This window comes from Xyrauchen texanus, chromosome 9 (assembly GCF_025860055.1).
Source record: "Xyrauchen texanus isolate HMW12.3.18 chromosome 9, RBS_HiC_50CHRs, whole genome shotgun sequence".
NCBI classification, from domain to species: domain Eukaryota; kingdom Metazoa; phylum Chordata; class Actinopteri; order Cypriniformes; family Catostomidae; genus Xyrauchen; species Xyrauchen texanus.
The window spans coordinates 15,297,195-15,419,437 of record NC_068284.1 but is presented as its reverse complement, the minus strand read 5'-3'; the positions used below and the strand labels follow the sequence as shown (position 1 = coordinate 15,419,437).

The 122,243-nt window shown below is 39.7% G+C and overlaps 1 protein-coding gene across 2 annotated transcripts; it reads left to right on the top strand.

Annotated features, from left to right (window-relative positions):
- Positions 1–7,234: 7,234 nt before the first annotated feature.
- LOC127649481 (pinopsin-like) lies at positions 7,235–73,443 on the top strand. 2 transcript variants are annotated; one of them, XM_052134587.1, is made up of 4 exons: positions 7,235–7,708; positions 21,736–22,064; positions 58,276–58,509; positions 73,074–73,443. In XM_052134587.1, exons 1-4 carry the CDS (start codon positions 7,336–7,338, stop codon positions 73,320–73,322), a joined length of 1,185 nt encoding a protein of 394 aa, XP_051990547.1. In that variant the 5' UTR covers positions 7,235–7,335; the 3' UTR covers positions 73,323–73,443. The 2 variants fall into 2 exon arrangements, with proteins under 2 accessions (XP_051990547.1, XP_051990548.1); XM_052134588.1 differs by lacking the exon at positions 58,276–58,509.
- Positions 73,444–122,243: the final 48,800 nt, after the last annotated feature.

Genomic DNA, 122,243 nt, shown 5'->3' with positions numbered 1-122,243 from the left:
TTGCCATACACTATATGCCTTTCATTTCAGTCTATTTATTTTACAAAGAGGACCGTATGCCTTCAGAATATTTGGAATTTAATGCACAAGTCGCATGGACCCACTTTTAGGACACATTCGGGTGCTTTTTTTAAACATTCATATTGACATAATCATGCAGATTAATCACTAGGTTTATTTATTTCCATTAACTGCTACCCACACCATTATGGGTTCCTCACCAGGTTTACAAGTGAGCCACACATATCTTATTTTTCTGGAATTCAGTGGACTTCTCTAAAAGTGAATTCTCCCTTATTTGGCAGAAAGGGTGGAATATTACTCAACATGCCATATTTTTAATAATACCCATGGGTCCAGTTTGTGTGCTCCTTATACCAAGCCTTTGTGAGCATTTTTGTGTGATTGCCTTGGATACGAGCAGTTTCTGAATGTCAGTCCTGCTGTAAATTCCAGGATTGTAAACCCCACAAAGCACATTTTTTTGTTGAGGCAAAGTCACAGAGGTGCTGATTAAGTTCCATGGTAAATTCTGTATACTTTTTAGACATTTTCCAATGATTATCTGAAGTCTATCAACCCACTTTGCTGAACAACATCTTTGTCAGTCTGTGTTCTTCATGTCTGTATTACAGTAGTTGTCATTGTTTAAATATTTTTAGGACTTTTCATGACTAGTATCCATGCAGTTCTGGTACTGAATACATAACCTCTATGGAACTGTTAGTTGCCTCAAATTGTTTTATTATGTTGACACATGCTGTTACTTAAATTATAGCTCAAGTTATAGTCCTATTTAAACATCTAAAATTAAACCAGTTTTTAACCTTAATTCGATGAGACATGCAATAAAATTTAAAGCATTATCAAAGTTACACTGATCCTCCAGGAATATTATATGGCTACTTTTCCTCATCCACAAATAACCACTTGTCCAATGCTCAATGTATAGTTATGTTCAGTGTAATAGATGTGATCCTGGCTGATTTTCCATTTACAGGGACATGAGTAAGGAAGATTTATGTCTAACTGATTTATATTGGTGTGGCTATCCTTATGAGGACTCTCCATAGACGTAATAATTGTTATACTTTACGAACTATAGATTCTATCCCCTACCCTAAACCTCACAAAAAACTTTCTGCATTTTTACACTAAGTGATTTGAATGGTTGGGATGCTAGAAATGCCCTCATAAACCACATTTATAGAATAATACCCTTGTAATTACCCCCCCATTATGCATTCTAAGCACAGCTACTGAAGATGCAATTGGTGCTGGCTGCCATTTATTTGTGTTTGTCAAGCAATAAAATCTGTCTTTAATGTCTGCAAGAGGGTTCTAGGCATAAAGTGCAGTTGAAAATGGTTTTAATGAGTCATATAGCAAGGGCACTTACTGCAGAATTGGCATGACTACAGTTCACCTGTCAACTTTTGTTGCCTGGCTTACGCAAGTCATTATTAATTGCCATCAATTGTGTGCGTGATACTTTTTCCTTGTTGTGTGTCACACACTACTTTTAAATGCAAACATCAGCATAATTGATTACTTTTGCATTCTGCCCGGCATTCATGTTTTCAAAATGAGACTGTGGCCCCTTAGGTTGGCTCAATACTACTGTGTATTAACATGCCATTTACGTTTTCTGCTTAGATTTGACAGGCTTTGACAAGCAACAACTATGGTTATCAAGGCCTCAATGATGAATTGTCTGTTACCTTGACTGCAACTCTCTTGATGGTAAGTACTGACAAGGGTACAGCAAGTGTTTTGATTGTATTTATACAGAGCAGATTCTCAGCTTTTGTGAATTTGGTGAAGCCAAAATGGACACCAATTATTGTAGTATTATAAAAAATGACTATTTACTGTGCACTTCTCCTAGTGTTTCAAAAGGCTATTTTTGAATTTCTACTATTGCTGAATAATATGCATTGGAAAAAGGCCAGTTGATATCTTTGAACTGTGGAATTTCATTGTCATGTGTGACAACAAAGAAAATATCTGACACATCTGGGTAACCTTTAATGTACCTAGTTGCCAGCCCAATGGTATAGAAATGAGAAATACAGTATACTGTATGTGTTTTGTGGAGTTGTGCGGTTGACTAGTAGCATATTCAATTCAGCCACCAGGGTGGGAAATTCAAGGTCATTGCCAGAAGTAAAGGATATTTTGGCTCCCTGTGGGGAGGGAGGTGAGATAGTTGGTGAAGCAAAGCATGAGAGTGTTAATGTTGTGTGCACAAGTACACTGCCAGTTTTGCCTTGACACAGTGCACAACCCCCTATCCTGTGCTATGACAGCATGCAAGTCCAGGATCAGATCCCATTAGCCACCTGCAATGACCAATAAGCCATTAATAAAACTGTAAGTCAAAGTCTGAAATCAGTGTTTTGATTTTGACATTTTGTCCAGTGTTCACTAAAGCTCCATATTAATGATGCAGTACTCTTACAGGCTTGCAAAACCTTCCATTTTCTGGATCACTTCTTTTTAGTACTGCAATCTTTATTTTAGTAGCCCAGATCCTTTATCCTCAACCACCCTTTTAACTTTGAACACATACTTATGCAACATTTATGGAAAACCATTTCAGTTTAATGGTGATGGTCCACAAGCACTATCAACTGACTTAATGGTCTGTGACACAAGTACAGTAGTACAGTCCAATGATGTTAAGAGAATTAAGACGACACGCCAGTTCCACGACTGTCAGCAAATTCGACACACCCAGACAAAAACAATAGAATAGTACCTTGCAGAATAACATTATTTTCTCTTTGTGAGTGTATTTCAGTTTCAACTCTGTTAGGTAACTAGGCTGTAAATCCACTCTGACTGTCATGATGCGCAAGTAAGTACTGAGTAATATTGATTAACAACATGTACTTACTATAGGTTTATGGTTAGGTTTAGGGTTAGTTGTTTGCAATTATGAATAATTTACTCTTATTACTATAATAAATACATGTAATATGTATAACAAGGACACTGTAAAATAAAGTGTTACCCATAACAGTAATGTGATTCTCTGATTTCCCATCCAATTGTGCTATAAGGAGATCGCAGTATAAAGGCTTTAATAGGTTTTTCCAGCTACTCAGTAGCAGTTCTAGCTTGTTTGGTGCCCTGGGCAAAACCCATTTCAACACGCCCCCAAAGTTGTTGACCGCTGTATAGCCCCCAAGATGCCACCCTGAGCGACCGCCCATGTCAAGCATGCTTAAATCCGCCACTGCAGCAACTATGCAGAGTGTTGTGTGAACACATTCAAGGCCAAAAAAATATTTCATTGCCCTATACGTCACTTTCAATAGCCCTGTGTATTGGATTGAAACCTCTTTAACTAGCAACAATTTATTTCATGAGGTATGAAGAGACATTATTATCCTCTATGGGACCAAAACAACTATTATTGGTGGTTTGCTCTTTGCCTTAAGCAATCGAAGAACTGGCAGATAATGAATTTGATATCACACAAAACACTCAGGACAATGCACTTGCTGCCCTTGTTAAGGTCTGATTTATGCAATGTTTTGTATGATTTCCAGTAGAAACCTGTTAACATTTAATAACCTAATCTTGATCCCAACAATTTAGTGAATTGTAGACCAATTTCAAATCTGCGTTTTATCTCTAAAATATTGGAGAAAGTGTTTTTTAAAACAATTGTATTTGAGCACTAATTCCATCCACAACATTTTCCAGTCTGGTTTCAAAACGCTCCACTGTACGGAATCTGCTTTACTAAGATTCACAAATGGTGTTGCTTTGGTTCTTTTGGATCTCAGTTCAGCATTTGATATGGTCAATAATACTACTCTTATTTTTCACCTGGAGCAGTGTGTAGGTATTTAGGGAACAGTTCTAAATCAGTTTAGTTCCTACCTAACCAATCAAATGTTTCTATCTGTCTGGATAAACATACTTCATCTACTGCTCTTCTCTCCTATGGTGTAATGCAAGACTTGATCTTGGCTCCCAATCTTCTCTCATATATATGCTACCAATGGGTATCAACAAATACAGTGTTTCTTTTCACTGTTATGCAGACGACACCCAAATCTGTTTACCTCTGAAGCGCATTGACAAACATATCACTATTAGCCTGTCTAAAGGAACTGAATGCATGGCTGTCTCAAAAACAGAAGTTATTTTGTTCGGGTTCTAATGACAGTAATCACAATGACCTCGAGTTAGGTACTCTTGAGCCTTTTACTACATCATGTTCTTGGAAATTCTTGGGCTTCTTATTTGACAACAACCTTAAATTTGATAAATGAATGCTGTGGTAAGGTTTCTTTCATTTACGATTATTAGCCAGATTCAAAACGGTTCTCTCCATGAGAAACCTGGGAAAAGTAATTAATGCGTTCATCTCGTCTCATTTAGACTACCTGGATTCCCTTTATATTGAAATTAATCAATCTGCCCTCAATCATCTACAATCGGTCCAAAATGCTGCAGCTCAGATTCCTAAAGAGCAGAAGCAGTTATGAGCACATCACCCCAGTTTTAATCTCACATCATTGGCTACCAGTCAGATACAGCATTTATTTAAAAAAAAATATTCCTTAACAAATCAATATACAACCAAGTGCCTCCATATCTTTCAAATTTGCTGGGTCCCCACATGCCTACTTGCTCCCTAAGATCTGATGACCGTGGATTACTCCACGTTCCCAGATCTGGATTAAAGCAGGGGATCGCGCCTTTACCATTGCTGGCCCAAAGCTCTGGACAATCCGCTGACTCATATCAGAACTGCTCCCATTCGGACTGTTTTTAAGTCTACCTCTTTTCATTGGTGTTTAACTTGCCTTTATGCCTTGTTTCTCTACCTTTTTTATCTTGTCCTTTGTTGTTTGGTTTTATTGCTCTGTATGTCATACTGTAGAGCACTTTGGTCAACTTCGGTTGTTTTTAAATGTGCTCAACATATAACAAATAACTTTGACTTGACTTGATTGTGTTTGACAAAAAAACTTTAGCTAGCCCAATGAGTGTTGTCCTGTATAGCTACGTAAAGGAGCTGGTTAATTGAATAATAGACAAACACAACACACCCCATGCTCTTACTCAATAAATAGTTATTTTACCTTTTTAAATGTGATATTTAACTAACCAGAGTAATAACAAGCTACACTTTAAATTTACAGTTTCAAAGTTACACATATTTATAATCAATTACAATAACAATGTTTTTACAAACTATTCCACAAAAGAAGATCATTGGAATGGAAATTATATGATAGACTTTCCATTGTGAAACACTAACATTGGGAACATTGAAAATTAGAGATGACAGTGTTCTCGAGTTTCTACAGGTTTGCGTTTCCTTTTACAGAAGCTCTCTGAAAACAAACAAAACCGTCAGCAGTACCTACTAAAGGATCTATTTGAACTGGGTCTTTTCTTCCAAGATCAATATTTAGGGTCGGTTGTGTTTTCTTTCTATTTTTTGTCTTACATGTCAAAGTGTTGTGCACTCACATCTTTTTAATTGGCTCTATTTGAGGTGGATTTACTGCCATTCATAAATTTCTCTAAGATCCAGAGTGAGGAACACAGAAAATAAAAATCAACCCAGCAAATCACGGGGCTGTAAAAAGTGATGAAAAAGAACAAGAGGGGTTTAGGTGGGCATTTTGCTTTTGCTTAATATCTGAAAAGCATATTAAACTCCAAGAAGCTATTTTCATGACCTGTTTGACCAGATACACCATTTGAAAGGTTTCGGCTTCTTTTTCAAAATGGTTTATACACAAGAAACCTGCTATGATTTTCAGTTCAGTATACCAAAGATAAAATTGTCTGTTAAAAGTGGTAACCTGCAATTGTTACCTTAAGGAGCCATTTCTAATGGATCTAGCCCATAAAGGAATATTCCGGGTTTAATAAAATGGAGTGGTGGTGGCGTAGTGGGCTAAAGCACATAACTGGTAATCAGAAGGTTGCTGGTTCGATCCCCACAGTCACCACCATTGTGTCCTTGAGCAAGGCACTTAACTCCAGATTGCTCCGGGGGAATTGTCCCTGTAATAAGGGCTCTGTAAGTCGCTTTGGATACAAGCGTCTGCCAAATGCATAAATGTAAATGTAAATAAAACATTTAGGTCAATCAAAAGCATGTGTGACATAATGTTGATTACAACAAAAATGACTTTAGACTCATCCTTTTTCTGTACATCTATGAATTCGATTTTTACTTATAAACACTTCACTTACATTTGGCCCCTTTCCCATATTCTCTCACACACTTTTTCTGTCTCTCGCTGGGACTGCACACACACATACAGTCACACACAGACACATGCGTATTCCGTATAGAAAATTGTCCATCTGATGCTGAACCAGCTTGTTTTCAATTTCACAGAAATGTTGATAAAAAAGATTTCTTCACATGTATCAAACTGGTTTTGCTGTAGTTCATTTATATTTTGAAATGTCAAAGATTTCTACATTTTATCATTTAAAAAAAGGCAAATTAATTAGTCATTTGATATTTGTCAGAAATGCCAATGATATCAATCTTTTCACATTTCTGAACAGTTAAGCACCTATTAATGACTTACAATATGGTTTTAGATGAAAACCGTCGGGTTATGAATGATTTATAATCTTGAATTCCAGTGGGACAGAATTGACCAGCGAACGCAATTGGAGGGTTAAATCATATTTTTGACTTGAATAAAACCATTTAATTAAGATGTTACCACACGTAGAATATTTGAGGTTATTAGTTTTCTGTTTTTAGTGTATAATGATCGTTCAGCACCATGGACAGCGCTTTACGCCCGCACAAACGTGTTTTGAAGAATTTATTTGTGGATTTTAAACCTCCCCCCAGTCTTACACTGAGCTTTTCCCTAGACACAAAGGTTTTGTAAACCGTTTAAAGGGGAAATGTTGTGTGAGAACGCAAATAGATCTCCAACAGGTCACAAATCAGCTGGGCTGCAGAGGTTTGTCCTCGTAACCTGCATTTGGCGTCCCGTAAGCCTCAGTAGAGCAGACAGGCTCAGACATCAGCTGAAAAGGAGGTGCACTAACAAAAACACAGCACAGTTCCACTGCACATGATGACTGTAATCACCACACGGTGGAGCAAAGGGACGCCAAAGTCTATTCCCACTTCTGAACCAATGAACCGGGCAACAAAGTTCAGCAGTTGCATATAAAAAGAATGGAAGAGCTTAACTATTCTGCAAATAACAATTTTCTGGATTGTAATCAATTGCCAGAACGCCACCGCAAATGAAATGCTTCGCTTTCCCCCAGAAAACAATTCCATAACTCGTGTTCGATGTGCACCCGGAACGGATTACGATGATTGTGTCCAACCTGAGTGTGATCGGTTGCAGGAGGACGAATAGCGCGCTGTGCCTCAGTGCCGTTGAGAGACATTTGGAGGCGTCTTCCTCTTATCGCACCCTGAGCCCCACCGGGCACCTGCTCGTGGCGGTGTGCTTGGGCTTCATCGGCACTTTCGGATTCGTCAACAACCTCCTGGTTCTTGTGCTCTTCTGCCGCTACAAGGTGCTGCGGTCCCCCATCAACTTTTTGCTGGTGAACATTTCCTTCAGCGATCTGCTGGTGTGCGTGTTGGGGACGCCGTTCAGCTTCGCGGCGAGCACGCAAGGGCGATGGCTCATCGGCGACAGTGGATGTGTGTGGTATGGCTTTGCCAACTCTTTATTTGGTGAGTGTGCTTTTGAAAACGCATGTTGTCTTGTGGAGTTTCTGCCTATACACGTGCGTTATTCAGTTGGCCAATTCTCTTTTGGCTGTAGCCTGCTGTTAAGATGATCATAAGTCGTTTCTCCGGATAAGATCTAAAAAAAAAATTTTTTTTACGGCAATGATTGATCAAAACATGAAAATAATAGAATATTCATTTTTTGTCGTTGTGTGCTTTTTACGCATTTGTAGCAATAACACGTTTGTTGTCCGGTGTCGTGCGTTAATTCACTTATTTCAAAATAGCGACAGAAGTCTTAAAGTTGCAGAAGCATCTCGTTTATTTCTTGTGGCAGAATGAGCTGAGCGCCTCCGTGCTCCGATACAAATACATCTGACTGGTGTGATTCTCTGTCAGTGGATCGGTGATCGAATCTGTTAAACAAACAAAACGCGCGATTCTGATCGAGAATGCGGGATTTTAAATGACTGATTCAAAACGTTTTACACTCATTACCTCTTCCTTAATCATATATCAAATAAAAGTCTATGAGACAAGTCTATGGTACCTTTCGTAATTCTAAGATTGCACATAATGACTTTGACCTTGTTTGATCGTTTTCGTTTCACAAAGGGCCGTTCAGACCGAGCACGTTCTTGCGCTTGACGCAGCGCAACGGATAGAGCAGAACGCAGGTGTCTCGATTTAAAAAGTTAATTGAACCTGACACGTGTCTAAAATACGTGGCGTTCATTCGCAAGAGAGAACTGTGAGACGCGGCGCAACGGTCAAACGCCTGTCTTAGTACATGTTTACAGTACAGGAAAACAATTGAAAAACAACGTGGACTGAGGAAACATATAGTTCAGTGTGAACGCCTCCCACTGTGTTACTATATTTTGTCGTTTAAACAATACAGTCAAATCAGTTACACGAACAATAGCCTAAATTGTCAAAAAATAACACCTCATGTATTGCACTCAAAGACATAAATCTGAAGTAAAAATAATGAAAGGACACATTTAAAAAAAATAATATTTTATGTTTTGACGTGAGGACATATAGCATTTAAAACATGTTTCCTCTTGTGTTAAGTACAGAAATGCAGTTCTTTGGAGGCTTAAAAATTTTATTCACTAAAAAACACTGTTTTTAGCCACGCAGGGTCACTGCAATTAAAGCCTACTTTAAGCACAATTTTTTCATTCATTACATGAGATTGACAGATGACAAAGAAGATACCAGTTTTGAAGATGTTCCACTTTCAAGAAGGCATGGCTATTGAACTCAGTCTTACTACAGTGCTCCCATGTCAATAGGCCTTAATGTTGGAGGAGTCCAAGTATGAATTAATACTTGGACTCCTCCAACATTAAGTAAGTTAAGTTACTTTTATAGCACAATTTCCCACATTATTATAACAAAACCCGATATGAATCTGATTTGAATGCACCAGAGTCCAATTCGTTAGAGATCGCTATTATTTGGGAAGCATTCATTATACAATATTTTTTTTGTATGTGCATCTGTTGGGTTTTCATTTTTGGCACAACATACAGTACAAACTTATGTTATTTATAAATAGGTATTTTAATTCCACTGTCTTTAATGTTTTGCACTGTGCAATGCAGAAGACATATGAAGTGCAATGAAGCGACTCTGATGCAACAGCAAACAGGAACAGATGTAAAGTAACAGGTATGAAGAGCAGCTAGCGTTATACAAGGCCACACTGCACCTGCAATGAGAAAAGCTCTTATACACAAATCTCATTACATCAGTGCACTTTGACCTAATAATATATTCAGATAAATATTGGTACTGTTGGGCGCAAGAATAAAAAGCAAATATGCAACTAACCAAGAGGGAGAGAACACCACTAAGGAGTTGATCCTGCTGCTTCTCTTGCAAATTAAATGCAAGAGAAGCACTAAAAAGTTTACAGGGAATATGACAAACACTACATCCTCTTTATGAACAGCATTTATGAATCAAATACTTAATGCATGGCACACCAATCATAAGGGAGAGGCACATCTCACAAATGAGAATTGAGCTCAATAATTTCAGCAAAAAAAGAAATGTTCTCTCACTTTCACCTGCTTTTAGTTTCAGCAAACTTACAGCAAACATGTGTAAATATTAGTATGAACATAAAAAGATTCAACAACTAAGACATGAACTGAACAAGTTTCACAGACATGTGACTAAGAGAAATGGAATAATGTGTCCCTGAACAGGGGGGGTAACAGTCAGTATCTGGTGTGGCCACCAGCTGCATTAAGTACTGCAGTGCATCTCCTCCTCATGGACTGCACCAGATTTGCCAGTTCTTGCTGTGAGATGTTACCCCACTCTGCCACCAAGGCACTTGCAAGTTCCCGGAAATTTCTGGGGGTAATGGCCCTAGCCCTCATCCTCTGATTCAACAGTTTCCAGATGTGCTCAATGGCTCTTTGCTGGCCATGGCAGAACACTGACATTCCAGTCATGCAGGAAATCACACAGCAGTATGGCTGGTAGCATTGTCATACTGGAGGGTCATAGCCTGCAGGAAGGGTACCACATGAATGAGGAGGATGTCTTCCCTGTAACGCACAGTGTTGAGATTGTCTGCAATGACAACAAGCTCAGTCCGATGATGATGTGACACACCGGCCCAGACCATGATGGACTCCCCACCTCCAAATCGATCCCGCTCCAGAGTACAGGCCTCGGTGTAACGCTCATTCCTTCCATGATAAACTCAAGTCTGACCATCACCCCTGGTGAGACAAAACTGCAAATCAGCGAAGAGCACTTTTTGCCAGTCCTGTCTGGTCAAACGAAGGTGGGTTTGTGCCCATAGGCTACATTGTTGCCGATGATGTCTGGTAAAGGACCTGCCTTACAACAGGCATACAAGCCCTCAGTCCAGCCTCTCTCAGACTATTGCGGACAGTCTGAGCACTGATGGAGGGAATCTGCAGTCCTGGTGTAACATGTACCTGTCCCAAAGATGTGATAGTCTAATGTACCAATCCTGTGCAGGTGTGGTCACATGTGGTCTGCCACTGTGAGGACATTCAGCTGTCCTTCCTGTCTCCCTGTATCACTTTCTTAGGTGTCTCACAGTACAGACATTGCAATTTATTGCCCTGGCCACATCTGCAGTCCTCATGCCTCCATGCAGCATGCCTAAGGCATGTTCACACAGATGAGCAGGGACCCTGGGTATCTTTCTTTTGGTGTTTTTCAAAGTCAGTAGTAAGGTCTGTTTAGTGTCCTAAGTTCTTATATCTGTGTCCTTAATTGCCTACCGTCTGTTTGTGTCTAAACGACCATTCCACAGGTGCATTTTCATTAACTGTTTATGGTTCATTGAACAAGCAAGGAAAACATTGTTTAAATCCTTTAAAATAAAGATCTGTAAAGTTATTTGGATTTTTACAAAATTATCTTTAAAATACAGTGTCCTGAAAAAGGCATGTTTCTTTTTTTGCTGATTTTATGAGCAACCGCATTCTCTTATAAGAGGCACACAAGCACGCTCAGTGCGGAATGTGCATAGACACTGACAGACATAATAATTATTAAAAATGGTACACTGAACCATTTAAAATTTACTAGTGAAGTAAAAAATTTGCTTAAAATAATTTACATCATTTACAAGATCTGTACGTGCTGATCATAGCCTAGTGTTTAAATTCTAAACTAAAACATTTAATTTTATCTCAAATTTGGTGAATCTTTGGTTGTATTGAAAAAATTGCTTGTCCGCAAATATTAAAACAGCAAATTATGTTTTATATGTGTACAGGGGGCATTTAAGGTATAATACAGTTGCCCCCCTACAAGCACACCCAGCCCCACTCTGGAACCCCTAGCCAAAATATTCTAGAACTGTCCTTGGCAACAAGCACCGCGTCTGAAACAGTGTGGAATGAAGTGACCCTGCCAAGAGATCACTGCTCAAGCCTGAAAAATAGACATGCTCTTTCTTGACAAAAACAATGTACAGTACATGACTACTGTACATATTTATTGTTTTGTATGCTCGTTTTCTACATAGCCTATGTTTGCTGTGTGGCATGTTGGTTGAGGTTTGTTATACGACACACAATTTAATCTGATTGCACTTTATTTTTTCAGTTTAATTTTCATTTAGTTAAAATAAATAACAAATAAAATGAAAAGTTTTAATACAAGCAGCATTATATTATTGTGTAGGCCATTGAGGAACAAAAATTACACCATAGCACCATAGACACATAGAGTGTCCAACTAATGGTATTATCGATATAGCCGGTTTTGGACACGGATACACACTGGTATGAAAATTATGGCATTGTGGAACGTCTTGTCTGTTGTCATATAGTCACTACCAAAATGGTCTGTGTTCATGGATTTTGAGTTTCTTTGTTTTCTGTTGAGATATATAGGGCTTATAAATGACCATTCCAGGTTCAGTACAAGTTAAATCCTTTAAGCTCTAAAAGCATTTTAAAGATTTCCTGTTTCAGTGGCATACGCTAAATTAAAGGCTTATAGCTAGACAAAAACACAAAACATGGAGTGTCAAGTGTTTGCTATTATTGTAAAGAAAATCAATTATTTTAATGATATAGATTGAGACTGCTGAAAAATCATAAAAAAGTACTTGTTCCCCTTATTTTTCTTATGTGATCATTATACTGTGTATCTCTGAGTGTTGGTGGCTCCAAAAAACTGCTTTTGTTTTGTTCTCAGTTATGTCACTTGTAACTGAGTAACATTTTTTGTTGATACAACAAAGCAATCAAACGTTATAGCTTTAAGTTAAGTAATATATCCCAGTATCCAAAAATGTCTCTCTGAGTCCAAAAGCCTCTCCAAACAAATTAAATATATTAATTGTAGAACTAATTACACATGCAAACACATAAATTACTAAAGGTATGCATTGCACAGAAACATGATTTTAGTAATGCGATTTCACAGAATGAGTGCCATTTGACTCGATGGGTCTGCATCATTGAGTTTGTGTTATTTACTTGCCATCATCTCCTGTTGGTCAAATGTAATGTTGTGCTTCGTGTATTATCTAATAATCTATGTATCTGATTAGCTTGTGTGCGGGCTCGTTTGAAAGATAATAACCTCTAAGTAATGGTATGTAAATACAGCAATATAATTGTCAAAGACATCTACTTCGCTATTTCTTGCTATATTTTTGACTTTGAGTAAAACAAAATGCTCTTTGAGAGCTTCCAGCACATATGACATATGACACATGGCTGTTGGATCAGTTTGATGTTTTTACTCTTTGCAATAATATGTACAGTGCAATTTTGTTTTTTAAAATAAATTATCAAAACGGAACACATCTGATTTGTTTGCAAATGTCAAAGCATGTTTTCAGTTGTGGTCATAAAGCCTGCATGCATTGTAAAGTAAAGCTTCTAAGCTTTCAAACAATACCTATTTTCTGTTGGTCAAGACTGTAGTTATTAATATTTTGATGATAATTTCTTTTTTCTTGTGGGCCCCATCCAAGCATAAAGGGTTAAGCTCAACCAACAGCATATGTACCATAATGTTGATTATCACAAAAATAATTTTGACTCGACCCTCCTTTTCAAAAATCGAGGTTACAGTGAGGCACTTACAATAGAAGTGAATGGGGCCAATGTTTGGAAGGTTTAAAGACAGAAATGTGAAGTTTCAAATTGTATAAATCTACATAAATTCTTCGATTAAAAGTTATCTGAGCTGTAAAGCTGTTTAAGTCATAATCTTTTTACGGTTGCTGTAGGGTTTTAGGGTTTATAACCTTACGTTGTCATGGCAACAAAGTTGTAAAATTGGATATAACTTTAGACAGAAAAGGTAAGAAACTTTACCACACTAAAATCATGTTTTCATACATATTATACATTCAAATTATTGTTGAGCAAACCTAAAAAATCAAGGCAACATGATGCAGTTCGATTTGAGTTCTCTCATCAACAGTCTTAATATTTGTTCTCAGTAACATTGCTTTGTTTTGCAAAAATTCTTGTTGAGAGAACAAATTATTTCTTGTTCAACCATCTATCAATTTGCAATACAATAAATTTCATTTTGTCACCATTTCAATTCTTTTTACATTAAGTTGACTGTAAACTTTTCCTCTGAAGAGAGGTATGTCTTGCAAGGCAAGACAGTACATACAATTGTCTGATATTGACACACTTTAGACCTCAACCCTTAACACAAAAACATCAATAACGGTGATAATCAACAACCCTCATTAAGTTAAAAGATTAGTTCCAAACCTTACCACATGACAAATGACTAACAGTGCAACAATAAACAACAGTAACAGTATAATTAAAGCCAATAAACAATACAAAATAAGCATATAACACTAACCGCATAATTTATTCCTGTTGAAATGCATGTTGGGGAACTCGCAAATCAGCAAAATTGTTTAACATGAAATTATTTTCTCAGAAAACTCTGTTTGGCTAGTTGGGACAACTTTTGGGGGAATAGTGTTGGTCTAACATGTGTTATTATGTAGATGAAAGCAATTCACATTTCCTAGTATCTGTGACTCAAATTCCACTATAATCTGTATTTTTTACAGTGTATTGTGATCTTGAGGTTATACTTTTGAAACCGTGTGTATTTTAATGTTTACAGATTGGCCCCATTCACTTCCATTGTAAGTGCCTCACTATAAGCAAAATAATTGCTAATTTTAAAGAAAAGGTGGGAAAGGTCGAAATAATTTTCTGTGCTAATCAACATTATGCCACAATTGCTGTCGATTGAGCTTAACTTGTATTGAACCTGGAATATTTCTTTAAGAGGATGCCATGGCTCTCTGTAATTTTGTTTCCCAAGTCATACATTGCTTGATCCTTTTGCCATAAAAGAAAAGTATTGAGGGGACAGAAAATATTGGGGAGAAGACAATCGAGAAAGGATGCAGACTGGATTCGAACAATTTTTGCACATTAGTACCAGGGTCAATGCACTGGAACAAGAATGCTAATCAGTAGGCACAGCTACTACTCTAAACGAAATGTACTAAATCATAGAATGTGAAAATTACATTAAGTTTAAATTTGTCTTCATATAGATTTAAAATTTGATCAGATAGGGTTGAATAGCCTATATTTGCTAGAACTTCCCATATTCCATTTATACCAAGGACATAACCACATATTCAGGATTGGAGGACAAATATAATACTTAAACTTTGGTGCATTTTTTGGGCTGCTGCCAGCAATTTTTCTCACTCAAATTTAAAATCTCATCATTCACACATAGTGTGGACTAACTGCAAAATATTGGTCTAATTTTTCAGAGAACTGCCCAAAGAATAAAAAAGAATCAAATTATTCATGATAATATTGTATGCATTTATAATCTTATGATTTTGAAAATATGTTATTCTGGTTCTGTTCACTCTGCCTCACTTTGAAAAGTCTACTAGGGGGCATTGTTTTGAGGCCTTATTTTGTTATTTTATGTAACAGAAATGCATAAATGATTGTGATCACTTAAAATGTAAAGTTCTAAGCCTTCAAATGATGCCTCACATGCCTGACTTATGTATGCGGAGACTTTAACGTTGTTAGCTTAAAATGTTTTTCCCCGATATAGCCTCCCCTTTGGAGTTTTGGAACTTTAAGTATCATGACCACTGATCTGAATATTAGGGGGGACACATTCTCCTCAATGTCTATGCTGCTTACAGCCCTGCTTTATACCCATCTCACTGTTACCCTGTTCCCCCAATATCTTATCCAAGTTATATTCTCCAATAAGTCCCATTTGAGCAGAGCAGTGAATGTTTTTGGCATCAGAAGGCTGCCAATGTATCCAACAGAGCAAGACTAATCATATTTGATTTAATTGTTTTTGTGAAAATCACATTTTGGCAGCTTAACAAGTGCCAGTTCTAGCCATTAGGCCCTAGGCAATATGTATGTTGGATTATGTGATGTTTGCATGCATTCAGCAAAACAAAGGATATTGTGGTAGACTTCAAGAAGAATCACATATATCACTCCCTCTGACCATCAATGGCTCTGTCATAGAGAGCTCTACATTTCTGGGAGTGCATATCTCGGAGGTTCTCACCTGGACTACCAAAGACACGTCACTAACCAAGAGGGCTCAGCCATGTTTATACTTCTTGCACTGGCTGAAAAGGGCAAACATCTCTCCATCTAACCTCATCACGTTCAAAAGGGGCACCATCCAGAGCGTGCTGGCCAGCTTCATCACGGTCTGATATTGAAATTGCAGCACTGCTGACTGTAAGAAACTCCAAAGGATAGTAAACACAGCTAGTAAGATCATTGGTGTTCCCCACCCCTATATCTCGGACATTTATTTCACACAGCTCCAGAAAATCCTCCAGAATCGTGAAGGACCCCAATCAGCCATCTCAGTCTTTTTCATCTCCTGCCATCATGCCGATGCATTAGGAGCATTCGTTCTAGTTCTACCAGACTAATGAACAGTTTTTTCCCCCAGGCAGTGAGGTTCCTCTATAACCACTGACCATTCTCACTCTCCTGAGGAGCATAACCCCTACTCTCCCTCCCCCTCCACATCATTTTAGTTGTTTGGACTAATGTATTTCTTTAAGCAGGCCCAGTCACTTAAATTATGTTGCTGTTTACTCAGGTTCACCTTGTATTATGTTTACAATATGTGAGTTCCTACAGTGCTCATATATGTAATGTTCATGATCCATTGCTTTTTATAATGTTCTGCAATTTTTCACATGTTTTCTCTTCACTATGTGAATTCCAAGTTGCAATCTAAGTCTTGTCTACCTCGTCCTTTAGCACATAACACTATGGTCCTGTGAGACACAAAATGTAATTCTCTTTTATATCACCATACTTTTCAAATGACAATAAAACAACTACTACTCCTACTACTATTATTAAACATTCTTGCTTGGATGGGGCGGACTTGCTCATCATATCATATCTTTTTATACTCTGAGGGTGGGACCCACTTTGAATCAGTGATATTGATTTGTTTTAATAAAAGAAAACTAATATATCCAATGAAATAAGCTGAAATGTTGAGCTGTGGCTGGGGAAGGATTGCTTCATTCATATTAATGTAGAATGCGCTACTGTCATGCAGGTCTATTGTTTTATTTTGTGACGAAGTTGAAGATATTGAAAATATTCCCTGTCATAGAATGTGTTTTTCGTATAGCCTATATAAGGATTGCTAAAGAACATTTATTAGATTATTAAATGTTATATAAAATCTACAAAGATTATTTTAAAAACAATTTACGTAATAAATGCACTTACTTAATTTGACATTAAAACATTCCTGATATGATTTCAAGAAAGGGACTAGATGGATTATAACTGTTTTCTTTGTGAAAAATAAATGTAGTGATTGTAGTTATTTTTAATCAAGTGAAGTAAAAGTGTTATAATTTATTTATGCTCAAAAAAAATATAAAAATGTTAAACATTTACTCAAGTACTGTAATGAGAGTAGTTGTAATTTGTTACTTTCCACCTCTGCTAAATACCAAGATGCCTTCACCTGGTTTCACAGGGGCTATAAAACCCCTTCTTCATAATAACACATGTTACACCAACAATATTCCCCCAAAAGCTGTCCCAACTACAGGTTCTCTGAGCTATTTGATATCTATGGCATTGTCCAAAATATTTTATGGTGAAATATTTAATATAGGTAATATTTTTGCAGTTGTTGTTTTTTATTTGAAGATATGGATGGGCTATTGTTACCAATGCTCCTCTTTTCATGAGTGACAAATGCATCCATGTTGTAGATGGACAGACTGCTATTGCTGAAGTCTGTGGATAGCTGCTGCTCGACATTAAATAGCCAGATGTAACAGTCCCCACACTGACTGAATCCATGGCAACAAAACAAAAAAATAATATATTTTTCAAATTGCAGCAATCAGGGACATCTGCATCCTGATAATAATTTTGTAAATATGAATCAATGATTCCAAAACTAATTTACCAAGTATTTATGGTAATGAATTTTTTTTTTTTTAAATATATAAATTATTATAAATTTTATATATGGCCTGCTCCCTCATTTTGAGTCGCACTAACCCCGGATCACATTTTGTGTATTATGCTCTATAAAGTAAAAAAGAAGGTCTCAACTTTCTAATGATATAATGTTTGTATGCTTTTATCCCTAACAAGCAATCAGCAATTGGAGCAGTAGAGGGATTCGATTTTGGATAGGATCAAATGTGACCATGCCCTTTAACTGGGCGCTTAACTCTTTTTTAAGAGTTTAAGTGTGTCTGTACACCTTAATTGTCACACTATTACACAGTTAGCTGAACTTGAAATCCACCGATGCTCTTATAGTCCTCCCCAACATTCACTTGAGGGTTTCATCAAGGACATAATAAACTTGATACTGAAAAATAATGGACAAGGTTTTGATATTTGTGTTGCATTAAAAACATCAAAGAATCATGAGTCTGCATTGATAGACACAGAAATCAATGTGTTCCACTCCAACAGAGTGTGTGCTTGGGTATTTACAAGGCTTTTTTCATTAACTGAAGCGGACTCGGATGAGCTAGTCTCAACTAGAACACCTCATTAGTGCATTTTGCTTTTAAGTGAAAATTAAGACTTGATACACTTCTGTGGTAAATAATTTCCATCTTACAAAGTCTGCAATACTTGATTTTTGCAAGGCCCATCTGTGTTTGTTTGTAAGAGGTCCTTTATTCATCACTTGATCATTGACACAGAATCACTGTTGTGTGTTTCTGGTTCACATCAGAACCAGACATTGAACACTGAATCATTGTTTCAGAATATTGACAATAAATTTCACTTAAAAATTTTACATTCTCTCCATTTATATGATGCCATGAAATTGTATATATAATGATATGAGTTGTCAATGTTTGAAATTTCATGTCAACTACATACTTTTATTTTAAGTTTGGGACCAAAAAATTAAAATGGAATTCCACATCTAACATTTAAGTGATATATGTTAAAATGACTATGTATAAAATATAATAATACAAAAATAAATATAAAACATTGTTTCTAGGGTAGGGCTTTGCACTTGTTTCACCAAACCCCTGCATAAATCCTACAAGCCTATTCTGTAAATTCTTTAATATTTACAGTGTTCATAATTTATGACTTTCTCTTTAAATATTTATATATTTACACATTTATTGCACAATTTGTTGTGCACTTACTTAAAAGTCACAACAAAGAAGGAGAATGAATAAAGAATGAAAGCCTGACTTATCATGCAAATGATTCAACTCAGTTTTACCAAAATACTTTTTATGTGCCTCAAAGCTGCTGTTCCACTTCTGTCACTCACTCGACGTTGTGTCGATAAAGTGACACTAGGGGTCGCTCTTGGGAGCGCCATTCATCACTGATCTTTTGAGAAAAGGCCAATGAAAATTGGGGAGAGGAATTTGCATGCCACTCCTCCAGACATACGGGTATAAAAGGAGGGAAAATGCAGCCACTCATTCAGATTTCTTCTTCAAAGCCGAGCGGTTGTATTTCACTGAGCTGAAACTACCCCTGGGCCCTTTAACAGTAAAATAGCTGATTTTCCTGTTTATTTTCCTAAAAAGAGAATATTTCCATACTAAAAGAGTGGCACTCACGAAAGTGTCTTTTTCAAGATTCCTTTTCGTTTGTGTGTTATTCCTAGTTGCGGTTGTTACTCTCAAGTATCTGGGTGCTTCCCATGCAGAGACTGCATTCGTGGATGGTTCATGTCCTCATTGTGAGAATATGACCATGGCTATGTTGCGGTCATGGCTTTCCTTCATAAGAGGGAATGCCATCCCAGTGGCTCCCCAGCTCGGTCCTTCTACCTACGGGTATGAGGAGGTTAGCACTGGGGACTTCAAAGGGAGCTTCTCCATCGGGAAACCCCCCCACGGACCTCCCATTCCCCAGTACACTCCTATGCCCTGCACAATTTCTGGGATGAAACTGCGGGCTCGTCTCACGGCGGGTTCACGGTTCCATTCGGAGCTCGCAAAGAGGATGAGCTATCGATTGCTGCATCAGAAGGCGGGCTCATCATATTTGACACGGAGGACTCGTTTGGACTCCCACCCTCGGGTGCGGTAGCCCAATTACAGGTTGACGTGGAGCTGGTGGCCATGCTTGCCTGGGCAGCTGCGAGCGTCAGGCTGGAGTTTCAGTAAATTTTTGTGACGTGTTTCAGATATATGCTCGCAAACACAGAGACTGCTGAAAGCTCACCTTTTTATTTTCTTTATTTTACAGAAGCACAAGGTTTTGTTGTTATTGTGAGGGTACACAAATGAATGTATACTTTATAACTTTATAGTCTCTAATGATGTCTTACACTTATCTGTATAAGTGTATTTTATGTTGTTTCCGCTGTAATGACGATCCATCGCGCCCATCGACCCCAGAGGGTTAACCCCCCCCAGGCTGCGCCTCGTTCACTTGTGGGACCTCACCGTGGTCTTTTGGGGGCTATGGGGAGCTCCATTTGAGCATCTAGAGTCAGCTGAGTTTAAGGCATTCTCTTTGAAGAGTGCCTTCTTGACGGCACTCACCTCCATGAAGAGGGTAGGGGACCTGCAGGCATTCTCTGTCAGCGAATCGTGCCTGCAGTTTGGTCCGGATAACTCTCAAGTTGTCTTGAGACCCCAACCGAGCTATGTGCCCAAGGTTCCTATGACTCTGTTCAGGGATCAGGTGGTGAACCTGCAAGTGCTGCCCCAGGAGGAGGCAGACCCAGCCTCAGCGTTGCTGTGTCCGGTGTCTATCTGGATCGCACGCAGAGTTTTAGAAGCTCCGAGCAGCTGCTTTGGTGGACAGCGGAAGGGAAGCTCTGTCTCCAAATAGAGGATCACTCACTGGGTCTTTGATGCCATCGCTATGGCATATCACGGCCAGCATGTGCCGCCCCCTGCTGGGCTGCGTGTCCATTCTACCATTGGCGTAGTGGCCTCTTGGGCTTTGACCAACGATGCCTCTTTAGCAGACATATGTAGAGCAGCGGGCACAAACAACTTTGTGAGGTTTTACAACCTCATGGTTGAGGAAGATTCATCCCGTGTGTTATCAGGTGACACAAACAGGTAAGTTCGGGACAGCTGGCCGGGAGTCTTCGGTGAAGCTCACCGCCAGCCCAGTAAGTGCATCAACTAGGCCCTGTACTGAGGTAGGTGCTCCACATGTGCTGGTTATTCCTTTGATAACTGTGTGATGTATTTTCCACAAAAGTTTTCCCTGTTGGCTCCTCTGCCTCTGGTCATCGTGTCTTGTAGTAACTCCTCCCCCCTTGAGTAGGATCTTTGAGCAGTTCAACTTGTCCCCGAGGTGCAGGGGACCGGTTAGAGGCCTACCAGTGCATTGGGGGTAGTTACGTTACGGCCTGGTGCTCGGGCAACGAGGCACACAGAACTCTGAATCTCGCACCGCCATTCCACGTAACACAGTTAGTAGTTGTGGTGTTTCCATATGGACCTCTAGTGTCACTTCATCAACACAATGTTGAGTTAGTGACAGAAGGGGAACATCTCAGTTACTAACGTAACCTCTCTTCCCTGATGGAGGGAACGAGACATTTTGTCCCTCCTGCCACTACTCTGAGCTACCCGCTGAAATGGCCGGGACCTTGTCTCGGCTCCTCAGTGCTATACCTGAATGAGTGGCTGTATTTTCCCTCGTTGTATAGCCGTATGTCCGGGGGAGTGGCATGCAAATTCCACTTGCCAATTTTCATTGGCCTTTTCTCAAAAGATCAGAGATTAATGCCGCTCCCAAGAGTGACCCCTAGTGTCACTTCATCGACACAATGTCTCGTTCCATCAGGGAACGGAGATTACGCAAGTAACCAAGACATTTTTCAGTCAGTTTTGAATTAGCAACAAGACATGAATTCTGCCTTTTCTATGGCTGATGAAAAAGTACCCTTGGTTGAACTCCTTGTGAGTACCGGTAGACTTGTCATATCTGGACTATTTAAACCTAAATTATATTATAACATTATTGAAATATGTATGCTTTTATTTTCTGCAGGCATCGTGTCCCTCATTTCCCTGGCTGTGCTATCGTATGAACGCTACTGCACAATGATGGGCCCCACAGAGGCTGATGCCACCAACTACAGGAAGGTGGCTGGAGGGGTAGTGATGTCCTGGGTCTACTCTTTATTTTGGACTCTGCCGCCTCTCTTTGGCTGGAGCCGTTATGGTCCAGAAGGGCCTGGGACCACCTGCTCCGTAGACTGGACAACCAAGACAGCCAATAACATCTCTTACATCATTTGCCTCTTTATTTTCTGCCTCATTGTCCCCTTTCTAGTCATTATCTTCTGCTATGGTAAACTGCTGCATGCAATTAAACAGGTGAGTAAAACTTTGATTAAAATCATTTTTCTTTCCTCTGAAATTCTGCATTCATCCTTTGTAGTTCAGTAGATTTTGAAGGTTAAGAGATTATATATATATATATATATATATATATATATATATATATATATATATATATATATATATATATAAATTTGCAGCTGTTTATAGTAATTTAGCTGCAGGAAACATCCTGAGGTTATGGTCGCAACAGAAAAGTGCTGTCAGACAGAAGTAGAAATATACAAACATTAACAAATTAAGGAAAATGTGGGGTTAAGCTTCAGAAGCAGACCAGGCTAAAATAATAAGCAAAAATCCAAGTTCCCCTTCTTCTTGCTAACCTGATCAAACAATAAGTAAAAGACAATTAAACTACCCTAACTTCTGAACCAAATAAACACAGGCAAAATATATGCAATAAACTAAAAATGGCATCAGACACCCTACTTCCCACTTCGAAAATTAAGTTTAATTTACAAGCATAACCACAAATGTTTAGTCCAAGTTAGTATCCAAAAAAATTATAAAATAAATCACAACTAGTATGGGCAAAAGGTCAAACACAGAGTTGTCTGATCAAGAAGGCAAACACTGGTGATGGTGCCAGCAAAAACACTTTTAAAGACTAAAAGACCCAGCTGGACCAGTCATCAATTTTGGTGTAGGAGCCAATCAGGAAGCGGCACACCTAGACTCAAACACAGACAAAAAACTCCAAAACATTACACATACAAAATACCACAAGATCATATCAGTTCCTTATGCAAATGCAGAGTGCTTGTAGGGAATTTCTTCCCCTCAGTTCTGGTTGCATGCCAAGACCCTTAACCACTAAGCTACCACTATTCTGTGAGGTCACCAAGTGTATTAAAAGTTTTTTGTAAGCACTGTCTTACTCCTAAAGAGGTAAATTGTACTATTGAGATCCCAGTTATATGTTATAAATGTTATACAGTTAGTAGCCTTATAGAAGCTAAATTATTTTACATGGAGCTGGGTTACCTCATTGGAGTTGCCATGTTGAGATTACATGATTTAATGAAATACAAAGTTGATCTCATTACCCCCATTATCAGCCTCTTTTTCACAAGGAATAAATGGTTGATTGTGAATTGTGAACGTCTGCAATACACTGGTAACTTTAAACCGAAGTCCCTTTTTAAGGCAAGTCAGCCCACTTGAGGGCCACATTGGGAACTCTCCCAGGAAGCTATTTTCTATGGATACAATCATACCAGTTTCTATGAATACAACCATACAAGGACAGCTCCTATTTACTTGAATAAGGAAAGACTGAAATCCCTAAAATGGCTGGTCGAGATTATGATCAATTTACATATTTCAAATCTGGAAAAAAATCTGACAACAAATAAATTGTGCTTTTTTTTTTTTTTTTTTAGCTTAGAACAAAAAGGGGGGACTTCCTTTTCTATACTTGCCATATTTAGTATTACAATTTGTTCCTATTAATTGTTTTTATAGGAAAGTGGTCCATCTCAGCTAAACTGTCTCTCCTGTAAACTACCTCTTTTTGAATAATCTAGCATTCACATCTCTAGTTGTCAGTATAGGTCCAAGATAACAGCCATATCGGCAAGTGCAACACAAACAAAAAATTACTTTGTGCACCTTTAAAGTTGCATCTGAGACAAGTCTGACAAAGCTGGTAAGCTGACAAAAACTTCTAAATCAAAGTTTGTCTTTCTCTTCCAATGGCTCCTTTTTGTCCCTCAATAGATGTCACTTTATACTCAGCTTAGTAAAATCTCAACACTGTAATTCAGCCATTAGCATGCATTTTACCCTCAATGTCTTAAAGGGGTCATGTCATTAGGAACAACATTTTCCTTGATATTTTTACATTTAAGGGATCATTATAAACATTATAAAAACATACTGTAAGTTTCAGATCTCAAAACTTCCTCTCAAGTCAAAAAAGAGCTTTTATTGTTTCTACTATGTAAAAAAAGTGTTTTGAAATTGGCTACATTGTGTAGTCAGAGTGCAGTGTCTTTTGAAAAATACATAATCGTCGCTGTGAACAGATAGAGCAGCTGAGGTACTTCAACTCGGAAGGTGGGACTATTGTTTGCACTTCAAAGATGTAAGCCAATTACAACACAGTGGGCGTTAATACAGAAGTCTTAGAGGAGACAGCACAGAAACAGAGTGTTTCAGACAGATGGCAGAGACAGTGGGAAAAGGTAATTTAACACTATATTATGTGAAAAAATTAGAAGTGAATCTCAAAGAAAATAATAGAGTAAAAAAATTAAAAATAAAGCATAACATGAGCTCATTAATCACTGGTGTCTTTCTATCACCAATGATAAGTCTAGCTGCATAAACACAAGCATGAATAACAACTGAAGTTCCCCGTCTGTCGCTCACTCGACGTTGTGTGAAATGAAGCGACACTAGGGGTCTTTCTTGAAGGCCTCGGTTACCTCTGAACTTGAGAAAAGACAAATGAGAAATTGGCAGATGTATGTCCCTCCCTCGACATAGGGGTATAAATGGAGGGAATCGTGAGTCTTTTCTCACGGACCTTTTCTCAAGTTCAGAGGTAACTGAGGCCTTCAAGAAAGACCCCTAGTGTAGCTTCATTTGACACAACGTCTCGTTCCCTCGATCGACCTTAATTTTTTTATGTCTGGACTCTGGTGACAAATTTAGCAGACTCCTTCCTCGCTGCAGAGAATGCACTAAAAAAGCAGACTAGCTGATGGTGTTGAATTCCCAATTTAATAAAACGATCGTCCTTCGACAGTACGATGCAGTGAGGGCAAAATAAATGAATCTGCTTTAAATAAGAGACCTAAAACTTTCTTTGGGTTTATCACAGATGAATCAATTATGGAGGATGTCAGAGGAGGAAGACGTCTAGACTGAAATGAGTTATGAGCTCAAGACTATTGCTCCTCCCTTGGGTCTATGGTTCTGCTTGAAGTCAAATCTTAATGGTTGAAATTTCATAAACGTTGCCTTTGGGAACTAGATGCTTAGAAGTTAATTTTATATTGTTGCAAAATGACACTATTTGCTAGACTCTGGGTAAATCTGTTCATTAAGAAGTTTCTTGGAGAAGTTTGTATGTTACTTGTTTTGCTCATATGTGTATTGGGCTCTCACATGTGCCAATGGTATGTGAAAATGCATTGCATTCTTTAATAGTGAGGTCAGTTGGCTGCTGTTATGTGTGTGCTCAAAAAGCAAAGTAGACAAACATTGTGTGAGTTCTCTCTCTTTATTTCTTCCTCCACCTTTTCTTAAAAGGTATAAGTGAGTTCTTGTAAGCTTTATACATCTTATTGATTTTTACATCTTAGCTGATGTGTTGTGCAGATGGAAGGACTCTCAGCAATGGATTGTTTCCTATACAAATAATTGAAATACAAGCCCTAAGACAATGATAAAACAAGCCCTACTACCTGCCCCTTTTCTTTACTAAATTAAATGTGAAGTCTGGGAAAGTAATTCAAGAACATACATAGCACTAGCATTTTTGAGGCCATTTATAAGTAGTTTACATGAAAAACGTTTGGAAAGTTGACAAGTCACGCAGTAAGGCATGCTAGACTTCATCTAAACTATTTTAAACTGCAATTAGTATGCAGCTAACAGATCAATATTTAAGTCCGGGTTTGCAATAAATTCTCACCGCTTCCCAGTAGGTGGCGATATGCACGAACAATGTGAATCTTCAAAAACAAAAGAAGAAAAATTGAAAAGTGAAAGTGGAGACTGATAGTAAAACAAGGACTTAAAAATGTATCTGTTTTTCACCCACACTTATATTGCTTCTGAAGATATAGATTTAACCACTGGAGTCTATTATTAAGTTTCTTAGAGAACATGGATGACCAATGTAAGTTTGCATGGTTATTATTTGACATCATCTAAGTCCTTGTATTCATCAATATTTTACACCGATCTCAACCAAAGATCGCTCTGATAGCGGTTTAGACTTGCTTTCTATACCATGAACTTAGCATTTAAAACAGCTTTTCAAATCATCTCGAATGTTGTATGGTTGTTTAGGTACTAGAAGTTTCATAATGTTCTGATTAATTTTGTATATGCCAATTCAACAAACCTGGCAATTGCTGGTTGTTCTTTGTTCTTGTTGATTCTCACAGTTGTCAATTCATGTCATTGTTTGAACCACAATACCCACATAAACTTGTTGTAGAGTCCACATAAAACAAGGCCATGTTGAGAATACGGCTGAATGATTGCCACAGATGCACAATGCTGCTCACCATAACGTGCCAATATAATGCACATTGTTCATTCTCACAGACCACCCGTTCATTTTGACTAAACTGCTACCAATATAACTACCTCAAATCACATCTTCTACAATACACAACCCTATCAGGCATGCTGTGCCACAACAGCTTTGTTACCTGCCTGAAGGCATGTATCAGAACTGGGGGTCTGGAGACATGTGTTTATCTGAAGAAGCCGGGGACATTTAGATATAATTTCTAATTGTGGAACGGCTGTGTTGGTGCATGGTTCTTCACCAGTCTGGGGATTGTAGCCACCTGGACCTGAATTGGTGTGAATCAGCAGTGTTTTGAGACAGTGTTGTGTAGGATATGACAGAACTCAGAATTTGGCCTCAGGCACTGGATGTGTTTGCGGTTATTTTGAGATGGTGGATGGGCCGGTCTGGACATTATCAGCCCTGCTGCAGCTGTGTGGATGTTACAGTCTGGGCAGCTGAATGCCTCAGGCACAGGCTTCTCACAAACAGATACAAATCCACACATACTTTTACAACCTGAGGACTGACACTACAACCTACAGGGGGAAAAGCTTTGTGCTGAGAGAGAGAATGAGAGTGAAAAGGTAAGGGGTGTTCCAGCTGGTAATTCTCAACTGAAAAACAGGGCTGTACATTGGTGTCTATGATGCGATTTTGTTTGGATTCATTAGATTTAAAGGAGTAGTTCCTCTAAAAATGCATATTCCATAATTTTTTATACTCACACTTATGTCATTCCAAATCCATATCTTTTTCTGTGGAACACGACAGGAGAAATTGTAAGCTCGTCTTTTTCATTCAAGCTCTAAAAAGGACAAAAAAAAAAAGCACTAATAAAGACGTCCATATGGATCAAAGTCTTCGGAAGACATATGATAGCTTTGTGAGGAACAGACAAAAATTGAAGTTATTTGCTGATAATTTTGGTCTCTATTCAAATCACTCGAAATGGATCACTAAATCAGTGAGTTGAAATAAAGAAACAGATCAGTCCATGTGGCATGGGGGGCGTAGTCTCTCCCACTCTGACGCTCTGGTGTACCTTTTCAGGTCTCACTCCACCATCACTATAAATAGAGACAGGTGTTAGAGTACTCACAACCCAGGTGATGAGCCTTACCACCTCCCTCTCCTACAGACTGACATATGACCACACCCCCCATGCCGCACATTTTTCTGTTGAGTCATTTCTTTTCAAGTGGTTGATCTGGCTCACTAATCGAACTGATCTGTTTCTTGAGTTCAACTCACTGATTTAATGATCCAGTTGAGGATGAGATGATTTTCCATGAATAATGACTTACATTCTGGTATGTTCCTCGAGTCATGTAGAATACTTTTATGATGTTTTATGAGTTTTTGTTTTTAAAGCGTCAAGCTTCAAGTCAAAGACATGGTCACAATGAACACTTATTATATGGATAAGAGCTGTGTGAAGATTCTTAAAGAACTTATCAAGCACTGTAGCCAACAAATACAAAATCATTAAGCAAAAATATAGACAGGACGTCTGAACGGAGCATTTGTTAAGTAAACTTAACTCATCTGTGATTAAAGTATCATTGTTTTTATTTATATTGAGTTATAGCACGTCTTACACATTATAAGGGAAATTATGACATGAATCTCGGATCGCCATAAGGGATATTGGACATCTGGTGAACTAAAATGAAGATTTTTAGAAGCATTTCTCAGCACTTTAGGTCCATACAATGCAAGTGAATGGGTGGCAACATTTTAAAGCTAAACAAACAACAAACATAAATCAGCATAAAGTAATCCATAAGACTCCAGTTGTTAAATCAACATCTTCAGAAGCAATGTGAGAGGTGTGGATTAGAAACAGAGAAACGAAAAATCTGAATTTGTGTTCTGCAGAAGAAAGGAAGTCATACACATCTCAGAAATTTTTTTTATATATATATATATATATATATATATATATATATATATATATATATATATATATATATATATATAGATATAGATATAGATATAGATTTTCAATGATATTCAGGTCTGGGGAATGGGATGGCCATTCCAGAACATTGTACTTGTTCCTCTGCATAAATGCCAGAGTAGATTTTGTCAACAACTTTGTCTTGTTGAAATATCCAGCCCCGGTGTAACTTCAACTTTGTGACTGATTCCTCTACATTATTCTCAAGTATCTGCTGATATTGAGTGGAATCCATGTGACCCTCAACTTTAACAAGATTCCCAGTACCGGCACTGGCCACACAGCATGATGGAACCTCCACCAAATTTTACTGTGTGTAGCAAGTGTTTGTCTTGGAACACTGTGTTCTTTTGCCGCCATGCATAATGCCCCTTGTTATGACCAAATAACTCCATCTTTGTTTCATCAGTCCACTGCACCTTCTCCCAAAATGAAGCTGGCTTGTCCAAATGTGCATTTGCATACATCAAGGGACTCTGTTTGTGGTGTGTGTGCAGAAAAGGCTTCTTCCGCATCACTCTCCCGTACAGCTTATCCTTGTGCAAAGTGCTCTGAATTGTTGAACGATGCACAGTGACACCATATGCAGCAAGATGATGTTGTAGGTCTTTGGAGGTGGTCTGTGGGCTGTTTTTGACCGTTCTCACCATCCTTCACCTTTGCCTCTCCGATATTTTACTTGGCCTGCCACTTCTGGCCTTAACAAGAACTGTGCCTGTGGCCTTCCATTTCCTCACTATGTTCCTCACAGTGGACACTGACAGATTAAATCTCTGCGATAGCTTTTTGTAGCCTTCCCCTAAACCATAATGTTGAACAATCATTGTTTTCAGGTCATTTGAGAGTTGTTTTGAGGCCCCCATGTTGCCACTCTTCAAAGGAGAGTGAAAGAGAACAACAACTTGCAATTGGCCACCTTAAATACCTTTTCTCATGATTGGACGCACCTGTCTATGAAGTTCAAGGCTTTATGAGCTCACCAAACCAATTGTGTGTTCCAATTAATCAGTGCTAGGTAGTTACAGGTATTCAAATCAACAAAATGACAAGGGTGACTAAATGTATGCACCTGTCTAATTTCATTTTGATGCATATTGCACATTTTCTGTTAATCCAATGAACCTCATTTCACTACCGAAATATTACTGTGTCCTTCAGTCATTTGATAGATCAAAATGAAATTGCTGATCCATACACCCAATTATTTATAAATGAAAATCATGGAAATTGTCAGGGGTGCCTAAACTTTTGCAAACACACACACACACACATATATATATATATATAAAACGCTCAGCATCTGCTTACAGTTGAACGCAAGCCTTTAGTCCATATAAATGTGCATAAATATACACAGACGGTTGGCATATGTGCACTACGACTGCTATGAAACACCGGACAATTTGTCTTCAGGAGTTTAGACCCATAAAGATGTTTTTATATTCTTTCAGACTCAAGTGATACAAATGCTGGTATCTCCTGACCTCCTCACACACATGCCCTTGACTTGCACATCCACTGTTAATGTTTTAACTTTCGTCTCCTGATGTTTACTGGCGATTACATCTTCTTCTAGTGCTTCTTTATGACAGCAATGGCTCAAATGTTAGTGTTGCCACCTCATGAACCCACTAATTAGTGCAAATTACTCCAGGCGCATGCACATTCTGTGGTTAGAAAAAATCGGGTTGTGTGCATTCAGTGCTCGAGCACTCTGCTGCTGACAAGATTTGTGTCACACATCTTACAGATTGTAGAGTTTTAAATGCCTCAATTCTTCCAATTTGTCTTTTGGAACAGTGGTCTCAAAGCTGGATTATTTGCTGAAGCATCAGTTGGCAAATTAACAAGTCTTGAATGATCTTTGCTCTTGAAGGACTATGCTGTATTTGGAGGCTCCTTATATACTATGACATGATTGACTCACCTTTTTAACATCCACGGTTTTACATTGCCTTGTTATTTCAAATTTGTATTAGTAAATTGAGTGTGTGGCAATCATCTGATTAAAAATAACTGTACATTTTCAAACAACAATGAAATTAACAAGGAAAAACATCATGTATTGTGTAGTTGTAGTTCTTTCAATATAGCAACGGGTGAATATAATTTACAAATCACTCCTTTTTGTTAGCACTTTTTATACTGTCCCAACTTTTTCGGAATTGGGGTTGTACACAACAAAGGGAACATACAACAATGCACATCACACATGTACACAATATATGCACAACTGCAAATAGCAACATACTGAGTGTCTGGACTGCTGATTACATCACAAATGCAAGGCAGCTGAACATTTTCTTAAACTGCACAAGGTTAATCGAACAAATTCATTCAATTAATGCTTTTAATAATACTTTCTCAACACTTTGTTGATGTTGTCTAGGTGTTAGTTGTGTGGAAAACATTGATTATAATCAGATTTGTAGACAGAAGAGAACTAATCTTGCCGCACCAGTGTGATCAAATTATGTCATGCGCGTGCATGCGGAGGGCATCAGAAATCTGACAGGGCACAAATTTCGGCACAACACCAGCAAATTAATCCCCCACTCAAGCCTGGATTCAGTTTTACTTCAAGCATGCCCACTGGTAGATATGGTCATGCTGTGCACTTTTTATCCCGATAAATAAAATTAATATTTCTCCCGATATACACGATCAGGGTAGGGAAGGTTACATTTTAAATGTATTGCACTACAAATTACACAATACATGCTGTAAAATGTAATTTGTAATGTATTCCATTAGATTACTCAAGGTCAGTAATGTATTCTAAATACTTTGGATTATTTCTTCATCACTGGTAGATTTTTTCACTTGATTTGACTATAAAATTCTGCCAGTACAGTAAGACAAAATACACGTTAAAAATACATTCTCTGAAAACCCTAAAAACAATGCAAAAATTATTATCAAGAATAAGATTTTGGCCCTAATATCAAAGGTCTTACTAGAAAAAAGAAATTATGATCTAACGTGAATTTTCTTGATATAAAAATATGATTGTGTCTGGTAACATGTGCATTTAAAATGGCAAGAAATAGCATTTTAGCTTAGCGTAAAGCTGACAATTTGAGACAAATTTAATTCAAACTGATTTCTCTGTCTGCTCGTATGAATGTAACACATCATGAGAAAGTGTTTCACTGATGTTCAAATGCACTTTGGATCACATTATTTATATGTATAAATATTTTCCATCTGAAAAGACTAAATATTAAAATAAACAAATGACAATAAAATACAAAGTAATCTCTTCAGTAATCAAAATACTTTTTGAATGTAACTGTATTATAATTACCAATGATTTAAATTGTAACTGTAGTGGAATACAGTTACTTATATTTTGTATTTTAAATACGTAATCCTGTTACATGTGTTCTGTTATTCCCCAACCCTGTACATGATATAGCAATTTCTCTGTCAATTGACACTTTATATCATTGCCACATTTATCATCATATCGCCCAGCCCTCTGCTGAATTATATGCATCTAGGAACAAATGCAGTCACATGTGTCCGATCAGTGCAAAGGATGATCTTGTATTGTTCTGCCATGCAGCTCAATCCGTAGTTCATTCTGAGGTTGTCTTCAATTCTGAGGTTGTCTTCAACTATTCTTCAGTGCTGTGAAGTTTGAAAACCCTGCTTCGCACAAAAACGTGAAGGCAAAAGGCAGAGGCAATTTTAAAACTGCATATACAGTAAATATACACAAACCAGAGGCGCAAAAAACATATATGCAAGGTATGCAATGCATAAGGGCGCCATGTAAAAGGGGGCGACAGTGGATCATTAAATGTGGTGCAATCGGCCCCCTCAACCCCTCCAACATCACCCCCCCTCCCCAATGCTTATAATGGATGAACCCCCTCGCTTGACAGATACATGTTGCAAAACAACATTTTGTGCCCCATTAACTATAAAACTATAGCAGATGTTGCAGCTACTGTAAATCCGAAGGATTTTAAAGGTAACTCATTATATTAAAGATAATATTTTTGTAGTCGTATTTATTCGAAGATATAGATGGGCTATTGCTACCAATGCTCCTCTTTTCATGAGTGTCAAATGCATCCATGTTGTAGTAAATAGACAGACTGCTATCGCTGATGAAACAAATAATCGAAATAAATAATTATAAATATTATATGTGACCTACTCCATCATTTTGTGTCAGATTGACCTGTTACAAACCATTTTAGGTCTAGGGGAATTAGGGTGCAACATTTAAAAGAAACACTGTGCATGTACTGGGAAGCAAACACACCAACAGGTTTAATATAAGTATCAATATTTATTATGAAGAATAATGGGAGAACACATATCCCATAATAAGTATTTAAATAAGTTTACAAAAGATATACAACTATAACTATAAACAAAAAAAAAAAAACTATAAATCACACAAGGAAAAGGGGAAAATTAAAAGAACTTGGACCTTGCCAAATCAAATAAATAAATAAAACAATAACCTTACTAAAAGAAAATAAACACTCCTAATCTAACCAAACAATTAAACTTCACAGAAAACCATATCAGAAGAAAACTAATCTATAGCGCCCTAAATAACCTGCTCACTATAACCAAAAATACAAGAGATGGCACGCGTCACTAACCTAGTGTTCAAACACAATTGAAACCTCAGTGTGGCACATGTATATCACGTGATATCTTACCTGTCCTTTTCCTTTTCCCCGTTTAATAACATCAGTTTTACAACCAGATAATTTAACACGAAGAAAGAAAACAAAGAAAAAAGGAACGAATAGGCCATCACATTAAGGGATCAAAGAACACAGACTTTAACATAGACATTTACCAGTTATCAAAGTGATACAGGGCAAACAATTACAACAAACGCACAGGCAGGCATCAAACAAAGAAAGAATCCTCTCACTTTCCACGCAAGCACTCTCTTTTATACTCGCATAACCTGCCCTCATTGGTGGAGACATGCGATGTCGTCAACATGCCTCTCTAAAATTGACAGATGAACGGGCCAATTAAATACCATGCCAGCCTGCTGAAAACGAAAATAAAAGGCGAGAGACAGAGAGAGAGGGAGAAAAAAAAACAAACATACTCCAAAACACAAGTCACACTTATCACATGGGATGTAACAGACCCATAATCACATTATGTGTATTATGCACTTAAGTAAAAAGGAAAGTCTCAGCTTTCTAATTATATTTTTTATGCTTCTATCAAAAACCATTGCCGAGATAGAAATATGTGAATGTTGGGTGTCATAAAACCTTGCTTTTGAGAAAATATACAGTAAAGATTCCAATCGTGCCTCCACGCAGAGATCAAGCATCCACTAGCACTGAAGCGATTCAATTCTCTGAAATGAGTTCTATCCATTCTCTGTATCTCTTGTCGCATCTCTGACAGTGATTTTATTTAAAAAAAAAAAAAAAACATTTGCTCTCCTCTACGGTTCATTTATATCAAGCTAACAAACTATGGACATCAGATTCAGACTTTTCTGAGGTAAATGTATACAGTTAATTGCTGAAGTCATTAATGTCGTTTGAAACACTGATTTGCTTATTACATGAGATATGATCAACATCCCATCTGATCTGAATTCATGTGTTTTCATTTTGTAGTTAAGAGGGATGCTGATCGGAGGAGAGATGCTATACACTTTATGTTTACAGTATGCTGCACTCATGTCTGAATTGACAGCAGCGTGATTTGACACCACATTTAAGAGCATAAAAACTACATTTATATTTTTAATTTCATGATAACATGGACATCACTTAAAAGCTGGGAACTGAACCCAAACAGTTTTAGACAAATACAAATTTCAATAATGGCCTTTCATTTTGATGGAGTGCATCACATATATGTGTTCACACCCCTCCAGTGTGAGAACCACTGCTTTAAAACATCTCCTTTTGAAAAGGAAGAAAGTCATATGGGTTTGGAACAACATTAATGTGAGAAATTATGACAGAATTTTCAAGTTGAACTATTCTTTTCAAACCTTATTTGGAGAACTTGACCTTCAATTCACAAATATTTGTCATAGGTTTTACCCATTAAACAGCTTGTGAGTATATAAAGACCAATGAAAAGGGTTCTTCTGCCCCCCCCAAAAAAGAGTATAATTCATCCCAAACTAGGTGTTGTAAAAAACACCAAGAAAGGGGAAGTATGGTCAGCAGCGCTAAAGAGTACAGAGGGAGACAAACAGTGAGTCCATAGAGATCAACAAGAACTCAACAGTCTGGATCCTTAAATGAATACCCACCTATTTACAATCATTTAAGTGCATATGTGAAAGTGGCTTAGGATGAAATATTTGATAATCACCTCAAGTTGCTGCCCTGATTCCTTCGTGTGACTCCCAATGAACTGGAATTGAAACTCCATGCAGGAGGTGCAGGAGAAATTAATTGTGGCAGCGCATACAACAAATCCCAGTCCCACTCTGATATTTACGAGGACCACATGTCATTGGATTTACTTATCAAGACCAAAAGTGGGCAGATGCCCTAAACGAATTAGCAAGGCATCAGTAAGTAATTTCACACATTTCTGGCAGAAGGCGTGGGACCCACATAATGATCAGATGCAAGATTAACATTAAATTACAATCAGTGGCACAATTCAACCCCTCTGCACTAAGGATATCTCGTAATGTGGCAGTTCTTCTGATTGCTGCAAATTAAGGGAATTATAGGGCCTGGAAGTTGGCCATGTAAACCTCTGTAATGTGCCGAGAGTTAAACTTCACCCACCAAGTTCCTTGCTGCCTCCCTTATTGCTGTAGATGTCCAGAGCATTCAAACAAAAGACCTTCAGTCACATCTTAGTCAGGAAGAACAAGTGGCATGTTTCAATTTAAGCCCCTCAAGTGCAGTAACTTCAGCAATTATCACATTTACATTTACATTTATGCATTTGGCAGACGCTTTTATCCAAAGCGACTTAGTGCAATTATTACAGGGACAATCCCCCCAGAACAACCTGGAGTTAAGTGCCTTGCTCAAGGGCACAATGGTTCGAACCAGGGACACTCTGATTAACAGCCCTGTGCTTTAGCCACTACGCCACCACCACATTGACACAAGGGGTCTTTCTTGAGAGCCTTGTGTCCCTCTGAACTTGAGAAAAGGCCAATGAGAAATTGGCAGACAGAATTTGTATGTCCCACCCCTGGACATATGGTATAAAGGGAAGCAGGCGTGCGTCTGTCAGTCCGATTTTTTTCTTCAGAGCCGAGCGGTTGTGCAGCAGCCCACGCCCCTGGGCGCTTCGACAGCGCTTCTGTAAAAGAGTGTATACCTCTAAAAGAGAAGTGTCTTTTACCTCTAAAAGAGAGTATTTTCATTCACAAAGAGCAATACACAGCAGGCGTTGAACGTCCTTTTCAGGATGCGTCTTTTTAAAGATGTCTTTACGCCTCTGTGTAGTTCCTGGATGCGGCTGTTTTCTCTACACTCCTGACGGTCATAAGCGCTGCCTCACGTGTCTGTGCTGCGATCACACAGAGGCAGCATTTATGAATGGTTTATGTTCTCATTGTGAGAACATAACCATGGAAACATTGCGATCACAGCTTTCTGTCTTCCAAGGGAAAGCCACTTCAGCAGCCCCCCACACCGCAACTTCATCCTACGGGATTAAGGCCGGCGCGGCTGCTGATGAAAGCGATTTGGGGAGAGAAATGGGCTCGATTTCGCTGGGTAAATGCCCACAAAATCCACAAAACCCCCACCCCCCCATCAAGCTTGTTTGCTTCTGTGCGGATCCGATGCAAGGCTCACCTCTCGGCCAGTCCGTTGTCTCATTCGGACCCCGCAAGCTTTATGATGATTACGGCACTGCATTGGAGAGCGTCACAGCATCGTCTAGCGTCAAGTCTTGTCTGGGCTGCCACCATTGGGTCTGCTTGCCCAATCTGAGGCTGACGCGCGAATATCCGCTATGCTTTCACGGGCCGACGTGAGTGCGAGGCTGGACTGTAAACTTCCACCCCCCCACCCTCATGCTGAGGGCATCCCCCTGCGTCCGAGCAACTGGCAGCTCCACCTCAACCCGGGCACCGCTCTCAGCCCCAGCGTCGGGCACCTCGCAGGCAGCGCATGCCCCCCATCTCCAGGATTTGGACCCAGAAGGCTCCTAAGCACTCCTGAGACAGAAGACCCAGGAAGTCAGATGTTCGCTCTGTAGTTGGTACAACGACCACTCCGTCCCCCGGTGGAGGGCCGGCAGGAAAATCCTTGATTTCCCATATTGTTACTGAAAAGAGATTTCCTCCTTTCCTGGGTCATCTAGCCGGTGAGTGCCGTTCTCACCTGCCGGGTGCGTGGAGCAAGGTAAGGGCTTTTCTCCGCACCCAAGCCTCGGGATGCGTTTTTCTGGGGTCGCACACAGAGCTTTAGATGTTCTTAGCAGCTCTTTGTCTGCTTCGGTGGACAGCGGAAAGGGAACGCTGTCTCCAAACTGAGGCTGCCTGCTGGGTCGTCGACGCCATTTCCTTGGCCTTCCTGACTCAGGCCATGCCCGCTCACTTGCGGGATCGAGCACACTCGACGAGAAGTGTGGCATCCTCATGGGCACTGGCCAACGGTACCTCCCTAAGTAGACATCTGCAGAGCAGAGGGCTGGGCGACACCCAACACCTTTGCGAGATTCTACAATCTCAGGGTTGAGTCGGTCTCATCCCGTGTTTCATCAGGTCCGAGCCGGTAGAACTCGGAAATATGGAACAGATGACCAGGTGTTCCGCTTGCACCTAGCGCCCTTCACCAAGTTGATCCTGTGTGCTTTATCTCCCAGGTTACCTACTAAGCTCTCGCTTCCTGGATTTACTTCCTCCCTAGCCTTCTGGCCTGTGAATTCAGTGGAGAAATTTCCAACCAGACACTCTATGAGCTGCAAGTGCTCTTTACTGGGGTAGGGCTCCACAGGCTTAATTCCCTCTTCAGTCAACTCTCTGTAATGTATTTTCCATGGAACGGTCCCCCTATTGGTGGACCCACGTCTCCCTAGTGCATTTCCTCTGCCCCTGTTCGCTCTGTTTGTAGAGCTCCTCCCTCATGAGGTAGGAGCTGCCACCTTGACAACCCATGTGGTGTATTGGCCACATATCACCTCCCCCTAGTCTGGGCTGGATGTGGTCTCCACAGGGTCCTTTCCCCCTGAAAGAATAGGATTGGGAAAGATCGACTTCCCAGATGCATTTCATAGTATTACATAGCCCCAGCTGCTTTACACTCTATGCGAGAAACATAGAGAGAGAAAAGCAGGCGGCTGGCTGGCTGGCTTGCACCCATTATGATCATGTAGCACCTGTTACCCCCTTGCTGGGAACCTAAGGTCTGTATATGATACCTTTTTCTGGGGCGTTGGGGAGGGTTATGTGCAGTTGATACAGTTGCTTCTAGCATGCAGCAGCCTGCTTGCACCTGTGTCAGCAGTTCACATAACACGGTCTAGTGCATGGCGCTTTGAAATGGGACCCCTTGTGTCAGTACATTCGACACAGCATCGAGTGAGTGAAAGAAGGGGAACATCATGGTTACTGTTGTAACCTCCATCCCTGATGGAGGGAATGAGATGTTGTGTCCTCCTTGCCACAACACTAGACCTACCACTGTAAATGGCCGTAACTTATTTTCGGCTCCTCTTGACATTGATTGTGTCATTATATCCAAACTTTGGTTGAAAATGGATTACAGGTTTTAAAAAACATATAATCTTGGATATTTTATGTCACTGACCCATGAAAATGAACTTAAAAGGCAAAAGAGGGGAGCAGCAAATTATTTGATAGAACCTGAATAAGAAGGTGAAGATTAAAGAGAAAGAGCACATGCTCACTAATCTTGTGTTTCTTTGTGTTTTTTGTGTTGCTGCTTTTAATCATTCAACATTAAACGCCGCAGCTGTTAGCCACCTACTCTGATAATTAAAATATGAAATACATAACATGCTTTCACCAAAAACATAATTTAAAGTAGAATGCACAGGCATAAAAAATGATAATGTGCTTGCTGCGAATGTGCAATTAAGAGCTACATTTGGGTCTAAAAGTATGGTGTTTGTGTATAACCAATAATTAAAATAATCGTTTCTTGCTGTATAAGATTTTACACAAAGTGTTGACAGCTGATGGTGTTGGCAAAAGAACGTAACCTCCGTAAGCTTCGGTTACCTCTTATCTTTAAGAATCAGAATCAGAATCGGCTTTATTGCCAAGTATGCTTACACATACAAGGAATTTGTCTTGGTGACAGGAGCTTCCAGTCTGCAACAATACAAACAATACCAAAAGCAGCAAGACACAGGTAATTAAAGCAAAAAAGAATAAAAAATAAATAATTATACATATACGTACATACACTCACCTTCATACATACCCACATACACACACGTAGTGCAAATTATATTATATAAATCTGTTATATAAAGAACAAAAATACAGTATATTATGTACAGAGCAATGTAAGTAATGGCAGAAGTGGATATGTTGGATAATATAAATACACTTAAACTGTGTATTGCGGTTGGGGGGCAACCAATAATCCTCTCAGCAGACCGAACTGTCCTTTGTAGTCTTCTGATGTCTGATTTCGTAGCTGCACCAAACCAGACTGCTGAGTGGAACTGTTTCAGCAGCACCTGAAAAGAAAATGCCAATGAGAATTGGCGAACAGAATTTGCATGCCCCTCCACCGGATATACTGGTATAAAAGGAGAAATCGTCTGTTCAGACAGGTTTTGAGGTGAGGAGCCGAGAGTAAGGTCCTGACCCTTTCAACGGCTTAGTACAGTGTTGGGGCAAGAGGGACACAACGTCTCGTTCCCTCCATCAGGGAATGGAGGTTACGACAGTAACCAAGACGTTCCCCTTCTGTCGCTCACTCGACGTTGTGTCGATGTAGTGACACTAGGGGTCCCTATTTAAAAAACGTCACAACACTGAACATGTTACGTGGACTGCTGATGAAGGTGCAAGCAAACTGTTGTGTGTGAAAATAGCAGGTGCATCAGACTGCACGTAACTTTTCCCAACGCTCCAAGAGACATCATATAGTTTCCCACATCCCTGAGTGAGGGAAGCAACGTAACCAGCCACAGCCTTTTCGCTCTCTATGGTTTCTTTCCATAGAGTGTTAGATGCGGGTGGGGCCATCTAACGCTATAACAAGCATCGGGGAAGGCATTATTATTATTTCCAATCCTATTCTTTCAGGGGAAAGGCCCCACGGAGACCACATCCTGCCTATCAGGGGAAGTTAACATGTGGTAAAAACGTCACATGGGCTTACCAGCCACACATGGAAGTGGCGCTGTGGTAGGTCCTGCCTTGACGGGGAGGAGCTCTACAAACACAGCGACCGGGGGGCAGAGAGAGCTCTGTCCAAGAGAGACGCGGGTCTGCCGACAGGGGGACCGTACTGCAGAAAATGCTTCACAGGGGATATTGGAATAATCTGAACCTGTGGAGCACCTGTCCAGCACAGGCAAATCGGTGCCTGTGGTGGGTCTGGCTGCAAAATGACTCCACTGAGTTCGGCACCAGAGGGCTAGGGAGGAAGGACACCCAGTGTCTGTGACTTGTAGAGCGCACGTTTTCACCTCAGGGGAGTGGAAAGGCGATACGTGCAAGCGATACACCCGACCAGCTGTTGTCACCGTATTACCGAATTCTACGTGTTTGGACCTGTCTAAATACGGGACGAGACCGGCTCAACCCAGAGATTGTAAAATCTCGCTAAGGTATAGGGTGTTGCCCACCCCGCCGCTCTACAGATGTCTGCTAGAGATGTCCTAGCCATCCACCGTGATGGGTTGGAAAGCGTAAGCCACTCGTCCAAGCTCCGGGCGAGGGGCACTAGGGGACGATAACGTGTGATGTACCTGGAGGTGGGGCCTCGCGGCAGGGTGGAGCAGGCGACATCACATTGGGGAGCGTTGCTTCGTCCCGAGGTGGTTGTGCTGAGGAGAGTCTCGAAGCACTTACCTAGGTCCGCGTACCCGGCCTGGGGCGATGACCTCTAGACTCGTCACCACCTGCCAGCCTGAGGCGCGAGTGTACCCGTGTTCATGTGGGCCTGACTGCAAGTGCTCAGTGTCTGATACCGCAGCCTGTTAGGCAAGCAAAGGAAAGGAAACAAAAGATTCTCTACCCGGCACTCCACCGGGGAATGGATTACCACCTTCATGGCAGACGTCGCTCTCCCTGGGTCTCTGGAGTGCTTGGGAGCATTCTAGGTCCGGGAGGTGGTCCATGAGACGGGGGCGTCCGCATCCTGTGGGGAGCTCTATGCTGGGGCTGAGAGCTGGGCCCGGGCTGGGGTCGGATCTGCCTGGGGTTTCACTGCCACGTTGCAATGGTCATGTTCTCACAGTGAGAACTTGAGCCATCCATAAACGCTGCCTCTGTGTGATCTCTGCCCAGACACGAGAGGCAGCACCTGTGGATGTCAGAAGCGGAGAGGTAACAACCGCATCCATAAATGACACAAAGATGGAAGGGCATCTTGAAAAAGATGCGTCTTTAAAGTGTGTTTACTCTTTTAGAGAAATATATACTCTTTTAGAGGGCTGTTGGAACGCTCAGGGGCGTAGTCTGCACTGGCATACTGAAGAAGAGAAAAGCCGCTGTGTGATGCGCCATATTTCCAACAGCGTATGCTCTTTAGAGGTAAGTGGAACAGCAGTGGGTTTACTCAGCTCGCTGAAACACAACCGCTCGGCTCCGAAGAAAAAATCTGTCTGAACAGATGCACAATTCCGTCATTTTATACCCATATGTCCCGGGGAGGGGCATGCAAATTCTGTTCGTATATTCTCATTGGCCTTTTCTCAAAGATAAGAGGTAAACGAGACTCTCAAAAGAGACCCCTAGTGTCACTATATTGACACAGCGTCGAGTTTGCTGATCACTCACATTAAATGTTGGTTTTCTGCTGTTGTTGTTTTTGTTAGCTACTAGCAGTGCTCCAGGTTTCTTTACAATTTGTGTGAAAGAGTTGACATATCTTGCTTGACCTGAAACTCAAAAGCACAATTATTTAAAATTATAATATATATATACACTACAGGTCATAAGTATGGTGTCACTTGCCTGAAATGTTTCTCATGATCTTAAAAAACTTTTGATCTGAAGGCTTATTCATAAAAGTTTGAAATTTGTTTCATATTTTCAAAAATATAATTGTGCCAAAATGTACATTTATTTATTTACAGAACAAAAATGTTTATTTAAAAAAATATATTTTGAAATGGATGACTAGGACAGAATAATTAAGAAAAGCAGCCCATTAGTGCCCTAGCATATAGATGGGAACTCCTTCAATACTGTTAAAAAGCATACCAGGGTGATACATCAAGAGTTTTTTTTTAGTCACAAAATTATTTCCATTTCTATAAATCCATAGTTGTGATGACTTTACTGTTATTCTAAAATGTGAAATGAATGAAAGAGTAAGTGACACTAAACTTTTGAATGGTAGTGTATATATTCACCAGAGCCTTTGTGATCTTATTGAACTTATCAGGTGAAATATGGAAAGAGGACCTTGATTACAGCTTAATTTGATATTGCCTTATTTTTAAACGTCATCTCCATTTCTCTTTGCCAGCCAAATTTTTCAAACATATTTGTCTCTATGTGTTTTCGTAATATACAAATACAGTATATTACTGCTGTATGTCAAAATAAGGTATTAATAAGCAGTGTGAGACAGGGCGGAGATTTATGGACATTTGAGTGTTTGTCTTTTTGGTTAAGTTCTTCATTAAAATATTATGTATATTCTCAAGCTGGTTCTCGCCTCCTCCTTTCCCTTAATCCCTTTACACAGTGTTAAGTGTAGTCTGATTACAAAGCAATTAGTTATTATAATCAAATTATTTTTAGGTCAAAATTAGTGTAACGTTTTACCTTTTAAATGATAGTTATCAGATTAAAGTTACTGACTTTCAAATAAGTTAATTATTTTTAAGTAATTACTTGGGTTGTACACTTCTAAAATACTATTATTAATATAGAATTTAAAACATGAAATATGTTCAGTTGTACATCTCTTTGCATTTTTATGACAGCTAGGCAAACACCCCCTAATAAGACATTGTAACAGAGAAATGTGTGGTCTTGAGTGTATGAATTGTGCGTGACAGTAAACAAGGAAGGTATATAGATTTAAATTTAAATTTAATGAGCAATTGTTTTTAGAAAGTTACTTAAAAGTAATTAGTAATTTGTAGTGATTACATTTTGATTTACTTACCCCAACACTGTTAATAAGGCGACATTAAAAGAACTGACTATTCGTGTATTTCACTTTACCCATATAATTTTTTGGAATTTCAGAGAGCTAGTCTTTTGAGTCCTATCTCTGTAGGTATGCTCTCTCTCACTTCATAATGATGAAATATGTGATGTCCAAAAGCTTCTAAAAGCACAATATTTGATTTATGCTTCTTCTTTACATTCTTGTCTGGATGCGGCAGAAAGTCCATTCTTTGCATCTTTTTATTTATCAATTGAACATCTGATACTATCACACTTCACTATACCTCATGCACAGCCACTAAACAATCTGTTGCCTTGCCCTGCAAGTATCATTTGGTTAGCTAAGAATTTAAAAGTGTTTTTCCTTCCAAGAAACAGACACCTGACAGCTGAATAGATATTTCTTATTACATCTCCATTCTGAAAGCTCATAATTTGCTCACAAAGGGATTCGGATTAAACAAATCACAGGAAATTACCTGAGAGATGAAGCTGTCAGCCATAATGCCAGAAATTTCTACTGAACAAATGGAAGAGTAAGACAAAACATACTGTAATTGAATGTAAATTACATGCATGGGACACTGGCTTTATTAATGAGATATGTTTGATGGGACAGATTGCGAGATGTGCACCCTGTCAGTAATCTAAAACGTTCCTCAAATTGCATAGGAGTCAAGTTCCTGACACAACCAGTATTTCAAATGTCACTCAGTCTCAAAAGAAGCAATGCACAAAGAGATCTCTCACAGGTGAATAATTTATCTTTACTTCAGTGTCAGTCAAACCTGCTCACACCATATGGGAACCCATGCGATTTTAATTAAATATTATGACAAAGTGAATAAATAGCAAAGCTGCTTTGCTGGAAATAATTTGTTCCTAAGTGCCCAAAGATTACAGGGTGTTATTTCCCATGAACATTGTAAAGATTTAAAAATATAGAAAAGTTATATTGTTACATGAAGAAATATTAAATATTCTACCCTAGATCACTAATTAAATGTAATCAAATTTGTGAAGGTGATATAAATGCCTTTGTATAGAAGGTCATATTTTGCTTTGGATGCTCTTCACTTAAAGATACACTTTGAAACATTCTCAAATCATGCTGGGATATCGATCATCTGGTTTTGCACAAAGTTGTGGAGTCGTACCAAGACAGACCAAATAGAAATAATAAAAATCATGTATATTTTTCAGTTAAACTTTTCACTGAAATTGTTGAGCTGATAATCTAAATTGTAATGAAAGATTTAGTATTAAATTGGAAAACAATGTAAAACAGAAGCATTTTCACAAGTGGTTTCAGACTTTTGGACCCCACTGAAGAATTTTATCGCTTACATATCCCTCCCTAAGATCTTCTGCATTCCTGTCAATAAAAACAAGGAATTATTAATCTCAACAAACCATTAGATCCAAAATTAAAATTATGAATAGATGAAAAAGAGAAAACTAACCATCTGCCCTCCAAAAAAACATGAAACACATGTTGACAGATAGTCAGATCAGATTCTGACCCAAATTCATTTGCAATGCTTATATATGATTATATGATATGGTTTATGTATCTTCATGACCCATTGATATAACCCATTGTTTGAATGTATTACCTTTAGTCGCTTATGAAATAACAAAAATAATATTGAATAATACAGTACATAAACCTCTAGTCTATATGATATGCTTATGTACAGTTTGGCACTCACAGCCAGGTAGAAAAAAAATGCAAGTTATTGGCCAGTTCTTCATACTTATGGTTTGTAAATGACACCTGCTGAATTCTGCCAGATATAATCTCCACTAATTCAATTTTGTTATGTTCCCCAAGCCACAAACACACATAACCCTCCAGCTGTACTTAACTGCCCTTGGATTAGTGCAAATCATAGTAGGTTTAATCTCAGCATACAGTTCACTAGTGACTCTACAATCTGTGAAAAACTATGCATGGAGGTTCAAAGAAGGCTAATTACAAGCTGCATCCACCAATCAGAGGAAACGTCCTGGTTAATTTCATAACCTCTGTTCCCTGAGGGAGGGAATGAAACGTTGTGTTGATGTAGTGACATCAGGGGTAACTCTTGGGTGCCCCTTACACCTGATATTTGATAAAAGGTATTTGCATGCCACTCCCCTGATATACGGGTATAAAGGAGCTGGCATGCATACCGATCTTTCAGGTTTTGTGCTGAGGAGCCGAGTATAAGGTCCTGGCCATTTCAGCAGGTAGTTCAGCGTTGTGGAAGGAGGGACACAATGTCTCATTCCCTCCATCACTTTCTGGGCAGGATGTGTTGAATGGTCTCCATCTGCTGCTTCACTGCCGAGAACTGCTGGGCAAAGTTCTCGACAGTGTCGCCGAATAGGCCAGCCTGGGAAATGGGGGCGTTAAGGAACCGTGCCTTGTCGGTCTTTCTCATCTTGACCAGGTTGAGCCAAAGGTGGCGATCCTGGACCAACATGGAGGACATTGCCCACCTGAGAGACTGCGCTATGAACTTCATCGCCCAGAGGGCGAGGGCGGTCGCCGAGCGCAGTTCCTGCATCAATCCCAGTGCGGAACTACCCATGTGCAGCTCTTTCAGCGCCTTGGCTTGGTGGACTTGCAGGAGAGCCATCGCGTGCAGGGCGGAGGCGGCTTGTCCAGCGACACCTTAGGCTTTGGCTGCCAAGGATGATGTAAACCTATTGGTGCTAGATGGGAGCTTCGGGTGCCCGTGCCAGGTTGCAGCGCTCTGTGGGCATAGGTGCACCATGAGCGCCTTATCCACTGGGGGCATCGACGAGTAGCCCTTGGCCGCCCCACCATCGAGGGTAGTGAGAGCGGGGGAGCCAAAAGATCAGAACCGGAGAGTAAAAGGTGCCATCCACGATCTTGTCAGCTCCTCATGCGTTTCCGGGAAGAAAGGAACTGGGGCAGGACGTGGCTGTGAGTGGCGCCGCCCCCGCAGCCCCGCCCCGGCATCGAGCCCCTCGCAGGAAGCAGGTGCCACAATTACAACATGGTAACACGGGTATATTTGTCTACATATCATATACATTTTTTATTTAATACCACACTTTCCACCCAAATTCTTCTTATGATCTGTTATTGTAGTTTAAGTACTAAATACATACATGCTTCAATATCAAAAGAGACAGACACTGATGAAGAAACAGCTCCTGGGGATTCGGAGGCTACTTGTGAGTTTGCACAGACAGGTATTTAAGACAGCAGAAAATAGCTAGCTGGAGAGACTACTGGCACAGGACACGGAGATGCTGGTGCAGGGCATGCAGGAGAGACCCCTGGAGGTGTTGGTATGTTGCGGACTGGAGAAACCAATGGGACAGGAGAAGTTGGGGTTGATTAGGCTGGAGAGACCACAGAGACAGGAGAACTGATGTGGAATGGGCTGGAGAGGCTTTTGCGACAGGAGATGTTGATGCGGGGCAGGCTTGAGAGGCCACTGGGACAGAAGATGTTGGTGTGGAGCATGCTGGAGAGTCCACTGGGATAAGAAATGCTGGTGTGGAACAGGCTGGAGAGACCTCTGCAACAGGAGATGTTGGTGTGTTGCAGACAGGAGGGACCACTAAGACAGGAGATATTGATGTGGAAAGGGCTGGTGAGACCTTTGCGACAGGAGATGTTGGTGTGGTGCAGGCTGATGAGGCCACTGTGACAAAAAGATGTTAAACGTAGATTCACATACAGAAACTCCATAGCTAGAAATGTAAGCACCATACATTTAATGAACCTGTGAAATTGTAAAGCTGAATTGGGGAGGGCAATATTATTACAGCAGGTGTGACAACGGCCCTGCCGAAATTATACTGCCTGGTAACCAGTTACCTTTGAATGTAGAGACTCAAGCTTTTCAGGACACAATGTCCATAGCTAGAAATGCCAGCACCATAAGTTTAATGAACCTTTTAACTTGCAAAGCTGAGTTGGGGAGGGCAATATTATTACAACAGGTGTAACAACGACCCTGGCGGAATTATACTGCCCCCTAGTAAACAGTTCCCTTTGAAGGTAGAGTCACATGCTTTTCAGGACACAACTTCCACAGCTAGAAATGTCACCAGCAACAAGGTGATGTCTCTGTGCCATTAAAATCCTGAGATCAAGAGGGGAGTATATTTTCAGCAAGTGTAATAATAACATTGCCTGAATTATATATTGAGGGTACAGCCTCAGTTGCTAGAAATGTCACCAGCAAAAATGTGATGTCTCTGTGTCCTTGTTATTCTGAGATTGAGAGGGGAATACATTTTTGGCAGATGTAATTGCTGAAATGATTTTCCCCCCTGGTAAATCAATTATATTGAAGTTACAGTCAAACACTTTTGAGGTCACAGCCTCCATAAGAAGATATGTCACCTGTACAAAAGTGATGTCTCTGGATCCTGAGATTGGGAGGGTAATACATTTTCGGCAGTTTTAGTAAGGACATTGCCGAAATTATATTCCCCTTTGGTAAATCTATCCTATTGAAGATAGAGTCAAATGCTTTTGAGAGCACAGCCTCTATAGCTAGAAATGTTACCAGCTAAAATGTGATGTCTCTGTGGCCTTGAAACCCTGATATTGAGAGGAATACATTTTCAGCAGGTGTAATAAAAACATTGCTGTAATCATATTCCCCCCTGGTAAAACCATCCATTTGAAGATACAATCAAATGCTTTTGAGGACACAACATCCATAGCAAGATATGTCACCAGTATAAATGTGATGTCTCTGTGGCCTTGTATTCCTGAGATTGGGAGGGGAATATATTTTTGGCAGGTGTCATAATGACACTGCCAAAATTATATTCCCCTTTGGTAAACCCATTTTATTGAAGATACAGTCAAAAGCTTTTAGGGGCACAGCCTTCATAGCTATAAATGTCACCAGCATAAATGCATTGTGTCTGTGAAATTATTGAAAAGGGGGTCCCAGCACATGCTGAAGTAATGTGACTTTGTATAAAAACAAAGTAATCAATTCAACATCTCTTTATCTCTTTAAATAACATGGGAGCAGTTTGAGTCAACAGCTGACCTCGAGACAGAGTTATATAAGCTGTAAAATTGACAAAATGAAGAAAAACATAACCATATTTTTTAGGCCGCAAGGTGTTGGAAACGTATTTGAATAATAATAATAATAATAATAATAATAATAATAATAATAATAATAATAATAATAATAATAACATTCTGAGGTATCTTTATGTTCTTGGACTTTTAAGAGTAAATAATAAATCTATTTTAAAACTGAGGTGAGTTTAATTATTTGGTTTATTTCTGTTTTTTGTAGATGTGTAACTGACATACAACTCTCATAACTATAAACAAAATGAGAATATGCCATATATAGGCCTATTGTTACTCTGAAAACATGAATTGCCTCTTATTCTATAGCCCAGGGGTGACCAATACGTCGATCGTGATCTACCAGTCGATCACAAAGCTGGTAGATCGCACACAATGTATACTGTATATGCTTTTGTTAAATTTTTATACAAATAAATATAACGTCTTTCCTTCTTTAATGCACATGTAAATTTTTACCAGGCAAGTTTTTTGTTTATTCAGTTGCCATGACAACTAGGTTTGTGCCTTCCAAAGGTTTGAAAGAACATAGTGTGAAATTCCGAAGCTAACAGTTTTCGGTAGTTAACACAAATGATCTTCATCCGCAAACCATACATTTTATATAAATTCCAACCATCTGAAAATGAGTGTGGTACCAAGCAAAAAGTCAAAAACTGCAGTTACTCACATCTAAGCTGCAGCACCACGAACTAGGGAACTTCCAAAACATTGCATCTGAGCTGCATAAGCAAGGAAAGGAGCCTACACAACTTGACAGTGAGTGCTATATTGAGCAAATTGAAAAGGTCAGGTCACACTTTGACAAATGTTTTCAAGACATTGCTTTACTTGAGCCAATCGCTACAATTATGTGCTTTCAATTTGGAGATGAACATGAGGATGATTCCCTAGCCTCAGACTTGGGAAAGCTGTTTCAGATGAACCCATCAGCATTAGAGGAGGAGATTTGAACACTGCAGACTGACATTCAGGTGAAGGTGAGGGCATTTTATGGACAGTTTTGGAACCTTATTGCAGAAGAAAGTATCCAAATATTAGAAAATGTTCCATCTCATATACTGCACTGTTTTGCTCAACTTATTTATGTGAATCAGCCTTTTCTCACATGAAGATTATTAAATCTAAACACCGGTCCACCATGACTAATGACTATTTGGAGGCCTGTTTGAGACTAGCTACCAGCAGCTACTGCCCTGATTATGCAAACCTGTCTGATTCCATTCAGTGCAAGTCATCAGAATAAGGTAAATGCCCTGGCTATTGGGATCTATTGTGCTGTAGGTGTTTTGAGTTTAGTGTTAAAATTGAATGATATCAACATTAAACAAGATGAATTCCATGTAGGGATACATGCAGTAGTCCCAACAAGCATTTAAAGAAAAATGTAACTGTTTTTTTTAGTTGGTAAGTCTTATTGAGTTGGTCGTTTAAAAGCAGATCATCATGCAAACATTGTGGACACCCCTGTTGTAGCCTACATTCCCTTACATTTAGAAATTTGATGTCTGTATGTGTATCTTTCCATATACACTGTTTTTTATGTTTTTAATATCATTATTTAAAATATTGTTTTATTAATGATATTCATATGTTCATCACGTGCAATGGGAAGAGTGAATAAAATGACAGCAAGTGAATTAATAATAAACGTTACATCAAAGACTTGGATTGTTAATCTCAAGGTGAATTCAATGGGACATTAAAACAGCATCATGCGAGCGCTGGTTTAGCACCAGATTCACTGAAGGATTTATGCAGATCAGGCAACGGTGCCCACAAACTCGTGGCTGATTCTTTGCAGTTCTGATTTTGCGGGCTGATTCTGAGCGCTCTACAGCAGAGGAGGCAGAAGTCCACCATGATCTCACTGACACACTGCAAGGAGAGCATGACTGTGATCCAGACATTTGAATCATCTCTTTAACATGCCGAGGTGCGCTTTACTACTCCGCACGTCTTTACGTCACCATAATTTGATTAATTATTGTTTTGCTGATGTGATCAAAATAAAAGTTAAGAAAATGAAGGGGAGCTTTATAAGTAATTGGAAATGAAGGGGTCACAAAAGATGACACAGATTAAAAAATAAATAATCTGCAAACTGTCACGCGACGATAATCACTTGTGGTAATACAAACAATCTGTTTTAACACCTTAAATGAAGCACGCTAAAGAATATAATGAATGCCATGCGCTCCGCATCAATTCCATTTTGTTTAGCCTATATATGTTTATGCATATTCTTTACATTTATTTTATGCAAGACGTGTTATTTTCGTTGTGTATTTTTACTAAAATTATGTAATATTTTCTTTGTTACTTTTGCTTTAAAAAGAGCTTCAGTTTCTTGAAGAAATTTTATAATAAATCTGATCAGCAACATATTAGACTGAAATGTGGCATAATGTGAAATTGAATATATGGTGAGGTTTATTTTATTTTTAACTTTGTAAAGTTCTAAATAAAGATACAATTATATAAGAGGAATTGGTTTTCATTTCAAAAGTATTTATTTCATTGACTAGGTTTTCCAAAAATAGGCATTGCAATATGGTTATTTATTGTTAACTGATTTTTATTGTGATATAAGATTTTAGTCATATCGCCAACCCCTAATTCAGCATATACAAAAATAATAATAAACAACATTTTGCCTTCATTGATTCATTTATTCTCAGTTCATTGTTCTTTGTTTAAATTAAATCTAAAGTTCTTATTCTTCAAGTTTTTAATAGCTCATCAAAAAGGGTGATGTGTCATGATCATGTGACTTTTCATCAAAGATCAAAATAAAAATGTTATTCTGTGAAAAGCCCAGCTGCTGTTCAATAAGCACAATACAAATACCTCCGGTTCAATATACCATAAACTCTAAAGCCCGGCGCACACTTTACAATCTTGGCCATGATTCTGTCAAATTGGAATTCAAGGATTTTTGTCGTCGTAGGGCAAAATCTGCAATCTTACTACGTTCAGTGTGACATGTTCACAGACGGCTGATTAATAGCATTTGTGATGATATTTAGCCTCCGACGAAGTTCTGGCAGTGTCATAACTTTAGCATCGCAACCGTATAGTGTGACTGTTAGGACGGCCAGATGAGATATTCCGCGCCTCTCTCGCTCCCCAATTCACTTGGAAAGAAACCTGCTCCGCATCTGCACCATAACATTTGTGCCTAAGATAACACTTTATTCAAGCTCTTTCAATGTTTTTTCTTCTTTTAATTTTATATAAAAAGTTTTAATAAATAAATAAGCAGAAAATACTTGGTGAAAAATGTAACATGTCAGTAATATGAAAGCATTATTCCCTGAATTAAATAAATACAGTGATTACAAAATGAAAATCAATAAATTATTGCATTTTCTTAACACATATTTTTCTTTACATTTATCATGCATTTTCTCTTCATGCATTATATCACTTTATTTTATGTACTATTTTACTTTTAATAAATGTACTTTAAATGTCTGTAAACTTCTTTAGTTAAGATTCACACCACTACAATTTTATTTAAAGAAAAAAAAAAACTTTGAACAATTTATATTGGTAAGTATTTATGGGGCATTTTAATCCAAATCAGCAGATACAGTTGTAAATTATAATAATCTATGTAGTGTTTGTACATTATCCATTGGGAAATTGGAAGCGTGATATGAATTTTCGTCATTTTTGTGTAACTGATGCAATGAAATGGTACGAAAGACGTACTATAACCCACCTTTTTGTTCCCTCAATGTGAATGGATAAGTTTGTCATTTTTCAGCTGACAATTATTTTTATTTCCTTTTTATTACTTGGGGTACTGTTTCTAATTGAATCAGTACCTCCAGTGGTCGAAGCAGGAAGTCTTGTTCAACGTATGAGCATGTGCGAGCTCCAGTTTGCACATAAAATGTCCGCAGAGTGGTGCCAAAAGCGAGTTGGTTGCAAAGCAAATTTGTTTAGTCAACAGCAAATTTGATTGCAAAACATAATTCATTTTAACCCCAACCCTAAACCTAACCGTCAGTGGAGTGAAAATGTAATTTTCGAGTGTGAACTCAACATCTGAATCACACTCACCATTGTTTGAGCTCCCAATGGAGCATTGAGTCCTTGTGTCAGAGGATGCTCATGCAACACACTATCAGTAGTGCTAAGAGGAAAATGTGATCACACCTGAACTGATACAGAAATGCCTGATGGGGATGATGCTTGTCAGTAATTTGATTAAATTGGGTTGATTTGAGGGTACAAGAACTTTTGGAAGAAATATCTGGTTACAGAACATGCAAAATAAATTTTTTACAATATTAACATAATCATGCTTCATGAACAAGAAGGATATTAAGAAATAAAAAGCTGTGAATGCCAACTTTTCTGAATAAAGATAATGCAAATTGAATGAAATTAAATTAAACAACTCAATGAAAGTGTGTACTGATTATTATTATTATTATTATTATTTATAAGTTGTATAAGGCTGGTTTGATATGGCTGGTTGTTGACCATTTTTTTTTTACTTATGGCTTAATCAGAACTAATGGCTCTTGGCTATTTAGAAGCGACATGATCTCTTTGTTTAGCAGATGGTCTTATGGACTGATTCAGCATGTAAACTTCTGAGGAGAACGGTGAGGCTTTGTTTGACTATGCTGGGTTTTCAGTGCAAATGTGCAAGTCCCAATGATGGTAGCGACCTGTTTGTCTCACCTTGAGCAAACAGCAATGTGTCATTTTCACATTGCTCTGTAAACACCCACATCTTTGTGAGACCCACAAAGCCACAGTACTAATGGCCAGAATCTGAAGACCAACTCAGACAATCAGCCTAAACTATAACTTATAGTGAGAGATCAGATCATTTGTTGGGATATTATTATTTTAATGAACTATAGATACACAACAGAAGGGTGTAAAGATGTCCACATCTGGAACTAATTAAGGACGATTTAATGTGAACAGGCTCCATATCCGAGGACTTATGTTGAGTTTCTCAGTGTAAGCCTACACCTACCCCTCTTTAGTCCAATATTATTACAACCTGGTGTCTATCACTCTTCTAATGATAACATATCAGGTTGGCAGTAGTGACTGTAGCACAGATTACATAAGTACATTTCCCCCAGTGTAAATTCCTCTGAATTACTTTTGTAGTCCACAACCCTAATTTAGATTTATTAAATGGAATTTAGAGCATAATCATCCACTCAGCTTTGGGTTGCTGCCTGCGTAGCAGTATCTGTTTCATAGCTCAAAGCTAATGAGAACCCTGAGGACAACATTGTGCCTGTATCCTCTCTCAGATACCATCTGTCTCCATATTGACTGTCTGCAAACTCTCCTACAGTTCACTGCTCACAGTTCAGGTGGCAGTCTTATGCTGGAGTCTGCCCTTTTGAAACAACCTGACTCAGTTTGAGCACAGAAGCAACTTTCCTTTTACGATTCCCTTTATTAATGCTTGTTTTATGGAGATGGTAAGGGCCAGAAAGTGCTACAATGAGAATTTGACAGGATAAGCACTGGTCCAAGCCAGCATAATTGTTCCAGATAGCAAGGAGACATTGATACAATGGTGATTTAAAAAAAAAAAATTTGAATCATAATTTTGGTTGAGATAAATTTTTAAATTATGTTGTATTAACACTCAAATATTACTGAAAGCCAACCGGCACATATGGGTGGTGACTAATGTTCCCTCTACGCTGTGCTCCTGCACAGCATTGCACTTCTAATGTTGCTCCCATGTATGGAAAAAACATCTGCGCAGATACAAGTGTGTGGGAAAACCTAAAGATTTTCCTGAATCAGAGTTCAATGCATGCTCAATGTCCATATGAATGTTTTTTCCTGTATGGAGCTAAAGCTCTGAGTGAAATCTCGTGTGTAAACATGGTGGAAATAAGCATTACATAAAAAGCATACATTGCTATTGGTGACTGCGTCAATGTGGCTGTGCCCCAATGGTTAAATGTGCTTCATGGTTAAAGCCCGTCCTGCATTTGATTAACATAATAGTCGGCTTATGCCTTACATGTATGCAAACAGGTGCAACAAATCAGGTAGGTTATTGAATGTGTCAACATATCCAAGTATGTAAGCAGTAAGCAACATTAATGACACTGAGACAAAAGCTGCCAATGAAAAATGTTGTTTATTTAATTACAAAGATAAATAAAAAAAGATAGTGGTGCACTGTAATGTGGCACAGACTGCAAGATGGCAAGGTGGCAAGGAGAGAGAGGGAGCGAGAGAGATTTATCCTGACAGATTTATCCTGTTAAATGCATATTTTATTTTATATTGTATAGTGTATATTGTTATTATAGTTTTTTATTTTATTTGATTCATTACCTGGCACCATATTTAAATTCTATCTTATCATTATTATTTGTCTTGTCATTATCTGTTTTGTGTATTAATGCTTTGGCAATATTGTATGTAAACACAATCAGGCCAATAAAGAAAATTTTAAATTGAAAATTGAAATTGAGAGAGAGAGAGAGAGAGAGAGAGAGAGAGAGAGAGAGAGAGAATGAGAATGTGTGTCCTTGGGCTTTAAAATGGTTCCCAGAAGGTGACACCAATCAACTAGTGAGATTGCAGGTGAGCTACCAGGTAACTGCAACAGACCACAGGTTAGAACAGGTTAGAACTGGTAATGCTGAAATTCTGAATAAGGTAACCAAAAGGACATAACACTGCCATCCTTAAAAGGTTGTATAGGACAACCTAAAGCAACACCAAAAAATAAATTAAATACAACAATCACATGCAAAATGCAAAAGAATCAGGCAGACACCTATGACCATGATAGGGCATCTGCTAACAAATGATCCTTTCCACGAATATGACAAAGCTTAAGATCATAACCCTCCAGAAATAAACTCCATCAGAAAACCCAAAGGATTATGATCAATATACACAGTAAGTGGAAAACTGGATGAGACATACACATCAAAATGATTCGGAGCAAGAATAAGGGCTAGAGCTTCCTTTTTAATTGTAGAATAGTGCTTCTGATGGACATCAAATTTCTTTGAAAAATACCACACATGATGCTCAACCCTCACTGAATTATCTTGAAGAAAAACAGCACCCAAACCAACATCACTAGCATCTACAGCTAGCTTAAAGGGCTTGTTTGGGGGCCTGGGTAGCTCAGCAAGTAAAGACGCTGACTACCACACCTGGAGTCGCAAGTTCGAATCCAGGGCATGCTGAGTGACTCCAGCCAGGCTTCCTAAGCAACCAATTGGCCTGGTTGCTAGGGTGGGTGTGGTCATGTTGGGTTAACCTCCTCGTGGTTGCTATAATGTGGTTCTCGCTCTCGGTGGGGCACGTGGTGAGTTGTGCATGGATGCTGCGTAGATTAGCGCAAAGCCTCTACATGCTCTATGTCTCTGCGGTAATGCGCTCAACAAGCCATGTGATAAGATGCGCGGATTGATGGTCTCAGATGCGGAGGCAACTGAGATTCATCCTCCGCTGGCCGGATTGAGGCGAGCCACTATGCCACCACGAGGACTTAGAGCACATTGGGAATTGGGCATTCCAAATTGGGGAGAAAAGGGGAGAACCCCTCCCCCACACACACACACACTGTAAAGAAGTCAATGGAAAGGAGGAGGCGAGAACCAGCTTTTCATCATAAATAATAAACTGAAACAGAAGACACAAACACACACACATGACGGACATGTCTGTAAACTATCTCTCTCTCCCGCACAGTCCTCCGCAGCCTTTATCCCTCTCGGAGGCTTGATTAGCCTGATAAGGGACCGGGTGTGTATAATCATGACCCGGCCCGCCCTCCGCCCTGCCACATTCCTCTCTCATTCTCTCAGGCAGGGGAGCCCCCGGCATGACGTACACCCCCCTTTACATGGGGAGGGGCGTGCCTTTTTTGCCCCGTCTGCCGGCAGGTCATCCCAGTCTACCTGGACAAGGGAGGGGACAAGGCGAGGGAAACAGAAATAATTAAATGGGGGGCCTTTTTCCTCGGCCACTCGAGAAAAGAGGCCCGGCTAGGCTCGGCCCGTTGGGTTGGCTAGCGTCGCCTTGTTCCCCTCCCTAGGGTAACTATAATGATTCCCTCCATCAGGGAACAGAGGTTACATACGTAACCTAGACGTTCCTCTGATCACACCAGGATTTGTTGGTCATAAAACATACACCACCACCTCTGCATTTACCAGAGAGGTCTGTCCGCTCGGTGTATGAGAACCCCATGGGTTCGAGTCTGGAATCTGTGCAGAAATCCAAGTTTCTGTATGGCAGATAATGCAGCAGTCCCTCGTCTCTCATTGAAAAGAGATCCATGCTCTCAGCTTGTAGAGCTTGTTGTTCATTGGTCTCTCTGATGAGGAGGCATGCTGATAAGAGATGGTCAAACTACTTGTACATCCTTATTATCATGATAATACTGTCTAAAGTAATAAAATACAACTTACTGTACCAAAAATCACATTACGTTGTTGTTTATGCTTTCACAAAATTACCATTTTACTCAACCAGCTTATGTCACGTTAATAATTTTGCATTCTTGTCTACTGCAGTACATGGTAAGGTTGATAAATGTTTCACGTGATTTTAAGAACATCGTTTTGTTTAGCATAAAATATGTTTTGTGCCACGATGCCCAATGTTAACATTTGTGTCCTGCAGCAATGCTAGACGGGAAATGCTAAATAATTATATTTTATGCTGAAATTACACAAATCTGATAAAATTTCATGGGGTAATTTAAGTGAAAATTTAAGGAAATCTAAAAATAAAAAAGTTTTTTTTTTTAATTAGAAGACAATTATAAATAATCAAGCTGTACCAGTGAGAGGACATAATTAACTTGTGGAAAGTGAAATGACTTGTGTTAATCTTGTCATTTGAATACTTGTAAGAGGTCACTGAATTGCTATCATTCCATGCAATTTTATTGGAGGATGCTAAATTGCTCTTTATGAATACTTTATTGATCCTCCTCGGGCTGTTCAGTAAGAGCAACAATTGCTCAGTCAGCAGTTTTCAAGCCTTTACACAGACATTCTAATAGACTTAATGTCCATCTCCTAAGCGCTTGAGCATGACTAATTAGCTACATTTAACTGATGATTTTCAAGATCACAAGAAATTGCAGTATTAAACTTTGATGACTTATGGTTAGTTCACCCCAAAATTACGAATTCTGTCATCATTTACAGTACTCTCCCTAATGTTGCTCCAATGCGTTTTTTTCTTAAGTGGAACACAACAGGAGAGATTGACAGTCCTAAGCATTCAGGCTCTTTTTTTCCATAGGAGACAGAAAGTCATGTGGGTTTTGGAAAACTTGAGGGTGAGTAAATTATGACAGAATTTTCACTTCTGGGTGAACTTTCCATTTAAGAAAAAAAGATTAGACACGTCTCTGTTACTGACGTAACCTCCGTTCCCTGATGGAGGTAACAAGACGTTGTGTCGATGAGTTGACACTAGGGGTCACTCCTGCGGAGCCTAGACATCTCTGACCCTGAGAAAAGGCCAATGGAAATTGGCATGTGGAATTTGCATGCCACTCCCCCAGACATACAGGTATAAAAGGAGTGATGCTGCAAACACACATCAGGTATCGCACTGAGGAGCAGAGCCAAAGACCTGGCCATTTCAGTGGTTGGTTCAGTGTTGTGGCTGGCGGGACACAACGTATTGTTCCCACCATCAAGGAACGGAGGTTACGTTAGGTGGAAAACAACACACGGTCTTTACCGGTTAGGAGCGGAAGCACATTGTGCAGAGCAATGTCCTGGTAGATCCTACCCAAGGGGGGAGGAGTTACTACAAACACGGCGACCAAGGACAGAGGGCCCTCTGTCCAAGGAAGATGCAGTTTACTGGCAGGGAAACAATTTTGCTGAATATACATCACATGGGGTTGCCTAGGGGAACAACCAGCACACGTGGAGCACTTACCTCAGTACGGGGGCCTGGTGACGCCCGTACTGGGGCAGCAGCAAGCCTCTCCGAAGACTCGACGGCAGCTAGGCTAGGGAGGAAGAATGTCCAGGGTTCACACTTCTTGCGAATGCAGTTGGGGAAAGACGGCATGTCTTCGCCTCAAGGGAGGGGAAAGGCGCTATGCACAAGTGATACATCCGGCCAGCTGACCCGAACTTACCTGTTTGTGTCACCTGATTACACACGGGATGAAACTGGCTCAACCCTGAGGTTATAGAACCTTGCTAAAGTGTTAGGTGTTGCCCAGCCCACGGCTCTACATATGTCTGCTAGAGAGATGCCGTGGGACAACGCCCAAGAAGCCGCAACACCCCTGCTAGAATGGGCCCAAGGAATTAGAATTAACCTCCTCGTGCCTCTCAATTTCCATTGGCCTTTTCTCAAGATCAGAGATGTCTGGGCACCGCAGGAGCGACCCCTAGTGTCAACCCATCGACACAATGTTGAGTGAGTGACAGATAGGGAACTGCATGTTATATCAATAATTAGAGGCCTAATAAAGTTTTGTACTGGCTATACAGGTATACAGTTATATAGTGGATCATATTAATTTGAAATTACATATATTCTTAGTTAATTTTCAACGTTGCTGATGATCCATCTCTTTATCTTCATCTTAAACTCAAGGTCAGCGGTTTGAACACACCCCTGAGTCGCAAACGGGAGCACCGGGTTCTTCTTATGGTCATCACCATGGTGATTTTCTATTTGCTCTGCTGGCTGCCCTATGGTATCATGGCTCTGCTGGCCACTTTTGGGGCCCCAGGACTGGTGACTGTGGAGGCTAGCATCATGCCCTCCCTCCTAGCCAAATTCAGCACTGCCATCAACCCTGTCATCTACATCTTCATGAATAAACAGGTGAGCATGGTGTAGCACTTAACACTTAAGGTAAACTAACCTTCATTTGCAGAATTAAAAATCCAGACTGTAAATAACCATCATAACCAGGGTTTGAAACAGAGGTCAACTGACAGTGGATTTTGCCGATAACGATAACTAAGGTGGTAAAAAGACCATTAGCGATTTATCGGCTGATCGTTTTTAAATTTGATATAAAGAATATAAAAAAATGACTATACTACAATGGGCACAGACATAGAGGCTACAAGAGTCCACAAGAGTCCAACATGAATAATATTCCAGATTCAGTTCATTTTTCAACCAGAATCCCAATAATAACCAAACACACACACACACACACACACACACACACACACACACACACACACACACACACACACACACACACACACACACACACACACAAAACAACCTTTGGCGCATTGTGTGGAACTTTAAACTGTAAACAAGCCTAAAACACACCAGGAACTCTTATTTTGAAATGACAAAGACTTGACTCTAAATGTTCTCTTAATCTAAGTATTTACAAGATTAAGCTTTTTATAGCCTATATATTGACAAGATGAAGAGTCTCTCTCTCTCTCTCTCTCTCTCTCTCTCTCTCTCTCTCTCTCTCTCTATATGTATATATATATATATATATATATATATATATATATATATATATATATATATATATATATATATATATATATTTCACAAGATGAGGTTTAATGTTGAATAAGGTTTATTATTATTCTCAAAATATGAAGTTGGAGACAAAATGTATGTGCTGATAGGAGACGTTTTTCATATAGTTACATATTTCTTTGCATGCCCTCGCTTCAGTTCAGATTACTTGATTATCAAATCAAAATAGTGCAGGCTACAGAGGAACACAAAGGAATAATAAACTAACTATCTGCAACTATCGGCATATATTTTAACCATAACCAATAGTTCCAAAAAGCAACTATCGACACCGATTAGTAGGTAAAACTGATATATCGGTCTACCTATAGTATGAAATTCTTTTTTTTTACCAGCCACTATGATTTTTTCATATATATATATATATATATATATATATATATATATATAAAGACCTAGCCGTAGATTATCCCACGTATACCATGGTCACTTGCCAGCATTGATTAGTTACAGCTGTCATATTTTTTTTTTTTTTTTTGCAGTGCAAATTATAACTGGAAGAATAAAAAATAGCGGTTCATTTTATCTAAGGACCATTAGATCTACAGCTCCGCCTGTTCTGAATCAGACACAGAGAAAAAGTAGTGCAACCAAACACTTGGTCAAAACTGTGAATTTAAATGCACATCATATTATTTATTGACGTTACAAACATGACAGTGACGTTAAAAGTAGCACTTAGTGTATGATAAGGGGAAACCGTTCAAAACGCTCTGGAACCTGCAGATTTTGACCTCTGAGACATCATTAAGCATTACTTATTATTCGGAAGCTGCACTTAACTGGGCCATTGACACGCTGATTGTGAGAACACATTATGCATGTGCTGTGGACTTTGAGACTGGGCAAGCATCAAAGATTTTTAATACACATTAATAAATTCTGTGCCCAAAACACATTATATGGGTAAGTGTAATTTCACAGAAATGTTATAGACGTTGCCTTAGAACCCACCAGTCAATGGAAACAATTATGTCAAAGTGGCGAACTTCATGACCAAATAGTTTTAAATTCTGGACAGTAATATGGCTCATATCACACAAATGAAACATTTTAAAGATTGTCATATACTGAGCCAAGCATGTTTATGTCCATTAAATCATACAATGAACCAAAGCCTCAGAAGAGCTTTTTTTGACGTACAACAAAAAGAAAAAGAAAATACTGCCAGTTACTGGTAAGCAAAATGTTTCAACATCATAGGCCTCACACGTCACTCTTCCTATAGTTCAGAACCACTGTAATGGACAGCAGCAATTAACTAATCTGACCACCAAACACAACAATCTTAACCTGAATGCACAAGGCAAATGTAATGTAGATATGGCAGTCTACATCCCTTAATATATTTTTTTAAACAGACACTGCACCCTTACTTTACAACCATAAAACAGACAGAGCATGAAACAAAAAGGACATGATTGCCATATCACCACTTCATAGCCTCAGACTAACCAGAAACAATTACCTATTTATGACCTAGTGTCAATAATGCAGATTTTGTTAAATATATTATTTACCTTTATTTGAACACAAAATCCATGCAACTCTCCTCGCTAATGAACATCTCCATCACTTTGTTGCAAAAGTAGCCCTCTTGTTGAAGTTTCGATAGCCTCTCTTTCTCGATTTTTAATAAAAATTTACTTTTCAAAATCCATGTAGGTCATCCATGCTTACACTGTATCCATTTTAGCACTTAATAATGCAGTGGTTAAGTGAACTTGAACGTGTTGACACAAAACTAATATCTAGCAGATGGTGTGACTGAAGGAAGAAGCTTCTGATTGGCTTACTCATTTTGGTAAGCATGCTTACCTTGACCATTTGGAATGGGTGTGAATGAACGTACAGTGTTGAATGAAAGGCCCGTAAACAACTGGAATCAGAGAGAGCATAACATAAAGTAAACCAAAGCAAACAAAGGAATAACTGTCTGTGCTGCTCAACAGAGATGAAAGATGACGAATTTGAATGAAAACAACACTTTATGTTGACAATTATATTTAAATGTTTCATAGTGTCTATTTTCTTTTCACCCTTCTGTTAGGTAAGCACTGCTTACCTTGCTTATATGGATGGCACTTCCCTGGAGCACAGCCTTACCGACTGGCCAATTTTACAATAGTACATAGCATAGGAAAGAATGTCCATTCGTTTGAAGGAAAGAATATAATTCAAAATCTTCTATGAAAAATTCTCCATGGATTTTAAGACTGCTTGTTTTCTCTGAAGCGGGAACATGTCCTACTGTACACTGTTAACCTTATAGGGATGCAAACGAGGCTGCAGGAAGGAAAACTTTCCTTGTTTACATTTCATATGACTCGAGCAGTTTAATACATGTCTTCTGAAGCGATATGATTGGTTTTGGGTAAGAAACAGACAAAAATGTAGCTCTTTTTTCACTATAATTCTTGATATCTGTGGTCTCTTTGTCACAATCAGAATTCGAATAAAAAAGAATTGACCATATCACTTCAGAGGACTTGGATTATACCACTCCAGTCATATGGATTACATTTATGCTGCCTTTATGTTCTCAAGATTGCAAGTTTTGGACCCCATTGACTTATTGATTGGACACACAGACATCATATTTTCTTAAAAGAAATCTTCATTTGTGTTCCACAGAAGAGTTAAGATAATTTCAATTTTTTTGGTGAACAATAAAGGAACAAACAAGGAGTCAGGAAATTTGTAGAACTTTGTGAATAATTGCCGATCAAATTCTGTAGAATCTGTGGAATTTTCTATGTAGTTTTGCCCACATGCATTCCATGATGACCTGCTGATAACTAACATCTTCCAGATTCAAATGGCATACAATAATGAACACAAAGTCGCTCAAATGTTGTATACTGTGATGGAGCTCTTCAGCAATAGTTCAGAATCCCAGACCTGGGGACAACAAAGCTGGTGCAAGGGATGTTAGTGTCCAATCCATCTACACTGTCAGCTTTATAAAAGCTGAAGGTGTCTGATGCGACTGGTTTACTGGTGTACTCTCATGTGAAACAATCCAATTCATTGTGCTTGTTGCACCATCAGTCAAAGTGTCAGTTGTGCAATGTGGCACAGATGTAGAGGGTAAATAGAATGCCATCCTCTCTAAATGACTAAGTCCAGGCATGAAACTCTGAATAGTGCAAGCTGATAGCTTCTTGAACTTGTTATCTGTTAGCCATCATCTCACTTACATCTGATATGTCAAGCCAATCAGCTCACATGAGCATCTTTCCCACATAAAGTCCCAGTACTTCCCTCTTTGAACTTTCTAGTTGAGAACTATTAAAAGGAACCGCACACTCAAAGAGACGTTTTCTTCTCTTGAATTTGTACACAAAGGAAACCACGTACTGACGTGATATAGTCAACCATTTTTCTTCTGAAGTGGTTTGTCCTTACAAAAAATCTAAACTAGCCGCAGACTTGCACAGATTATCATTATTTATCACGTGCAAATGATTTTTTGATTTGCCACAAATGTTTGCTAGAAGATTGCAGCTCTTCACCAGTAGGCAACAATGGACAGTTTGCCTCAAAGCTCATTTTCATGTAAAAATTGTCAGGGGCGAATTTGCGACAAGTTTGATCATTTACAATAACTCTTTTATGACTCAACATAAAATACTGTTTTCAACTACTCACACATTGACTGAAAAAAGACGTCTTGATGGAAGGTAACCACGCAGTAACAGGCATGCAACCCTTTCCTCATGAAAATTTGATTTCATGTTTATTTATGTTTATAATGTATTTCAATTACCCACACTCGATAAACATCTTATTATTTATGCCCGTTATCCCAGGATTTGTTTTTATCTAGTATCCAGAAATCACTTTATTTTCTGTAAAAAGAAATTCTGTCACACAGTACAGATATGATTCAAACACTTAAAACTTGTCACCCATTCACATCATCTGCGCACCCCTCATACACATATAATATGTGAAAAAGGCAAAACTCTTTGAATACCATGTTGGTTTTATGTTATTTATTTTAAGGGAATTGGAAATTTAGCACAAACCTCTGAGTAGCAGGCTAGCAGCTACAAGATTGTTTACTCTTGGCTGCTGACTCCTTGTGGCAGGGCGGAGGGCGGGGCCGGGTCGTGATCCTACACACCCGTCCCGTATTAGGCTGATCAAGCCTTCGAGAGGCTGCCACATTCCTCCCTCGTTCTCTCAGACTGGGGAGCCCCCAGCATGACGTACACCCCCCCCCCCCTTTTCCCTGGGGGAGGGTGTGCCCTAAGCCCCGTCTGCTGGCAGGTCATCCCCGTCTACCTGGACGAGGGAGGGCACAAACATAAACACACACATGACGGACATGTCCGTTAACGATCTCTCTCTCCCGCATGATCCTCTGCAGTCAACCTTTATCCCTCTCGAAGGCTTGATTACGACCTGGCCCCGCTCTCCGCCCTGTCACATTCCTTAAGTATCTTTTTGCTTTGTGCATCATACTGGTTTGACCAATCACAGGTTGCAGCACTCCCACAGTCCCTCTTCTTCCAAAAAGTACCTACCTAACTATAGTTCCTCATGTGCGCAAACTATGAAAAGTAGTGGTTCAGATTAAAGGCACCTAAAACAGGCTTTAGTTCCTGCAGTGGGAAAGGGCATATTGTGTAAGCTGATAGGTCCTTTGACTTTGCTCAGTTAGCAAGTAAGCTGATTTCACTACATCGTGCATCGTGCTTTGCCCAGGTGGTTGCTGGGGCTTTTTCTTCTATTAGCTTGCACGGTAAGAGCTTTTTCTTCGATTATCTTGCACGGTAAGGTCTGCTTTTGGCCATGACACATTGAAGCGCATCTTTATCAAAGTATGTTGTTGACAAATCAGGCACTGCCACATACCGCTATCTTAGGTCATTAGTTCAAATAAATCTACACAAAGCTAGGCTAATTCACTAGTTTAAAAAGCTCTGGGCTTTCCAAGTCCAGAAACACATTATGAGTCTGGTCAGCAGACCAAGGCATACCTAGCTAGAATTCACGTGGTGCACATGGCTCTTCGGAGCAGCAGCAGTACACAAGTCTTGGCAATAGATCTGCTTGTTGGGGGGGTGTCTTTTGTGTTAATGTATTATGCGTTTGTCCAGATTCCCTGCTTTGTTGGGGGATTTTATTTATGTGTAGTTGTGCAGCAGCATGTCCACAGTAGTAAGTCTCCCTACTTGCTCTGTGCAGCAGAAGCAGCAGAAGCAGCAGTGTAGCAAATCTAGTCTGCCAAGTCCCATATTCTACCAATATGTCATACTGACATTAACATTCTAAATCTTTCCAAGAGTTGTAATGGCTGAAATGTGGTTTTCGATATAATATTTATGCCAGATGAAAAGAGAGACTTTAACTACTACTCTACTCTAACTTACTAAATTTGACTGCATTTGGCTCTGAGAGATGTTTTTTTGTGAGGGAAAGTGTGGGTGCACCATTCGTTTTTGTTTTTTTCAATACTTGAAAGTAGGTCTAGCTGGAATAAGATAGAATGCCATGCAATGGTCATAAACATTCTGTCAGCTCTGCAGCCTGAAAAACCACATCATTGAGATGCTTAACTTACTCTACATCCCAGATATTTTTCTCTCTGGGCACCAGGCTCTGGTTTGATTGATGGAGAGCCTGAGCTTGTCATGTGTCCTGTCAAGTGTTGTGTTCAACACAAAGAGCACCACATTCAGTTCGATGTTTAATGCATTCCATGTTTAGGTGTAGTAGAGGGAAGTTACACAATGGAATGGAATATATAAGAAAGAAATAGCAAAATTTGGGCATAAACTTATGATAATCTTATCTAGGAGGGTGAAATTCACTTAAACCCTCATATTTTACATATATTAAATAAACCCCAGCCTGTTTTAACAGATTAATTCAAGGCAGTTTCTTGTTTAACCCAGAAATCTAACTTTGTTATTATTAGTAGTGATTTTGTGTGACCTTTATAATGAATGATACTTCAAATCGTGCTATTTTTCAAAGCAATTAGACTTAGTTTTTCACCTGCTGGACAACATATCCCATGGATTAATGATGAAGGAGGATCCCATGTTTAAATATCACTGTGTTTTTAAATCCAAATGTTTAAATATTTCAACTTTTTATCTCAGTACATTTGTTCTACTGATGTTAAATAATTACGTGTCTATCTCTAAACATCGTGAGGAAGAGAGGAAAACATAATTCATTCTGAGGTTGATTAATTACCTCTTTGTTGTGATATGCTTTGTCCAACAATTGATTGTGCTGTTTTCACATTATTGAAATAAATGATAATGCAATGCTGTCAGCACTTGTCCTCCAGTGTGGGCTCAGCTTTCAAGTCTTGGCTCTGTGTCTAGATGGAGGAGAACCAAAGCTGCTTTAAGCCAACTTAACCATTGTGCTGTCTTTACATTTTTTCACTAATTTGGTCTTCCTGATCAAAAATGAATGGCTGATTAAAATTACTTATAAATCTCCAATTTTGCTCTATAATCACCAAATATTGGATTAGAGCTTTTTGTGAACTTGTTTTCTTTCAATTAGGACATGTTTTTTATTTCTTATTGATCATAGGCCTTATTGACCTGAGCTTTTGCACCTCGGTTTTTGAGTAAAAAATTCTTAATTACGAACAATCTTAATTGTTCGTAATTATAAACTTCAACTAAACTTACTTCTCTTATTATAACCACATTGTATGAACGACATAAGACAGTTTTACGCGTTGAGTTGGCTTGGAGAGAACCAACGACGGTAAAACAACCGTGTTGCTCCGCCGTCCACACTCATTTATTATTTTTCTTACAGCTTCCTTTAAACTTCAAATAAGAGTTCCAGTACAACTTCAAAATAAGAGTTTCAATACAGAAGTTGCACCAATATACCAACATAAACACAAGAATGAAAGAGTAACAAATGTTATAACATAAACAAACTTGCTACTAATAAATGGCACTTACACATTCTTTATGGGTTATTTTGACTAAATTAAATACCATAAGAAAACATCTGTGCAATAAAAAATACACACTAGTTTGTATTAATGTTTAACAGGGAAGTTTGTTCCTTTATCGGATTTCCACTATCGGGCCAAATTATGTGCCAGGGACAGTTATGTTTCGACTGTCACTTCCGGGACTTCACCGTGCCTCCTGGGGGCTTTCTCGGGGCCCAAACAAGGCCAACTGGGGATTAAGGCAGGTACAATGTCAAAGGCGGAGTTTCGCCAAACTTGTCAGGATAAATATCCAGTACACAACTGTACAGGTTCGGGAAAATAAATAAATAACCAAAATGCGGGCACAGTACGAATCCGTTAAAATGTACAATGTACAAAGTGGTAATTTTTTGACCTGAAACACCACAAGTGTGACTTTGTGCCATTTTGTACAAAATAAAAGCATTTCAAGTTAAACATAAAAGTACACTTGTGCAATAAATAGTACAAAATTATTTCATATTTTATTTAATACTACCAAAATTATCCACAAATAATGCTTTTTTTCCACTTAAAAATGAGGTGCATAAGCTCAGGTCAATGAGGCCTACGTTCAGTGTAATTTGATACCCTGCCTGATATCAGAAAGTTTCAGTCCAATAGGATAACATTAACTAGCATTTTCAGGCAAAAGAAAATCCTCTTCGGGTTAAAATGACTGGAAGACAACATGAGGGCAAACTTTAAAAGTGTACAGAAAAGATGTCATGCCCACTGCATACAGATAGATCAAGAGCCGAGACATCAAAGAAACTGGAGAAAAGTATGTAAATTCATGCCTGTCATTGAGACAGACCTCTCAAGATGGTTTACAGTCAACCTTGGCAGATGTGATGTTATATCAGATCTGCTGTCCTGCTTTAAATTAAACAGCTTTTACAGCTCTGGTATCTGAAGATTCGCATAAAGTTCCAGCAATTATTTCTTCAGAGAATGAAGAAAGCTATATGAGCTGCTTTTCACATGGTCACTGGAGATGAATCCATTTTGACATAACCTCTATGTTTATTGAGAAATAAGTCACAGAGATAGAAATAAACCACAAGATTTAAATAAAATATAATACAATATTTATGAATATGCAATATAAGTTCATAATGCATTAGCCAATGTTAAGTACACAACTTTTAATGTCAAAAATGTATTAGTATACATAGAAATAACCAATTAACCATGATAAAATACTGTAAAATAATTCTTCATTGTTGGTTAAGGTTAACTATTGCAGTGGTTCTAAACTGGTTTCACTTCTGGACCCAAATTTTAAACTGGACATCAACTGGTGACCCGATACAATACCAAACCTGTAACTGGAATTTAATATGTATACTGGGTGGTATTTTGTTGTACCTTGCATAGATTTCTTCATGGTTTTCAAGTATGAGGGCATCCTGTTGGCATCTGCTTAATTTTGCTAGCTTCTACAGCAACGTGACATATGATTTGCGCCAAGATACTGTAGAGTTTGATGCACAAATATTGATGTCAAAATAAATAGTTTCTCCTTCCTTTTAAAACTTCATAAGCATTTGTATTTTATTATCATAAATGCATGATTATGGTTGTTAGTTCCATATTAGTATTTTAATTTAGGATCGTTTTTTTTTTCACTCCTGCACATGCCCTCTTTAGATAAACCTGCGACCCATCGGTTGAGAACCCCTGAACTATTGCATTAACTACTGTTAGGGTATACAACCTTATTGTAAAATATTACCAAGATATCCATGCACAGTGTTTTATGCCATGCAAAATCAGATGGATGGGTTTTTGTGACCCCATCAGTGTATCAAGAATTGAGTTATGTTTCAGGGTATGCATTAGACTCCAGCCGATGAAGAACAATTCTCCTGTATGTCATTTTCAGTCTTCAATTCCTCCCAGCCCGTAACTATGGAAACTGTGTGTTGAGGCGAGTTGAAGACTAAAAATGCTGTACAGATACAAGTAACATTTCTTGGCCAACAACGACCATCATTGAATGCAGGAACAGAAGATCTATGGTGAGTATGGTCCTCTGTCTTCTCCCATATTGTCTGATGATGGAAGCTTCAAAACATCTTTTAGAAACATTCAGTTAATCAAGTTTCATGTAAATGACTTAAACAATGGGTTTTCACATAATGTTCACTAAATATTGAGTCATTATCATTTTCATTTTCAGACTGACTAAGACCAGAATTTTGTTAAATTGATGTAATAGTGAGATACTGTATACGGTATATGTTCTACAAATTTTAATGTGTTATGAAGCTGTCCCTAACAGAACATTTGCATTCTATTTACAGTAGTTATTTGAGAGCTAAATGATATTGGAAGTTTGTGCCTAAAGGCGTTAATATTTAATAGCACTTTTCCACAGTTGGGGAATGGTTCTCAACATCTGAGATTTTATTAGAGCAAATTAAGTCGCTTTCCTGCCGTATTAAGTGGTGGTTGACAGCTGTTGCTGAAAAGTAATGCTATATGATTTCATCCTAAATAGTTTAATTAAGTTAATATTAAATTGCATAACTCAGCGAAGCACCTAGAGAAAAGAGTGATTGCATGTATAAATTCTCTTTTTTTCTCTCAAAAACTCCCACTACTAAAGCATGCACTGTAAAAAGTGGATGCGTGCAGCTGTTACCTTAAGGAGCTCTGTTCTGAATTTATTTAGTGAGTGTAACCTAACATTTACATTTACATTTTACATTTATGCATTTGGCAGACGCTTTTATCCAAAGCGACTTACAGTGCACTTATTACAGGGACAATTCCCCCGGAGCAACTTGGATTATGTGTCTTTCTCAAGGACACAATGGTGGTGGCGGCTGTGGGGATCGAACCAGCAACCTTCTGATTACCAGTGATGTGCTTTAGTCCACTACGCCACCACCACTCCATAGCCAGGAGCATAGCCAGGTTGATTTAGTCTCATTAAAGGGATAGTTCACCCAAAAAGGAAAATTCTCATAATTTACACACCCTCTTGCCATCCCAGATGTGTATGACTTTCTTTCTTATGTTGAAGATTTTTAGAAGAATATCTCAGCTCTGTTGGTCCTTACAATGCAAGTGAAGGGTGACCAAAAAAAAACACATAAAGGCCACATAAAGTTATCCATAAGACTCCAGTGGTTAAATGCATATCTTCAGAAGCAATATAATAAATTAGGTGTGAGTGAGAAACAGATCAACAAAAGTCCTTTTTTCTTTTTTTTTTTTACTACAAATCTCCACTTTCACTTTATCATTCGTTCACACTTTGAAAGTGAAAGTGGTGGTTGAGATTTATAGTTAAAAAATACATATATGTTGAACTTTTCTGTGGCAGGGCGGAGGGCGGGCCGGGTTGTGATTCTACACACCCGGTCCCTTATCAGGCTAATTAAGCCTCAGAGAGGGATAAAGGCCGATAGCAGATGGTGGTGCGACAAGAGAGAGAGCGTTTACGGACATGTCCGTCATGTGTGTGTTTGTGTCTTTTGTTTAAGTTTATAATTAAAATATAATTTATATTGTCAAGCCAGTTCTCGCCTCCTCCTTTCCATTGAACTACGTTACACTATCATATCGCTTCTGAAGACATGGATTTAAACACTGGAGTCTTATTGATATACTTTTATGTGGCCTTTATATTCTTTTTGGAGCTTCAAAGGTCTGGTCACCATTCACTTGCAGATGAAATGTTATGCTATTCTACAATTAAAGTTCCAAACATCTCCTTTAAGTCTGCTATCTATATGTTACTATAAAATGTAAACAATTTGCTCTTTTTTTGCCTCAAGTAACAGACAAGAAAGCAAAAGCAATCAAATATCAGGCTTGTCTGACTTGAAGAAGATAAATGTGAGAGTGTATGCCAGAATCAGAATTTCCTTTGTGTTGGGGATTTTATTTCAACTCTTCTTTTCTCAAACATTAAATGAAGACTTGTTCTGCTTGCTGAATAATTGTACTTCCAGATATTTCTTTATATCTTTTTATTCCTCAGTCTGCCTGGTAGATGGGTTCTCCTTTATTGCATACACTGGATGAAATCTTCTGAAGATTGTATGTAAACATCACACCCTTCAATTTCTTGAGGAAATGTAGTTGACTATAAGTATACATGATGCACAAAGCGTATACTAAGTACACTACGTTTTCTTAAGGAAAGTGACATCACAGATTCAGAGTATAAACCTGGCTGTTCCTTTGACTTGAAGGAGCACTGTGGTTTGTGTCATCCCATCCATGTGTCATGTCAAGTGTGAGGTCTTGGTTTATAAATCCCCGAATGCTGCATGGTTCGGGACATAGACAATCTGGTAGATTATAGTATTCACTGAAGCATATCTCTTTATCTTGCCATAGGCTTGTTTTTCACACTAAACCCAAGTTTATTTTAGAATAAATAGCATTTCATCTGGTACATTTATATCAATGGTTCTATTATTTTACATTAGATATACAGCGAACCCTTCATTTTGAGTAAATTATCTAATGATAATTAGAATACTTACACATTTTATCTGTTTGAAACAAATACAGAATCACGTTTTTTTATTAAAAAGCATTTTAATTTCAGAATATAACCGTCTGCCTGGCAGATGACATATGATAAAAAATCCCATAGACTTCCATTGAAAAGACCCTCACACATATCTAGGAACCAGGATGTCAAAGAGTCTAGAGGATGGTTTTTGGCTTGGGCTCCTAAGCAACCATCTTGCAGCCATTTAGCAATGCCTTAGCAACCACCCAAAACATCCTGACATTGCATAAATATAAAGTATTATAAAAATGTACTGAATGTATTAATTGTTGTGTAGAATCCGATGGTATTTTGACCAAACACAAGACAAATTTTTGACCTGGAAATAACAGGAGGGTTTATTCTACTGGGAAATAAATTGGTTTGCTCTTCTGGAAAAAGTGCATAAGAATAAGTATTGTTATCAATGTCATAATAATTTTTTTTTTCACTAAATATTGTCAAAAGAATATCCAGCATAAAACAGATTGAGATGTTTCATTTAAAGAGTTTCTATAATGTGCTGCTTCTTTTCGTTCCACTGGCCTTCAATGTCTAAAGTAGATATGTGAACTATTGACATCTTTGTTATATATTTTATCTGTATTAATTATTCATCTCTGTGTTTTGATTTTTCCAGTCTTCTTGAAACAGAATAACATATATATTATCTATTATTTATGTTACGTAAAAAAGATCCAATCAATTATATAGCACCATTAAATGTTCTACAAGCCTGGTTGTATGCTTTCCCCTCAGCTTTATTATGCCTGACTTCACTATGATTATTACTATCTCATTTCACCGCTTATTAGCTTCAGTTACCTTGGTTACATTTACCAATGACCTTTTTTCCCTCATCATTTTGCTCCTCGCAGAATAGAATTGATAAAATGACTTCTCTTTCAGACATTAATTACAGCTTTGGAAATTATTGAGACTTGCACATTACTTTAGGCAATTATTCTATTACAAATTGTATAATTGTTCTGTTTAGAAGTAAAATGTCATTTATTAAGAATTTGATACCATTAAGAAATGGTAGTGATGATAAATGTGAAAGGTCTCTGAAAACAGAGACATGTGGATAAGAGAGGGACCCTTTTTTAATCAAAATGCCTAAATGAGCTTTAATTGTTGTCTATGGCCAACCATGGTTGATGGGCTTATTCTTAGTTGCTAAGGGGAAATGATTCAGTAGAAGTATGCGTGTACTGAAATGAATGTGGTTTTTGAATTTGCAAGTTTATTTGAAATCGAAACGTAATTGAAAAAAAGCCGATGTTTTATTTGTTTTTCTAACTTCTGAGACATATGCAGCTATTACTGCTTGCAATAGAGCTGTCTGAGATGGATTTGAACCTGTACGACTTTCTTTCTTTAATGGTCACTCTTTTCTAGGCAATTACAATGAATGGGTGCTGGATAAAAGCATACAAAAGCACTATAAAAGTATCATAAATGTAGTCCATACAACTTGAGCACTGCATTCCAAGTTTTCTGAAAAAATACATACAAATTGGTTACATAAGTTGTTATTCACTGAAAATCTTGACATCTACCCCATAGTAGCTCTCATTGGCACATTCATGAGACATGTAGTGATGTCTGATTTGTGGCTATAAAAAGTTTACACACTCCTGTTAAAATGGCAAGTTTTTAAGATGAAACAGCAATGTGATAGATTGTGAGCAGACTTATAAAGCGATGGCTTACATGTGATTGGCTAGGAGTTACCTAATGGTGCGATGATGCACAACTGCTAGTCTTCCAGCTAGAACTACGCTGCGCTTACATTAATAGTAACAACTGGAATATACACTAGTGTCTAATAAATCAGTACTAGTATCTTGTCAATGTGTACTAGTAAAACTGGAATAGATACTAGTCACCATTGGAATAAGTACTATTTTCTGATGAAGAGAGATTAGTAAAACTTAAAAAGCTACTAGTCACAATTGGAATACATACTGAACCACAAATCCCTATTTAATTCAATGGCAAAAATTAGCAATTTGTTATCAGTAACAATTATTTCACAACTAGAATCTAATGCATAAGAATTTGTACAATTGATAAAGATACAAGAAAGATACCATTATTGGAAAACTTACTAGTAACATAAAAACAAATACTATTTAGCTTTAATATAAGTTCAAGTGAAAAAAGCTTTTGAAGAGTATTCTAGCTATACAGTTCATACTGTACATACTGTACATACTGTACAGTATATTTGACATTCAATGTCAATCATCATAAAAACCATGGCTAACCACACATTGTTCCTATGAATTGGTGTTAGTGAGTGCATATGTTGAGTGTATTTCAGAATGGTTAATATCTACTGCCATCTTGTACTTGATTGTCTGGGTGTTTCTGTGTTAGTTCTACAGGTGTTTCAGAGCTCTTTTCCAGTGTGACACACCCCAGCGAGGTTCCAGTCTTAAGAGTTCTTCAAAGGCAATTAAACAGTTTCGGCCTGGACGGCGCACAGACAACAACTTTACTTTTGTTATTGCCTCAGTCGGGCACTCAGTGACACAAAACAAGGCTAACCCATTGGAGGAGGGCCCTGTGTCTACAGATCATTCCAAACCAGCAATGGTATCCCTTGTGGCCCGTTACAACTGTTGAAAGTTATTCTTTGTCAAAAAATGGCAACAATTGAAGAAACTTTTCACATGTAATAAGGGAAATGCAGTATGAAATTAAAAGGATTTTACAAAGGAATGTAAAAATCTATAAATAAACAGAAACTGGCAAAATCCCAGAGAATGGATCATTCTGTGGAGTTTTATTGTGTTCTGTATGCAGGGTTGGGGAGTAATGGAATACATGTAACGGGATTACATATTTAAAATACAAAATATAAGTAACTGTATTGCACTACAGTTACAATTTAAAGAATTGGTAATTAGAATACAGTTACATGTAAAAAAGTATTTATAAAAATATGAGGTTACTTTGCATTTTATTGTCATTTGTTTCATTTAATATTCAGTCCTTTCAGATGGAAAACATTTATACACATAAATGATGTGATCCAAAGTGTATTTGAACTGCAGTGAAACACTTTCAAGTCAAGTCAAGTCAATTTTATTTGTATAGCGCCTTTCACAACACACATTGTTTCAAAGCAGCTTTACAGAATATTAGCATTAACAGACGATAAGAACTGTAATGTCTATAAAGTCGATTAATCATCATTGTGTAATTTAGATAAAATAAGAATTTTAATAGTGTTTATAAATAATTAAATGATAATTGTATTAATAACCCCAGTGAGCAAGCTGTAGGCTGACTGTGGCAAGGAACACAAAACTCCATAAGATGTAGATTAATGGAGAAAAATAACCTTGGGAGAAACCAGACTCACTGTGGGGGCCAGTTCCCTCTGGCTAACATTATGAATGTAATGTAAATATTAATTATGTATAGTTAAAATCATGGTTTAAAATTATTAAACTAAGTGATAAGGGTCATTGATTAAACACTAGATTGTGTTTGAACTGTAAGATTAATGACCAAAGTCTTTGAAGTCCATCTTGATTAATTGCAGAAGTTCACATAGATGCAATTGTCCTTGTTAATTGGCTGATGAAGGCTTTTGTTGGCAATTGTTAGTCTAAGCATTTCATTTCAGGATCATAGTCCATAAATAGACCGAGGTGATGCAGGTTGGAGTTGGCATAATTTCATCCTCTGAAGTCCGTCATAATAGATTGAAGTGATGTTTGGCTGGCACCGGCTGCATTTAGTCATCATCATTCTTATGATGTGTTACATTCACACGAGCAGACAGAGAAGTGTGTTTGGAACAGAAGAAATAGAAGTAAACCTTGTGTAAATTGTCAGCTTTACGCTAAGCTAAGATGCTATTTCTAGCCATTTTACATGCACGTTACCAGACACGCTAAAAACATTTATCAAGAAAATTCAAGTTATATCATAATTTCTTTTTTTCTAGTAAGACCTTTGATATTAGGGCAAAAATCGTATTCTTAATAATAATTTTTGTATTTTTTTCCTGTAAAAATATCTAAAATCCTTAAAACAAGATCTTGTTTTAGAAACAACACTGCATAAGATATTTAGGTTTTTCAGAGAATGTCTTTTTAACATGTGTATTATGTCTCACAGACTGGCAGAGTTTTTATAGTCAAAACAAGTGAAAAAAATCTACCAGTGCTGAAGAAGTAATCCAAAGAATAATTGATTACTTGAGTAACCATTACAAGTTACATTTTGCAGCATGTATTCTTTAATCAAAGTGTTATATTCTTGTGGTAATATGTAGCTAGCAGTTCCTAATATCATTTGAAAAGTTCTTTGTCATGATTACTATTGTTGTGGAACGGTCCAATATGTCTTCTGAGAAACAATGGATATTTATGAAAATGTTCTAGAACAGGGGTTCTCAACCTTTTGCAAGCTGGGCCCCCCCAAAGCTGGTTCATTGCAGTTGGGGCCCCAGTGCCTCCTGCCCCGCCCCATGCTTTATTGTTGTTGTTATTATTATTATTATTATTATTATTATTATTATAATAATTGGCAGTAGCACCAGACTTCTAATGTGAGCTTGCAGGCATTATTATTATTATGAGTAGTAGTAGGCCTATCATCATTACTAGGCTATTGCTATATAATTATATGAGGTTACATGCTTTATTGTTATTATTATTATTATTATTATTATCATCATCAGTAGGCCTATTATCATTACTAGGCTATTGCTATAATTGGGAATTGGCACCAGACCTCTGATATTAATTTATGCTTTATTATTGTTATTATTACTAGGCCTAATAGTAGGCATCATCTGCATTTTTACAGAAGCTTGCTGGTAGGTGATGTTAATGTGAGACCTGAGCCTGCTTTGCCTTGCAAAGATCCTCAATTCTTGGCTCAATGTTTGATAAACATAGCCTCAAATCATCCTCGATTTGTGCACGATTGCAGTATTTCGTTTTGAGTGCAGTCATTTTTGAGAATCCTGCCTCACACAGATATGTCGACCGAAAGGAAGGAGAATCTTCAAGGCGACGTCACAGAGTTCAGGGTATTACTGCATCAATGCTGCCCAGAATGACGAAGAGGGCAGGAGCTAAAGAGTTCCTTCAGTCTACTGTCACTCTTCAGCTCAATAAGCTGTTCCTGCATATCAATTGATAGCTCGTTTGCTGTGCACACAAACGGATCTTGAACCCACGCAAAAGAGTGATAATCCTCTTTAAAGTACGTCGCAAATTGTTTTCTCATTGCTGACAGGTGCTCAGACGCTGATTGAAATAGGGAGGAGAAATCGTGTGACGTGCCTGCATCAGTGATAAAGTCTGCAAGGCTGGGGAACATGTCGCAGTTCCCTCGACTGATGCAGCCATGCCAGAGGTCTAGTTTTTGTGTGAAGGCGTGCACTTTGTCTGCAAGGAGCAAAATATGAGTTTCATGGCCTTGCAAAGACAGGTTGAAATCAAACAAATGACGCCGTTTTCTAAAGTCTATGAGCGCAGCACACACATATAAACTAAATTGACATACTGCAGTTAAATTTCAAAATGTGGTGTTTTTATATTTATAACATTTGAATACAGTTCAGCAACATACATCACGACCTGACGACCAAGAGAGCTGACAATTGACCATCACTTAATTTACCATCACCTCACGATTGAAAATGTGACACTGATTTCATATGACAGTTCAACAAACAAGTTAATAATATTAAGTCACTTACATTTTAGACGAAATAATGACTGTTTTGGTCTATTTTAGCAGCGAAAATAGATCCGATGAATCCAAACAAAGATCACAGCATAGCCATAGCGCATCTCACAGCAATACTCAATCGTGTTTTGAATGATTCAGTGTTGTGAACGAATCGGTTGAGTCAAAGTTTCAATGACCCATTCACAAACATCTGTCTCATTCTTGATGAATCGGCCGTTTGAACGAATCGCTTGAATGAACGACTCAATGACTCAGCTAATGAAACCGCTTATGCTTATCACCTGCATTTGCGCTCACTATCGACAAACCAATCATATTTGTTCAAAACTTTTTTTTTTAAATCAGTCCAAACACATTTTAATATTTATTCAGGAGTTATGTATATACAAAACTATAACTTTTTATGACAGTAGTTTAGTGATAAAACAAATGTGCCCCCAATTTTTTTTTTTTCAGTTTTTTTTCCCTTCCATCGTAGCCTACTCGCGCCCTGGGGCGCGCCCCACCGGTTGAGAACCACTGTTCTAGAATAAGGTCCCGGCCATTTCAGTGGGTAGTTCAGCGTTTTAACAGGAGGGACACAACGTCTCATTCCCTCTATCAGTGAACGGAGGTTACGGAAGTAACCAGGATGTTGCTCTCATTTGTTTTTGTTGACACATGTTATAATTACACGGAGCTCTTAAGTTTGAGATTAAATATTTAGTTATTCTTGTGACAATGATCTTAACTACTGTGGCACAGATTTTAGACAAAACAATTCAATATCAAGATCAAAAGCTGTTTGCTTTTTGTTTAGTTTTGAATTACTTATGTAAATCTTTAACAACATTATACAGATATTAACGTCTAGGTTACTGTTGTAACCCTCATTCCCTGATTGAGGGAACGAGACGTTGTGTCGATGTAGTGATATTAGGGGTCTCCCTTGAGAGTCTCGGTTGCCTTTGAATTTGAGAAAAGGACAATGAAAAATTGGCAAACAGAATTTGCATGTCCCTCCCCAGACATACGGGTACAAAGGAGGGTGCAATAAGGCTGTTCATTCAGGTTTTGCACTGAGGAGCCGAGAATAAGGTTTGTCCATTACAGCGGTCGGTACAGTGTTGAGGCAAGAGGGACACAACGTCTCATTCCCTCCATCAGGGAATGGGTCTTACAACAGTTACCTAGACGTTCCCCTTTTGTCACTCACTCGATGTTGTGTTGATGTAGTGACACTAGGGGTTCTTATTCAGTGAATTGCACCCTGAGTCGATCGTCTCGGGAACGATTAGGAGACTTATGGGTCCACAAAGGGGTTCGTGAGACAGGGGCATCAGCTTCCTGTGGGGAAAACCTGAAGAAAAATCTGAATGAACAGCCGTATTGCACCCTACCTGTATGTCTGGGGGAGGGACATGCAAATTCTGTTTGCCAATTTTTCATTGGCCTTTTCTCAAGTTCAGAGGCAACCGAGGCTCTCAAGAGAGACCCCTAGTGTCACTACATCATCACAACATCGAGTGAGTGACAGAAGGGGAAACCTGCTGAAACCTGGCTGTAGCAAACCTGCACATTAGCACTTTATATTTCGGCTAATTGGCCATTTTCATAGCCACAATCTACCATTTACTGATTAGCTGCCTTTTTTGGCTTCAGAATTCTTGACTTGGTTATTTTTTATTTGACTAATTATTTAGTGTCGGGCTTGAGATTGATGAGTAACATTGTGAGTAACAATGATTACTCAATCTCCAAACACATTCTTTTTTATAAATGTACATTTCTGAAATGTAAATATGTAGATGTTCGAGATGAGCACAACTTAAATTCAAGGTTTTGTAATTTGTTGAAGAATAAGATGTGTAGAAAAGCTTTTAAGTATTTTTAATAAGCTTCACTTGTGCTCAACGTATGCTTATATAAATGAACATAATTAGTTGTGCATGACCTGTGTTAATGTTCATTTGCACAGTGATTCTTATGTCTTGTTTGCTTAATGTTTGAAACAATAATGCAGTAATAAATATTAGAATAATACAAAAACAGAACTCCAAAGTTACACCTCTGTGTGTTCAGAAATATTTGGCCTTGCTTAAAACAGTATATCAATGAACATATTAAGGCTCGAAACTAGGCTACCAAATATGAAGAGGACTTGCTAATGAGACTGTTAGGGCCAGTATAAAGCAAGTGCAAATATCATGTGACTCAAACATTTGTGAATCATCTAGCTTCAAAAAAGATCACAATTAAAATGTTTCCTAACTTTTCAATGTGAAATAATCAAAATAAGTGAACATTCCCCTTCAGTCATTCACTCGACGTTGTGTCAGTGAAGTGACACTAGGGTCTCTCTTGAGAGCCTCAGTTGCCTCTGAGCTTTGAAAAAGGGCATATGAGAATTGGCAAACAGAATTTGCATGTCCCTCTCCTGGACATAGGGGTATAAAAGGAGGGAATCGTGCATCTGCTTAGTCAGATTTTTTCTTCGGAGCCCAGCGGCTGTTTGTTCAGCAAGCTACTGTTCCACTACTGTTCCATTACCAGCGGCTTTCTCTTCTCTGCACACCAGTGAGATCTACGCCCCTGGGCGCTTCGACATCGCTTCTAAAAGAGCAAACAACCTCTAAAAGAGTATTTTCTCTAAAAGAGTAACACATTGGCGTTGAACATCTTTTTAAAGACACGTCTATTTAAAGATGCCATTCCGCCTTTGTGTAATTCCTGGATGCGGCAGATATCTCAAGGGTGCTGCCTCATGTGTCTAGGCTGTGATCACACTGAATCACATTCATTATCGATTATTTTCATCATTTATTTTTATACTTTTAATGACATTTTTTTTAATTCATTATTTCAGTGTATTCATTAAAAAAACTTTTTTTGATGCAACTGAAAGAAAAAAAAAATATGTTGATGGAATTCACTTGTTCGCACAACTACACACAATTGCCCAAATTCACTATGTCCACTAACATAAATCTAACACATCCTTTGTTGGAGATTGTGTTGTCTCCACATAGTCATAATTCTACTCTTAAGTTAGGATATCTCTCCAGCACTCTTATAAATTCTTAACACCTATGAAACATGGTCAATCACTCTTATTCTTACATCTAGAAATAGAGCAAAATTATGTCATTTTCTGAATTTTGACACACTTAAGACAACAATTTTACTCAAAGTGGCTTTATACAGTACATACTGCCCCAGTATCATACCACTAGGAGTTCTCCAAAGAGTTCCTAGCTAAGTGTTTTTCTTAAAAACTATTCACAAAACTGCTAAGAGTAAGTTTTGCTAAGGAATAGGGGGAAATCATAATGTAAGAGTAAATGTGGAGTTGGCTTGTTGCTATGGAATGATGTCACGTTTTATGAACGTGCTTTCTTAAATCACCCAAAGTGATCGGTAGACAATGGGAAATACATACATAAATGTACAAACATACATATACACATACACTGATTAGCCACAACATTAAAACCATCTGCCTAATATTGTATCCATTACATTTACTTGAGTAACATTTTGGGGAAAATTTTACTTTTAGAGTAGGTTTAAAAGTGGGTACTTTTTGCTCTCACTAAAGTAAATTTCGAATTAATTTTTTTTACTTTCACTTTTTAACAATATGTGGCGTTACTGTCATTACATTACTGGGTTTAATTTTAATTCATGTGTAATTTATTGAGAGATTATTGAATGGGACTTTTACGAGAATGGATGTTCACAGCTGCGTGCGATGAGACGCTCCCACTTGAGTGATGAGACTGTCACTCAAGTCATCAGTGCAGCAGCATCAAACTTTCTTCACTCCTCACGGTGACAAAAATAATTGTTTCGTCATGCAATGCCTTCTTTTAACACCAAGACAAGCTGATATTTCAAGATTAAAGTCACAGCTCCAACTTCAGGCAGCACGCTGAGGTAAATTTTTGCTCTAATTCTAATGCGGACTTTGCTGTGTAATGAGATGGTCATTTTCAGGGTAATTCTGTAACTGGGCTCTTATGACATCAGATTTTATGTGTACATTATCAGTGCAACAATATATCAGTGTGCTTTGTCCCGCATATCCATAAGCATTATTAATTTACTCCGTGCCCTCGCGGGGGTACTGGAAACTATAGCAGATACATCAGGCAGATTAACTGTATAAATCCATATAAAAATCCAAGTTAAGTGTAAATTACTGCCATTCGTGTGATCGACAACTGGAGCGCGAACAGACAGCATTTCTGCATGTGCACAGCGAGGTGTGCAGGGTGCGCGTGTGAGATGTGCAGACGCGAGGCAATCGTCGTGACTAGAGTGGCTGTGTATGCAATCGTTATTTCCTATATAGTGAATGGCAGTTAGTGCACTATATCTCAGCAGTAAGTGAACAAAATTAGTGAATTCTGAGTGTTGGAGCTCTGGGGCTGTCGCAGAAACGTCACATATGACATTTGAAAATACCTGCGTCTTATTTGTTATTCTTATTAAATAATATATGAATACAGTAAATCTTCATTCTGTTTGTAATTTTTTATATATACTGTGTGTTATTATAAAGAGTGAACACATTTGATCAAATAAAGAGAACATTTTAAAATGTTTCTGTATGTTTTGTCTCTCTATATGTTATTATGATATTTTAATCCAGTGATGATTTGTCAAAAATGTATTTACTACATTCAGCATGAAATAAAACATTGCAGGAGTGAAAGAAGCAGTAAACTCCAGCTCGTACGTCTTCCCCGTGGTGGATTGTGGGAAATGAACCGTCATTGAGTGTACTTGAAATGTACACTTGAAATTAGAGTGCACTGTGGGTAAGAATGAGTAAATAAAGGTAGGGAAAGAGTGGCTCACTTAGAATTCAGATACTCCTACAAAACAGCAAAAACTCGAAATAGTGCACTATATAGTGGATGGGGATGGTTTCAGACACAGTGAGTGTTCCACGATCAGGGTTGATGCTCTACATAGGCTGCGTTCTCTGCATTTAGAGAGGGGCAGTACTGCTGTACAAAACTAATGATCTAAATACTTCCGACACTGAAAACTGTAACTACACTGAAATAAGAATCCACACAAGACTTTAAAAGCTATGAAATAGCAAAAGAAGGCATTAATAAAGCATGATCTTGCTTTGGTTTATATTTCAGAATTATATATAATGTGGGACAATTTTAGATCTGACAAGAGCCCTTATAGGGATAGTTCACCCAAAACTATCATTACAATTCTCATTATTTACTCACCCTCATGCAACCCCAGATGAAGATTTTTAGAATAATTGTTCTGCTCTGTAGGTCCATACAATGCAAGTGAATGGGTGGCAAGGCAACATTTTAAAGCTAAACAAACAAACAAACAAAGTGAGTAAATGATGAGAGAATTTTAATTTTTGGGTAAACGATCTCTTTAAAATGATAGCTCAGCCATAATTTAATATTCTGTCATAATTTCTCTACCCTCATGTTGTTCCAAACCAGTGTGAGGCTTTGTATTATGTGGAACACAAAATATGTTACACAGAATGTTAGGGACTGAGAGTCTCCGTCACCATTCACTTTGCAAACATTCTGTCTAATATCTCCTTATTGTGTTGCATGGAAGACAGAAAGTCATACAGGTTTGGAACCACATGATGGTGAATGATGACAGAATTTCCATGAATAATAATCATCAGTCTGTAGTACATGTTCAATGTGCATTATGTAATGGAAAATAGGGGAGTAAACGTCTATTATGTCATTTGTGAAAGTAACAAGTTACTCACTACTTGAGTACACTTTTAATTGGATACTTTCTTACTCTTACTCAAGTAATTATTTCTGTTAGTACTTTTACTTGAGTAATTATGTTTTTAAGTAATTTTATTTTTACTTGAGTACAGTTTTGGCTACTCTACCCACCTCTGGTAGACATGTTGACTGAAACTGATGTTAAAACAAAGAAATTTTTGCCTTTAACATATGGCCAAAAGAACAACAAGCTCACCCAAGAAAGTTTAACTAAACACCAAAATCCCTAATATATATATATATATAAATTATATTATTAGGGGCTTTAGAGTTTAGTTAAAGTTATGTATATCCAATCATGAATAGCAAAATGAATGTCTGACTGTTTCTCTAACTTTTATCTCTCACTCTATTTTTTACCCAAAATGATGATACATAGAGTAATTCTGCTGTTTATCTTCCTGTCAGTCCCCTATATAGTTGTGGCAATTAGTTATAATTCACCACTTTCACATGCCAGTAGTTGAGAAAGAACAGCAATCAAATACATGCTAATACAGCAATAGTCTGGATAGCCATAATAACAAAGGTATTCAGTTGTTCACTGCCAGCAAGTATCCCATTAGACATTTCTCAAACATTTGGCCACTACACCAGTAAACTGAATTTCATGCTGGGTGCTCATAGGATATCAAAATACAATACTTGTTAAACCTTGCCAAATTTAAGTAATTCTAGATCTTTGCAAGACAAAGACAAAGTTAGATGTGTCTGCAAAAGTGTTTACACATTATTGTTGTCACAGAAACTGACTTTCAAAAATGAATCTACCCTAAGAAATATTAAGTGGAGTAAAAAGTTTGAAAACTAGCCTCCCTATTATATATTATTCATTCTCAGAAGTAGTTCTTTTTATCATATCACATAAGGCAGCTGAAGTCCTTTTTTATTTTTACTGATCCATTCTTAAAAAATAAATATCTTAAATTGTAATTACATAAATTGTTCAGTAGAGTTATACTGAACAATACATTTAGAATGTCCATAGAAAAACATTTTTTTTTTTTTTTAATAAAAAATAAATAAATAATAATAAACATGCCCAGTAAGTTTATAAGGCTACACAAAGATCTAACAGCCATGGGGCTTTATGGCCTAACTTTTGGCTTAAAGGAAATATTCCTTACACTGGAGCACAAGGTATCTAGGGAGCTCCTCCTCAGGGTGGAGGTTTCTTAAAAAGCTTTGGTTGCTATTTGCAGATGGCCCTCTTGGCCTGCAGTATAAAGGTGACCTGATACTGTCCACTTGGCCTTATTTTTGATGTGCTGCTTGGCAGAAAGATTACAAATTAAGTATGTCACTCTCCACAGCTTACTTCCCATATTCTTAAAGGACATCAAAAGGCACAAGGCACTTGCAAGGGGGGAATGGCCCTAGCCCTCATCCTCCGATTCAACAGATCCCAGACTGTTCAATGGGATTGAGATCCGGGATCTTCGCTGGCCACAGCAGAACACTGACATTATTGCCTTACTGGAAATCACACACAGAACGAGGAGTATGGCAGGTGGTATTGTCATGCTGGAGGGTCATGTCAGGATGACTTAACCCACATGAGGGAGGAGGATGTCTTCCCTGTAAAGCACATTGAGATTGCCTGCAATGACAACAAGCTCAGTCCGATGATGCTGTGACATACCGCCCCACACCAGGATGGACCCTCCATCTCCAAATTGATCCCACTCCATAGTACAGGCCTCGGTGTAATGCTCATTCCTTCGATGATAAATGCAAGTCCGACCATCACCCCTAGTGAGACACAACTTTAACTCGTCACTGAAGAGCATATTTTGCCAGTCCTGTCTGGTCAAATGAAGGTGGGTTTTTGCCCAAAGGCAACGTTGTTGCCGATGATGTCTGGTAAAGGACCTGCCTTACAACAGACTTACAAGCCCTCAGTCCAGCCTCTCTCAGCCTATTGCAGACAGTCTGAGCACTGATGGAGAGATTGTGCGTTCCTGGTGTAACTCGGGCAGTTGTTGTTACCATCCTGTACCTGTCCCGCAGGTGTGATATTCGGATGTACTGATGCGCAGGTGTTGTTACACATGGTCTGCCACTGAGAGGATGATCAGTTGTCCTTCCTGTCTCCCTGTAGCGCTGTCTTAGGCGTCTCACAGTACGGACACTGCAATTTATTGCCCTGGCCACATCTGTAGTCCTCATGCCTCCATGCAGCATGTCGAAGGCATGTTCACACAGATGAGCAGGGACACTGGGTATCTTTCTTTTGGTGTTTTTCAGAGTCAGTAGAAAGGTCTGTTTAGTGTCCTAAGTTTTTATATCGGTGTCCTTAATTGCCTACCGTCTGCAAGCTGTCAGTATCTTAACGACTGTTCCACAGGTGCATGTTTATTAACTGTTTATGGTTTATTGAACAAGCAAGGAAAACATTTTTACAAAATTATCTTTAAAAAATTGTGTCCTGAAAAGGAATGTTTCTTTTTTGCTGAGTTACATATACATATACCTTACTTACATATACATATTTAATATAACCTAAAAACTCACAATGAGTATGCAAAGAAGTGGTTTAGATGATTTACAATACAGGCACTGATGCGTCTCCTTACATACTAGAGAAAATTCATCTTATCTACAAATGTAATAGTTGTTCTTGAACTTCTTTGGGCCATAAAAACTCTCCCCAACTCAAAATAATGAAAGCTTTCAATAATCTATCAACCTCCAAGTCCTGTGAAAAAACATGATAGATTAAATACATTGTCTTATAACAAGCCCTGTTACTCAATTAAATTGTGTAGCAAGACATTTTTTTTTTCTTAGATTATAGAACGTCATGGATTGTGTTGCATAGTAAGATGCATACTGTATTTTCACTTTTATTGGAAAAATATGTTCACCTTGAGAATTTCTTTTTAATAAAATCCCACAGCAGAGGAGTTTCTATTTTTTGTAGAAAAGAATTGGCTGCATTCCCATCTTTTATTTTTGCAATTCAGACAATCCAGGAATTACTTCTCCACTATATCTCATCATCTCTCTCTCTCTCTCTCTCTCTCTCTCTCGCTCTCTCTCTCACACACACACACACACACACACACACACACACACACACACACACACACACACACGGCTCAAAACTGATATATTCATGCCTAATCCGTAATGGTCCTATTACTCTTCTACCAGACACATCTGATTAAGCACTCCAAAGATAAACTCTGGCAATCCATAGCTGAGTTATTCAGTAAACTTTGCTGGGACTGTGCCAGTTAAAAAACAACCTCTGCCTTCAATTAAAGAGCTTTTGATTCATTCTTTCTTCTTGTTTTTGTTTTTGCTTTTCTGTGAGAACAGAAAAAAAGAAAAAGACAAACAACTTTCATTTTGTTTCACAAGTCCACTGGTTCATATAGTCCTAGAGCGTATTAAGGTTAATAGATTTGGCGTGCTGTCCATAACGGATGGACTTGAGCATGGGACTGGGCTCGAGGTCTAAGATCACCATGGATAATCTGACTAATGCAAGCAAATATATAAATAGAAAAATAATTTGGAAATAGGTGTTTAGAAATAAATGTGGACATGGGGAGGTTGAGGGGTGCTGGAAGAATTGCCACTGTAGTGAGGGAAGCAACCACTTAAATATCCTTGATATATGATTGACAGAACTGAAATCCCTCAACTTTTTAGTGTCCCAGTATCACTTACTGCTGATAATGTGGTTATTGCACCCAAATGGTACAACAGGGGAACTGTAGTGCATGCATCATCTGTGGATCACGCTGGGGCTGTGATCACCCAGAAAACAGATGGTGCACCTCACCTCCTTTGCCCCATAAATCATCCTACCACTGACATTTACTTTAAATTGTAGTGGTGGGATCAGCGGTTTATTGTGCCCCACTCCCCGCAATGACAAAACATGTCCCACGTGTTTAGACAGAGCTTCCACAGGTTTGAGACAACTTTCCATCCCCATCACTTCCATCATCGATATTAGTTCTGAACTGAGCAGAATAAATCTGGTGGCACATTGTGACAAAGGATGTTCGTCATCACAATCAGTCAGCAGTCCTTACAGTTCACCCTGATTCTCTTAAAGAATTAGAAGGGATTATAAAATAAATGTCTGCGGTATTAAACAGAACATGCTTTTTCTAGAGATATAGAAAATATGTATTGTTTGTGTCAGCAGTTACAAATCTGTGTAACGGTAGCCAGCTGGTAGGTAGCTGTGCAGTGTGTAAATCTCACTCCCCTCACCTCCTTGTTAGCATGCCCGCCTCCCATGCTGGAGTCGCCAGTTCGAATCCAGGACTGGTTACACTTGCACATTTTCCTTAAAATATTAGGGTGTCAGAGTATTTACTCCATAATGGTACATGTTAAAGGCTTTTTTGCAGGGATGAAATCATTTTAAGAAACTTCTCTGTAATCACAGAAAAAACAAACAGACCTCAACAATCCCAAATACTCTAATGATTTCAGAGAGATGTAAATCAATTGTATTATTCACATTTAAAGTTGGTTTTAAATGTGAGTAGGATTTTTTTTTAAATCACATTTTCTATCTAATGATAACACAATATCATAAACCGGATACAATTGTGACCAAAATGTATTTTTGAAATTTGATTAGACTTGAAAGAGTTGTTGATGCATTTTACATCAATTATAAACAAAAGTGCAGACTGTCCCTTTTTTGCATGAGTGGTGCAAATAGTCACATAATCAGTGCCATTTAATTCCACTGTATCCCTCTAAAAGATGATGTCTGTCAAATACACTTACAACTACCATTTTGTTTTGTTTTTTGTTTTTTCATATTTTGTGCATATGAATGTTTAAAGGGTCTTTTTGACTCCCCATCAATATCATTCCCTAAGTTTTATTTTATTTTAATGACCCTATTAAGCCTTATGTTTAGCTGTCATTCAGAATATCTGAACAATTGATCTAGGGTTCGGGAGGTAGACAAAGGCTGGTGAAGGTGCTGACACTCTGGAAGTTGTGAGCCCCTGCACATTTTACAAGTTAGACTACCTGATAATTGACAAGGGCCCTGCTTCCCAATAATGATTGATCATAAACAGAATTACAAATACTCACGTTACTGTAATTAAGTAGTTTTTCCCAGGAATTATACTTTTTTAAGTTGTTTAAAAATGGTATACATTTACTTCTACTTGAGTATATTTTAAGTGCTGTAACTGTACTTTTACTGTGCTATTTTCCCACCATCTGTGTTCGATAATTCCCTGTCCTGATTTTATTTGTATCTATCAACATGATTAGCTAGAGAGAGACTTTTGACTCCCGTCAAATCAAATCACACACTTGAACAGAAGCTGCAGATTTGGTGCCATCTGTTCAAGCACCTAAAAGGCCAATTGCCTGATTGTGTCATGTGAGTTTAACTTGCTCAAGCCAGATATCAGCATTAATCCTGCCTCTAATTTGAAGAGACATACTGAAGTAAATTTCATTCCCCTTCTGTCAATCACTCAACGTTGTGTCGATCTCTTGTGAGCATCGGTTATCACCTAACAAACTGACGTTGAATGTCTTTTTAAAGATGTGTCTTTTTCAAGATGCCCTTCCGTCTTTGTGTCTTTCCTGGATACGGTCGTTACCTCTCTGCTTCTGACGGCCACATGCGCTGCTTCTGGTGTCTGGGCAGAGATCACATAGAGGCAGCGTTTGTTCACTGCGAGAACATGACCATGGCAACGTTGCGGTCGTGACTCTCCTTCTTCTGAGGGAAAGCCACTCTAGCTGTCCCCCGTGTCGAGAGGGTATAGGGCCGGCGTGGCTGGCACTGGGGACAATTTGGGGAATTTAACGGGCGTGGTTTCGCCGGGTAAATCCCCAAGGACCATGCGTACCCCAGCATGCTCGTTTGCCCCCATCCGGTTACGAGATGAGACCGGCTTGCCTTACGGCCAGTCTGATGTCTGCACCGGAGAGCATCTTGGTGGACTCCGACGCAGAGGACTCGACTGAGCTAGCGCCTACGGGAGTGCTGGCTCAGGTTGGTCCCCACCTCTATCGAAAGGCTATGAAATTCCTCATCCCCTTCCCCTCCACTTACTTATGTGAGTGCAGGTTTTCCGCTTTGACCCTGCTTGTAAGCAAATACCAATCAAGGCTGCAGGTTGGACTCATTGTTCCCACTGATGTAGGGGCAATAAAATTGAAGAGGCAAAATCGGCAGTAGTTTTTTTTTTTCCTTAACGTAGGCCTATATGGAAGTGATATTTACGCATTTTATACTGCGACAAAACAGCGCTGTCCATCTTGCTGATGTTGTTTGATGTCTGATGTTGATGTTTTCAAAGTTGAATTGGCTTAAGTCAGTGTTTCCCAAACACCGTGCCGCGTGCCGTGAAAGATTGTCAGGTGTGCCGTGGAAAATTATCAAATTCCACAAAACAAATAAATGCATGAAAATAATAATAATAATAATTTCAGGGACCTAAACTCCTCACATTTCTGAGATATTCACTGTTTTTAAACAACAATTGATCACTTTTGTGATTGTGAAGAGCAATGATTAATGTGCAAATGTGACAGACATTTATACGCATTAAGGTTCTTTCACACGACTCGCATCAGCGCTGCAGAATACATTGAAGTCAATGAAGTGACGCCACTTTACACTCACATGTTTTTTCTTCACTGATAATATCTTCGAGATACTAAGCAACAAGAAATATTAAAAAGTGTACAAATTTGTGAAGAGACATTGAATGTCTCATAATTTCTTTTAATTAAATATGACCGTATCATTTACGAATTTCAGAGACCCCAGTTATTGAACTCATTTAAATTCACCAAGAAAACACTGTCTTCAAGTTCTCTAGGGGGAGGCTAACTTTCACCCAATTTGAAAACCTCTGATCTAGATAAAATATTTAAAAAAAAAAATACTTTTTATTTTTATTATACTGACCCCTGATGTAGAGAGTGTGATAATTGGTACAATAAATTACCAGGAAACTAGAGATGATAACATAATTAATAATTATGCATAGCCTTAAAAAAGGTAGAAAAGTATCAACATTTGCAGATCAATACTTCAGGCAGAATATTCCACCATTCACAAACTTCAGAAAATTGTACATCATGCATTAGAATGAGAACTATTTCTGGGCTTAAAAGATACAAGAACTAAATCAGTGTGGAACATTGTATCTCAAAGGAGGACAATGTGGCCACCCATGTGCTACTTAAAGAAACAGTTCACTCAAAAATTTAAATTCTCTCATCATCATGCCATCTGGCTTTGACTTTTGATGAAGATTTTTTATAAGAAAATTTCAGCTCTGTAGGCCCACAAGTGAATGGATGTCAACATTTTGATGCTCCACAAAGCACAAAAATGCAGCATAAAAGTAATTCATATGACTCCAGTGGTTAAATCCATGTCTTCAGAATTTATATAATAATGAAAAATATCAATATTTAAGTACATTTTTGCTAGAAATTCTTCTCCCTGCCCAGTAGATGGCGATATGCATGAAGAATGTGAAATACCAAAAACAAAAGAACATTTTGAAAATTAAAGTGGAGACTGACTGAACAGAGAGGAGAATTTACAGTAAAAAAAAAAAAAATACTTAAATATTGATCTGTTTCTCACCCAACCTATCATATGTCTTCTAAACACATGGAGTCACATGAATAAGGGTACTTTTATGCTGACTTGTGATTTTTGGAGCTTGGAAATTTTGGCACCCATTCACTTGCATTGTATGGACCAAAAGAGCTGATACTTTCTTCTAAAAATCTTAATTTGTGTTCTGCTGAAGAAAAAGTCATGAACATTTAAGATGTCATGAGGGTGTGTAAATGATGAGATCATTTTCATTTTTGTGTGAATTATTCCTTTTGAAGCCTGATGTGGCCCCTGTACTAAAAAACTGTCCTACCCCCTCTATTGTGCGGGACATAACAAACCAAGTGACCCTGCTTTTTTGTGTGTTTTCATAATGTTTGTTTTGCATTCCTTGCATTGTTTGAACATGTTTTATGCACAACAATAATGCTCTGTCAGCATTAAGGGACATTTAGGCCCTATACATAAACTGATTTTAATGTAATTGTTTCATACATTACGATATTGAAAATAACTTTTCATTTCTGTAATCATGTTGGCCTTTTATTTATTTTTTTAAATCAGATTAATGTAGTTTTTACAGTGTCATAGATAAGTGATGTATTTTAAAAGCTGTCAATCACAAACACCTATAAACTACCTATATTTTTTATTCTTTCAGTCAAACAACCATAAAAGGAAATGTATGTGTGAAAAAAAATTTAAATTGCTGGATAGAGTTTTATTATAAAGTGGCATAGATTTCGCTACTCAGTACTCAATACTCAATACTTACTACTCATGAGTACTTTTAAATGAGCTACTCTTTTACTCTTACTTGAGTAGTTTTTAGGCCAGGTAATTTTACTCTACTCACACAATTTTTTTTAATATGTGACAGTACTTTTACTTGAGTATTATTTTTTAGTACTCTTTCCACCCCTGATCGTAACAGTTAAGAGTATTTTCAATGAGCAAACGTTTTTTTTTAATGTGCATTTCCCAATGCTGCACTTGACACATATGCACAAGGACAATCTTAAAGTGCTTCTTAAGATAGTCGCTGTCCATATTTGCTAAAATTGTGGCACTAAAATTTCAGCACTAAAAAAAGTGCTGAAATGTGAGAGTGTTGTGTCCACCATCACTGTAACTTCATAATTTTTGTGCCAAACTTTATAAATACTTGTAATTTACCTCACTGGGAAATGTTTACATTTATTTTCTGAAATACTCAACCTTTTAATTACATAGTTAAATGTAGTTTTTTGATCATTCTGTGCAGAATTAATGATCTTTAGCCTTTAGACAATCACTGCTTTGTTCATTAGCTGCATTTGCAATGTTTCGTTTTCACAAATTCTGTGGGTCGAAGTGCAATTGCTTCTAGGGTCAGTGAAGACATATGTTAATGGCCTGCTGTTAGCTACTGAGTCTCTGTAAATGATCCAGCCAATGATCAATCACATATTGAATATGACGAGATTCACCAGGTTGCACAGTAAAGAGCTGGAGGATAAGCTTTAGGAACATTCATCAATGAAGCGAAGTACTGCTCTTTGCTCCCCTAAGTGATAATGGCCAATGCTGCATTTGGTGGTGCAAGGGAGAACATGTTTGAGAGGCGGATGAGGAGGTTGTAGAAGAGGAAGTTGGGAAGATGTTTTGACAAGCCAGGATAGAAAATTTTAACCTTAAATTCAACATCTGCATTCCCTCTGAATTTAATTTGTAAAACAATTGTGCTGTGTGAGGAGGAGGAGATTCCTTCCCTTGTGGCTTTAATAGCTTGCAATTTAGAAATAAAAATAGAAGACAGATAAGGCCAGGTATTGTGTTAACTAAAACATTGATGTATGATTCCAAATGCTGTCCAACTTTTGACAGATTATTATTTTGAGGGGAGTCTATCTGATTTCATGACTGCATACATGAATCATTATGTCAGTGTGTTACTGCCAGATATTGGATGATATTAAAATGCAAAAGAAGTACAAGATTAAAAAGAAAGTGCACAAAATCTGTGCAACATTTCTGCCAATGAAACTTGGATATAATCTAAGCGCAAACATGATGTTTACAGCAGAATTCTCAGTTATTAGATTACCTGTGGAACGGAGCTTTAGATGTGCTTGCTTCTCATCTGTCACTGCATGGAGATATGAGACACTGAAAAAGATCTGTGAAGTCTTACTGAAAAAAGATGCTTTGAATTTACAAGATTGAATAATGTACATCGCTTCCACATGAATCAATTAAGTTATGTAGCGGGGTAAGAGACACGAAAAAAGCTAGTGAATTCACCCCGGAGGGCGATTTATTACAATGCACAGGTGCGTAAAGCAGAGGTGAATTGTCGTGCAAAGAGTGTTGGGTGCATTGTTTTGGTGATGACACGCACTTGCGGTGGGTGATAGGTGGTGTGAGGAGAAATTTCCGGGTGTCTTCATTAATCTCTTCCTGCAAAAGCATTGAGACAAACGTTAGTCATTTGCTGGATCTGGACCACACAACCCACTGCTTCTTTCTCTGCCACTTATATCTTCCACTCTTAATGAGACAAATCCGCTGCAGGTGCGTCTCATCCACTGGAGCCATGCCGCTGATTGCTGTTGCCCGGGGAGATGCTGTTTTGTGTATAGGTGACTCGCCAGAATTAATAACAATTAATAACAATTCAGATACCTGCTAACTGTTTTCAACTTTCTCTTCTCTATCCTCCCCCAACTTATCCCACAACTTCTCTGAATCCCCAAATGTTTCACTGACAAAATGGTGAACATCAGCAGCCAGTCCTCTACACCATATATTGATAACCACTATCTACCCACATCCCATCCTCTGTTTTCCTTATTCTCTTATTTTTCTGAGACAGAGGTCTCCAAAGTGCCTTTTTCTAACCTTCCTAACCTGAGCCCTTGAACCTATCCCCTCCCATCTTCTGCAAGCTGTCAATCTTGTCAATGAGCTGTCTCAGTCAATCTTGCCCACACTCACACACATCATCAACCTATCCGGAAACTTTCTCAACACATTTAATCAGACTTGAATAACCCTACTGCTCAAAAATGCTACAAATAACCCCACAGTAGTCAATAACTTCACACCCACTGTCTCTCTTCTATCTTTCCTGGCTAATACTCTTGAGAGGGTTATATTCAATCAGTTGTCTTTTCTTTCACATAACAACCTACAGTACTCGACATACATCAGTCTGGCTTCAAAAAAGGACACTCAATTGAGACTGCCCTCTTGTCAGTAGCTGAAACCCTGTGACTGGCAAGAGCATATTCCAAATCATCTGTCCTCATTCTATCAGACCTGTCTGCTGCTTTTGACACAGTGAACCACCAGATCCTCCTGTCCACACTTTCTGACCTGGGCATCACAGGAACAGTGCTTGGATGGTTTGAATCATTCCTCATAGGCAGATCAAGGTCTTCTGGAAAGGAGAGGTGTCTAGGTCATACCAGCTAACCACTGGGGTTCTTAGGGATCAGTGCTTTGACTCCTCCTTTTCTTGAGTTGCACAGACAAAATTAATTTCCAGGAATCTAAATGTATGGCAGAGCCTCTCCCTAACTGTCAAGGCAAGGAACAGAGGCTCCATTTTGATTGGATCGTGGTGGACCAACCCAAACTGTTGCAAAGCAGCCATTAGATAAGCTGCTTGGACACCTGCCAGACACCTCTGAATGAAAGCCACGGACCTCTTTGAACACAAACTTTTACTCCAAAAATGAGACTCTTTCCCACCTACAGTCCTGGTACATTCCTTTAGTAACTTTCTTGATAAGAACTCTTACAAAGAATGGAACACCCGTTGAGAAATTTGCCCTGTTGCATTCGCATTCCCAAAAGTTACCACTGTAGTGACATCATCTAGTATCAACCTTTTTTTTCTGACGTGGTTAAAATCCTGATTCATTAGCAACAATGTAATCAACAAAAACGAAATCAACAACACCGATGGCGGACGCCGGGATCAGAGTTTCACTTTTGTGGGCTGTTTTAAACAAGCTTCGGATGCAACAAAAAATGAAGGTAGCTGATTAATCAATTAATGGTTTAAATGACAGTGTTTTTGGGTGAATGGAACTCTAAAGGAAACCGGTCTCCGGTTTAAAAACAGTTAAAAAAAAAACGTATTTCATCCTACTTCCTTATACAGCCCGAAGGCAGTATTTTTCCATTTTCAGATGCAGTCTGTGTCTTTGGGTTACACTTTAAACTGGGCACGAGAGCTGTGCGTGTGGAACTCTGTTATGCTATTGCCGAAATGAGAGATGAGTGGTCAGACTACCACGCAGCACATGCTGAACTCAGTGGTCAACATGTAAAAAATGCACTATAACCTATTTATCAAGGCAAACTTTTTCAATAAAGGGTTTTATGACTCAACCTAAATTACTATAGTGAAATTCTCACTCAATTACTTAAAGGGCACTTATTATGGCATTTAAAATGTTCCTAATATTGTTTTGGGAGTCCCCAATAACAGTTTTACATGCATGCAATGACAAAAAAACACATTTGTTGTCTTATAATATGCATTTATGTTTACCTGATTTGCTCACCGACTCCCAAATGATTAGTTCAACAACTCATTTTTCCAAACCCCTCCTTTGCGTGACGCTAATCTGCGGTGATTGGTCAGATGACCCAGTCAGTTGTGATTGGTATACTCTGTGCAGAGATTGTCGGAAACGGAACGCCCATCACCGCTTTGTAGTAAAAAAATCTAAATCAGAGAAGGAATTTGAGTTGATTTATGTTAGCGATCATAGCCCAAAGTTCGGTGGTAAACACCCAATCAGTTAATGTTTGCGTTAGCCCAACGCATAAACATATTGGTAAAGCACTGCATTACTACAAGTTATTGCTCTATTCTTTATGACAACTCCAATAACATCGACAAACATTTCACATATTTCAAAAAAATGACATTGGAGACCTAAAAGCTGCGCTGAGCGTAACGTACACAACACACACAAATACTAAAAAACACATAAAAGCAACAATTATTAATAATACTTACAGGTTGTGATTCGGAGGAGGAAGCTGATCCAAATAAACTTGGTACTGAACCTTCCTTCAGTATCAACCGGCTCGCGAATCCACACTTGAAAGCATTCATGTTCGTAAAGCAATCGTCATTAAAATGACGCGAACACAGCACAAGGTTCGGGCTATACTTGTGTGGTATAGTTGTAAATATAAACTCTAGCCACTGATTCTTCACATGCTCGTCCCTGGGCAGTGAAAAAAGGTCGCTTTTGATATGCACTACAGAACACAGCGTCTTGTTGTCGACATGATGTTTTCAAGTTTTCCCTGGTGTCTGCGTGCGCAATGAGTGGGCGGGGCCAATTTGATAATTTTTCGTCTTGACGTCACAACGAAAAGGAAAATGACTCATTGGAAAAGCGATTCATTAAATTGATTCGGAGTCGACTCCTACTTTTGAGAGACAATAACTTTTTTTACGGTGAACTTTCATATATAAAACTTTGCAGGATGTTTTTGTTCACTTAAATCTATGTTACACACTACATGAAAGGTAATTTTCAAAATTCCATAATAGGTGCCCTTTAAAAAAATACACCTTGATGCAAGCTACCACACAGTAACAGGCACGCAATTCTTCCCTCATGTAAACTAAATTTCATGAAGTGTATAATTGTAATGGGTGTGTGGAAATCAGGAGAAGGCAGACAGGGAATTCGGATCTAAACGCGGTTTATTAACAACTAAAACACAAACACAGAAACAAATGAAAAGTCCACGATGGGAAAAGTAAACTCAAACACAAAATAACGCACGGGTGAACACAGGTTGACAAACATCCACGAAGGGCAGGGTTAACTAGAACAAACACGAATGGAGATTGCAACACAAACACAAATGAAGCACACACGGGCAAAAGCACGAACATGAAACGGGAGAAAGCGGGGTTTAAATAAACAGACAAGGTAATGACAAAATAACAGACAGGTGCGGACAATAACACAGTGATCAGGGCTGGGAGTGTGAACCGGGAATTGTGGGAAGTGCAGTTTCACGCACGGACAGTGAGACTCAGGGCGGACAACAGGGAAAACGTGACATGGAACGGGATCTGTGATGGGTGAAATGGAAAACACGGAGCAGACAACAAGGAAACGTGACATAAACGTGACTAGTGAGACAGAGAACACAGGGCAGACAACACGGGAACGTAACATAATCCCCCCTCAAAAGGACCGGATTCCAGACGGTCCAAAGAAACAGAAAAGAAAAAATAGCAAGAATAAACAAATGTTCAAGGAGAGAGGGGCTAGAAAAGGGGAAAAACAGACAGACCAAAGGGGGCACAAGGGACACGGAGACAGAACAAGGAGGCACAAGGGGCAATCAGGCAGTCCAAGGAGGCACAAGGGACACTGGGACAGTCCACGGAGGCCGAGGGGGCAGGCAGGCAGTCTATGGGGGTGTGAGACGGGGCCAGGGTCAGGTGGCCTGGGGGGCGTCCACTGGGTAGGGACAGGTTTAGGAGACCAGGGAGGTGGCCACAAGGCAAAGACCAGTTCAGGAGGTCTGGGAGGCGGCCACAGGACAGGGATAGGTTTAGGTGGCCTAGGTGGTGGCCACAGGGCAAGAGCCGGTTCAGGGGGCCTGGGAGGAGGAGTGGCCACTGGGGAAGCTGGCGGAGCCAAGGTGGACTTCTGAGGCGGAGCAATCGTGGCCTTTGGTGGCGGCGCCGAAGGAGGCGTAGGCAAGGCCGCAGGAGACCCTGGGGGTGGAGCAGAGACAGGCAGAGCCGTGGGAGACACTGAGGGTAGAGCAGAAGCTGGCTGAGCCATGGCAGACTCAGGCGGTAAGGCCTTGGGTGGGTCAGGAGGCGGAACAGTGTTGGGCGGAGCCAAGGGAGGCGGAGCCCTGGGAAGGCTCGAGAGGCAGAGCCCTGGGAGGCTCGAGAGGCCTAGCCCTGGAAGGCTCGAGAGGCGGAGCCCTGGAAGGCTCGAGAGACTTGAGAGGAGGCTGGAGAGGAGGAGCCTTGGAAGACTCGAGAGGAGGAGCCCTGGGAGGCTCGGGAGGAGGAGCCCTGGAAGACTCGAGAGACTTGAGAGGCGAAGCCCTGGGAGGCTCGGAAGGAGGAGCCCTGGAAGACTCCAGAGACTTGAGAGGCGGAGCCCTGGGAGGCTCGGGAGGAGGAGCCCTGGAAGACTCGAGAGACTTGAGAGGCAGAGCCCTGGGAGGCTCGGGAGTAGGAGCCCTGGAAGACTCGAGAGACTTGAGAGGCGGAGCCCTAAGAGGCTCGGGAGGAGGAGCCCTCGAAGACTCGAGAGACTTGAGAGGCGGAGCCCTAGGAGGCTCGGGAGGAGGAGCCCTCAAAGACTCGAGAGACTTGAGAGGCGGAGCCCTGGGAGGCTCGGGAGGAGGAGCCCTGGGAGGCTTGAGAGGTGCTGACTCTTGGACGGGCACGACCACTGGTGCTGGCTTTTGGACGGTCATGGCTACTGGCGTTGGCTCTTGGACGGTCATGGCTACTGGCGCTGGCTCTTGGACGGTCATGGCTGCTGGCACTGGCTCTTGGACGGTCATGGCTGCTGGCACTGGCTCTTGGACGGTCATGGCTGCTGGCACTGGCTCTTGGACGGTCATGGCTGCTGGCACTGGCTCTTGGACGGTCATGGCTGCTGACACTGGCTCTTGGACGGTCATGGCTACTGGTACTGGGACGGTCGAGGCTACAGGCGCTGGCTCGGGGACGGTTGAGGCTACAGGCGCTGGCTCGGGGATGGTTGAGGCTACAGGCGCTGGCTCGGGGACGATCGAGGCTACAGGCCCTGGCTCGGGGACGGTCGAATCTACAGGCGCTGGCTCGGGGACGGCCGAGTCTACAGGTGCTGGCTCAGGGACGGCCGAGGCTTCAGGCGCTGGCTCACTGCTGGCAGTGGCTGATGAGGGCTCAGGCTCACTGACCAGGGCAGGCATGGGCTCTGGCTCGCAGACCGGGGCAGGCGTGGGCTCTGGCTCGCAGACCGGGGCAGGTGTGGGCCGGGAGGTGGAAGCCCGTCTTCTCTTCCTCCTCTGGGCAGATGAAGAGGAACGCGTTGACTCGTGGGGGGCGACTGGCATGGGGATGGGCTCGCTGACAGGTGGGGCTGGTGCGACAGGAAGCGCCATGGACGACTGGGGAGCCACCACTGTGGGAAAAGAGGTGGGATCCTCCTCGGCGATGCCCATGGTGTACGGCGAGCCGCAGACCAGTAAGGTCGCCTCCAGGAAGTCGCGGAGAGTCCAACCGTGCGTCGCCGGCGGCAAACGCTCCCTGAGTGAACTGTGTAGGGTGTCCCTGAAGAAGACCACCTGGGCAGAGTCCGGGAAGTCCGAGATTCTCGACAGCGCGAGTAAGTCGCTGATGTGGTCTTCCACAGGGCGGCCCTCTTGTTTGAGGCTGAGCATCCGGAAGTTGGCGTGTTGCACCGCTAGATCCATTGTGGGTCAATCGTTCTGTAATGGGTGTATGGAAATAAGGAGAAGGCAGACAGGGAATTTGGATCTAAACGCGGTTTATTAACAACTAAAACACAAACACATGAACAAATGAAAAGTCCACGATGGGAAAAGTAAACTCAAACACAAAATAACGCACGGGTGAACACAGGTTGACAAACATCCACGAAGGGCAGGGTTAACTAGAACAAACACGAATGGAGATGGAAACACAAACACGAATGAAGCACACACGGGCAAAAGCACGAACATGAAACAATAATGATTGACAAAAGGAAGGGGAGAAAGCGGGGTTTAAATAAACAGACAAGGTAATGACAAAATAACAGACAGGTGCGGACAATAACACAGTGATCAGGGCTGGGAGTGTGAACCGGGAATTGTGGGAAGTGCAGTTTCACACACGGACAGTGAGACTCAGGGCGGACAACAGGGAAAACGTGACATAGAATGGGATCGGTGACGGGTGAAACGGAAAACACGGAGCAGACAACAAGGAAACATGACATAAACGTGACTAGTGAGACAGAGAACACAGGGCAGACAACATGGGAACGTAACAATAATAGAGTTCAAGATAAACACCAGATTATATATATCCTTCATCCCAGGACAAATTAGATGTTGTAATCCAGAAATCACTTTATTTTGTGTATAGTTACACCAGTGGCGGCTGCTGGTCTTTCAAAGAGGGGAAGCTCATTTTCGGCCTACATTATAAACTTATTTACCCTATTTTTTCCACTAAATCAATCTTAGGTGTTGATCTGCCCTGCTGTTTAATTCTAATTTTTTCCTCGTAAGGAAGACTTTCAAATGGCTTCGCCAAAATCAGGTCGACAATATTAGCACCATCTGCCATCGTGCGCAGTTTCACCCGTACGACGCTAGCCTAGCCTACTGTATGAATGAATGAATGAACGAACAAACGAACGAACGCTCTAAAACAAAATATATTAAACTTGGTAAAACTGAAACAAGGAATGTGGTGTATAATTGTGTGAAATGTATTATGCAAATTGACTAGCAATTTCAGCCAAACAAATATAAAGAAATAGGTTGCAGCAGTTTGTCTTTCGACTACACTTGAGAAATCCGCGATGGGACTGAGCTGAAATAGCTTCAGTGACTTCTTATAGTACAGATTCAGCTGTCAATCAGAAGGAGATGCAGTCTTTCGACAGATCCTCCAATCATCACGCGGAAGCCCGGAGTCCGGGCCAGCCCACTCCTCATTCACCCCCAGAGACGCTGAGCGTCCGTGGGTGGGACATAATCGCAGCATTTATCCAATGACCGTCTATTTTCAGAGCACTGAAAAAAACTGTTCAGAGCAGCCTCATTGAAGTCAATGGACGCTCGGCTTCAACAGGGAAATGCACTGACGCTACGGGAATGTATGAGAAGTAAATCGAGTCAGCCGACCTGCTATATGTAATGTAGCTGATTCTGAACGAACTCGTCTTCGAGATGAACGTGTTCTAATGCATTTTTAGTCAATAAATTGTTTACACAATAGTACATATTTGACCATTATTTTTTTGACATTATAGGGGAAGCTGAGCTTCCCTTGCAGTCTTAAAGAAATCCCCACTGAGTCACACAGTACAGTCCAGATGCGATGAAAACTCAAAGCATGTCTCCCATTGAAGTCACACACACACACACACACACACACACACACACACACACACACACACACACACACACACACACACATGTTGTGTTTCCATGTTTTATGGGGACTTTCCATAGACATAATGGTTTTCATACTGTACAAACTTTATATTCTATCCCCTAAACCTAACCCTACCCCTAAACCTAACCCTCACAGAAAACTTTCTGCATTTTTACATTTTCAATAAAACATTGTTTAGTATGATTTATAAGCTGTTTTCCTCATGGGGACTGACAAAATGTCCCCACAAGGTCAAAAATTTCGGGTTTTACTATCCTTATGGGGACATTTGGTCCCCACAAAGTGATAAATACACGCACACACACACACACACACACACACACATACACGTGTGAAACGGGTGATCCTCTTTGTATGCTTTGTTGGTTTTATTTTATTTCTTTTAAGGGAATTGAAAAATTAGTGCAGTCCTCTGTATAGTAGGGTAGTTTACCAATAGCGGCTGTGGACTTCTTTCCTTTCTCAAAGCTATTTGTGTGTCATACATGTTTGACCAACCACAGGCAGCAACACCTCCCACAGTCTGCCTCAATCACTATAATCCCCCAAACTTCAACAATATAGAACATAAAAAATTTATAACAGATTATAAAAATTAAAGCTCAGAGTAACGAGTCTGTCAAGGCAGATGGCAGTAACATAGACATTTCAAGATTCTGTGTCTCTGCTAAAGCAGACAATAACAGAATATGAAAACTGCTGAGTCCCTGCTGCTGGAGACAGTAACAGTAACACTAAAAATGCTGAGTCTCCGGCCCACCCTGAGGTACACTAACAGAATACAAAACATCAGAAATGTGGCATCTCCTGTCCAGAGTATCTGCTTCACAGAGAGAGAGCGAGACAGTGACAGATTATCCAACATTTGTGTCTCCATCTAAGAGAGACAGTAGAAGATCGACCAAATACCAAGTCTCATTATAAGAGACAAGAGACAATAGCAATGGCTAGTTCTGAGTCTCCATGCCAGGGATACAGGAAATACCAGCAAAAAAGCTTAGCTCTGGTGAGCAAACCTTTTCAAGTTTCGTGCATCATAAGTTTGGAAGTTAAGTGATTCATTAAATGTAAGTTTATTCATCAGAGTTAATTAAAAATGTCAACAACAATTTAATGTTTAAGATTAAAAGCGTGCTGACGAAAATTCATGTCACTGCCCTTTAAGAGATTAGTGACGTCAGACGCAGCACCCCAGATAGCAACAAGTCGGCGGCAGCCAGCCGCTTTCCTACCGCCTTCGTTCCGCGGCCGGCCCGCTGGCTATCCGCCGTTCCGCCGCCGTTATATCGAAGGCGGACTATCGGAGGCATACGCTTTTTTCGAGTGATCTGCCGCCGCTTATTGTATATATATATATATATATATATATATATATATATATATATATATATATATATATATATATATATATATATATATGTATGTATGTATGTATTATATTTATAGCATGCAGTTTATCAAGAATAATGATTGATCAAACCAGACAAATTTCCATTTGGCGTTTTAATTCCACATTTCAAAGTACAGTAACTGTCATTGAAACAAGATGTCAGATCACTGAAATATAAATAACAGAAAAATACAAACATTATATATACACACACACACACACACACACACACACACTAAAGAACATGCAGGTTTCCAATTCAATTTTGGTAAAAAAAAAACACTTATAATAATTGTTAATAATATAAAGAGGTCAGCTCTGGGATGAAAAGAATTACCAGTAAACATAAGCAATGAGGATATTTGGTACCAAATAAAGTGCAGGATATCAAATAAATTGAGGTATAACATCATATTTACAAGTCATTTCTAACAATAGGTTAAGTGGTAATAATTTAGAGTAAAGCTCTGGAGTAGAATATACCATTATAACTGCAATGCTGACCTGTGGCACAAGGATTTACAAGCTATATTTAACAATAGAATAACAGTTAAGCACTGTGATGGAATGAAAGTAGAATTTTTGGTACTAGTTAATGTGCAATATCAAATATCAGGCATGAAATAGGATTTACAAACTATAATAGAATCGTTAAGCACTGACGGAATGAAATAAGCCAATACTAAAGTCACGGTAAGTAGAATATTTGATACCAGATAATGTGCAAATATCAAGTATTAGATGTATAATCTAGGATTTACAAACTATATTTAAAAATAGAATAGTTAAGCACTGTAACAATGAAATAAGCAGCACGTTGTATATGAAATAATTGAGATCTTTGGTATCAAGGAATGTACAGGATAACAGGTATAATATACATTTTGACATTCAACTTACACATGACAACAAGTGGGAATAAATATAATTAACAGCAGAAAATCTGGCTGTAGAGAACACAGCCAATCAGTATGTCTGGAGAGGTTGGGGACTGCGTGGCGTAGTGGGCTAAGAATCACCGGTTTTCCCCGACCTCCAGAATGAGGCAGTGCAAATTGGCATATCTTCAGTGATTCCTCATGCGCCTGTATAAAAGGACAAACCATCCCATATTCATCCAAGGAGCTGCCCTCAAAGCAGGGTCACGAGAGAAAAAAAAAAAAAAAGCAATTTCCACAGTGAACAGCGTGGATTGGGTGAGTGTAGTCTGACACTTTTAGCAGGCTTTTTTAGGGGTCTTGATGTTACTGACTGCAGGATAAAGAAAGGGTTCCAGTTGTCAGTGATGCTGGGGTGTCAGTAGTCAGCCTAGGTTTAAGGGGTCGGCTGTGGGTATAAAATTTATATAAAATATAATAAGCAGAGAAAAGAGTGAAAAGTTGATTTTGCAGTTGAAAGAAAACATAATTTGCCTGTTCGGGAACTGACGGGGATTTTATGAGAACTAAGCCACACCGGTTTTGGTGAGTTTGTGTTGTTTTCTTGCATTTTGTCATGTTGTATTTTTCTTTCCTTCTTTGGTGGAGAGCTAACACTGAAACGTAGCTGTTTACAAGGAAATACTTAGTATTAAACTGTTTACCAGTTAATATTTTGGGTTTATGGAAACTGTGAATGTTATAAAAGTGAATGTATGCTTTGTAAATGAAAGATGTGTGCGGTAGTTGTGAGTTAAAAAAGACCGCGCCACCGCCATTTTGAGGTGGAAAAACACAGTAGCAGTAACGTTACAACTCAGAGACTGTGAAACATTTATTTGTGTAATTTGAGGATTTAAAAAGAGATTTATTGTGTTTATGACCTGTTGTACAGGTCAGGTTTTTTGCTTGGTTTGAAGCTTGGTCGGAGCAAAGATTGGTCTGCAGTGTGCGGGCGTGTACGTGCGCAGACGAAATTCAAGATGGCGGGCCAGACCCAGATTTTCAACTCATCCTTTCCATCGCGTTAGTGAAGAAGTCTCCTGCGTATGGTGACTTGCTGCCAGAGTGGTAGGAGTATCAGGAATTGGTTTTGAACTGAACTGGAAATCGATTGAATTATTATTTTTGGACTGAATTGAATTGAATCGAATCTCTCCATTGAACTGAACAATTGAACTCACATTTGGCCTTGAACTTGAATTTGAGGTGTTATATTTTTATTTTCATATTGAGTTCATATGTTTGAATGTGATATGAAATGTTGTGGTCCACTTTGATTTGGTTGTGTAAGTTGAAGGTATTTTCTTACCTGTAAAAGAAAGGAAACGAGTTAACTCACGGAGATAAATAGGAATCCTAAAATAGGTGCAACCTAAGAAAAGACTGGTCTAACTTAGATTAGTTGACTAAAATAACTTAGGTGAACTAAAGTACAAAAAGAGAGTGAAATATCTTTTCATTTATTATACTTACCTCAATATTAAGAACCTGCAGGGAATTTTTTTTTTTTTTTTTTTGTTTCTTGAACTGTATATTGTATGTGTGTTTTGCATTCAGTAAATTGTCAGCCTTTTATATATAAAGAAATGGTCTCTGGTGTTATTATTATTTTTTGCTCCCCACTCCTTAGAACCTAGAACTGGTCCAGTGGCACAGTAAGTGGTGTGATACTGGTGCTACATATTTGATTTGATTATTTACACAGTGTACAACATGATGTTGAGCATTTCAGCCCTCCTGCAGTGAATGTGGTGTTATGTAGGAACTGATCATTGTGTGAGTGTTATTTTCTCTCATTTCTCTCAAGTGATGTGTAAGTGGGTAATATAAAAATGTACTTATGTTGATTTGTTTATTTTCTTTGTATTCTCGGATCTTGTGCTCCTCATGACAGCCCCTATTTGGCGAATTCCCCTGAGGAAGGACCTTCTTTCTCAAAAGGTATTGGGCAACACCTAATACCTTTATGAGATTTTACAATCTCAGGGCTGAGTCGGTCTTGTCCCATGTTTTCTCAGGTCCGAGCCTGTAGAACTCTGTAATGCGGAACTACTGCCCGAGTGTACCGCTTGCACCTAGGGCCTTTCCCCTCCACTGAGGCGATCACGTGCGCTCTTATCCCAGGAGATCCCACTAACTCGGCTCCCTGGATGGCTCCTCCCTACCCCTCTGGTCTGTGAATTGAGTGGAGAAATTCCCCAACCAGACACTCTATGAGTACTGAAACTACTCTGAACTGGAAAGTAACTGTAGTCGAACCCAGCTGCATGGTGATGTTGTAGACCAGTAGTTTGGTTTTGGCTGGATAGAGTTGCAGGTGGTGTTCCTTCATCCAGGCCGAGATGTCTGCCAGGGAGGCAGAGATTCAAGCAGTCATGGTGGTGTCATTGATCTGGAAAGACAAATAGAGTTGTGTGTCGTAGGCGTAAAAGTGGTATGAGAAACCATGCGCCTGAATGATGGGTCCCAGTGATGTTGTGTATATAGTGTAGAGAAGTGGCCCAAGCACTGATCCCTGAGGTATCCCAGTAAGTAACCATTCAAGCACAGTTCCTGTAATACCCAACGAGGATAGGGTGGAGAGCAGAATCTGATGGTTGACTTTGTCAAAGTCTGCAGAAAGATCCAGCATAATCAGGACGTATGATCTGGATTCAGCTTTCACACATCTCAGAGACTCAGTGACACACAGCAGGGCAGTCTCGGTGGAGTGTCCACTTTTGAAGCCTGACTGATTGTCATCCAGCAGTTTGTTCTGTGAGAGATAGGTAGAGATTTGATTGAAAACTGCCCTTTCAAGTGTTTTTGCCATGAATGGGATGCTAGGATGCTAAGGATGGACTGTGTGGTAAAGGCTGGAATGAAGTCAGCTTTGTTCACAGCTGACTGGCAGTTCCATAGTCGAGCGGAGCAGCTGTTGAAGTGCAAAGTGGCCGTAGGTTGTGTGGGTTGCATTTGCTCTTGCATCTATACCGTGTAGATTGTCTATAACACATAACAGGGATGCGCTTGAAGGCATGTGTTAATCGTGCGGTATACATGTGAGTATGTAGATGGCAAAAATTAAATTAAAATAATAAGTAAAGAGAATCAAAAGATACTTAAGTGCAAAGGTGAGTGGCGCCTTGTCGGTGTCCTCACACAGGTAGACTCGCTGGTCTTTACACATGTAGGTCTTCACACGAGGAGGTCTTTACACGAGGGCCACCACTTCCGCGCCAGCATTCATATCAAAATATATATATATGCTGTAAACGAGCCGTTCAGTGGGATAAAAGCTGGTCACGCCCTAATGCTACCTAGCACAACAAAGCTAATCACGTGGTCAACCGAAACTGAGGGCGCGCAAGGTGACAAGTGCGGGAACAAACGCGGTTTCAGTACACAGCAAATAAATTATGCTGCACTTTAGCAATAAATAATACTCTAAAACAAGTGAAGCGCTGTATATAGATACTAAGAAACAACAACGATAATTTTACACACACACTGGGTAACCGAATCTAAATCTAGCAGTGCATATTCTGGGACCAGTTAAACAATATAGCACACACACACACGTTTAATCGACATAGTTCAAGTTAGGAAACAAACAGCACAAGTCTAGCAATGAATACCACTATTCAAAAAAGTAAAAACAATGAATTAAACACACTTACACACCACTGCAGACTCCTGTCGATAGATCGCTTTACCGATGAATTCCATCAAATCAGTACCAGGAGGTCAGGGAGCACATCACTTATTTGCTGAAGAAGGGTGTCATTCAAAAGAGAGTGAGTGCTTATGCCTCGTCTGTAGTACTGGTGCGCAAAACCGATGGGTCGCTACGGTTGTGCATAGATTATCGGAAGCTCAATGCCAAGATGAGGCGTGACGCATTTCTGCTACCCAGGATTGATGAGAGCTACAATGCCCTCAGAAGAGCAGAGTTTTTCTCAACTGTGGACTTGGCCTCTGGGTATCATCAGATCGGTGAGTGACAGAGATAGGGCTAAGAAGGCATTCACCATGCCTTTCGGTTTATTTGAGTACCGGTCCCATAGTATATAATATGCTAATAGTATGCTATTTGGGGTCTGCAATGGACCATCGACCTTTCAGCGGCTCATGCAGACTGTTGTGAGTGATTTGATATTTCAGGTGTTGATAGTGCACCTAGATGACATTTTGCTGTTTTCACAGACATTTGAGGAACACCTGGAAAGATTAGAGATGGAGCTGAAATGTTTGGCAGAGACCGGATTAAAGGTCAAGCTGGGGAAGTGCTGTTTTCTCCAAGGCACTGTGCGTTTCCTTGGCCACCAGGTGTCGGCACAAGGGATTTCTCCTGATCCGGACAAGGTTGTTTCGGTCAGAAATTGGAAGACCCCAGAAACTGTCAAGGAGCTGAGGTAATTTCTAGGGTTTTCCAGCTATTAAAGGAAGTTTATCAAGGGCTTCTCAAAGATAGCTAAATGGTAAATGCTTGCTTGTGTGAAGGCAGGTGTGCAAAGAGTGGTCATCACTTTAGATATGGTTGGTCTCATGAGTGTGATCGTGTATTCAATCAGTTGACGATAACACCTGTACATGGTTTCGCAGACTTCAATTGTCCTTTCATCCTTGAATCCGATGCAAGCCAGAATGGCTTATTGGCCATCCTGTACAAAAACAGGATGTTGTGAAGAGGGAAATCTGATAATAATCCACTTTTGTCACTTGAAAACTGCCAAGTTTGGAGCGATTGAGCATAAATGGGTAGCTCAGCTGTATGTCTTCAACTTTGAAGTGAAGTACAGGCCAGGCAAGGGTAATGCTGCAGCTGAGGCTCTGTCTAGGCAGGAGTTTGCAGGGGAGCCTGAACCTAATCCTGACGCTGATTGAGATGAGTGTGTATCGATTTGCAGTGTGTTGAGTTGAGGTACAGCCTTGGAACCTGAACTCACTTTGAAGGGACTTGAGTGCTGCAGGTTAAGGCAAATCCGTGCACTGGAGGCTGGAGAAGAAACTGTCACTAGTCTCCAAGGGAAGAATCATACGCTTCCTGGGTACATTGGGAACAGCTAGTCGAGTTTCAGAAAAGTGACCCTGTTCTGGGGGAATTTAGAGGGTTCTGGGACAGGAAAAATGAGACCATTTCACCAGGAAAGAAAGTCTCTGTCCATGTATGTGAAGTGCCTTCTGAAGCAGTGGAGCCTCATAAGAGAACAGAATGGGTTGCTGTAGTAGACAATCCTTCTGAGGAGAGCTGCTGGCAACTGTTAATGCTGAGGTGTTTAAAGGAACAAACTGTGGAGCGTGCACGACGATATGGGGCACCAGGGCATCGAACGGACCATGGGGTTGTTGAAGCAGAGGTATTTTTGGCCTGGTATGCATGAGGATGTGGAGAAATGGGCAAATAAGTGCCAGTGTTGTATGCTTCAGCCCAAAGTCCATGTCCCAGTGAGAGCATTTTTGGCTTCCAGACCCCTGGACGTGATTTTGGTGGAATTAACAGTCCTAGAGCCGGCTTCTGATGGACGTGAAAATGTTTTGGTTGTTACCGATGTTTTCACAAACTGTACAGAGACATTTCCCACCAAAGACCAAAAAGCCAATACCACAGCAACAACCCTGTTGAAGGAGTGGTTTATGAAGTATAGAGTCCCTGAAAAGTTGTACTCCGTTCAAGGTCGAAACTCCGAGAGTGAGGTAATTGCTGATCTGTGTAGACTCTATGGTGTCAAGAAGACCTGTACCACTCCTTATAGGCCGCAGGGAAATGCAAGTGTGAAAGGCACAACTGAACACTTCACAATCTGCTTTGTATGTTACCGCCAGACAATAAACGTTGTTGGTCTGAGTACTTGCCGGAGTTAGTCCATGCATATAATGTTACTCCACGTGCTACTACAGGGTTGTCCCTGTATTATTTACTTTATGGGGTGCAGCCACATCTGCCCATTGATGCGTTGTTGGGTACTGATGAGGTCTCTGAGGGGAGACAAGATTGGTTTTCTGGTCATCAAGAGAGGCTGAGAAATGCCCATGAGAAAGATAGAGACCTCTCAGGGTAGAAAGCACTAGAGTGTCCCCAAGTGAGTGTGGGCGAGTTGGTGTATCTGTGCCAGCGGCCTCCAGGCAGGAACAAGATTCAAAATACTTTGAGCCTGATCGTCTACAGAGTAGAGGAGATAGTAGGCACAACTTACACTGTTGAACCTTTGGAGGGAGGGTCCTCGAAAAAGGTTCACAGGTCGGAGTTGGGTCCAGGTGCCATGCCCACTCCTAGGCCTAGGAGTAATGAAAAATCTCGGCCATATCCACAACCTGTCATCATGGATGGGAACGAGGCTTCTGAGCCAGACTTTGTGGTAGTAGAGGAGGTTGTGCAATCCTCTGTCAGGGTGACCGCAAACACTCCAATGAACTCAGAGGCACCGGGTACTTCAGAGTTGGAAGCTGATGACTCTCAAGAGGCTACAGATGAGTGTGACCAGTCTCAGGAACTAGAGACTGGTGGAATGCGTAACAAAGTCCAGAGAGAAGAACCAGTTCCAGCTGTGCGCAGAAGCAAGCGAGCAACTGCGGGTGTTCACACAAATCCTTTCCATGCACCCAGGTCTGCTTGTCACACAGTGAGCGTCAGCACAGATATGGTATCTAAAGTATTGGCCAGTATTGGCACTGCATTGTTTGAGAAGGCATTACAGGGTGCCATGAATGCCGAAATTGGTGATTGAGTGAGTCATCGAAGATGCTGACTTATTGCTGGGGAGAATGTAATGGGGGGTAAATACCCGTTAAAGTTTGTTTTATTCTCCTTGCATGTTTAAAACTGTTATGTCATTTAATATGTTAAGTGAATTATAAAGACAGGAAAAAGAGTGGTTACCTGTATTTCCCTGGAGTTGTCAACAGGTGGCACTATGTGTGTTGCGAACGAGACTATGCGCATACGTTCTCACCTCGGTCATTTTTTTTTGTTAAACATGCAACGAGCAGTGCGAGAGAGAAATTGTGGAGTATTAAGAGATCATCCATGGGTAAATACAATGTTTTGTGATTATAATCTTGATAAATACCATTTAAGGATATATATTTTGTGTAAATTTGGAGAATTGTCATATTTGAGAAGTTATGTTGTGTGTAATGTCTGCGATGATATGGCGTCACATGCTGTGTAGGTCTGTTCAATTGACATTAAGAAATATACACATGCTTTTCATGTGATTTGTATTTGATGTGATTATTTAGACAGTGTACAACATGATGTTGAGCATTTCAGCCCTCGTGAAGTGAATGTGGTGTTGTGTAGGAGCTGATCATTATGTGAGTGTTATTTTGTCTCATTTCTCTCAAATGATGTGGAAGTGAGTAATATAAAAATAAAATAAAAATGTACTTACGTTGTTTTGTTTTCTTTGTAATGTATTCTCATTGCCGTATTGTATTGTAATGTTTTGGAATCATGTTGCATTACTCGTATTTTTGTATTTTTATATTTTTGCATTTTGAAACAGTTGTGTTCTTGTATTGCCGTGTTTAAGAGTATTGTGTTTGTTACACACAAGTGGACTGTGAATCTCAAGCGTACAGTGTATCACAGATATAACTGCACTCTGAGAGTGGTGAGGAGGTTTATTTTTATTACTAGCTCTTATTTTGTTTATCCATATTTTGTTTTACTACCTCTTTTTCGGCACTTGTCAATTAAATTGAAAAGCCATATTTGCGAGTACGTTTTTTCATTGAATCAGTAAATGAATAAACTTAAAAATAAATGTAACCTCCTAATGTGTTCCTGGTGGTAAGTCTAAATCCCCGGTCACACTTATTAATTAATACTGATACTCTGTTTATTTTAAATGAGGTTAAAGGTAACAGAAATTTAATTTACCCAGAGAATTGAGATAAAGCTTATACAGGGTTATTTTGAGGGAAGGGGGGACCGTTTGATTATTGTGGTAAAACACTTAGTTATGGGTCACGAGTACTGCATACACAGTTCATGAGTTTATATGCATTTCTCATTAATCATACAAAAGCTTACTTGTTCTTTCACTATAATCATAATTTTTTTGTGATATTGCAGAATATTTAATTAAGATATCACACTCCCATGTGTGCTGTTGTAATGTAATTTTTTTCTATCTCTAAATTTTTTTTCTTGCAATTCTTACTTTAAAAAAGGAGAGAGAATAGATACATTTTACAGAATTTTGTAAAGCTTTAGAACTGGGAATAAATAAGAGAATTTGAGGTTTGACTGCAAGTCACCACTGTCTATCTTGGATCTCTCTGTGGATTACTGTGGAGTATATATTTTTTTATATTATTTTGACACAGAGGACAGACATACAGCTCAGTGGCAAGTAAGAGACAGAGTCACAGCGGGGTTTCCATCACACTATATAATTATTATTACTGCTTTACTTGAGAAAATGTGTGTGACAAATCTGATCAGAAATGCTGAGCATCATGTCTACTTTCATCACAAATGTGTGTCAGAAATTTCATGAAGTTATTGTATAAAATGTATACTCCGAGAAGAAACTGTGTAAACTCTCCTCAGGGTGACATTATCAGAGAACTGTAATTGACAGTGATATATTAAAGACAATCGCTGCTCCCCTGTTGAACTAATAAATCACATGATTTTGCCTAAGGACACTAATCCATTTTTGTGTTCACTGAACATTGTAGATTTGCCAATTCACAAACAGTGATAAATTATATTAGACAATGACTTCATGATATTGCTTTATCGACAGCAACTGCTCATTGAGGGTCATTTACTACTTCTCCCCCACCATCAGAGACAGCTTGTGAATTAACTGATTTCTAGACCAATATGTATGGAAAAATCCATTCCACTAAGGGGTTCCCAATCGTTCTTTGTCAGCTAGACCTAAACGATTTACTTGAAGTACACCCTGATATTTTAGGGAGATCATGTCATGCATTTTTTTCCCCTTGAGGTTCACCTATAATGTTAGCAAAGTTTTTTGCACAAAAACGTCTCGGTTACTGTCGGAACCTCTGTTCCCTGATGGAGGTTCTCTGTGTCGATGTAGTGACACTAGGGGTCGCTCTTGTGAGCCCGATTCACCTTCAGATCTTTGAGAAAAGGCCAATGAGAAATTGGCGAGTTGAATTTGCATGACACTCCCCCCAACATGCGAGTATAAAAGGGAGACCGGTATGTGAATTAATTCAGGTTTTGCACTGAGGAGCCAAGACAAGCTCACGGACATTACAGCGGTGCAGTTCAGCCTGTGGCAAGAGGGACACAACATCTCGTTCCCTCCATCAGGGAAAGGAGGTTACGACAGTAACCGAGACGTTCCCCTTCTGTCACTCAATCGAGGTTGTGTCGATGTAGTGACACTAGGGGTCCCAATATGAAATGCCACAAAGGCTGAACTGGTTACGTGAACTGCCGATGCAGGTGTAGGTAAGCTACTACGAGCGTAAGAACAGATGCATTCGGGCTGCACAGAGCCTTCCCAGATGCCACAAAATGTCAGGTGCTTCCCCATAGCCCTGAGGTGGGGGAAGGAGACTTGTCCAGTATAAGAGCAGGCCGCGCCAGCCACTGCCTTTTCTCTCTTAGTCTTTCTCTCTACTTAGAAATTGGAATCAGATGGGGCCCTAAATGCTCATAAAATGTGCTGGGGATGGCGTTCTATTCTGTTCCTATTCTTTCAGGGGGAAAAGACCCCACAAAGGCTACACCCTGCCCTTCTTGGGGTATGAAAGTGGCGGATACGTCATATGGGCCCACCGGGCCACACATGGGAGAGGTGCGGTGGTAGGTCCAACCCTTCGTGAGGGAGGAGTTTTCTACAAGCACAGCAGCCGGGCAGAGGATACCCTGCCAAGGGAGATGCGGGTCTACCGAAACAGAGATGTATCACGGAAAATACACACAGGAGGCCACTAGGGTAGCCGAGACCTGTGGAGCCTTTACCACAGTACAGGGCCTGTTAGCACACGTACTGGGTCTGACTACGGATTCCTCCACTGAATTTGTGAGTCAGAGGGCTAGGAGGAAGAGCATCCAGGGTTCTCAAGTCTGGAAAACGCATGGGAGAAAGAGCGCCCAGCTTCACCTACCTTGGAGGAGAAAGGCGGTATTCAAAAGTGATACATCCAGCCAGCTGTCTTTGTAACGAAACTTACCTGCTCGTACCTGAAAGAACACAAGACGAGAACGGATCAACCCGGATATTGTAGAATCTTGCGAAGGTATTGGGTGTTGCCCAGTCCGCTGCCCTACAGATGTCTGCTAGAGAGGTGCCATTAGCCAGTACATACGAGGATGCCAAACTTCTTGTGGAGTGTGCTCGAATCCGCAAGGTGTGCGGGCACAGACTGGACCTGGTATGCTATCGCTAGTGGGCGAGCCTCTGTTTGGAGACAGACAAAGAGCTGCTCAGAGTGTCAAAGCTTTACATGTGGTCAAAGTAGATGGGCAAAGCACACACCGGACACAGCAACAATAAGGCTGGGTCTGCCTCCTCTGGGGACAGTGCTTGCTGTTTCACCACCTGATCCCTAAAAGGGGTCGTGGGAGCCTTGGTCACATAGCCCGGTCGGGGTCTCAGGATCATGTGAGAATTACCCAGAACGAACTCTAGGCCCTCTTCGCTGACAGTTGTACCCGATCCTCTTGACGGAAGTAAGTGTGGTCAGGATGGCAGTCTTCAGAGTGACGGCCTTCAGCTCGACTGAATCAAGGGGCTCGAAGGGAGCTCGCCGTAGAGGACCACAGGGAGGTACCAGGAGGGAAAGAGGTGCGGTCTAGGGGGGTTCACCCTCCTGGCGCCTCTCAGGAACCTGATAATCAGTTTGTGCTTACTGCGGGACTTGCCTTGGATGTTGTGGTGATACGCTGCTATGGCAGCTTCATAAACCTTGAGTGTGGAGGGGGACAGCAGCCCGTTCAGTCTCTCTTGCAGGAATGAAAGCACTGACCCGACTGTGCAACACTGATGGTCTTCGCCATGGGAAGGTTCGCTGCGAGATTTCAGAGGTCTGGGAGATTCCAGAGGTCTGGGCGTGGGTGCCAGAGGGTTCCCCGTCCCTGAGAAAGAAGGTCCTTCCTCAGGGGAATTCGCCATGGAGAAGCTGTCGCGAGGTGTGTTAGGTCTGAGAACCAGGTCTGAGTGGGCCAGTACGGAGCCACGAGGGTGAGCTGCTCCTCGTCCTCATTGACTTTGCACAGAAACTGTGCAAGTAGGCTCTCTTGGGGGAACGCATACTTGCATAGCCCTTGGGGCCAGCTGTGTGCCAGTACATCTGTTCTGAGGGGAGCTCCTGTCAGGGCATACCAGAGCGGGCAGTGGGAGTATTCCAGGAAGGCAAACAGGTCTACCTATGCCTGGTCGAATCGGCTCTAAATCAGCTGGACCATCTGAGGGTGGAGTTTCCACTCTCCCCTGGTATATTATTCCCTGACGGGAGCCCCCTCGGGACAGATGCGCTGGCACACAGCTGGCCCAGGAGGCTGCGCAAATACGCATTCCCCCATTGAGCCTTCTCACACAGACCCTGTGCCACCCTCATGGCCCCATACTGGCCCACCCAGACTTGGTTCTCGGACCTCACGCTCCTTGCGACAGCACCTCCCTGGCAGAATCCTTAGAGGAAGGACCTTCTTTCTCAGGGATGGGGCACAATCTGGCACCCAGACCTCTGGAACCTCCATGTCTGGCCCTTGGATGGGATGTGGAAGACCTATGTGGCATACCAGCTGTGGTAGACATGATCACTCAGGCCAGAGCTCCCTCTTCGAGGCAGCTTTATGCCCTGAAGTGGCGCCTGTTTGTGAACTGGTGTTCTTCCCTAGTCAAAGACACCCAGAAATGCACAGTCAGGTCAGTGCTTTCCTTCCTGCAGGAAAGGTTGGAGGTAATTGAGTATGTGGATGCCCACTTCCCGTAGCGGGTCCCCCTCCACCTTGAAGGTCTACGTAGCTGTGATAACCACACACCATGAAGCAGTGGACAGTAAATCCTTAGGGAAACACGACCTGATCATCAGGTTCCTCAGAAGAGCCTGGAGGCTGAATCATCCCAGGCCATGCCTCTTGCCCTCGTGGGATCTCTGTGGTCCTCTTGGGCCTTCGGAGTGCCCCATTTGCGCCACTAGAGTCAGTCGAGCTGAAAGCCCTCTCTTTAAAGATGGCCCTCCTGATTGTGCTCACCTCCATCAAGAGGGTGGGGGACTTGCAAGTGTTCTCTGTTAGCGACTCTTGCCTGGAGTTCGGTTCGGCATGAAAAAGAAACAGATAGGATAAAGATGAGCCTTGTTATTAGTCTTGGGATCAATGCCTTTTGAAGTATCGATAATCAGATGATGTTCCCAATGATTACTGGTATACATCAGGACTATTTTCAGATACAAATAGGGCTGCTCGTTGCACAATAGTTTTTGTCTTTTCAAACATATTTCTCAAAACATCTTTGGTAAAGTGTGAGCAGCAGGGTAAATTAAAGTCAGTCATGCACCGGCTTCACCGGATGATATATATGTATATATATATCTTTCATAGAGCCTACACAACATATTTTCAGTTATAAGTATGTAAAAGTATGAGGTTTATCAGCTTGAATGAAAGGCCTATTCAACGCTACATACAGAGATATTGCATAATAACCGTCACCATTTTTAATAGTTCAGTTTGCTCATTTACACCAGTTTCATTCATTTACCTGCAAACTCATCAATGAAACTTCTTGTTGTTCATTCTTTATATATAAAAAAAATCTTTGTAACTTTGGACTGCCTTCCGCTGTGCTGCATTAGCTTGTCCACTTTTTGTGATACCCGGCTTCAGTAAATTTTATTTTATGCTATTACACCACACTTGTAAACAAAAGGTCAATTAAGTGAATTGAAAAGCACAAATTAGGCTTCTAATTTAAATGTCGGATCATTTTAATATACCAATACCAAAAATAATTGATATAATTATTATTTTAAAACATCCCTAGTTGTTATGTTTCCATTACAAGATCATTGCAATGATCTACAATCTTCTATAGCCTCACAGACTAACAGCTGTTGTCCAAGCCAATGCATTGTCTTGAAGCAAAACACAACATCTTCAAAGGTCAGCATCTACACTTCATTCCTTTTGACCTGACACTTTTTACAGTATTTTGTTCTTGTGTATTCTTTCATAAGTTCAAAGAGCCCAGAGGACATCTTACCAAGGGCCTGGAAACTGTATTTGATGATAACTTGAGATATGAACAATAAATCAGTCAGAAGACTGCTCAGAGGAACTATTTTGTTCAGAAGATGCTCATTCCTAGTCAGGAGACGTCATGGAGTTCTCAGATGTTCCATTTAGTTATCAACTTAGATTTTTCTCCTAAAATGCCTAAAAGTGGACATAATATGCCCCTTTTTGCACAATGTAATATAAATCTCAGGTGTCCCCAGAATGTGTCTGTCAAACTTCAGGTCAAAATTTTTCACAGATAATTTATTTTACCATGCCTTTATACCCCTGTTTTGTAGCCCTGTTCCAAACGGGCTGTTTTATAGTCTGTAGCTTTAAATGCAAAGGAGCTGCTGCTCCCCACACTCCTATCTAGAAATGTGCTGTGCCTTTACTGCTGGTGCCATGGATACCCTGGCTACAACAATGCAGGAGAACTTGAACAGTTAAAAAATTATAAATAACATGGAGAACACACTAAGACAATCATCTTACTGTATTGTGCATAACAAAAGTCGAGTTATGAAATATGAAAAACAGCTATAGTTGTCGAAAATACCACTATCGCTTCATAATCGTTTTTGAAATAATGATTCATTGCATGACCGCTCAGGCGGAACTGTGGAGGATGCCAATCAGTTTTATTATAACCGAAACAGAGCTATAGCTTCATTGTTATGGAATAAGGTAGTTAGGGACTAGTTACTACGTTACACAAAGCACAATGTTTTAACAAAAAGCGTTTTTCATGCAACGTCCAAACAAGCAAATTCAGAAAGCCAAATTGCAAACATTAAAAAAGTAGAAAGAGCAAAACTTATGACTTGCAAATCTGAAGTTGGGTAATGGAGAGTTGGTATCGATTAATCTTTGATCCTTAGCTTTGAAGCAAATCCAGCCTTGTGTTGACTATCGTTGATGAAGCAGTCTGAGTTAGCACAAGCGGCTCTAGCGAGGAGATAAATATGGCGGACTGAGCGCTGCTCGCTCAAGTTTTAATGAGGGCGGATCTCAGCTACTCAGCAGATCTCTTCGTCAGCCGTGGATGGTACCGTTCCCCTTTTGACATCATAGACCCTGCAAACCTTAAGAGTTCGTTCAGAGACACTGTTTTTTAATAATGGGGAAAGGAAATGAGGGGTTGGTCTTTTACCATATTTTGTGGTTGCCTACACACACTGGGGACACATAATTATATTCAAAATTTGGAAAAAAGTGGATTTAGCATAATATGTCCTCTAAGATAAATAAAAAAAAGACACAAATCATTCTTGACACACAGTGAGAGTGTAGAGCCATACAATGTTTGTGGATAGCATTGACAGATAATTTGATCAGTGTGAAAACTCTAACCTATTAATATGGCCATCTGAAAATAGGATCATCACATATATCATCCAGCCTTTGAATGAATCGATCACTCGGATGTCTGTTTAGGGAGTATGTCTGTGCCACCATTCATTTCAGCTTTTGTGAAGTGAACTGTTGCAAAAGATGAATGAATGAATGAAGATGTCTATTATAGTTAATCATTGTTCATGGATTTTACAATGCATCAAATGGATTAGCTCCACATAAAAAACAAACAAACAAAAAACAGACAGAGTAATCCTCCAGAAATCTCACAGCTGAAAGAAATTGGCAATAGCATATTACTACAAACACAATTTACAAAGCTTTTCTCTTTGTACTGTTCCCAAAAACTCAATGAATTGAGGTTGTTTAGATTTTTTTAGCTGTCTTAGATTTCTGTCTTTTTCCCATTTCTCTTTGAGAAGACCTTTCCTTTGTTTTACAGGAAGCTCTGTTGTCTGTAGTAGGCTCTGAGATCAGGGGCATTTGAGCCAAACTGATCTGTGATCAGTGTTCTCTTGGCAAAGGTCTATGTCTGCATACCTGATATTTGAGAGAATGCTAACCTCTGAACGTTCTAAATATTTAAAAGTTTGCCCCATTGTTTAAGCTTTTATTAATAACTGGATTTGTGTGTTGAGCCAAATAGAGAAACAATACTTATATGACAGTATAAAAAAGGATAAAGTATATAATGTATTTAAAGTATAAGTATTTCTTTAAAGTACAAAGAAAGGACTATAATACTTAGATCAATTCATTGAATGTAATGAATGTGGACGGATCTATAATAGAAATGACACAGGGTACATTGGAATCTCTTAGTACCTTGATGAGAAAGCCCAGAGCTAAGATCTCTTTCCTAAGCTTTCTACAAGACTGTCAACAGACGAAAATGATTTATGAGCCACACCAATAGAGGTTCTCTAATAAAACCTATTCAATATCTGGAGGTTTTGCCCATGCAGTGAAAGAGTCAACACTGACCATGCAAAGGACATCAAGGAGACTCAAGAAGCTAAACTGGTAATTTTCTTTAACTTAAATCCTTAGATTTATATGTGGACATTTTTTAATGAAAATGTGGTTCACCATGTAAAAACTGTATTAAACATATACTCTCAAATAGAAAATAAAAATGGAAAAATCTCTAGGAATTAATTGCACCAGCAGATAGCTTTGTTTATTTGCAAGTAACATAGTTTTAGCACTCGACTCACCAAAGGAATTAAGCAGATCAGGTGGCATGCAATCATGCCCAAAAAAACCTGTGCTGAGTAAAATTTACACACCGTAATTCTAGTGTTATACTGTGGAGGACTGCTATGTTATCTGGCATACTTTACAGGGACTATAGGCTACATTTGGATATATGCCCACTTATACATCTATTTTGAATTCATTTGTGTTTACCACTTGATTTCCATGGGTATTAGTAGTGCAATTTAGACTGATCACACTGTGAATTCAGTGACAGGAAGTCTAAAATTTTACTGCTGAAATTACTCCACGGTGGGAGAAAGGTGCCTCAGGTTTTTCCTGGCAGGGTACTCAGACTTACAGGCTCCATATGGTTAGGAATAAGTATGGGGTGAGGTTAGGCCATCTGCTGCCTGGCAGGAACAAACCCAGGCACCTTGGTACAATGGGCAAATTAGTCTGTGCCAATGACAATTTGAGCCACTGCCCCAAGTGGCCAAGGCTGTGTTGTTGAGGTTAAATGGCCACAGGGTTGCATCAAAAGTAAGTATTTTAGTTGTAAATTATGTGATACAGTCAACAGGAAAGTATATTTTATTAACTATACTGATTAACCCAAACCCGAACACTAAACATAACTGTCAATGGAATAAAATTGAATAAGAATAAAATTTTAGAGTGAAAATACATTTGAATCATTCTCACACTACTGTTTATGTAAACACAGTACATTTTTTATTTCCATAGGATCAGAACCCACATCTCAGAGATTGCTCTGAAATTGATCAGAAGCGCCATAGGGAAAGGTGAAAACATTTGAATTTGGTGCTTGTCAATAATTAGACAAAAAGAGGTTGATTTCAGGTTACATTCCGAACATTCGGAAACAGCGTGTCGATTTCCCGTGTGATCAGGTTGCAATTGCACAAGGAAAATAGTGCTGAGTTTTGTGTATAAAGCTCAATTTCCAAATTACATAGCACGGTGCCATGCTTGGGCTGAAAATAACGACAGTGAATTTATTGAAATACTTACGACATAGTGCTATATCAGAAAAGACATTGCCTAGTTAAACTGGACTGTGGGTTGTAAGTGAATAAGATGCAGTTTTCTACACTTCAGTACAGCATGCAATGGTGGTGCAACTGTTTAGTGAGTTTTATGGAAAAATGTTGTAGACGATTCTATGGTGTATGTTTTTTTAAAGAAAAATGTCATGGTTACTGTTGTAACCTCCGTTCCCTGAGGGAGGGAACGAGATGTTGTGTCGAATGTAGTGACACAAGGGGTCTTCCTTGGGAGCCTCGAGTACCTCTGAACATGAGAAAAGGCCAATGAGAAATTGGCAGACAGAATTTGCATGTCCTGACCCCGGACATGCGGGTATAAAGGGAAGTGGGCGTGCGTCTGTCAGTCAGGTTTTTAAACTGAGGAGCTGAGAATAAGGTATGGCCGTTTACAGTGGTAGGTCTAGTGTCGTGGCAAAGGGACACAACGTCTCGTTCCCTCCCTCAGGGAACGGAGGTTACAACAGTAACCGGGACATTCCCCTTCTATCACTCACTCGACGTTGTGTCGAATGTAGTGACACAAGGGGTCCCGTTCAACAGTGTAAAGTGGCTGGGGCCTAACACTACATCTTAACACTATGAAATGCGTCGGGGAAGGCGGTCTTCCCCGATCCTATTCTTTCAGGGGGAAAAGACCCTGCAGAGACCACATCCTGCCAGACTAGGGGGAAGTGATATGTGGCCTATACACCACGTGGGTTGTCAAGCCCAAGACCTATGGTAGGTCCTACCTGATGAGGGAGGAGCTCCACAAACACAGTGACCAGGAGCAGTGGGACTGCCCAAGGGAGACGTGGGTTGGCCGACAAGGACTGTACTGTGGAAAATACATCACAGGGAGTTGCCTGAAAAGGGAATTAAGCCTGTGGAGCCCTACCTCAGTACAGAGCACTTGCTGCTCGTAGTGGGTCAGGTCGCAAGTTCCTCTGCTGAATTCACAGGCCAGAAGGCTAGAGAGGAAGAACATCCAGTAATCGAAAACTTAGTGGCTAACCCGGGAGAGAAAGCGTACTGGATGAACTTGGTGAAGGGCACCAGGTGCAAGAGGAATATCCAGTCAGCTGTTCCGTATTATCGAGTCCTACCAGCTCGGATCTGACAAAACACGGAACGAGACAGACTCAACCCTGAGTTTTATTTAGGTCGCTCTTTTATTTAGAATGTGGGTACCGCAGCCCGAAGATAATAAGGAAAATAAATGCCTGCGGAGCGCTCAATGCTGGGGCTGAGAGCTGGGCCCAGGTTGATGCAGAGCTGCCTGTAGTTTCGGCGCAGGGGGACGGCCTCGGCGGGCAGACGTGGCGCAGGAACTACACATCCAGGAACTACAGAGAGGTTCAGAAAGTTATTTAGCTAAAGACAACCAATCATGTAATGCCTCAGTGTAGGCAGCTGAATAGGGAGGAATAGGCTTTCAAATTAGATTGTTACTCAAACTTTTTTTCATTTCTCAAAAGTGATTACCATGCAATGTGATTCAAATGGGCATTTGTGAGTCACACAAAGTTTGTCCCAATAGAAATGTAACTTTACATATGCCAGTGTTCATTATGCAATTGGGGAGACCGGGAAAGTTGTCACAATATCATACAGTATCTCAGTCACTGTTAGGTTTTGAGTCAAAAATCCAATTACAATAATGCTTTCTCTAGCAGTGACGCCAAGTCACCTCCATCGCCAGCCGGGTCATTCTCAATCCCGTGGGAAGAAGGAGCGATGCGGGGGGCAACTGAAGTGGCGTTCACTTTAAGAAATGAAAGCCGCGACCGCAACACTGCCATGGTAATGTTCTCGCAGTGAGTACACGAACCATCCACAAATGCTGCCTCAATGTGATCGCTGCCCAGGCACATGAGGCAGCGTCTATGACTGTCAGTCATGTTATGTTCTTTTCAAATACCTTGTTTAAAATGGTTATAAATTAAATTAAATACATTTTATGAATATATGCAATAGTTGTGGGGTAAACAAGGGGACATCACACTGGCATATACAATTCAAGGTAGATTTTAACAGAATGGTTGAACTGTGCTCTTAGGACAAGAGTCTTTTTTTGTTGGTTTTTACATAAATGTGATTTTTTTTTTTTTTTTGGAAATTAGCTTGTTGCATGTGTTTTGTCTTTTTTTATTATTATTTTTTTTAGGCCAAAAACAATGGTGTGATTATTTTTTTTATTTTTTTGGAGGTTAACATTTTTTGTTGTTCCATGAATTGTTATATTGTGTTTTATATATATAATTGTTTCATTGTTTAAATTTAGTAGGAATGCTTATAATATGCCATTTATTGGCTTGTTCCCATAGTGATAAGTTACCCCATACAGTGTGAAAACATCTCTCTATTGGGGCATGTCGTCGCAAAAGGTCATTGGATATGTTAAATTAAATGTATCTTATTTTTGCTGGACAATAAAATGTTCCATAGCTTTATAGTTTAATTTCTTTAATTATTCATTCACCCCCTTGTTGCTCCAAATCTGTTTGAATTTTATTTTGTTCTGTGAAACACAAACAGAAATGTAAGGCAGAGTGTTAGCCCCGGTCCCTATTCATGTTCATTGTATCTTTTTATTCATACAATTAAAGCAAATGGTGACTGAGGTGACTTAAGATTGGGGTGAAATATTCCTTTAACTTTAAACTTTCCCTGAGAAATGTCTACTGGTGTAGTTTGACAATTAGCTAGCTGTCACGAACACCTTTCCTCTGCCCCATCTCAGCTTCCTCACACACGCACACTATCTCCCGTCTCGCACACAGGCACTCCGCGAGCGTGCTCGCTTCCCGCTCCCTCGCTCCGCCCCCCTGAGCGCGAACGCTCTTTTTCCTCCATCGGGCTTCCACGCCCGGTTTTGCTTTTACGAGCTCTCGCTCGTAAACGATCTCCCCCCTCTGGCGCACTCGGCTCTTCAGCCTGAACATTATGACCACCTTGCACTCACGCGCTTTCTATCCCCACATATTAGTTTCACCTGCACTCGTCTCGTCACCTGTCATTGTTCACACCTGCACTCGCCCCTATATAACTCACTAGTCTTTCGTTTGTTTAGGGTTGGTTATTGTATTTAGATTCCCGTGTTTTGACCCTCGCTAGTCGCGTCTAGTTTTGACTTCCCCACTCTTGATTACCCTCGTAGCTTGCCAACTCCC

Coding starts and splice junctions, on each gene's coding strand:
- LOC127649481 (XM_052134587.1), top strand. CDS start 7,336: ATGATTGTGTCCAACCTGAGTGTGATCGGTTGCAGGAGGACGAATAGC. Junction 7,709..21,735: donor CTTTGCCAACTCTTTATTTG/GTGAGTGTGCTT, acceptor TATTTTCTGCAG/GCATCGTGTCCCTCATTTCC. Junction 22,065..58,275: donor TGCTGCATGCAATTAAACAG/GTGAGTAAAACT, acceptor CTTAAACTCAAG/GTCAGCGGTTTGAACACACC.